This window comes from Bombyx mandarina, chromosome 22, assembly GCF_030267445.1.
Source record: "Bombyx mandarina strain Sakado chromosome 22, ASM3026744v2".
NCBI classification, from domain to species: Eukaryota; Metazoa; Arthropoda; class Insecta; order Lepidoptera; family Bombycidae; genus Bombyx; species Bombyx mandarina.
Genome location: NC_143228.1, coordinates 16,021,247 through 16,165,425, shown reverse-complemented (window position 1 = coordinate 16,165,425; position 144,179 = coordinate 16,021,247). Strand labels below are relative to the sequence as shown.

The 144,179-nt window shown below is 39.7% G+C and overlaps 5 protein-coding genes and 2 non-coding genes across 9 annotated transcripts; 3 read left to right on the top strand and 4 right to left on the bottom strand.

The window, feature by feature from the left end:
• Positions 1-5,411: 5,411 nt before the first annotated feature.
• On the top strand, positions 5,412-5,526 carry LOC114240232 (U5 spliceosomal RNA). The gene has a single exon (XR_003624493.2). It is a non-coding gene; the product is annotated as a U5 spliceosomal RNA (small nuclear RNA).
• Positions 5,527-56,281: 50,755 nt separating this feature from the next.
• LOC114240192 (dual specificity protein phosphatase 14) lies at positions 56,282-61,309 on the bottom strand. Its single transcript, XM_028170665.2, has 4 exons — positions 60,981-61,309; positions 58,581-58,809; positions 57,964-58,100; positions 56,282-57,710 (listed from the first exon to the last, which is right to left on the bottom strand). The coding sequence occupies exons 1-4, from the start codon at positions 61,082-61,084 to the stop codon at positions 57,521-57,523; spliced, it is 660 nt and encodes a 219-aa protein (XP_028026466.2). The 5' UTR covers positions 61,085-61,309; the 3' UTR covers positions 56,282-57,520.
• An 11,451-nt stretch (positions 61,310-72,760) lies between these two features.
• CYP6AN2 (cytochrome P450 6B7-like) lies at positions 72,761-75,109 on the bottom strand. Its single transcript, XM_089737071.1, has 2 exons — positions 73,716-75,109; positions 72,761-72,967 (listed from the first exon to the last, which is right to left on the bottom strand). The coding sequence occupies exons 1-2, from the start codon at positions 75,070-75,072 to the stop codon at positions 72,798-72,800; spliced, it is 1,527 nt and encodes a 508-aa protein (XP_089593197.1). The 5' UTR covers positions 75,073-75,109; the 3' UTR covers positions 72,761-72,797.
• A 1,398-nt stretch (positions 75,110-76,507) lies between these two features.
• LOC114240211 (UPF0728 protein v1g117062) lies at positions 76,508-78,943 on the top strand. The gene is made up of 3 exons (XM_028170682.2): positions 76,508-76,694; positions 77,657-77,742; positions 78,540-78,943. Exons 1-3 carry the CDS (start codon positions 76,604-76,606, stop codon positions 78,810-78,812), a joined length of 450 nt encoding a protein of 149 aa, XP_028026483.1. The 5' UTR covers positions 76,508-76,603; the 3' UTR covers positions 78,813-78,943.
• A 5,309-nt stretch (positions 78,944-84,252) lies between these two features.
• On the bottom strand, positions 84,253-112,739 carry Sec24AB (Protein transport protein Sec24AB). 2 transcript variants are annotated; one of them, XM_089737070.1, is made up of 16 exons: positions 112,603-112,739; positions 110,881-112,276; positions 103,664-103,766; positions 103,013-103,139; positions 100,931-101,118; positions 100,273-100,426; positions 99,216-99,370; positions 98,509-98,582; positions 97,044-97,195; positions 95,991-96,144; positions 92,217-92,392; positions 90,828-90,938; positions 88,684-88,862; positions 87,049-87,239; positions 85,649-85,885; positions 84,253-85,039 (listed from the first exon to the last, which is right to left on the bottom strand). In XM_089737070.1, exons 2-16 carry the CDS (start codon positions 112,263-112,265, stop codon positions 84,928-84,930), a joined length of 3,498 nt encoding a protein of 1,165 aa, XP_089593196.1. In that variant the 5' UTR covers positions 112,266-112,276; positions 112,603-112,739; the 3' UTR covers positions 84,253-84,927. The 2 variants fall into 2 exon arrangements, with proteins under 2 accessions (XP_089593196.1, XP_089593195.1); XM_089737069.1 differs by having other exon boundaries at positions 112,467-112,630.
• Positions 94,444-94,557, top strand: LOC114240233 (U5 spliceosomal RNA). The gene has a single exon (XR_003624494.2). It is a non-coding gene; the product is annotated as a U5 spliceosomal RNA (small nuclear RNA).
• A 1,423-nt stretch (positions 112,740-114,162) lies between the features above and the next one.
• Positions 114,163-141,484, bottom strand: Lk6 (MAPK interacting serine/threonine Lk6 kinase). Of its 2 annotated transcripts, XM_089737095.1 has the most exons (8): positions 141,127-141,483; positions 130,556-130,744; positions 124,888-125,129; positions 120,478-120,747; positions 116,518-116,739; positions 115,963-116,156; positions 115,433-115,577; positions 114,163-115,402 (listed from the first exon to the last, which is right to left on the bottom strand). In XM_089737095.1, the coding sequence occupies exons 1-8, from the start codon at positions 141,161-141,163 to the stop codon at positions 115,292-115,294; spliced, it is 1,410 nt and encodes a 469-aa protein (XP_089593221.1). In that variant the 5' UTR covers positions 141,164-141,483; the 3' UTR covers positions 114,163-115,291. The 2 variants fall into 2 exon arrangements, with proteins under 2 accessions (XP_089593221.1, XP_028026478.2); XM_028170677.2 differs by having other exon boundaries at positions 114,163-115,577; positions 141,127-141,484.
• Positions 141,485-144,179: the final 2,695 nt, after the last annotated feature.

Sequence of the window (144,179 nt, the reverse complement as noted above, 5' to 3'; positions counted from 1 at the left end):
TTTAAACCTTCTCTGGACTTCACCGAATAATTCAAGACCAAAATTAGCCAAATCGGTCCAGCCGTTCTCGAGTTTTAGCGAGACTTACGAACAGCAATTCATTTTTATATATATATATTATTATATTAGAATCTATTGCTGATACTAATCAATGATTTTACATACAGTAGCAAATTGTTTTAACTTAAATCTAATACATCAGGTTTCCCGGTTCAGTGATCAGCGTGTCCTGTGACACGTAGGCCTCTTCCAGCTGCTTCCATTCTTCTCTATTGGAAGCTTTTCCGGACCAGATTGTCCCTCCAATCATTTTGATATCATCTGTCCATCTTCTAGATTGCCTACCTCTTTTTCTTTTGCCATCACGTGGCTGCCATTCTGTTATAATTTTAGTCCATTTCATTCTGATTTCCCTTGTGTTCTGTCCATCGCCATTTTAACTGTCTTATTTTCTTTAGTACGTCTTCCACCTTTGTTGTAGATCTAATGTCTGCTGCTAGCTGATAACATCTGATCGTAAATGCTCACAGCCGAGAGCTAAGTATATTTAGGCTATTGATAACATGGCATAATATACCTATCACTTAAGGAAACAAGGTCCAAATTATGTTTATAACAGAGTTGAGTGAAATTAAAAAGGTCATGCGGACAATTGCCGCGATTTCAGTTAATAAGAGTGAATTCTGCTCCGGTTACATCTGAGGTGACCAACCTCACCATATTTGCTAAACCAGATTAAGGAATTGTCTAGAACACGGCCCTTTAACTCCTAGGCTACGCCTCTTCCGCAAGATTTTTAGTTCAGGCACCGGAATATTATCTTGCCTTCCAAGAGATGAGTAAAGATTTCTGAAACACATGACTGTAAAAATAGATTATGATATTTAGCTCTTTAAAGTGGTGAGCAATTTGAGAGGCCTACGTCCAGCAGTGGACTGCTATAGGCTAATGATGATGATGATCATTTAGCTCTTTTGGTTGATAAGGTTGCCGACCAATGACCAATCAGTTATTTGTCTAATTCATTAAATAAAATTAGACAGAACTTAGGCAGCGTTCCGTATCTGGAATAAATCTATTTAAATGAAGCAGTTCACACCAATGAAGGATTTGTTACATATTTTTAACTTTATAAGATAAATCGATGAACCATCCAGCGGAGGAGTTCATACAACGTAAATGCTACCATCTACTTTAAGGAATCAGGTTAGTCTCTATTGCTAGTCTATTCCATCTTACGGATTCGCAGCTTTGTGTGTAAAGAGTAGGAAAGTCACGATACCAGCAAAAATTAAAGAATTATTATTACTATTAGCTCGTCGGATACCTTTGCATCAATTAAGAAAACATTAAGAGCCGTTAACGTTTAAAATAAATTCACAAGCCCGAAGTTTCTCGTTTGTAATCACTCCGCGAGTTCACATTCGCAGAGTCGCTTGTGCGAGAGTTGCTAATTACTCAAGTTACATACGGCGTACGTGTTTTAGCGCTCAATACAATGGCGCTTTGTTCACGGTTTAATTGTCTTGTAATCGCTGTTTGCTTAATGTATGAACGACTGTAATTAATCCGGGCGAGGATTTGGTATTGTGTCCCTTTTGATGAAGAGCGAGTTTATTGAGACATTTTCCTTTTTTTTTTTGGCTAAAATTACCGATTGAGCTCGGTTATCGTGGTCTGGAATCGCAGACACCGCTATATGAAACCTTGGAACAGCAGTGGACGGTCGACAGCACCCTGACTATGTCTTATGCACTGTTATGTTCTTAATGCGAGTTTTTTAACTACTCGATCGCGTAAAAGTTAACGCAAATTTGTATGGAGTTGGAACAGCTTCTCTTCTTTTTTAACCTCTCGATCGCGTAAAAGTTGTATGGAGCAAAACAGCGCTCCTTGCGGCAAACGAAAGGAAGCTTTTATAGCACCACACAATTTTGAGTTAACTTTTACGCGGTCGAAAAGTTAAAATACTCGCACTAAGCACAATAGTGTCTGTTAGAAACGCTAGCCACTTACTATGAAGCGGCTCCTTGACTCGTTCGTTTCTAATGGAAACGGAAGAATGAAATGGATCTCTTATTTACACTAGAATGAATAACAGAATTCTACGGATAGAAACAGAGGGGACTGTGATACTAACCTGCGTCCATTCAGAGCTCATTCGAACACTAAGATTTTTTGGTATAGATTTGGTTTATATTGACCCCTTTTGTACCGACACGCGGATGTATGTAGGATACGCAAAATCTCTTATTCTAGACATTCTATTAGATAAATTTCAAAAGAAGCAGTTACAAAAAAAACCTCTTTCAATCAACCAGACATGCGAGGCTCAGGTGACCTTCCCAGGGCGATCGACATCAAATTCTGTTCAGCACACACACGAGACAGCGTCGGCTAGTGATGTACGTAGATTTAGAATTATCTGACAAGGTAGCCAGAAATATTAGGTATACCTACCCAGAAATATTGTGCTGTAAATATTGTAAATATTTATATGTAAATTACTATTTATTTATTATGTTATATGTAAATATTGTAGTCAGAAATATTATATTTGTATTGACTGTGCCCTTGGCATTGTTAATGTCAGCGAAAGACGGCAACCACATGCTCTCGGGGTGGAAGTTCGTCTGAATGAACAGGACATGAGAAGGAAGCTCTGCCCCAAGGAAGACGTGTGCGCTACGAAAATCTCTATTTTTAGTGTGGCGTCGATTCCCATGCTGCCAGCTCCAACCCAACCAGGTACCCCTTACCGAATGGTACTTTGTTTTCCACAAAAGATAACTTTATAAAAATTACTGTCAAATGACAAATCTAGTTCGCAGATTTCGATACAATTCTAAATAAAATCCGGCGGATCACTGAGCCCAGAAGTATCTCTGCAATCATTGGACTTGTTACGTGTACATAAATTCATTTATTACGCATATTCATTCATTACGTATATTTCACACTTGTTTCTTCATTCTAAAACTAAAAGTATTTAAGTTGAAACCGTTATTTCAAAACTGAAATCACCATAATCAAAATACCAGTTTCGATAACATCAAAAATATTGACTAGTATTTCTTGTATCGTGATATTGAATAGCCACATCATACTTAGTACTACTAGTAGATACTAGTTTGAGTCGTCACGGCGCGTTACGTGAAAGAGCTGGCTCAGGTGCGTGGCGCTAACGTATACTTACCCTAATCTACGTCGAGACAAATAGCTATCAGTGTTGTGCATGAAGGCAAACTCTTTTGGATTAAGAATATACATATGTACATATATAAATTTGAATTGAATTGAATTGAATAGCCTTTTATTCAGATCCATATTACAATTATATGACTAAATATAATGTATAGAAAACTTAAATTTTATTTAAACCTTAATCTAGCCTATTATTTGGATTTTTCCTATTTTCTGCAGATCTGTTTGCCAATCGACAAAGGCCTCTTCCAACCTTTTCCACTCATGTCTTTCTTGAGCCACTCTGTTCCATGTGACGCCTGCCAACTTGTCTTATATCGTCATCCCATCTTTTTGCGGTCTACCTTTTTTCCTTTTGCTTTCTCTAGGATACCATTGTGTCACAATTTTGCTCCATTTATCTTTACCTCTCACCATATGCCCTGCCCAACGCCATTTAAGCCTTCTAATTTTGCACCATAATAATATATCTATTACCTTTGTTTTGCTTCTTATTACACGGTTACTCAGTCGGTCTGACTTTTTCACGTTCATCAAGCTCCTCTCCATTGAGCGTTGGCAGAGTGTAAGCTTGCTAATCGTATTTCGTGATAAACCCTCCAACATATATATGTGGCTACATATATATTTTTACACTATACTACAGAGTTAACAGAAGTTTTCATCGTCGTCATAGTTACCATTAGCCTTGAGGGGCTATTCTGGTTTTATCGAAATGACAGGCGATCTCACAGGGCTCGACCTGAAAGACTATGCTAAGATCTGCCGTAGCAAGAGCACTTCTTCCTGATTTTACTACCGGATCGGAATCGCGACCCACTGAGAAGATCTGGCGAGAAACTCAGTGGGTAAGAGCGTCACGAAATCGTGTTGTGGTACCTGTAACCACAGACAGAACGTTTGATGATTGAATCTAAGGTCGAAAAGGGTCGTGTTCCTTTAGTATTTTAAATTTATTATTTGTATAAATGTCAGTACATTCATGGTCAAGTATATTAGCTACCTCTATACACATATTATGTGCTTTTAACATCATTACCAGCCCACGGCCGTGATTTACTGGCTATAGGCCTCTTCCAGCTTAGACCAGGACAGGTGGAGCTATGACTTACGAAGGGTGACGGACAATAAAGGGATGAGGGGACCGAAGACCAGGCTCACTGATGTAAATGTAATTGCATGCGTTCTTGTATTGGAATTGAGATTTTAACATTTTTACTACGTGTAGTGAATCGTCGGTTTTTTTTTTTGTCGTCTATTTTATGTATATATGAGTCGTCTATTATCAAAGGTGGCAATCTGTGTATTTGGACAAAAAAATGTTATTGATATGTCAATACAGATTGTTTTGAATATAATCGTCTCCTTCAAAGAATACGGTTCAAAACCTGCATTAAATAAAGGTTAATACTTAACCTGTTATTTATCTAAGATGTCGTTCAGAAGAGTTTTGTGACTGCCAATGGAATACAAAGTCAATAATTCGTTTTTCTGATTTACCAATAATTGTCCTATAGTTACATTGCCGGCTTTGATAATAGTCGACTCATATGAGAACGATCAATTCGTTCCTTGTCGTCTGGTTTGTGTCCGTCTTTTAGGAAGTCCAGCTTGCCGCTAGTCACGTACGCCCTCGTTCCCATAGATTATACACTTAATATCTCGTTCCATTTCTCTCTTTATTTTTGAATTCTTGTCAAGTGTCTGTCTTAATCTGTGTTTAGTTGTTGTAGGTCTTATGTCCTGTCAAAGAGGTGGCACGCCACGACATGTAGTAGGTATTTAATTATCCATAATATCTGTTCTGTCTATTCCAAGACATTTCTCAAGGAAATCAGCAGCGCTATTAATATTTGTACATAAATAAATAAATAAAAATCTGATCTGTAGGTAGACATTTGGCTCTAACCAAATTAACCCAGCGAATATTCTGATTCAGAAAGCTACACGTTTAATATGCAGTAGTTTAAGAAAATTTACATTCTAGCGATTGATTTTTATTATTTTTTTAGGGTTAGTTTACTCGCCAAATCCTTCGACGCAAGCAACGGTTTCGATAAGAACGGGATAATATATTGTCGAGCTCAAGCAAAAGTTAAAATGAGTTCAAAAATGTTACCAATAGATGGCGTTGCGCGCATAAGCTGAATCGCACTAACGACTTTTGACTCAAACAACTATAAATAATTTTGATTGCCCGTTTCATACATCTCTGGTTTCCCTTCAACACGTATAAATCTTTCGCCTTTTACTAAAGATTTCCGTGGAGGGGAACACTCAAATGAGTCTGTAATATTTTTGACGCCATACTTCGGTGTGGCTTATAAACTTGTATTGTTGGCTGTTTCGGAGACTCTCGTTTACTTGGTAGCTGAACGAAATCGGAGATGGTCGTTAGTTTGGTGACTAAACGAAACGCAGCACGATTCCTGAGAGATGGCGGTACGATTGCGGTATCGTCGGGTGGGGAATTAGTTCTTCATAAGCCCCTATGCTCCTTCCACCCCTAATACACGATGTTACTCCCACACTGCGGAATAGTGCGGAAGCCAACCGTGAACACTTGTCAAGTACACTCTTCACCAGAAAAATTGGCACCCGTCTGCGGGACTCTAACACCGCTGCATCGCAGATATGAATGCACCGGACGTCTTTTAGGTCACGACTACTTCAAATGTGTAAATTTTCTTCCCTACGGAAACATTGCTTGCTTACTTGGTGGAGCTCGAAGTAGTCATCAAACGTGCAGTTCTATTATTATTAAGTTCAGTAGATTCCTAAAGTTTAAGCGACAATTCACCGTCTCATGTCCTGGCTTACTGCACTAGTGGCATGTAGCTGTAGCAGTAGTCAGTGGCTTAAAACGATTCTATCTTCCGTCGAGCTAACAGGGACGTCATAACACGACTTGCGTATGCTGCGAGACATTCACCCTCTTGTAGCTTGCCATTGTTTAAATTGATAAGCGTCGCAGCAAGAGTTTTTTTATTTATTGCTTAGATGGGTGGACGAGCTCACAGCCCACCTGGTATTAAGTGGTTACTGTAGCCCATATACATCTACAATATTTATCAAAACAACATTAAAATTTTATAATTTAAAATAATAATCAAAACAATGTCTTAATATGAGTCGTTATCCACGACAAATATATATACGATACAATATACACCAAAATAACATTTTTTTACAATTTTTGTGTCTGTCAGTTTGTTCCGGCTAATCTTTGGAACGGCTGGACCGATTTTGACGGGACTGATAGGTAGCTGATGACGTAAGGAGTAACTTAGGCTACTTTTTTTAGACAAGCTTCGCCCCGTGGCGTCACCTCTGGTACGAAAATAACCGCGGGTAACATCGCGGGACTCAGCTAGTAAATATATAAATAGAAACCTATAATTACATTCACTACAATGAACAATATTTTTCTTTACTATATCTTAAAAGAACCAGTTTCCAGAGGTATCGAAAATTTTAAGTTAACGCCATCTGTTGATAATTATAAAAAGCCATTTGCAAACAACGGTGTTCACTGAAGAAGAAAAATTAGTTCCTTCAAATATCAGAGATGTCACTGTTGCACCAAAAAAAAATATTTTTAATTTGTAGACTTGTCTGATCACAGAAATAAATGATAGTGGTCTACTATTTTATTTGCAGTTTTATGCTTTTATAATAAATATGACATCATGACAAAGTTCTAATAATTTAGATAGGTAGGCAGGGCTTGGCTCTGTCCCTACCATTGCTGACGTCCACGGGCGAGGGTAACCACATTAAGCCTCAGGTGCGCCGTATGTTCGTATGCCTACAAGAGTAATAAAAAAATATATTAACACATTCTTTAATCTTTCTGTGATGAAATGTAGTAGTTAATATAAAAAGGCAATAAATTATTTTATTATTTATTAATATTATTATAATAATATGTTAGCCCCTACCTCCTCCACGAGAAGTTGGAATAGCCCCTTATGCTATCATCAAATAGGTAGGGAAAATAGTCCCTGTGATCAAGGCATGATATTTAGCGATATTCACAGCAGAACGTAGTAGTATTAAACGGTAGGCAGCGGCTTGGCTCTGCCCCTGGCATTGCTGAAGTCCATGGGCGACGGTAACCACTCACCATCAGGTGGGCCGTATGCTCGTCTGCGTACAAGGGCAATAAAAAAAATAAAAAAACCATTCACGATCAGGTGGGCCGTATGCTCGTCTGCCTACAAGGGCAATAAAAAAAAAACGAACTGTTTTCACGATAAACATGACAAGTTTAATTCAATTTACATACATAAAATAACTCGTCAAATTCAGTCAACCATCACTTCTCTATTTGAATTGCCGTGACGAATAAAGAATACGCGTCAGAGTGAATGTATTTAAACTGTTAACATTGTTCGACGACACGAGACGACATTCACGGGTAATAAGTTATTTATAGCCGAAGATATATAGGGTCTGTGCCGACCCCACCTAGTGGGATAAGGTGGAGAAAAAAAAAATCTGAAAGGAGGATAGCTGGTAGATATGCTCGACTTCTGCGAGTCCACCATCTCGCAGAAGGAGGCAGCGGAGCGAGAGAGGGAGAGCTCTTCCCTTTCCGCACCGATCCGTCGCCGTCGAGCCGGGGGCTGGAGGCGGGAATACGCCCGTACGTCCCGGCCCCTGTAGGTAGCGGCCTCCCCCCGGTGAAGGTCAAGGGGCGACCTGAGGGGGTGAGGCCGCGCGGCGCGCTACCAGCACTAGCGCGCTGCCGTGGAGTGAATAGAGCGACCGGTCGACGGTGTATCGCGTCCCGACCCGGCAGGCTGGTTCTGGTCCAGCGGGGTATTCCGGGACACCAGCGGCACCGTCTGGGCGGCCCGACGGTCTGCCGTACCGAGACGGCCGACGTTTCAGAGCCTTCGATTCGCCTCGAAGGCTCCGTCGGCTGGGCGTCCTTGGGGTGAGCCGCGCCGTCTGGTTGTAGTATTGACCGCGGTAGCCCCCCTACCTCATCCGGGTTCTGACCTCGGAGGGGATCGGACGTCGGGTATAAGAGTGCAGGGGAGTCGTTTAGTGGGTGGGCCCTAAAATCCTTGGGCCCGCGGTCTGCTCACAACACCATGCAGATCGTTGAGTCTCACATACCCCGCACGCCCCTTTTGCGCGGGGACCTCGTAGGAGGTTCGGCCCTCTACCCGAAAAAATAAAATAAAAAGTATAGCTGGTAGATGACACTGACTCTGCTCTTGAGCGTAATATAAAGTCTGGTACAGTAATTCGGTTGGAGGTTGCAGGGTCCATCGTTTGCACAAACTTTCACAACCTCTTAATCAGTTGCCCTAAATCAGTGATTCCCAAAGTGGTCTATATCGACCCCTAGGGGTCTATGACAAATTGCAAGGAGTCTACTTCAGCGAAAAAAAATTTGGGGGTGCACGAAAGTGGATCTCAACACATACACTGATAGTACCTATTTACTTACATCAAACTATCTTATAATATCAAGACATCATTAGCCGAGGAGATTTAAGATTAACCCTTACAAAATTGACGCCAAATGTTGATAATTTATTATTAAAGCATCAGGTTCATCCTTCTCACTAAAAATATTGACTTATTGCTTATTTTATTTTATTTATAGTTTATTTTATGTTTATTTTATGTTACGTATATTTTACAAATAACAGATACAAAATTTTATTTTGAGTAGTTTTAATTTAAATTCAATTAATAAATGTATAAATTAACATGTGTTTTTACTTTAAGTTTTTAACACTAAACTTTACTACAGTTAGAAATTTACAGGAAATCAATATCAGGTAAGTAGGGGGTCTACCCAACACGGAAAAACATGGCAAGGGGTCTACGACACAAAAAAGTTTGGGGAACTCTGTCCTAAATCATTGTGAACGTGGATTCGTAAATCCAAAGTAATCCAAACACAATGTCACCGGTCACCGTCAACGCGTCTCTGTAGCCGGGGTGAGGTTACGCCGCGAGCACGATTTGCCGAGCGAACTCATCTTTATATTAATAGGTGAAGCAAAAACTTTGTAGGTACCCCTGTTTATGAAAATTGTGCGGACGGAGGAATATGAAATGTCCCATACTCATAGAGAATATAGAGAAGGAGTGCAGAATGCTAATTTTTGATTATACATAAAAAAAACATTAAATTTATAAAAAAAAAACATTACACACACACGCATGCATACTATTTGTTTATTGTCAATTTTTCTTATTGCTTCAATTTTCTTATTGCTTATGGTCTGTGGTCAAATTGAGAATAGATTATTTATGTTTGTCTAGTCTTCGTGATTTTTCTGATTAGAAGTATAAATAGCCTTTGACATAGAACCTTAATAATGTTCATACAAGACATAATTTCAATTAATTATAGTCGAATTTCGACTAAAGCGGGACCACTGGTTAAAATAATAATATCATGATTGTTCATTCGACCTTGTCCACCTGGCAATAAGTGATTAAAGATATATTTCAATAACCATTTCGTTAAGCATTGGAAACAAACATAAAACTTTCAATACATTAAGCTTCCAATAAACACCACACGTTTTACAAGTTTTCACTATTTTTATAACCGAACAGCTTGTAGCTTCTGCCAAAATTTTTTTTGAGGCGGCCTCAAAGTGCGCGGCCTAACGGTGCATACACACATCGTTCGAACGACCCAACGAATGAATGAAACGAAAATAATCAACGTAGGCGTCTTACTATGGAATCCGAATGTAAACATTTAATATTTTTGTAGTAGGCTGTTGATGTGAATCTTCCAAATGTATTGTTAATTCCTTGAACTCTGTTTAATGTTTTCGCGGAAGTAATATGTATTATTTAAGATGGTGTTGTTCCTTAGGTGTTTTTTTTTTAAAACACACAAATGATTGTGAGTGCTAGTATTTAAAAATCGCCACTGTAGATGAAATGTAATGAAATGAAAATATTTGTTTAAAATACTTAGACATATGCGAATTTCCGTTTCATTCCGTAAATATGCTGCGGATACAGAAACCTTGAATATGAATAATCGCGTTTACAAAGGATAGGTATTCGGTTGGATACTTACGTATTTGTTTTATTTTTATTAGTATTTGAATTATTTATGTACCGATGTACCGGTTAGATCTGCGGATAAAGAAATCTTTAACCGCGAATTTAGGAATTGAGTCGCATTTATTTAATCCGCGAATAGTGAAAACGTGAATGAAGGAATACGCAATTAAGGAGCTTTTACTGTAATAATGACAGTTTATTTTGACATTCTTTTTTTTTATGGCCTGGTATTCAGACCTTTAAGCCAATTTTGACAGTCAAAGTGTATGACAAAGGAAGTCCGATATTTAACGACTATACCTTCAAAAATTTCACAAACAAAAACGATTACTTACTAGGTATATTAAAAAAATATATAAATATATTCTAAAAAATATATTTATATAGTCAAACTTAAAGTCCAAGCCGTTTGTTGGACACTAGGGTCTCATAATTTGGTTTCGGCAACTGCTTAACAGTAAAAGCGGGCTTAGAAATATTATCTTCCCAGTGGGTCGCGACAGCCCGGGCAGAGGGGAATGCCCCGAGGCCCGATCCGCACCCCATAAGAGGACGCGAGAACCCGACAGGGGGAGTCGCGATTCCGATCCAGTGGTAGATTCAGCGAAGCACGGCTCTTGCTTGCCGTGGGCTTCCTTACCCTCCCACGCGTTATTGGAATAGCCCCTTAGGCTACCAATGATTAGACAGAGGAAAAAAATTCAACGTGAGACTCAACGATCTACAGGTGTTGAGAGCAGATCGCGGGCCCAAGGATTTTAGACTAAACGACTCCCCTGCACTCTTACACCCGACGTCCGATCTCCGTCCGGGGTCAGAACCCAGTCAGAGTAGGGGGGTTCCCGCGGTCAACACTACAACCAGACACGCGGCGCCACCCCAAGGACGCCCGACCGACGGGTCGTCGAGGCGATAGTCGACGACCAACAACATCGGTCTCCGCGGTACGGCGGCCCTATCAGGCCGCCCGGGCGGTGCCGCTGGTGTTCCGGGATACCCCGCTGGGCCAGAACCAGCCTGCCGGGTTGGAACGCGATACACCGCCGACCGGGTTGCTCTTCAACAGTATGTTCGGCGACGACAGCGACGACGAAAATGCGGACCGCATCGCAGTCCGCATCCGCCGACGCGCCGTCCCGTCCTCCTGGTGCCAGCGCGCTAGAGTGACGGTAGCGTGCGGCGCAGCCTCAACCCCCTTAGGTCGCCCCGTGACCATCACCGGGAGGAGACTGCCTCCTCATACAAACGCCCTCCTCCGACCCCCGGCCCGACGGCGGCGGCACGGCGCCGAGAGGGAAGAAGAGTTCTCCCTCTCCCGTTCCGCCGCCTCCTTCTGCGAGATGGTGGACTCGCAGAAGTCGAGCATCGCCTGCCAGGACTCGTCGCTGCCGAGCATCGTAGCCACGACGGTCGGAAGCGACAAGTCCGGTCCTATTTTTGCAACGAGAACGCGGCGCTGCTCCGCGAAAGCGGGGCAGTACGCGAGCGTGTGCTCCGCCGTGTCCTCGTTGCAGCCACTGCAGTGGTGGCACCTCGGCGTCGGCTCCCTCCGGGCGACGAGGTGCAGGTAGCGACCGAAACAGCCGTGTCCCGTGAGCACCTGCGTCGCTCGGAAGGTGAGACGTCCTCGGTCGCGATTCACCCAGTCCGAGAGGACCGGGCGGATCGCCTCGACGGTCCGTCGCCCGTAGGCGGGGTCCGCCAGGCGGCGAGACCACGCCTCGAGCACGGCACGCCGAGATTGAAGCTTCCGCGCTCGAACTTCCGCCGCGCCAGGACGCGGCTCCCCTCTGGAGCGGAGATCGCATCGCCACGCGTAATCCGTAGCGAGCGCCTCCGCTTCCAGGTCCCAGGGAGGCGTCCCAGCTAGCACGCACGCCGCCTCGAACGAGACGGTGCGGTATCCACGAACCGCCCTGACCGCAATCGCGCGCTGCGGACGTCGCAACGCCGCAACGTTGTTGCGGGTCAGGGCGTGGCACCACACGGGAGCCCCGTACAGTGCCATCGACCGCACCACCCCCGTGTAGAGGCGGCGCACCACCACGTCAGGCCCCCCGACGTTCGGCAACAGCCGACTCAGCGAGCCGGCGGCCGCCATCAATCGGGGACTTAATCTCTCAAAGTGAGCGCGGAAGCTCCAACGACCATCCAGTACGAGATCGAAGTACCGTAACCCGGTCGCCTCGATCTCGACGCGAACGCCTCCGATCACAAGGTGGGCCCCCTGAGACGGCGCTCTCCGGGCCCCGTGAAATAACAGGGCCTGGGATTTATCGAGCGCCACCTCCAGACCCAGCCTTCGGATCCTGCCGATAACGAAGGCCACCCCCGCGCAAGAAAGACGAGCAGACTCGCGCAAATATCCAAGATACCTCCTACACGAAAATTGTTTTCATAAGTAAGTATATTTCTGAACGTTTTCGCTTTATTTTGTTCTATAGAAACACGCTAATAAACTTAGATGGTGTATTAATATTTGTGCCGACGTCATCATTGTGGAGGAAACCGGAGCATACCTGTAAATCATAAACGCGGCTTACGTTTGTAACTGAAACCAGAAGTTCATTTGTTCGAATTGTTTTAATAAAGAATTGAATAAAAATATAATCAAATCGAAATCATCTAGATTACGTTATTGAGTTACATTATTAATTGAACAATACTCTTAATATCTTGGGCGTCATGTGACGAGGTGGGTGTACCAGACCCGATTTACCACAGTGACGTAATTTATCGCGTCATCGCTCAGAGACGCCTGCCAAACTGAGATCGATGACTCTTTTGTATAATACATAAAATTTAATTTTGTTATTAGATATCTTGTTGGAGTTCTAGTTTAGTGACTAGCCTTCATTGCCGCACTTTGTCATACGAGCCGACGTCATCAGGTTTTAAAGAGTCCGTCATCATCATCATATAACCACGAGTTGTATGATATTTACAAGGATCCTAATATCATAAAAACAAAAAATACGATAGGCAGGACATATAGTTCGAATGGAGAAGAGCAGAATGCCAAGACAACTACTACCAGACTAGGTAAACCAGAGACAGAGGCAGCAGCTTCTGAGAAGCCCAAACTTCGATGATTAGATGGCGTAGAGCAGAGCCTTAAAGTTATTGGTGCTAGGAACCCAGGAGAAAGCCCTGAACAAAACAGTCTGGAGAGACATACTGGACCAGGTTAAGGCCCACCCTGGGCTATAAGGCCTAAGACGATGATGATCGTAATAAGGGTTACAAGCCAGTTTCGGCCACAGCGACCAAAATGTTCTGTTTAATAACTTAAAAGCTTCAATGTCCGCGCCTCTCATGCGCTCTAATATGGCTACGGTAGCCTATCTTGTTCTTAAACGTGCACAAAGAGAAGCTACACGTAAGAACACCATCCAGTTACCATGAACGCTGCCACAACGCTCAACTTGAGTCATGATCTCCTCAATTTCCTTAAATAGGCAGGATTTTTGTTGATTGCCTGTGTAGGCAGACGAGCATACGACCTACCTGATGGCGAATGGCTACCGACGCTCATGGACTTCAGTAATGACAGGGGCAGACCCAAGCCGCGGCCTACCGTTTAATACTCTGCACTGCTATACTGTTACTTGTACTAGTGGTCCTCCAGTAGTCAAAATTTCACTATAATTAATTGAAATTATAAGTTTGTACACTATTATGATTCTATTTTCAAAGACAATTATTATGCTTCTATAATCACAGATTTCACCAAGACTACACTTTAGTTAGACAAATATTAATAAAGACTAACAATATTTAATTTATTCTCAATTTGACCACAGACTATAAGGAAAAAGAAAAGTTTAACAGTAAACATATAGTATGCATGCGTGTGTGTGTCAAACACATGGTAGTGTGTGTCATGGTTTTTTGTATTCTACACCTATTAGTATCGACACCACAGTGTACTATTCTGTACGGACGGTATTACAAAACAATTCGCGCAGTATTACATAAGTCACACTCTCGCACGTGAAGCACTCGCCAAATACCAGACGGATGAGTTGTCCACGCACTCGAACAGGGCTGATAGACGTGTCCTGAACTGCTGCTAATTTAAACATTATTTGTTGTAATTCAATTTTATACAGTAACTCACGGTTTCCTTTTTTATTTTATTAAAGTACACAAGCAGTGTGGAATGCCACTTATTGAACTGGTTACGGCAGCCTATCCTTGGGCCCGCGGTCTGCTCCCAAAATCTGCAGGCCGCCAGGTCCCGTATACCCCGTGTGCCTCCTAGGCGCGGATACCCCGTATGAGGTACGGCCCCTGTTCGAAAAAAAAACCTATAGACACCAAAACGCTGGTAACGCAAGCCGCCACAAACTTACTTTCTGAAGCCTCGATTTAATTGCACCCCCACCCCTTCAATTAGAATGTATTGATTAATCGCACTAGTTTCATTGCCTTTGATTTGTATCTATAAAGCTTCGGGAATAGGAATAACTACATTAACAAAAAATCGCGTAGGATTTGTTTGTACAAGACTCCAAATAACTGTTGGCGCATAGTTATTTTTATTTTTATTCATTTCATTGTGCATGACAAACTAAACTATTACCAGAGCCTTAATGTTTTGGTTGGCACGTTGAATACCCGGATCATCCTCTCAATATTTAGGGCTATGTCATAATACATGACAGAGAGGGTAGCTCTTTTTTGCGCAAATTAACACCACCGCTTCACAACACGCCGGCCCTGTTGATTGCTGAATTCAATGGTAAAATGGTCATATCCTACCTTTGAGTCTGGAAAGATTACCTCAGCTAATAGAATGGTCGGGATGCTGGGAAGATGACACCAAGAGTTTCAAGACGCACCAGGTCGAGTATACCCAGCTGATATGAGAAGCGTTGTTCGCTTGCTTCTGGCATAGCTTGAAGGTATTCGCAGTGTCACCAGGACAAGTGGGCGAGCGCGGGCTCAGTCAAGAGGGGTGGGATTTGCTAACAGCTTCTCGAACACCTCCGAAAGAGTCGTGGCGTCTCAAGGTCAGTTGTTTTGCTAATGCATTCTAGGATCGGAATCGCGACCCGCTGAGAAGATCCGGTGAGAAATTGAAGTGAATACATCATAATTGATAGTTTTAAAAACGATTCCAGACAAGCATCAAATTTATACTCCCTATATTGATTTACTGGCAGGCTGAAATATACAAACTAGTCCATAAGACCCGACAGAATATCAAGTGAATTGTTCAGCGTGTCAGTCTCAGTCATAAAGGACAATGACCTTTCATAGGTCAATTGGCTAATTCACAACTATTGAGAGTATCATTAACAACAGATCGCCAGAAAACCGACAACCCTATGACGACAAGCAAAATAAACCGTTATTATTTAGCACCTAAGCGATTTTTTTCTTAGTTGTTTTTATTTTCGTAACGAAACTCTCTGGAATAGAACAAGAATCCGCCCACAGTTTAAATGAACGTAAATCCGAATCGTAATTTGACGAAGACGTTTTAATTTCTGCACATTTGTAGTTTGATTCATATGAGACGTTTAATATTGTGTTTGTGGATTTTGATACTTGATGTTCTTTAGTAATTGGTCTTGGCATTGCCATCGCGACGGAATTCGTAAACCATGAATATCATATCGTGTCCATATTGACCACAAAGATAAAGATCTATTGAGAATAAAACACTAATGAACAAACAAATGAATTAATTTGAAAATAGCATTCCATGTTATTTTTAAATAAAATTCTAAATCGCCATTAATGTTAATTCCTAAACGGCAATTTCGTAGGTGAAGATCCAATACATTCTCGCTCGTGGCCCATTACTAGCATGTCTCGAGAGACATGCGTGGTAGTACCACGTAGGCAAAGGCAATTGATGCTAGGCAAAGGCAAGTGATGCTAGGCAAAAAGGTCGAATATGCGAATTTGGACACGTTCAGATTCGTATATTCGATCTCTTTGCCGACTGACCTACGTGCTTAGTGTGAGTTTTTTAACGTTCTCGATAGCGTAAAAGTTAACCCAATTTGCATGCACTTGGAACAACGCTGCTAGCGGCAAACATAGGCAAACGTTCCAACTCCATACAAATTTGAGTTAATCATATGGCCAATGCATTACTAACTCAGAAGATACTTCGACCTCCTTCAGTTACTAGTATTACTACCATATATTCGCACTTTCCCATAATAATCACGTAGTGCCGTTTTAATTGCTGGAGAAATTTTTAATTTTTTTTTTTTTTCCCTACCTATGCTGATAGCCTTGAGAGGCTATTTCAGCTTCACCCTAACGTTAGTAGGTGAGCTCGCGGGGCTCAACCGGAGAGTTGCTAACACTGACCCTAGCAAGAGCAGTGCTTCGCAGAATCTACCACCGGATCGGAAACGCGACCCACTGAGAAGATCCGGCGAGAAACTCAGTGGGATGTGTCTATGGGTTAGTTCGCTCGTCGAGCCCTTCGTCGCAAGCGACGGGTTCGACGAGGACGGTGACCGGTGCTTGTGGTGCCTAAAAGCACCGTTAATGGATCAGGAGGATCCGTAATGACGTGCTTTGGGCGACGTCGACGGTTTACCATTCGGTCTACTGGGTCGGGTATGTAATTTCCAGCGGCTACGATGAGAGGGTTCTCATGTCGTGCCGCCTTCTCAAAATGGCGCAGCGATGCCGACTGTAGATACTTACTAAAAGAGTCGAGCTCCAGGTCGTCGTGGAGATCCACATTCCTAAGGAACCAAGGCGCTCCGACGGCTATCCTGCAGAATCGTGATTGAATAACCTGAAGGGATTTCAAGTGGGTGCGGGCTGCGTGAGCGAACACTACGCTTGCATACGTCATGACGGGGCGTATACAAGTTTTGTAGAGAGTTACCTTATTACGGAGGGACAGTTTGCTTCGACTACAAAGCATTGGATAGAGTCGTCCTAGAATAAACGCGGCGCGGTCGCGTACCGTTTTTATATGGGGACGGAATGTCATCCCTCTGTCGAGGGTGACGCCTAGATATTTGACCTTCGAGACCCACGGAATGGGCTGGCCAAAGAGAGTGATGGGACTAACGGCGGAGGTGTTTGCGCGCCTACTACGGAGTGGGATGCTCGAAGTGATGTTCGGAGGGCGACCCCTTTTGAAGAGCACCGCTGCGCTTTTCGTGGGGTTAATGTCTATTCGCCACTTCCGGAACCACTGTCCCATGGTGGCTACTGCGATCTGGAGTCGCCGATGAAGCAGCGACATCTTCCTACACGAGTAGTAGATAGCCGTGTCATCGGCGAAGAGCGCTAGATGGGTCTCCGGAGACCGGGGTATATCATTGATATACAAACTAAATAATAACGGGGAGAGCGCGGAGCCTTGCGGGACTCCGGCGGTCAGTTGACGGGGACGAGAACGAGTTCCCTCTACTCGATATCGAAACGAACGGTTTGACAAGAAGTCTCGTATGATGAGCACGAGTCTGTCTGGCACTCCCATGTTGTACAGTTTATAAATTAAACCGTTGTGCCAGACTTTGTCGAACGCCTTCGCGATGTCGAAGAAGAGGGCGCCGGTCGGGATTTGTTTACGCCTATTTAGTCCTATCAGAATGTGCTCCGTGAGGCGGTGCACTTGTTGTACGCACGAGTGTTTAGAGCGGAATCCGAACTGTTCGTCTATGAGAATTTTGTTCGCGGTAACAAAATCCCAGAGGCGTTTCCTAAGGAGCCGTTCGTAAATTTTTCCTATCGTCGAGAGGAGACTAATCGGACGGTAACTGGAAGTTTCGTTTGTCGGTTTGCCCGGCTTATGTATACCGATAACGTCCGCTTCTTTCCACACCGCGGGAAAGATGCAGTGCGTCATAGCGGCATTTAAAATTGTAGCCAACATTGCTATCAGTTGGACTGGCAAGAGTTTTAGCGCGCGGTTGTGGATGCCGTCGGAGCCGGGTGCCTTCCTAGGTTGTAGGTTGTGGATCGCGTCTCTAACTTCGTCAGTGGTAATGGGGGGTAACGCGTCCGAGGGCGGCAGGGAAGCTCTGCGATCGACCTCCCTGTCGACTAACTCGGTGTGTTCGGGGTCCGCGTGTTGAGTGCTGGTGGTGCACTGCTCTTGCAGTGCATCGGCCAGCAGCTCAGCCTTGTCATCGTCATCGAATGCCGGTGGTTGGCCTGAAGGGCGTACGAGGGGAGGCATAGTAGCGGTAGTTTCGGATTTGAGAGTCCTAGCTAGTCGCCAGTATGCTTGGTGGGAGGGCGCGAGTTGTTCTAAATAACTATGCCAATTATCGTTACGCGCGTCGCTTAAGCGGGAGTGGACTTCGCGTTGTAGACGACGCATCCGAATCCGGTTTGAATGCGTGGGAAGACGATCGTAGGCCCGGATTGCCGCGTTCCTAACTCTTAAGAGATTCCTAAGATCGGGGGACAGTCTGATGCGGTGGAAGCTGTCCTCCACATCGACTTCTTTTGAAGATCTAATGATCGCGGAAGAGATGTGATCGGTAATGATGTTTATGGATTCGACGGTGTCCTCGGGGGATGGATTCGAATCCGGGCCGCAAGGGAGGATTGGCGGAACGGCGTCGGCTAGGCACGTGCCCAGCTTATTCCAATCCACCATGGTCCTCGTAACAGTGACTGGGTTGTGAGGGCGACCGAGCTGCATAACGACAGGTCGGTGGTCTGAGTCGAGCTCTGACATTGCTTCGATGGAACGTAAGCGCAGAGTTACGTTCCTAAGCAATGCCAGGTCTATAGTGCTCGGATGGAGCGCGATGTTATACGGATAACTTGTTGGAGTTGGGGGACCGACTATTTCAAAGGTGAGGTCGTCTATAAACGCGTCGAGACGCCTACCGTTGACGTTTGTACGATGGCAGTTCCACCTAGTGTGGTGGCAATTTAGATCGCCTGCCAGGATGACAGAGTCTCCCATGCCGAACAGTGACTCGATGTCACTGCTCAGAAGGGGCTTGTCCGGGGGGAGATAAACGGATGCGATGACGATCGGCTGGTGTCCCGTCAGCGAGATACGGCACACTGACGCCTCGATATGTAAGAGCGAGGGAGTATCGAGAGGGACAACGTGCAGGGCCCGTCTATAGTAAATGGCAGTCCCGCCTTTGGAGGCGGTGAGTCTGTCATTCCTAACCATGACGTAGTTCGCGACTTTCGGGTCGCGACGCGAGGGCTTCAGACAGGTTTCCTGCACTAATAGAATATCTACAAGATTATCGCGGAGGAATTCAAAAATTTGATCGCGTTGCCGCGCGAGTCCGTTAGCATTATAGAATGCTAACGTAAGGGAATACGGTTTTTCTCTACCTTTTTGCGCCATTGATTATCGGTAAAGATTTTATAACGTACGCGACACGGACTCGTAGACGTCCATGTGATCGAAAGCGGCCGCGAGCCGCTGTTCGGGGGTTACCGACCTACGTATCGCGTCTGCGAACGATCGCAGACGGTCGAAGTTGACTGCGGTGACGAAGTCACGCACGAGCGCGAAGTCGTTGACGGCAGAGGGTTGCGGGGGACGGAACGCGGGCGCGGGGCGAGGTGCGAGCAGGGGCTGGGGCGCGGGGCGTGTCACGAGCGGGGGCGGGGGTGCGGTTTCCGTTCCCGCCTTCGTATACGGCAGCGGTTTTTTCCACGCCGACACCGTGGGAACTGCAGCCGGCCCGAAGGCGGGTTTCGGCACTGAAGGCGCCGAAGTCTTTGGGCCGACGGTTCGGGGGGCTGGGTGGGTCGGACGTTTTCGCGGAGCCCTAGGACATCCACGGTAGTTCGCGGGGTGCCCTTGCTTAAGGCATAGGACACAGCTTGGAGGTTCGGTCGCGGTTTCCCTAACACGCGAGCAATCTAGTGTGGCGTGGTCGCCGAGGCACTTTACGCAGCGGGGGCGCGCGTGGCAATTACGAGCCGAGTGGCCGTAAAGCTGACATCTGTAGCACTGCCCGGGAGTGCCACGTTTATGGGGGGCTTCGATGGAGACCCCGGATAGGCCGCAGACTGTCGAGAGGCATGAGATCTTTTTCTTGGCCTCCGGGGTTGGCTCCAACGCGACGAGTATCATGTTGTAGGGCTGCTTGCCCCGCCCGCTGTGCATCCGATGCACACTAACTATAGGGAGTGCCTGAGCGATCAGGTCCTCCTTAACGTAGTCTATGTCTAGCTCTTTCGGTACTCCGCGTATTACTACACGGAGCTCGCGGTCCTCCTGAAGAGCATAGGTGTGGAAACCTATGTTCTCCTTTCGGAGGTATGCTGAGAGGGCCCTATGGTCGCCCGGCGTTGCGACCTTGATCTGAATCCCATGCGCGACGTTACGCGCATGGGTGTAGTTGATTTTATTTGCCTGAAGGGCCTGGGAAACGCGGTTCCACGCAGTTTTTTCCTGGAGAATCAGCGGGGGCGGGGCAGCTGCTTTAGGAGCGGGCGCGGGCTTGGGACGCGGCGGCGGGGTTACGCGGCGAGCGGAGTCCGACTCCGGTGTCACGACTACCTGCGGGCGGGAGGCGGTCGCGGATTTTGTCTGCTTCGTCGTGGAGCTCCGGGACTCCACGGCGCGAGTACGCTTTTTACCGCGCGTTACGGTTTGGAACCCATCCGAAGTTCCAGGCTGAGGGCTTGACGCGGATTCGAAATCCATCTCCGATTCGGTATCGGAGCCTGAACTCGAAACGATCGAGGTCGCGACGGACGAGACGCGCGATGACGTAGTCGACGCGGGCGCGGGGGTGGGGGTAGCGCTAGGCGCTTCATGAGTCGCATCGTCGGAACGTGCGCTCGAACTTAACGCGGCGGCGGCGGGCGCGCGGCGTGCCTCCGAGGCACGTTTGAATTTTAATTTTCTTATGCTAGACGTTATAGTCGGATCCTGCGTTACCGATGCGACGCCATGTGGCACGATGTTTCGCAGAGTGAGAGCAATCATTTATGTTGGAGTGAGTCACAGGATCCGACTGATGCATGACCACGACCACTCTGTCAAGAGTGTACGAATAGGAAGAAGACGTTATAGTAGTTTTGCGCTGGCAACTCTTGTCCATTCTTCCCTAGAATCGGCAATTATCAGTAATAAGTTTTGAATATTTTTCGTTTATCTTCCTTTTTTTTGCGCTGGCAACTCTTGTCCATTCTTCCCTAGAATCGGCAATTATCAGTATTAAGTTTTGTATCTTTTTCGTTTATCTTCTTTTTTTTCAGTAATGATTATTATGCAATCAAACGAATATAGTATATCACCATCCTCCATAAATTATTGTATTATTTACCGCAAATCAATCACGTATTACATTAGTCCAAAGTCTCAGATGTATTCCAATTTCAGATGCGGGTAAACACGCTACGTGGAGCTTAAATTCTTCTGCCTATTTATTTCAAAAATAATAAAAAATCAGAGACTTTAAATTAATTAATTTTTTGTTCATATAAAACACTCCTTAATACAGAAAAGAGAATTATTTGTGCCAAAAGTTTGCCACATCGTAGCTTTGGTGTTGTTTTCCAAAGACGTTTGTGACGTACTCTGCGACCTGTCCACAGTAGAACACAATTCGGCAGTACTATTTACATAGACAATTACTAAGATTTATTACGATCGTGACCCAGTGGCGCACGTGCTTCAAATCAGCACGTGTCTTCATCGAGACTGGGCACGTGCCAATATATTCTCGATTTTATTGAAAATTCATTTACATACGTAGTGTGAATTATGTTCGCGGGTGTTCGCAGTTATGAGTCTTTTGTTTTGCGCACTCATGGTGACCTAGCTACTGTCTATTATGTATAAAGGTATCTAGGTCCTAAATAAATGTAGATGATTTTTTTACCTGGCTAGCCGGATAGATTTTTTATTCATTTATTGCATAGATGGGTGGACGAGCTCATAACCCACCTGGTGTCAAGTGGTTACCAGAGCCCATAGACATCTACAACGTAAATGCTGCCACCTTGAGATATAAGTTCTAATGTCTAAGTATAATTACAACGGCTGCCCCACCCTTGAAACCGAAACACATTGCTATATACTTCACGGCAGAAACAGACAGGGTGTTAGTACCTACCCGTGCGGACTCACAAGAGCTCTTACCACCACTAATTACGCAAATTATAATTTTGCGGGTTTGATTTTATTACACGTCGTTATTCCTTCACGGTGGAAGTCAATCGTGAAAATTTTTTTCGTGAGCAACTAGTTTTTCATGATTAAAAGAGGAAATAGACACTATTTGTGACCACTCCGACTTTGAGATATGTGACCAAAATCTCAATCGATCTGAAGTAATGTTTAAATTATAATTTTTTCTTTGATTATATACTATTGGACGAATTATATTATAAGATCACGATACAATCCGATCATTAAGATGTGTGCCAATTTTAGAAACGCATCCCCGCCCGAGACGAATCGTGTTGCAGCGTGAATCACACCGCCGAAATAACTATATTGAAGTTCAATTGTACGTGTCGGGGATTCTTGTGGTTTAAATGGATCGGCTCACTAAGGTAGTTTTCCAATTACAGCACAAGAGCGCATTAAGCGGCATAATGCTCAACGTTGAATGTTCCAACTACAGCAACGCTTCGCACAATCGAGCACTCTCAAAAGTACTGCTCTCGCGTGATACTCGCAATCGATACCGACTCAGTGACAGAAAATTGACAAGTGTTTTTTCTTTAAGTTGGCATTGACCGAAATTTTGTTTATATTATCGTTAGCAATATTATTTAATGTTGAAAAAAATTGTAAGGCTTTCGTTTCGTCGTAGTTTCTTAGAAATAATCAATATTAATTAAAACTGTGCTAACTTAGCGTACTCTGCTGATGCATTTGAAAACTAATTCACGTTCCATCCGTTCGTCATTGTGCGTCACTGAGTCGCATTATGCTCTGTAATTGGAAGGAAAACAACCTAAATGAGTGCGAGCTCAGAAACTTATGATAATTCGTTTAGTTATTTGTCGATCAGAAGTGGAGAGGACGCATATTTTTCGATTGCAAAGCAATGCTCCAGTTTCAGGACAAATAATGCAAGAAGCAGTAATGCGTTTCGGTTTGAAAGGTGAGGCAGCCGTTGTAACTGTACTGAGACCTTAGAACTCATATCTCAAGGTGGGCGGCAGCATTTACTTTGCGTTGTAGATGTCTATGGGATCTGGCTCCTATTATTTTTTGTTGTTATTTTTTTTTTAATGCTTACATGGGAGGACGAGCTCACAGCCCACCTGGTGTTAAGTGGTTACTGGAGTATGTACCAGTAATTACACAAATTATAATTTTGCAGGTTATTATATATACCTATATTATATTATATGTATACCTATATAATCTATCTTCTATCCAATAAATGTTCATTTCTATATTTATTTGTCCTCTCTGCGATACTAAGCGTTTCACCCGATTTCGATTCAACTTAAATAAATGAGTGCAGTAGTATGGCCTCGAGCAAGGAGAGATGGCGGGACATCGTGAGACGCATCAAGTCTGCCCCTTCCAACACTATATGACGAACACGACCACTCTGTCAAGAGTGACACGATTGAGAAGAAAGATTCAACTTGTATAGTTGTCGTTGTCAATAAGATTTTTATCATAGCACCATCAAAATGTCAAAGCTCCTCGTGAGCAGCTTAAAAAAAGCAATGTATTTCTCACAATTACAGGTAATCGCAGAGCTTAACCTCGTTTCACTAGTAAGTAAATATTTCTTGATACTATTGTAATTTTTTGTTATACAGTAAATTAAAGTCTATAATTTTCTCTCACATTACAATCAAGAGTAACAAGATACGTTGGTAATGTAATCAAAATGGCCTTCACAATTTATTACTTCCAATGTGCGCAATTACACATGAGTAGTCGAGAGCATGAGTATTCATTACCAAAGAGCAAATGAGCTCATTTTATCTAACCATCGCTAGACCAACGCAATCCGTGTCTCCATTTCGGCTGTATCGTAAATACTTACCTAATTAAAATATTGTAAATTGTATTGTGAATAGGTATGTAAAGACAAACCTTTTTTATTTATTTTTATATAAAAACAGGTTTTAAAAAAAAAAGGATTTTTCTTATATTGATTGATTGATTAAACTCTCTGTCATTGAGAAAAAAGACAAGTTCAGTTTTATTTAATTAAATAATACTGTGTAAAATAATTTGTGAAAAATAAAGGCTTTAAATGTTGTTTTCTTAATAATGGAAAGAAAAGTCTTTTGTTAGTGTTTAACCACTTTTAGAATTATTATATTATTATTATTATCAGCCCACAGACGTCCACTGCTGGACATAGGCCTCCCCCAAGCCTCGCCACAGAGATCGGTCCTGTGCTGCCTGCATCCAGCGGATCCCCGCGAACCTCAATAGGTCGTCGGTTCATCTTATGGGAGGCCTACCAACGCTACGTCTTCCGGTACGCGGTCGCCACTCAACTTTTAGAATATTCCATATCATTATAATAGGTTGGGGAAAAAGTCTTCGCATTATAATATGTATGAACTTGTAATAATATCTTTCATATCTCTTACTCTTGTAATAATACTATTTGTATCTGGCCGGTTATGGTATCATTAAAAAGTTAAATTTTAAAGAAGATAATTCCAAATTCAAATTAGGAAAATGTGTGATTTTTATTTATTTTTGGTACTGTTAAGATGAGTGAATTTAATGAAGAAATTCGATACATTTTAAAATTTTACTACAAAAAAGGTAAAAATGCAACAAAAGCCGCGAAAAAGATTTGCAATGTTTATGGACCTAGTGCAGTGTCTGTGAGAGTAGCACAATTTTGGTTTAAGCGTTTTCAATCCGGAAAATTTGATGTCAAAGATGCACGTCGCTCTGGTCGCCCTATTACGGATAAAAATGGATGCCATTTTTGAAAAATTGGAGAAATATAGTAGTTACGACGTAGCTGAAGAACTGGGAATTGACCACAAAACCAAGCTACATGCGCATGTTTTTTTTCTTTATTGCCTTCGTAGGCAGACGAGCATACAGCCCACCTGATGGTAAGTGGTTACCGTCGCTCATGGACGACAGCAATGCCAGGGTCAGAGCCAAGCCGCTGCCTGCCATTAAGTACTTCCGCAAGCCTCGTTTGGAGAAGGACATGTCGTAGCGCTCGGGGCGTGTGTTTGTCCACGCAAATCTATCTATATATATATAAAAATGAGTTGCTGTTCGTTAGTCCCGCTAAAACTCGAAAACGGCTAGACCGATTTGGCTAATTTTGGTCTTGAATTATTAGTGGAAGTCCAGAGGTTTGAAAGGTAGATAAATATGAAAATGCTCGGAATTAAATAAAAATAACAATTTTGTTTTTCCTCTGATTTTCCCGTCGGACGGATTACTTTTTTTTTTATTGCTTAGATGTGTGGACGAGCTCACAGCATACCTGGTGTTAAGTGGTTACTGGAGCCCATAGACATCTACAACGTGAATGCGCCACCCACTTTGAGATATAAGTTCTAAGGCCTCAGTATAGTTACAACGAAACGCATTATTGCTTCACGGCAAAAATAGGCAGGGTGTTGGTACCTACCGTGCGGACTCACAAGAGGTCCTACCACCAGTAAATAATAAAGGTATAATAATATATATAATAAATAATAAAGATATAAACGTTTGAACCGGTCTGCTAGTGCATGTCTACGACCCCGTCATTTTAAAGGGACTGTAGAACCCGTTCATCTTATTCTTAGTCCCTACATTCTTGTCATAGTGATCGTGGTCATCATATAACAAGAGAGGGAGCAGATTTTATGGGTATATAAAATACACATTATTTTCTTCTAATTTAGCGATAATATTACATTGTCACAGATTATATACGTGGCAGTCTGAAAAAAAGAATCTATAGGTATGTGAACTTATTTCAAAATTCATTGCCTCCATTCGTCACCGAATTCAGTGAAATTTCTGGCCTTAAATTCGAACCATTCGTTCCAGTTCCGAGCGAACGATCCGAGCATCTCCATGTTATTAATTGCGTTACAAGACAAACTGGACTTCGGTATTCTGAAGACAGATATGTACGTAGGGCCACTGATCAGTCCTAAATTGCATTGTTTATTTTGCATAACGTCTTCCACTTAATCTTGAATTGTAGAAGTCAAGTAGTGGGCTTATCATTTAAAGCATCCGTGCTTTACTGGGTTCAACACCCTTTCGAGTGATTCGACTTTCGCAGCGAAGGCAAAACATAAAGTTGTAAAGGTTAAATCGAGAACATTGATAACTTTGTCCTGATATTTCGGGCAAGAAACAAAGCCGGGCAAAGTCATGTTTGTAATGTAGCTGGTAGTCATCACAGAACACAAGATATTTGACAGATGCCTCAATAACATTTACGACAGTTTCAAGATGTAGATATAATGGAGGAGAGAGCGGCCGCCTGAAGAAGAGGATGAAGAAGAAGATCAGAAGGTGAGAAGAAGAGAAGAAAGAAGAAAAACGTACCTCAGAAAGAAGTCCACCCACCCAAAAAACCCAAACAAAAACTCCAACCTGCAACTGATCACCCCTGCCTCAATAGGCAGAGAGTTGAAGCCCGGGCAAGAGGGGGTTGCCCCGGGGCCTGATCCGCGCTCCCCACAAGGTGACGCGGTGACCCGACATTAAAATCCGGAGCGACCCTGCTTCGGTCTACCAAGAAATTTCACCAGCTCAGTGGGAGATCTTTTGTCGTTACTTTCAAAGTAATTTCAAAGGTCGGATAGGCACCTATATTTTGCAACTGAAATTTCGGCCGCATGTGTCTGGTCTCCAATTACTGCTTTATAACAAGTAGTTAGTGATACTCAAAAACTCTACATTAAGCCTTAAATCGTTGCCAAATAAAGCTAAAACAGTCCAATTAAAAAACATACATCAAAACTGTTCGCTAAATCGGCCGTGCCTCCCGCTCGATCGCTCCTGAAGATGAATAATAAATTTATTAGATTACCCAATGGCGTATGACACTTTAAACACCTGATTCCGAACCCTAAAACATTGGAGCCGAGCCAGAGCCGACGGAATGCGATTTGTAATGTTGATTTACAAATTAAATGAAACATACAGTTCATTAATATATATTATAATATTATTTTTTTGATCGATTGTTGTTATTATTGTCCTATCTTTTTTAGTTCTATTGCCTTATTTCACGTTGTGGATATATGTGGGCTGCTGAGATGCTAAGTAATATTTTTCTATTTGGCATGGAACTAAGCAATCAGTTGGCAAAGATTTTTCTAAGCGCTATTTCCGTCATTCATATTAATAATTAAAGAATCCAAAATGAAAATGGCTATTTCTTATGAATGTTTTATGTTCTTATGTGTACCGGTGGTAGGACCTCTTGTGAGTCCGCGCGGGTAGGTACCACCACCCCGCCTATTTCTGCCGTGAAGCAGTAATGTGTTACGGTTTTAAGGGCGGAGCAGCCGCTGTAACTATACTTGAGACCTTAGAACTTATATTTCAAGGTGAGTGGCGCATTTACGTCGTAGATGTCTATGGGATCCAGTAACCATTTAACACTAGATGGGCTGTGAGCTCATTCACCCACCTAAGCAAAAAAAAAATTTCCAAGTTCCGATGGTTGATGTCTCAATAACATAAGCACTGATAGTTTTCAAACATATGATGGCTTTGCGTCAGTAATAGGCAGAATTTCACAAATTTTGCAAAAAAAAAGGTATTTTTATGTATTTTTTTTGTTTATTTATCAACATACCGTTATTTATAGACTGTTAGCTATCAACATACACTGTGCAAAATCGTAACAACTAAAAATAAAACTAAACTCTCTAGAATCATCGTACATCTATCTATTATCTAATGTGTATCAGGTTTACTAAATCAAAATCAAATCAAAAATTTTTATTCAACATAAATGAAAGTACATACTTGTTGAACGTCAAAAAAAACTACCGCCAATTCACAAGAACTAGCCTCCGTCCTGAGAAGAATTGGCAAGAAACTCAGCGGGCATGTCTTTTTTTTTTTACATATGAAATTATTATTTATTTATTTTTTAATATTAGATTTTTTTTAAAAACATGAATTTTTTACAATGAGTAATATAACGTAACAATTACTACAATATTGAAATGCCCGGAGCGAGCAACTCATTGCCACTTTGTGCAATCTTCTAGATAATCATTGACTTTATAGTAAGCTTTATTGCACAGATGTTCTTTAATAGTTTTCTTAAACCTATGTATATGTAGGTTCTGAACATCTTGTGGGATTTTGTTGTACAGGCGCACAGACAAACACCCGAATGAATTTCGTATCTTATGTAACCTACTCATCGGCACAACAAGCTTGTGTTTGTTCCTAGTATTTCTATTATGTATGTCCGACTGTTTAGGAAACTCCTCAATATGTTTACGAACATACATCAAATTTTCAAAAATGTACTGGGATGGCATAGTGAGAACTTTAATTTCTTTAAATTTCTCCCTCAGATGCGTCGGAAAGCAGAGGCTTGGCTTTGCCGCTGACATTGCTGAAGTCCATGGGCGACGATAACCACTCACCATCAGCTGGGCTGTTATCTCGTCTGCCAACAAGGGCTATAAATAAAAGGCTTGCAGTTTTATCCTCTACAACTAAGATTGATACCGTCGCATTTCACAAAAAAAAATCAATTACCATACATTAATAGAAAGCAAGAAGTAGGGCAATTCAAAATACGTACACAGCTTAATAATGTCAATCCACAGAGGTGATTCAGAAGCATATTTCAAAGTCTTGTAAAAAATATGTAGGCATTTCTTTTTTTTTAGAAATGTAATTGGGCCGTGCCTGTATCAGAATTACAGTGAGGTCGACGCGAATTATATTTATAGAACTAAGAAATAATTTAATTCTAGGTCAGGTGATAATTTTTAAAGGAAAACATAAAGATTCGTACGTATTGTGGTGATAAATTTTAGTAAGCACCGTAGGTACATAATATGTAGGTATCGTTCTATTGATAACGCTTTTGTTATACAAAATAATTATTATACATAGATACCTAACAAAATTTAAATGTCCAACTTAAGAAAGAACTCTGCTGTTTTTTTATTGCTTAAATGGGTGCACGAGCACACGGCCCACCTGGTGCTAAGTGGTTACTGGAGCCCATAGACATCTGCAACGTAAACGCGCCTCCCACCTTGAGATATAAGTTCTAAGGTCTCAGTATAGTTACAACGGGTGCTCCACCCTTCAAACCGAAACGCATTACTGCTTCACGGCGGAAATAGGCAGGTTAGTGGTACCAGCCCACGCAGACTCACAAGCGGCTCACAAGCTACTCCTTTGTTTCTCTCCTGTGGGAAGAATGGCAGGACAACGTATAGTTAAGTTAGTAGTCGAGGATTCCAAAGTCGCATATCTTATCTGATCAAACAATTGCTTCTTTTGCATTTTATTTAATCACTAGCGGACCCGGCGAACTATGTTCCGCCACACGGTTTGTTTCAAACCACAGATCATTTTCAAACACATCAACCAGTCAACTTCAAAATTATACTATAATTAACACAATTAACCATAGATTATATTACGTTTAGCTGTCAGATGCGTTTTGTTATAGTTACCACGTTTTATGTCAAGTCCCACGGGAATGTGATAAAAAGTATCCTATGTCCTTCTCCTGGTTCTAAGCTACCTCCTTACCAATTTTCAGCCAAATCAGTTCAGTCGTTCTCGAGTTATAAATAGTGTAACTAACACTTCTTTTATATATATAGAGTATTTATGTAAATAGCTAAAATTACAAGATAAATTGATAAAAAAAAACAATGAATTCTATATTTAAATTTATTATTCGATAATTCCTGAAACTAATTTTCTATAAGCACCGTGTAAATCACTATAATGTTCTCATGAACCAAAACTTTTCGGGCGAAACGTAAAACAATGTTGATCCAGTTCGAATACCAATTTACGTCAAATCTTGGCTTACATTGTTATATTTGTGGTATGCGAACAAAAACACGATAATAAAATTTTAATAATTGCTATAAATAAATAAGTAAGTCGTAAGTCATTTTTTTACGAAAAACTAAAATCACATAAAGTTTTTAATTACAAACAGTCAGTACAAACATAGAAAACAGAAAAATCATTCCATCCCCGATTTGACAATGACCAAAAAGATTTGTAGTAATGCGTGTGTAAAGGATAAAACAATTAAAATATCTAATAATGACTGCCTTTTTTGTCAGTCGTTTTTTTTTGTTTGTTTATTAGACATTAAAACTAATTAAAATTCGAAAATTCTTTTTCTTCCAACTTTATAGGTAAATCATCAATCAAAATCAAACGAATTTAAATTTTAAGAAAAGTACAACCATTGGCGAATATAAGTTTAATAACTAAACACACTCGATATTATTAATGTCGATAAATTACTCCATTTTTATGACTTGAAAACAATTAAATAAATTACATATTTCTCCTTACTATACGACCTAGCGCATCGCCCACCGAGATCTCTACACTATTTTTCTTCACGAAATCACCACGCTACAGTTTTGTCTAAAAACACATTTGACGTACCAAAACATATTGTTCGATATTTTTTCTTAGTGGGAATGAATCACATGGATATTTTCTCACTTGTATGTTATTTTTGTATTGAAAACACTGCGTTGCGTTAAAGTAAACGAAGGTCGCCCGGACCAGGTGAATAGACACACCCACCTACGTGAATGTATTCCTGGAGTACAGATACAAAAACAGTGAAAGTATTAAACAAGACGCTTATATATAAAATTATTTTTATACGGATAATATATCGTATTTAGTGTACTTAGATAAAAATATTTGTAAGATAGTAATAATATCGTATAAATACTTATATAAAAAAGTATTACATCAGAGGTTTACTGGTGGCAGGACCCTGCCTATTTCTGCCGTGAAGCAGTAATGCGTTTCGGTTTCAAAGGTGGGGCAGCCGTTGTATCTATACTTGAGACCTTAGAACCTATATCTCAAGACGGGTGGCGCATTTACGTTGTAGATGTCTATGGGTTCTAGTAACCACTTAACACCAGGTGGGCTTTGAGCTCCAACCATCTAAGTAATAAAAAAAATTAAAAAATGTTTTCATGAACACCGATATGGTTGAAAACAAATTTAAACTGTCAGATGCAATTTCCATTGTCGCGTCATCCCGTTGTGGCCACCGAGACAAGCCTAGTATGGCGGTAGCCATCATAGAACACAAGATATTTGACAGATGCCTGAACCTCGCTTACGACATGTGCAAGATAAGCTTGCATATATACAAGTTCCGAACAAGAACATTCGGACCGTCGCGTCGTGGGTCTGCGAGGGCTGCACTAAAAGTATCGGGAATGGAATATTTCCGCTGTTCCTGTCATATTAAAATGCGTAAGCTGATTGAGGAAGATCGACATGTGACCACTGAAGTAGGAAACCTATGGAAATGAAACGTCAACAAAAAATTCGTGCCACTGTGACGTCATCTGGCCACAAAACATGGCGGTTTTAGTGCTGCCCAGAAGATTTTAATGTTAGTAGGTTTTATCGATAAACGTTCTTGGCTCATTTTATTTTAAATATTGTTGAGTGAATGTATTTGTAGAATTTATACTTTAATAGGAAGTAAGTATATTGTAATGTGCAAAGATGATTTAGATATTATGTGAAATCTAAGACGAGTTCGTGCTTCAAATTTGCCAAGTAAACGATATGACGATTTTTAAAATTTGCTACACTGATTTTATAAAGTTGTCGTTTGCCGCAAAACATAAAGATATGGCGTAGTGCAGTGCCATCTGCCCATTTCTAGCATGCTGAATGTTATCGTATTTTGAGTACGCGTTTTTCTTAGACTATTACAATCTATTTTAATTGTTTTGCTGACCTAAAGTCCGTAACACACTACCGCAGCGCACCCCAAGGAAGGTACGCCGCACCATTTGAATCACTCTCAAGTGAGAGTGATTCAAATTTTAAACTTATCAAGGGACCGCCTGATAAAAAAAAACACCTACAGAACATTTATTCGTTAATAAAATTAAAAACGTCATTCCTTGTGACTTCCTCTCTAAAATCACTTAATTATTAAATATTTAACGAGTTGACAATAGTGTTTTACTCACTGCGGAATAAAACTATTTTATTTAAATAGTTCCGAAGAGATTTTGTCGGTAGCCTTTTTCCTGAAATATGTAAACAGAATGTATAAATATGTTTTGATGACATATTTTAAAGAGGTATTTATGATTAGTGTCATGTCATAGAGTGTCATGATATGAGTAGTGTCATTGTCATGTCAATAGATTCCGACCGAAAAATGGTGTCCGATTTTTCGGATGAGGGCTCCATAATGAATTTAAATATATATAGATAATAGTTTTGGGGCATCGACTTTCTTGAGATCCTATAAAATATGTTTTAATTATTATTTTTGTATGTTTTAAGCATGGTAAAATAAGAAATTTTATATAAGCAATCATATTAAATCGATATCAAAGTCAATAAATAATGTACAACCCAAAACAGACGGCCGAACTGACGTGACAATGACATTTGGCGCGCTAAACATGGCGGATTTTCGGCCTCATTAGACGGAGACGGAGACATTTACGTATATTCATGTTTCATTTTATGTACGCACTGAAATACTGTTATATTGTTTTCCTGCGAGTTAAAAGTGCTGAGTAAGAACGAGATAGATAACAGATATATACACAATAGACAAAGAACGGTTAATGCAGAATGGTATGCTAGCATTTGTTTGCCACAGGTCGTTTCTGAACTCCGTAAAGAGAACTGCAACCGCCGCATCATCCTCCATCACGACAATGCGAGTTCTCACACCGCGCACAGAACAAAAGAGTTTTTAGAGCAAGAAAACATAGAATTATTAGACCATCCGCCGTACAGCCCCGACCTAAGCCCTAATGATTTCTATACTTTCCCTAAAATAAAGAATAAATTGCGTGGACAGAGATTTTCATCACCTGAAGAAGCTGTGGAGGCCTACATAACGGCCATTTTGGAGACCCCAACTTCCGAATGGAATGGTTGCTTCAATGATTGGTTCCATCGTATGGAAAAATGTGTCAAATTTCGCGGAGAATACTTCGAAAAGCAATAAATACATTTTTAAATAGTAATGTTGTGTCACTTCGTTAATTCCCGAAATTTTCAGTGCCGCCTAGGTACCGAGCAATATCACCACCCGCGTGGCGGAAGATCATCTTCAATTCATCGTTATACCCGATACCGACGTGATACGTGGGGGTATTAGCTCCAGTGGCTACAATCACTGCGATTAACCATAGTAGTGCATCTCCAGAGACCATACTCTATCATTTTTTATACTGAACCCTCCTCCATGACATTTCCTGAAAAATATACCATTTCAGAAGAGTTTTAAAAAGCATCATTAGCTGTAAATACTCTCACAATTTGGCGAACCGTCCTCTGCTTGCGATAATTATAAGAATGCAATACATTCAATAAACTATTTAATATAATTATGAAACACCTATTATTTGTATCAAATCTAAAACCTAACAATACTAGATATATGATGTTAGTATTCAACAATTATCTTATGTGTATGCTACTTACACGACGAAACCTTTCGAGATTTCCGAATGACACCAAACGTCCAGTTTCTACGTCAAAATACTCGGTGACTGACGAAAACATTCCAAGAAAATTCCTCACCTCAAGCCGAAGGACAACGACAGATGTTCAGTTATTTTGTTTATTTCAAACCGTTTTTTTTTCTTTACGATTCCACTTTCGTTCGCAGGTCAATGATAATAAAAATCATTCGCTAGAATGTAAATTTTCTTAAACTACTGCATATTAAACGTGTAGCTTTCTGAATCAGAATATTCGCTGCGTAAATTTGGTGAGTGCCAAATGTCTGCGATCAGATTTTTAGACAGCCGAATTCACGACCCGCTTTTGTTTTTCACCTTAAAAGGCTGTCCACTCTCTGATCATTCAAACGAATACACCTCAAGCACCGGTCTTCGAACCTGTCGCTTGCGACGAAAGGTTCGGCAAGTAAACTAACCCATAGACACATCCCACAAAGTTTCTCGCCGGATCTTCTCAGTGGGTCGCGTTTACGATCCGGTGGTAGATTCTGCGAAGCACTGCTCTTACTTGGGCTAGTGTTAGCAACGTCGTCAGGTTTGAGCCCCGTGAGCTCACCTACTTGTTAAGTTACGCTGACATAACCTCTCAAGGCGACCAGCTTAGGTAGGAAAAAAACCGAATACGTCCAACAAATAACGTTAAAAGAATATAAATTCACGAGTAGGTACCATTATTGTATTTCTCTATTATCGTATTAATTCTGAGGATAAGCAGTTATGTGTTCCAACTTAAAGGATCGGGCAATTATGCAATACAATTGAGAATGCGACCTCATGTCTCAAGGTGGGTGGCGAGATTCACGCTGCGTGTGGGCTCTAGGACGCGTTTAATTCTAGATCAGCCACGAGTTTATAAACAAAAATTTCATAGTAAAAAAATGGCACTTACATTGACCCGATTTTTTATTTTTTATTGCTTAGGTTTGTGGATGAGCTCACGGCCCACTTGATGTAGAGTGGTTACCAAAGCCTATAGATATATCTACAACGTAAATGCCGCCTCCTACCCTGAGATGTAAGTTCTAAGGTCTCAGTTTTTACAGTACACTTAGCTTGTGGGCACACGTGTTGCGCACCAGAGGATACAGTTACAACTTTTTTGTCCTCCATGGCCTTTTAACGGAGCACGCACTATGCAACCTCAGATGCGAGACGCTCGTATATGGTAGTTTTCCAATTACAGCACAAGAGCGCATTATGCGGCATAATGCTCAACGTTGAATGTTCCAACTACAGCAACGCTTCGCACAATCGAGCACTCTCAATAGTACTGCTCTCGCGTGATACTCGCAATCGATACCGACTCAGTGACAGAAAATTGACAAGTGTTTTTTCTTTAAGTTGGCATTGATCGAAATTTTGTTTATATTATCGTTAGCAATATTATTTAATGTTGAAAAAAATTGTAAGGCTTTCGTTTCGTCGTAGTTTCTTAGAAATAATCAATGTTAATTAAAACTGTGCTAACTTAGCGCACTCTGCTGCATGCATTTGAAAACTAATTCACGTTCCAATTAAGCTTCAGCATAATTCGGCATTGTGCGTCACTGAGTCGCATTATGCTCTGTAATTGGAAAACTACCTATAACTGCTGAGTCATGACAGTTATTTGCGCGCGGGAAAACATTACAGCTTTCGTGTTCAACCTTTTCGCATAGCTTTCTCGGCCATTCTATGAGAGAAATGAAGGATGAAAGGAGAAATGAGAGAAAGGAAGGAAATGAAGGACGCCACGTAAACACATCGAATACAAATGATATACCTACATATTAACACGTTTCTGGCGGTCGTCTCCGTGTATAAAGCTGTATGAGTCAGCATTATGTTCTCGAACTAATTATAAAATAATGACGTGCTAAGTTGTTTTTGTTTCGCTTTAAAAGAACAATTCAAAATTTCTTTGTGTGTTTGCGATGTATTTCTGAAATGTCATATGTAACACACAACAGATAAATTGAATATAACTAGAGGTCCCGCAGTAATCGAAATTCGACTATAATTAATTGAAATTGTAAGTTTGTACACTATTATGATTGTATTTTCAAAGCCAAGACTACATTATAGAAAAATAATAATAAAGACAAACAATATTTAATCTATTCTCAATTTGACCACAGACGTCAAGAACAAAAGTTTGACAATAAATAAATAGTATGCATGCGTGTGTGCGTCAAATATATGGTAGTGTGCGTAATGTTTTCTTTGTTGATTAAATTAACCTTTTAAGCATTATTTAAAAAAAATAATAGCATTGTGCACTTCTTCCCTATATTCTCTTTATGTGTGAAAAATTTCATACTCCTCCGTCCGCGCAATTTTCGTAAAAAGGGATACAAAGTTTTTGCTTCACGTATTAATATATACATTTAATAAAGACGCCTTTATCTAATACTGTTATAGGAGCAGGCTTAGGTAACCGTACTCGTCGAACTCGCCAAAGAGTTAATCTAAACCTCAGACCGTTGTATTTTTCGCCGGATCTTCTCAGCGAGTCGCGATACCGAGTCGGTAGTAGATTCATTCGCGAAGCAGTTGCTCTTGAGTTGTTAGGTCTCACTTGAAGGCGCTCGGGCAGCTGTTAGCAAATCCCATCCATCTAGGCTGAGTCTTTGCTCGCACACCTGTCCTGGTGAAACTGGAAAGGCCTCCGGGCCAACAGTAATACTTCAATCATAAAAAAAGATCATTGCTTAAACCGAACCGCATCTAAGCACATAAGAACAGGTTTGTTTATTCTTCGTCTGAGTATTTGTTATCTATTTATGTACCTACATATTTAAAATACGTATGTAATGTGTTTTGTAATGAAATAAAGAACCAAGTTGTTGCTCTGCAAAGAGTTTATTATTATTATTTTTTATTAACTTATTTCTACACTTACAATTATTATAATTATTTTCGAACCTGCAAAGAGAAACAACATTGAAAGATATTGCTTCAATATGTAGACCTTTTTTTAAATCTGCAAGTTTTTTTAATCTATTAAGAAAGCACGTTATATTTTTGAATGTCATAGCTGAACATAGCTTCCACGTAATTAATGAAAGGCCAAGAGAGCTTCATTTACACGTATATAAGTATGTATGCTAGTCGCTGGTACCCATAACACAGGGAATCCTAATTTAGGTCCGGATAACCGTGCATGATCTGTTTTTTTTTTATTGCCTTTGTAGGCAGACGCGCACACAGCCTACCTGATGGTGAGTGGTTACCGTCGCTCATAGACGACAGCAATGCCAAGAGCAGAGCCAAGCCGCTGCCTACCATTAGACAAGCCAATGTCTACCGTTTGTTCCTAGTTTTGTTGGTAGATGTTGGTCGCATTCGCAAACTATCAATGTAACGCGAACAGAGCTAGCAGCCGCTTCCCGCGCTCCCTCGAGGACGTTGACCCGACGCGTCTTTACGCATCTTACATTGCTTGTAATACAGAGTAATCTATACTAATAAATAAATCTACAGTGGTTTTTACGGATTTTCCGTTATAACTATTGGACCATGCATCCGATTGACTTGAAACTTGGTATCCATGTAGAAAATACATGTACTTAATGGATAGGCTAATATTTATATGAGTGTTGGACTCCTTACACCAGTTGCAGGGGCGTTAATGATGAGAATCGTTGTGGAGGCGCTAATGATAATATTATAATAATAATATAATACTTATCGCTTAATATGTAATAATGTTAGTTTTAAATACCCAGCGAAGCGGGCGGGTACAGCTAGTAATTAATAAAATCACTGCTTTTCCAACTCATATTGGCTCTGCCTTGTCAAAAATATCCAGCTAAGTTCTCAAAAAACTCTTAACGTAATTTTTCTTACGTGTTTAATGAAATGCCAAATTTGCCGCGTGTGTGTGTGTGTGTGTTTTAGTTAGAGACTCGCATTCCGATGGGATGCCCGGATGTGGTCGACCTAGATACATCCACCGTGGCATGCGGTGCATACCGCGCGTGTTTTAATGTCTCATTTATATCAAGAAATCGCAGTTAATTTTATTGAACGATGTGTTACTCGAGCATTTTAATATACGGCAGCGAATACCAGATGTTACAATCATCAAACGAATTTACTAGCCCGCTGAAAACGACTACTGATATATACTTATACTGAATACGCTATTCGATAATTTTGGGCACCATTACAATTTTAAGTTTCTTTTTTCTTTTTTATTGCTTAGTTGGGTGACCGAGCGCACAGCCCACCTGGTGTTAAGTGGTCACTGGAGCGCATAGACATTTACAACGTAAATGCGCCACCCACCTTGAGATATAAGTTCTAAGGTCTCAGTATAGTTACAACGGCTGCCCCACCCTTCAAACCGAAACGCATTACTGCTTAACTGCTGAAATAGGTAGGGTGGTGGTACGTATCCGTGTGGACTCCCAAGAGGTCCTACCACCAGTAATTATGCAAATTATAATTTTGCGGGTTTGATTTTTATTACACGATGATTTTAAGGTTACGTCAGGTATTTCGCGAATGTTAATTATTCTAATGCAATTAGAGGCCACTTAGCCTACTGAGTTTCTCGCCGGATCTACTCACTTAGGCGCAATTCCGATCCGGTGAAAGATTCTGCGAGGCACTGCTCTTACTAGGGCTTATGTTAGCAAATTCTCCGGTGGTAGATTCTGCGAGGCACTGCTCTTACTAGGGCTAATGTTACCAAATTCTGTCATGTCAAGCCCGTCAGCTGTCCTACCCGTCCACGCGTACCTGTAATAGACCCTTAGTCTACCAGTGAATAGGTAAGGAAAAAAAGCAGCCGAAAAACGACCCAACACTAGATCCCAACGAAGATGCCCTTGCTACTGCTTTACCAACATATACAAATGCGGTGCTCAAATATAATATAATCTTGCTGATTTAGTAAACAATAAAAAAATATATTCTTCCAGAACACAACCGTAGTAATCATTAATTGTTTAAGACACATCATTAAAGTCTCGTACAAAAATAATTGACTTTAAAATCATCTAATCTAAATATTCGTAATCAATATTTGACGAAGAATTTATATTGCCGATGATTGCTTAGTTTAGTTTCCTTCATTCAAAGACGCATTATATGATATTAAACTTATCTAACCTAGTATTAATACGATTAGAATAACATAATAATTGCTAGTATTTATTGGTACTTGGTTACTATGCACGATTTATCACACTAGCCTCGGTCGCCTAGAGGAAAAAAGCGATTAGGCTTTAAAAACGTCAGACATATACCGAATCTTCTAGATAAATACATAACAAACAACTTCCGATATTCAGAATAGCATTATATTAAACCGAAACCTGCAATATCTATTTTTGTAATTGCTATTAGTGAGTTTTATAACACGGTATGGGCACGTATCAGCATTCTGCCTGTTTCTGTCGGGAAAGATAAGACAGCTGTTAAGCATTACAAGAATCAAGGTGAGCGGCCCTTACTATCTATACCCTAACTGTCTATGGTCTTCACCAAAAATTTAGTCAGCATCAGAATGACTATACCGTCTACTCATGTACTAAACGTATTATTACTAAAAATGAAAATTTTAAAGCCAAAGCGATAATTCAATGTGTTTATTACGACTGAAATTCTCATCATTAGCATAATAAATATCGTAGAAAGATAAAGTTTGATTCGTTTTTAATTCACAAGTGAATTGTTTTGTTCTAACTGTAAAAGTTATTTAAAACCTCACATTCACCTTTAAAAAAATGATTTTATTCCTTTATTTTCCAAATAAAAACTACAGGATGTCCAAGATTTTATGCTTTCACAAAAAAATAGAAAAGCCATCAAACTGCACATACAGAAAAAACAACGGCGCATCAACTTAACTTTTTTATAAAAGCCATTGGTTACTCGACCTTTTAGTCCTACTGTTTTTTTTTTATAATTTTTAATAAGAGTAATAAATTGTATGCAGTATAAAAAAAAATTAAAGCAGCTAAACTTATACAATTCAACGACATCACTCCTCACGTCGGCTCACGTTTCCGAAAAGCGTCCAGACATTCATGATTACGAAACAAGGCGACCTACCCAACAATGTCGTTAGAAAAACATCTAGGTTTGTAAACATTTAAGAATTCAAAGAATTCGTGTTTTCGTCGCGTTCTGTTACCGATTTAGAACCAACATGGGATCAGGGATGCACCGATTGTCAAACTTACACACAAAAAAATAAAAATAAATAATTTCGTCTCATCCAATTAAAAATGATTACATGTATTAAATTCAATCAAAGCACACGTGTACGACTTATTTTATATTGTATACCGTGTGTATGTATAAGATTTGCAGAAATGAGGAGATTCGCATAACGACTATGGCAACTGACATAGCCCGAAGGATTGCAAGATTGAAGTGGCAGTGGCCATGGTAATAATAGCTCATAGAACATAGAACAGATGACAGCTAGGGTCGAAAAGATCACGAGTGGCGATCGCGCACCGGAAAGCGCAGCGTGGGTGGTATCCCATTAAGTGGATCGATGACATGCTAAAAGTCGCGGGAATCCACTGGATGCAGACTGGGCGGGACTGGTTACTATGGCGAACCTTTGAGAAGCCCTATGTCTAACAGGGGATGTCCGTGGACTGACAAAGGAAAGATGTGCGTACTGACCGTTCTGAGTGTTACCTACTAGTGTTCGCCCACTTTTCGAAATTCGACCATATTCACTGATATCTTAAGGCTTAGAATCATTTTACGTACTACATTTTGTATCGTTTTGTAATCAACATCTGATTCTGAAAAAATAGCAGATGATTAAAACACTCATCAACACCCAAGTTCTTCAATCACTACTCCTCCTGCTCCTTCCGTCGAATACCTCAATGCCGAGGGTCGTGACCACCCTTCTGTGCCACTTTCTCTCGCACGATCTCCATCAGAATCTGTTTCTGTCTCTGGCATTCACTACTAAACGAAATAAAAATAAAATCGGTTTACAAATAGAGGATATAAATATAAATTAGAAATATATTATTTATAAATACATAGATGTTATACTACACTACACTCTTGTTTTTTTTTTACATAATAAAGAGTGACCACTACCAATGACCACTCTTGAATTAATGTCGATTAATGTCACCATTGAATTAAATGTTAGACGATAACATCAAAACATTGCGATAAAAAACACGCTTTTTAATTCATTATTACAATTAAAGTTTTTGAAAGGTACTGACCACGAATTCGTTACTTATGTACTAGGTCCCTTTCTATAATAAAGATATTTCTAATTAATGAGAAATATATTAACGACACTCATTTTAAATGTACTTTAGTGATATTAAAACTCTGAACTGATTGTTCCGAAAAATAAGTCGTAAATAATTCTTTCTTCGCCCTTTGAAACTAAGCTGCGGTAGGCAGCGGCTTGGCTCTGCCCCTGGCATTGCTGAAGTCCATGGGCGACGGTAACCACTCACCATCAGGTGGGCCGTATGCTCGTCTGCCTACAAGGGCAATAAAAAAAAAGTAGATTAGCTCATCTAATTACGATGATTGAAGCGTGCATTCATTTACGTTAAAATCCTCGTATGTAATGTTGATCATGAAAACGAATGCTAAAACTCAATATCGGAAGCGAACTAGCAACCCTACAAGTGAAAGAGATTTGGTCCACACCGCCGGCGCCACGGACGCTAAATAAATCGTTTGTATACAATAAATCCTACCGTGTAAACACGAGATCGACAGCCAAGACTTTAGTACAGGATGTATGTGGGTGAGATTCGTGAACTTCAGGGTTGTGACCACAGAACGGACGAGATCAGAATCGTTATCCTTAATGAACGTTCGACAAGTGACGTTTCTTTTGACAGCTGTCAATTTGACAGACATTGTTTCGTTACAAAACTGTCATGTGTTCGATGCTTCGGAAATAAAATTATGAAAATAAAAAAAAACACAAGTACAATGGCTAAAGTAGTTTTAATTAAGGATACGATTATTGTTATTTATTTTTTCTTTGTTTTCACACATTTGTTTAGTCCATGAACGGAAGCTTCGTCATTTGTCTACATTATCTTCTGTTATCATTCAGCATCTTTGTTATTTGTAATAATAAAACATATCTACGTCATAGACTAAATCAAATACATTTATCTCACGTCCCGAGTAATTATTAAAAGTATCCTCTATTAGACGTTTTGTTAGTCTATGATTACATTATTCAGTTTACTGTCTCAATCACGGAAAAATATCGTGAAAACAATATTCAACATACCGTAATAAAATGTAATGACGAATATGTATTCAAATTACGCAGTATTCGAATTACTATTGTTGCGGCAATAACACAATATACAGATTTAGACAGCTTCCGCCACAGACACGCTTAGGCAATATGAGCGTAATAAATATTATGGTAGATCTTAATAGAAGTTGGTGATCTAATATGTATCATGATTGTCAGTGCAAGTCTAGTTTTTAGTTTTATTGCTTAGATGAGTGGACGGTGTTAAGTGGTTACCGGAGCCCATAGACATTTACAACATAAATGCCGCCACCCACCTTGAGACATGAGTTGTAAGACTTCACAGCTACCCCGCTAGAGAAATACCTACACACTAAATTGCGAGCTATATAATTTAATTATTTAATTTATTAACTGCCAATTCGTTCAGAAATGTTCCCGAAGCTTTAATTTGAAAACTAGGCTAGCGTATTACCTACACGCTTTAAAAATGTCGCCTTAAGTCCTCAAATACGAATACTCAAAACAGTAAACGCACAGACCTAGTTTATTGATTGGTCATTTAAATTTAGTATCAATAACACATCCCAAAGCTAATCGGTTCAAGGTGCCATATCAAGGTATTCCCGTTAAATCGAATTGGGCATGAATCACTCTGCACCCGTTTTAGTGTTTATGCGTGGTTGTACAAACATGTAACCAATCAGGCTCCAGACACGCGCAGACATCAAACAGAAAGTTCGGACTTGGCCCAATATTGGTTGTGTATTGGTCGCTGAACGTTGGGCAAATTACTTGGTCAAATATTTATGATTGAAACCAAAAAAAATATGTATATAGCTACAGCTAATGAGCATAGAGATAAAAGTCGCCATTTTTCTTGATGTCGGAATCTCTTAATGGCACGATGGCTCGTGGGATAATAATAGCCATGTTAGTTTATGAAAGACTAGCGACCCGCCCTCGCTTCGCTTCGGAAGCATTAAATTTTATTATTGACAGCGGAGTCCCGCTGTGTTACCCGCGGTAATTGTCGAACCGCAGGTGACGCCGCGGGGCGAAGCTAGTCTAAAAAAAGTAGCCTAAGTTACTCCTTATATTATCAGCTACCTATCAGTGAAAGTCCCGTCAAAATCGGTTCAGCCGTTCCAGAGATTCGCCGGAACAAACAGACAGACAAAATTTTATTTTGGTGTATAGGTATACCGTATACATGTTCATATACTTGTAGTAAAAAGCGGTTATTTCAATATTACAAACATACACTCCAATTTTATTTATATGTATAGATAGTAAATAATAAAATAGACTTAATAAAAAATAAGGTTTATGCTCCACAAAATTATCTTGATCAAAGTAAATTCCGTCATGGAATTTTGTCACATTATAACTGATGTACCATCATCCAAATCCATTGAATGAAACAATATTAACTTAAATTTGAGTGTCCTGTGGATTGGCACGTTTATAGTTAATTAAAATGCATTATTGATAAGACGTGACTGAACGACAATAGCAAATTTCTGACCGTGACGTCATAAACCCCGAACAACTTCAAAACGTTTCCCAAAATATTACCAATACCTATACATCGGTCGAGAAGCAGTTTACATTTAGCGTTATATTCTAGGAACCGGCTGACACATTGATACATTTTCATAGCGCACTTGTATCGAGTGCCGAAACTGAAGATTCCACTGGAAATAGCCCTAAGGTCATTAACATCAACGCTAGGAAAGTAACGGTTTATTTGACGTTGTAAATTTGACCGAGGAACGCGCATTAACGCTGGAAAATAAAACATTTGGCCAACAAGCCATCACATCCATCAATCAACTCAAGTTATTAATATGCTGATTATGTTTACGCTGATTTGTCTTGAAAGTTTGAAAAGGGAAACTGATAGATCGTTATCCTAATTGGTCGCTCTTAGAACAAAGCAATGCGAATTCATATTTGTTTTAATTAACACTTGATTGAATTTGCAAATCGTCGCGACAAATCCAATCCCAAGTAAAAATAGACTAAATTCAGTATAATTTAGAAATTGCTTTTAAATGATTTAATAAATAAATTCGTACAACAAAATACTTTATCTCTAAATGATTTTCTTTCTTCTTTGTATCGCATTGATACAAATAACACAAAATGAATTTTAAATGCATGTATATTGTCCACGCAAATAATAAAAATAATAACTCAATACAATAATAATTAGATAATCTATTTGAAAATTATAATTAAGGCACCAAAGCCGTCACTGACTGAAAAATGCACAGATAATATTATAAGAATTGGACATAAGCGTTTCGTTTCACGCTGTGAAGATTTTGGACATACATTAAGTATGAGTAGTTGATAATATTAACCAAAAGACTGTAAGTTTTCTAATTTTCTCTAAACTCGAATACGGGCTGCCTACATAGCTTCAAATCTTTCATGAACACAAGCAACGCGGTCCTACGTATATTCTTGGCTCTCAAGTGAACCGACTCACCTGTGCCTCGATTCTGCCAAACTCAACAGTCCCATTAACATTTCGAGATTTCTCCGCATTGGGGATGATATAACTGGCACATTCCTGCGGCTCGTATCACTTTGGAATAGTGCCAGAGCTCTGGACGCCGATACCTCGCTAGGGCACCGTTGAGGTGACAAAGCGCTTTTATTGCACGTCCTCCAATAGTCGAATTAGATTGTGGCTCATTATTAACACAAACATTCACATACAAATCGTTCTTAATATAACAACTCTGAAATGAATCCAAGATTCGAAAATAATTTAACAAACTTTTTTAATAAAATTAGAAGCTATAGTGCATTGTACAATTTTTCTTTTTCAACCTGGCTAAATGAAGATTAACAATAATGCATCTCATTTAATTTCTAAATGTCACGTTTTTATTCATCACCGGTTTTCCAGCTCCCTCCACGAAGCTTGCAATCGTTTTAGCTATACGGTTACGGTTTGTCACGACAGTTGATTGAGTTTCTTTGCTGCCAATTTATCTTCCGTTCCGTTTAGATTCTTATTCCAGATTAATTTATTTACAAATATCTGTTTCATGTATCACACGAAAGTAATATGTATGCTTAAAAACAAAAAAAAACACGAATAAATAACACAAACCGAACCAACAATTAATCTCTTTTTAAGCTGTTGTCAATATGTTAGATCGAAGTTATAAAATTGTTGTATTGTCATCGATTTTTAAGGCGTTTACAATTTTTTAATCGCCGCAATTCTTTTAGTCTCTGAAAATAACGTTCAAAGACTCCAAACAAACATTCATGTACCTACTAAGCTAATAAAAGCTTGCTAATAACGACGCCATATTAGAAAACCAAAATGGCGACGTCGCAGCATGCCAAAATGTCAGAGCCCTTAAAAACTATTTACGTGATTGATGTTGGCTACAGTTTATTTTTAATTTAAACGTCTCTCTGCTGTTTTGTTTTGTAATGCGAGTGACATGACTTCTTCGTGTTTCACTCAAACAACATTTATATCTCATAAAAAGTAATGTCCTTAAGACTGCTTTGTAGCTTTGCTTGATAATTTTTATGGATTACACACTTTTATAAAATTCGCTAATACCTCACGGTCTAATAGATTCAATCGCTCTCTCTTTGTGGCTCAGAATAGCACCACCCTATCTTTTTCCGTGTGAGTCGGCTAAGGGTTTCACCGGATAATGGGCAGTAGCGTTATCTTAACGCTATACTAGCATAGTACGCAGTGCAATTTTGGCATTTACTGGTGGTAAAGCGCATTGTGACAACGTACAAGGGTACTTGATGTGAAATCTATGCGTACCTATAAAATTATTAGTCTCGATCCCAAACTCTAGTCCGTCCTGAGAATTTCCGCCATGAAGCAGTAAGTAATCCGTTTCGGTTTGAAGGGTGGGGCAGCCCCTGTACCTATACCTTAGAACTTATATCTCAAGGTGGGTGGCATTTACGTTGTAGATGTCTATAGGCTCCAGTAACCACTTAACACCAAGTGGGCTGTGAGCACGTCGACCCAACTAAGGCATAAAAAAGGACACGTCACTATATGTGACTCCCAAGTTAATTGCGTCAGAAAGGTCGCAGTTCAGTGTGCTTAGTGCGAGTTTTTTAACGTTGTCGATGATGTAAAAGTTAACTCAAATTTGTATGGAGTTGGAACGCTTGCTAATGATTGCTGCTAGGGGCGCTGTTCCAAATGCAAACAATTTTGCGTTAACTTTTACGCTATCGAGAACGTTAAAGAATCGCACTAAGCACCCTGGTCGCATGTTCATCATCATCAGCCTTTATCTGCCCACTGCTGGACATAGGCCTTCCCCAATGCCTTCCACATAATGCGGTCCTCCGCCTTCCGCATCCAACGACTTCATGTTCGTCTTAGACTTATTCATCTTTAATCCCAGCTTTCCATTCTTTGAACGAACTATTTTAGATTCATTCAATGACACCAATAAATTTCTACTGCAATTTTAATGCGTAATAAATTAAAAGACAGTCACAAACAAACAGACAAGACTGCAATTGCAAAAAATATTTTTGATGTATTTATAGAATATAAAGTGGGTTTATGTTTTGCACGAAAACCTGGAATGCGAGTAAGGTCGTAAGATCAAAGTGCGGGCTAAAAGGGGAGCATAAGATACATAGTGTTGTATTATGACTTTTATGATTTACGATTTGTCTGAGCAATAAAACGAGACTAAAAGACGTGAAACGACAAAAATTGAAAAAGTTATTGTAATGTAAAAATCGCGCTCCGCTCAGATGTTTTCAATGCATATAGTATCGAATTAATAAAATAGATTTTTACTTTGTACGTATTTCGTATACGCAGTCATATATTTATCTGGTTACATATGTCTTGGTCGATTTTTTTTTTACGAAACCTAATTTGACATGTTTAAAAATGTCAAATGATAACGCTTGACTCTCGCTTGATGGAGAAGTAAAATCTATACTTATCTAAGATATTATTATGATTTTCTACTTAATTTTGAGTACTAAGTCTTGGAAAATTGAATAGCCCCACTAGGACTTTTCTTATGTTATGGAAACTGGCAAACAAATACGAGCCCAAACGGGGCAACACTCTAGTGTCTTTCACAAAGATCTTTCTGTTCAAAGGTATTTCTGGTACTGAGCCCAAACAGAAATCGAATTTAAGCACCGTAAAACTCTAACAAGATTATCAGATCATTCCCTGATATGTTCTTCTTCTTTTTCTAATCCATAGATGGGTGGACGAGCAGCCCACCTGGTGATAAGTGGTTACCGGAGCCCATAGACATCTATAAAATGCCGCCACCCATCTTGAGATATGAGTTCTAAGGTCTCAGTATAGTTACAACAGCTGCCCCACCCTTCAAACCGCATTACTGTTTCACATCAGAATAGGCAGGGTTGTGGTTCCTACCCATGCGCACTCACAAGAGGTCCTATCATCAGTAATGATGAATTGTCAGTCACGGTTGTATTCATTATATAAGCACCATTGATCCGTCCTGCTGTGCATAGCATTTTTGCCCAAAATCTTTGGCATTAGTCATACATCTGTTTGTTTTTACGAAGATCGTGAATATACACATACAAAACCTTTTAATTTTATACTTGGCATCACAACGTGTTGACAATTCAATGGCCTCACGACCAACCGATTCTTCGTAGTGGATTTTTAGGAGCGGCATGAAGGTTTCTTGTATAAGCATTTAGCGATTTCGTATTGCATATAACTGTAAGTAGCTGTGTCCGTTTTGAGTATTTTATTAAACAAATACCGATAACACAGAATTGCCAATACTTTTTCGACTAAATCCCAATCAAATTCAGTGGCATTATTGACCAGGACTTTTCTTAGCAGACTGCAATACCTTGAACTGCATTGCGCATAAAGTATCTATTCTGTGACAATCGGTGAAAAAATATACACATCCAGCGCCAGTCTTCGCAGCTGCTTCGTATCTGATCTCCTCGATGGGGCTGCCTAGAAAGAAAGCTGTCACCTGAAGCTGATATTGCTCCCTTTGCCATTCCAATACGCCGTCGTACTTCAGGTTCGCTGGATCCAGTATTGTTAATGTTGGAACCTAGGTAAATAAAGTTGTCAACAAGCTCAAGGCTTAGTGTTCCACTAAGCTCCAACTTTTTTGTGCGATCAATGACCATGATTTTAGTTTTGGATCTGTTAATGGCGAGTCCCATCTCCAACCCTATGTGCTCCATCCTGTTCAGAAGCTCTGTCATCTCTGCTTCTGTTGTGGCAAGCAGAGTGGTCTCATCTGCGTAGCGCAGGTTCGTCACTCTGACACCACCTATGGTTATGCCTCCATCCCAGTTTTCTAGGGTCTTACGCATGATGTATTCGCCGTATATATTAAATAGATTGAGTGACAGAATAAACCCCTGGCGAACTCCTCTTCTGAAATTAAACAGTTTGACATAGTACTGTCGACCCTTACAGTGCCCTGACTGCCATAGTATAGGGATTGGAGAAGAGCTATAAGGTGCATGGGCACCAGAGCTACAGCTATCAAAAATATCAAAGCTAGTTAGGATTGAATTAGGATAAGACACAGTCCGACAAACTCATAATCTCTTCCTTGTTAGGCAGGGAGCACATTTCCGGGCAGAGAACCTACAATGACCTACCAAACCTGAAGTACAGGTTGTAAATTAAAAACCTTTCTTTTACTATTTAGAAGATGAATCAGTAACACAATTAGTTGGCTCAAATCAAGTATCCGGGTCAATTAACACTCGTACGTACAAATTAGCCACGGACTTTTCTTTCGAAAGTATGGTTAACGCCATTACGTTGGTAATATATTTACCTTTCGCATTCGTCAGTGACGCCTATAGGCTCCTGTGTCTTAAAACCAAGAGGTGTGCTCGTACAATCATCTAGATCAATAATAATCAACATTAATTTAATATGTAGGTAGTTAGTTCTCTTCATCTACCTATTTCAGCACAATTTACGCTTCTCATTATACCAGTCGCAAAAAGTCTATTCGACATCACTCACGCGCAGATCTACCACTTCGATAAAGCAGCCCGACACGAGAACCCTCTCATCGTGGCCGCCGGTAACTACATTCCCGATCCTGCGGACAGAATGGAAAGAGTCGACGTCGCCCCGAACACGTTATTTCGGATCCTCCCGATCCACTAACGGTGTTTTTAGGTACCTCAAGCACCGGTCATCGTCGTCATCGTCGAACCCGTCGCTTGCGACGAAGGGCTCGACGAGTAAATTAACCCTCAAACACAGCCCACTGAGTTTCTCGCCGGATCTTCTCAGTGGGTTGCGTTTCCTATCCGGTGGTAAATTCTGCGAAGCACGGCTCTTGCTAGGGTTCGTCTTAGCAACGTCGTCAGGTTTGAGCCCCGTGAGCTCACCTACTAGTTAGGGTTACGCTGAAATAGCCTCTCAAGCCTATCAGCTTAGGTAGGAAAAAAAAAATTAGCAGATCTGTGTATTTTTCAGTGGACCAAATGAAGACCAAACATTCCACAAGTTGCATAAACGTTATGATGAGAATATGCGAAGCGGCGCAGCACCAGCGGGCCGTTTCACAAATAGAATGGAATTCAAAACGCGGCACGACAGTTCACCACCTTGAAAATGTCGCTCGCATTCCAGAGCAACGGATCTTAATGGAAATCAAAGTGGGAGAGTGAGAGGTCACACGCTTTAAGAAGACAGAGATGACCTCTCTCATATACAACGTGCGACAAAAACATTTCATAAGGCTGCATTTGCTTAGGCGCAATTAGTACCAAAACATTCTCATACGGTATTCGCTCATGACCAAGTGATCCGTATTTTCGACTGTATTTGTAGATTCACAAACTAATAAATGTGTACAATTGTTCTTATCGTTTTACACGGGGTGTTTTTATTATTTTAACTAGCTGACCCGGCAGACTTCGTAGTGCCTCAATCGATAAATAAAAAACCTAAGCTTTTGTATAAAATAAACTTAACACAAACAAAGGAGTCCGTCCTACGGTGGACACATCAAAGGAAAAATAAAATTGTTATTTTTATTTAATTCCGAGCATTTTCATATTTATCTACCTTTTGAACCTTCTCTGGACTTCCACAAATAAGCCAAATCGGCCCAGCCGTTCTCGAGTTTTAGCGAGACTAACGAAGAGCAATTCATTTTTATATAAATAGATTATACTAACATTATAATATTCTCTGTTCATATTTATATGTAATATAATACGGTCATATCAATCTTGTAAATTTATAAACTAAAATAAAAAAATTACTATGAGTATTTAATTTTGCATGTTTATGTTGAATAATTTAGACTCGTTACAACAGATTCTAAAAACTCGGCCTATTAGAAGTACTACAACAGAATATGGTAATAATAATTTTAAATATTTAGTTTATTTGTAAGAATGAGTATTAATATCATCTAAAGTATTCAGTTAATTAGCACAGTTAATTTTATACACATCCACATAAATGATTATCTTAAAACTTTCATTAAACATGCACCCTGTCCACCCGTAAATAAAAAACAACAATAAGTATATTGTTTAATTTAAAGAATAAAAAAAACACGCTTGAATAACAAACCGAACCCACAATTAGTTTCGCCTGTCCTGTTGATACCAGGTTATTAGAGCGATGTTATAAAATTATTGTTTTGTCATCGGTCCTTGGTGCGTGTGCTTATTTTCAACTTAATCGGACGTCTTGAAGTCATCAAACATGACATTCAAAGATGAAGTTACAAACAAACATACATGTCCATCGTTTGCCACGTACCATCCGGCTTTGGAATGAACTCACCTCCACGGTGTTTTCCGAGCGCTATGACATGTCCTTCCTCAAACGAGGCTTGCGGAGAGTACTTAACGGTAGGCAGCGGCTTGGCTCTGCCCCTGGCATTGCTGACGTCCATGAGCGACGGTGACCACTTACCATCAGGCGGGCCGTATGCTCGTCTGCCTACAATGGCAAAATAAAAAAATAAAAAAATATTAAAAGCATATTAAAAACTTATATGCACGCTGAATTCTTTTAAAAAAAAAACTCAATCCTTAAACTATTAATCGTACTCAAAAAGGTGAATCCAGAACATAAATAATCAAGCGAAAAAAAAACCACATAAATATTTTAATATCAATTTAAGAACAGTAAACGAAACGAATATTATTTGGCAGACGGTCGCGACCTTGCAATCAACATTCACATATTTATAGCCCATATAAATTTAGATGTTATCTCCAAAACATTTATGTGGACACAGCCAATAGTGGATGTACATTTATCGCACACGATTCTGGATAACGTATTTCGTTGATTTATTGAGAAAATTGCCTTTTTTAATACCTTTTCATGGGTAGTCAATCCAAGGGCCCACATCGGGTTAAGGTTTACCGGATCCAACGAACAAATACCTTTTTTTTATAACTCAAGAGCAATTGCTTCGCGAATGAATCTACTGCCGGATCGGAATCGCGACCCACTGAGAAGATCCGGCGAGAAACTCAGCGGGCTGATGCATGGGTTAGGTTGCACGTCGACATCTTTGTCGAGTTCGACGAGTACGGTTACCGGGGTCCCTAAGCCTGCTCCTATTGTTAGAGCTGAAGGTATCTAATGCAAGACTTATTGGATCTGATGGAATGAACAAATACCATCGCTCGTCTCGAAACATGAGGTCGATCTTGATCACATGGTACAAAGGCTGTCCCACCATTCAAATTGCCAAAAAGGGTGGCTACGCGGCAGATAGAATGGCAGTATTTATCAGAGACAAGCTTATCATACCCTAACATCAGTAATTACAGATATACGACTATGCACTAATTTTGCAGGTTTTGTTTCTATTGTGCGTGATGAAAACGTTTAAACTAGGTCGTGGGGTAAGGTACTTCATGATGGAGTTGCACCACGGCAGAGCGTCCGCTGGTAGTCTGCTCCGCTAGGAAAGGGAGATTCGTGTCCTGGTCGCGTAAATTGAGGCAGTCTTATCGCTGCCGATCGTGTTAATTACGATGTTTTTCAACGACAATTCCTGAAAAGCTATGCTCGTTTTCTGCGAGCCCACTTTCTTATAGAAGAAGGCGGAAGGCGGCGGAACTGGAGAAAGAGAGCTCATTGGTCTCCGCACAGATCCGCCACCGTCGGACTGGGGTTCGGAGGAAGATCTTTGCCCGGCTTCGGCTAGAAGAGTGGTTGGATATGGTTCTCCCCCGGTACGGTTCGGAGGGTCGGGAGAGGTCGAGGCCACCCGGCACGCTACCTGAGCCACCGTACCGAGACGGCTGACGTAGAATCGTCGATTCGCCTCGGCGAATCGGGCGTCCTTGAGATTAATTGTTTAGATCTATCTGTGCTGTTGGATACTACTAGGATAGTAGAACTAGTTCTAACAGCGGTAGTAGCAATAGCAAAGGCTGTCGTACTCATCGAATGCTTCTGAAAACTAGGCACACAACATGCTTTTTTTCCCTATCTAAGCTGATAGCCTTGTGATGCTATTTCAGCGTAACCTTAACTAGTAGGTGAGCTCACGGGGCTCAAACCTGACGACGTTGCTAACACGAACCCTAGCAAGAGCAGTGCTTCGCAGAATCTTTTCCCTTCAGAACGTATAAATCTTTCGCCTTTTACAACACGTTAGTGACAGCTAGGCACGTAGCATCAACCCGCTGATATTTTCGCCTGATTTTCATCTAGTAGATGATGCACTTGAAAAGCAGATGCCATTGAGCTGTATTTGTATTTGCGGTCTGGTGATTAAACACAAACCTCCTCCTCCAGCAAACTCAGTGAGCCTTCGAATTGGTCCATCGATTCTAGGGAAGCTTTAAAAGCATCCTCATAACAAACATCATAAAAGAGAAGTTCAAGTCGTGACAAGTCTGCCCCTGAAAGGGAACCTAGCTCATCTATCTTCTATCGATATATATAAAAATGAATTGCTGTTCGTTAGTCTCGCTACAACTCGAGAACGGCTGGACTGATTTGGCTGATTTTGGTCTTGAATTATTTGTGGAAGTTCAGAGAAGGTTTAAAAGGTAAATAAATATGAAAATGCTTGGAATTAAATAAAAATAACATTTGTGTTTCCTTTGGTGCGTCTCCCGTCGGACAGATTCCTTTTGTTTGTTTTAAGTTTATTTTATACATAAGTTTAGGTCTTTTATTTATCGATTGAGGCACTACGAAGTCTGCCGGGTCAGCTAGTTCTCAAATAAAACAATATTTAAACATAATTTTTTGTAGTTGATTTCACCTTTCTTTTATTAATGATTTCAGAAAACAAACCGGGTAAAGTCATTTAAAAAAATCTATATTCGAAACCGATGATTTCGCAAAGTTTTTGTTTATAAAACATATATTTTTAGTTGTTTCGTTTACAAAAAAAAAAGAGAACATCTTCCACGTGTCATGTGATTGGATGACCGACAAGTGTACTTGCAAACGAGCGAAACGTCTTCAACTAATAAATGTGACATCACAATATGATCACAAAATTTTTACTTAATTTAACATCTCTTTGTGCATTTTGTTTAATTGTTCCTTTTCTATGAAACCGCGGATAGAATTACGTGCTGATTTGACACATTATATACTTAAGTAGTTCTTTGTTGTTGACACTTTAAGGAAGTTTTCTGACAATGTACCACCATACATGTACGCCTTTCAACGTGTCTTTAATTTAAAATCTCTGTTAAAAAAACTCGAAGACGGATATCTGAAAGGTATTATTATTACTATTAAATTATATTTATAAATTATATTATTAAAGGTGTTATTATTGTAATATTATTTATTGTTATTGTTATTAGGAGGTTACGTAATCGCTTAGAGTTAGCTGGACGGTGGGTTTGCACATTAGTCAAATTATTATTATGATTATGATATATAATATGATTTTTATGAATTTGATTGATTAATTGATTATGATTTTTTGAAATTCATGCAACGACGTGAGCAGATTTATACCATAAATTTCCTTAAGTGATCAAGGTAGAATGTGGTAGACTGCTTCATTTTCATTGTTTGAAATGCTCAAACAACATTATTCTGTAGTTTGGAATTGAGTAACACAGATAATTAGCAATGAGAGTGAACTTGGCCGTGTGAACTCGCCAACACAGGTGGAAAACATTAAAAACTCGTGCCAAATATATTACAAAAAAAACACTGCGGCTAATCTAGACTTTCTCGACAACACAATTCGACGGTTATGAAAAAAAATTGCGTGTTAACATTTACATATTCTTTTCATGGACTAATGACATTGGCAGTGTGCCTATTTCATGGACGAAAAGGATGCGAATCCTCTGGCATTTCTTTCTCTGGTGAGTAATAATATTTTTTGTGTGAAAATCAAGCAGTTTTCGGATTAAAGTTTAAGATTATTACTTTTTAAAAATTTAAACTAATTTTTACTCTATTCAAAATTATAATATTTTTACGATTTATTTTCGCGTTCAGTGTTATTGTTACATTTTGTACTATGACCAGTCAGTACTCCCTCGTAACCACGAAAACTGAGAAGTATTCGAAACATGTTTTTTTTTGTATTCGTTTTTTTTTTATTTCGCTCATAATTATTTCTCTTAAAGTCAGATAACGTTTTATTCGTTTTGTGATCAGAGGGCGTCACTAGTTGATTCCAAACGTCACTGTCAAACTGACATTACGTTTTCCCGCCCAACGCGCCAGTGATTGACAAGCGCGAATACACGCACAAAGGCATACCGAAAACCATAAATGATCTGGCAGCGCTGTGATGCGGAAGAACGCTAGACTATTCCGAGAGCTCAATGCCACGGGGCCAACAGCATCTCAATGATGATATTACTACATCGTTCTAATTACACACACGTGTATTTGCGATGCACGCTTTAAAACTCTGAACGATATAGTTTTAATAGGATTATAGGATAAATAATACCGGAGTAAGAATATGATACGGTCTTTCATATATGAAATTAGGATTTCCTTTTGTTTAAAATTTTGCAATTCAAATAATAAATAAGTCTTTATAAATAAAAATACGAGTAATTATGGAATACGCGTTCCGTTGCGGTAACTTTTTTTTCCTTCTACCTATGCTGATAACCTCGAGAGACTATATCAGCTTCGCCCTACCGTGTAGGTGAGCTCGCGGGGCTCAAACCGGAGTGTTGCTAACACTGGCCCTAGCAAAAGCAATGCTTCGCAGAATCTACCACCGGATCGGAAACGCGAGAAGATCTGTCGAGAAACTTAGTGGGCTGTGTCTATGGGTTAATTCGCTCGTCGAGCCCTTCGTCGCAAGCGACGGGTTCGACGAGGACGGGACTGGTGCTTGTGGTACCTAAAAGCACCGTTAATGGATCGGGAGGATCCGTAATGACGTGTTTTGAGCGACGTCAACTATTTACCATTCGATCTACAGGATCGGTATAGCGCGGTAACAATGCCACACAAACGGCTCACACTATTAATGACGCTACAAACGAGCGCACGACACGATATTAGCTTAAATCCTTCCGATATGGAAAATTTGATTTAAAAATGAGCCCAATGGTCGCTCTAATTAAAGGCGATAGTGGAAGCTGACGACATTCGATCTACAGCTGAGCTGGCAAAAAAAAAATTGTATAAGTGGGTGCAGCACGTACTGACAGATAGCCAGCGCGACGAATGCGTTTAGGCCGTGTATTGCTTAACAGACACAAAAACGAAGGCATTTTGTTTGTTGTATTGTCAGTTTCGATAAAAAATGGATTCTTTTTTATAATCGTAAGCAGTCATCATCTGGTTAGACCTTGGTTCAGTATTTAGACAACGCCCAAACGAAAACTTACCACTAAAAATTCATGACCACTGTTTAGTTTTTCAAATGATATACATTCTTCACAGCTTCTAACCATTTTTTATTGCTTAAATGGGTGGACGAGCTCACAGCCCACCTGATATGAAGTGGTTACTGGAGCCCTTAGACATCTACAACGTAAATGCGCCACCCACCTTCAGATATAAGTTCTAAGGTCTCAGTATAGTTACAACGGCTGCCCCACCCTTCAAACCGAAACGCATTTACTGCTTCACGGCAGAAATAGGCGGGGTAGTGGTACCTACCCGTAGGGACTCACAAGAGGTCCTACCACCAGTCATCTTCGAAGACTTAGTAAAATAATAAAATGAAACAAAAATTTCAATTAGAAAAAAAACACCGATACATTTATTTTTGGTCCCATCACAAAATTTTCATCGAAAACATACAGTCGATACATTCGATTACATTTAAAACTATTTTTCTTAATTAAATCGATATCACATTACAAACTAAATAATATAAAGTTAACAAAAGATTAGATAATTATCGTTTAATGACTTTTACGACAGCATCTGCGATCACGAAGTAAATAATGTGTAACGAATACAAAATTTGGATTAAAACGTAAAACTAATTTTAATTAATTTTACTAATTTAAATTAATAATCGCGAAAACCGAAGAAAGTACTAGAGATTAAGATATAGCTTTCTAATTTGGAGCAAATTTTCAAAAAACAATTTTCTTGTTTACAGCTGGATATCAACCATGCAACATAGAATCATTAATTAATTTGTCTCTACTTGACACAAGCGTACAACCTGTTATTAATACATTATCGATACGCTTTTTATCCCGAGAATTATATATGCTATAATATAACAGAAGATTCTATATCTTCTTATAACAGAAGAAACTTACTGTTTCTTTAATATAACACAGTTTTAAAAAATTTCGAAATATGAATCCAAGATAAAAACTTTAACACGGAGTAGCATAACGCGGTACATATTTATAATATCAATATTATAACATTTTAATGTGTTAACATATTATATTAGATTTTCATAATTTAAAACGATAATAATAACTATTTCATTTCTACCGTACGAGTATAGCTAAGTTCAGACAAGTACAGATTCTGAGCGTTCCTAAAATATTTAGGCTTTATAAGTGCATAATATTTCATAATATTTAAAGCAAAAATAACATTTTCATTTTCACAACAGCCGTGTTTTCTTCAATTCAAAGTATGTATACGATAGAAATTAAGCAGCACATTCAATCCATCCGTTCACCAATCTTTCTTCACTCGTTCATTTTAAAACCATTCCACCATTCAAACCTCATTCATTCGCTCAGTCTTATATTACTTCCCGCGCAAATCACAGCTCTCATTTTCGCAATTCGAATATGTATTTAAATAACGCGTTCCATAGATAGTTTTTTTTTTGAGTTTATGGCCTATCTAGACCTTTAGGCCATATTCCATAGATATTATAAGGTAATACCGGAACTAAAAATGTCACAAAAAATTCATGAAGCCTCTTTGGGATGACATAATTGAATTCCGTTATATCCTTACAATATACGCGTTGATGATATCCTTTTAATATTTCAGCATTTTTCGATAGGTCCGTATCGTTGCCTGAACCATGTCATTCCGCTGTAATCAGGCTCGTATACATCAGGGATCTCTTTGTCGATGGCTTCGCAATACACCATCTTGACTGTTGCTTCGCTGAACAGTCTTTCTTCGAATTTGATGAGCTGTTTGAAGAAACCCGTGTTCGGTCGAATTTGTGGTCTAGGAGACAAGAAATGAGTTAATTGGATTGTGTCATCAATGATATCGGTGTGAACTAATTGTACCCCGAGCATTTTTAAAAGTAAAAAGAAAATACGTAATTCTGGTCATGATTGTGCATAAAATATAACTCTCATAGTGTTCTCTGTTTTTTTTTATCTACAAGGATTTTGAAAACCACTTGTAGTTGATACAGTATTGAAGTGTAATTGTTAATGCAAAAATATTATATTGGGATTGAGATTAAACTTACCGTCTTATCTTCAAGTAGTGGTAGGCATCACGGAGAGTCATCTTCTGCCATTTGACCAAGTAAGCCAGACAGAGTGTCACTGATCTGGACACTCCGGCGACGCAATGAACCAACACCACCCCTCCATTTGTGACCACCTTGGGCAAAATTTTGAAAGGTCAACAAAAGGATCTTACATGTTAAAATGTTCGATTATTAATCTGATAATACGGAGATGCTGTTAGGCTTCCTCGAATTGGAACTATTCCTTATAAGCCATCCGTAGTGCTATTTCCACTTGGTTTTCTAGATTAACTAGTCCAAAAAATCCTATTCTAGTTTTATAGCAAAGAGCGAAACCCAAAATACTTTGCTTTTTGAGCTACTTTTAATTGCAGAGTCGAGAAGAGTATTAAGGGCAATAAAAAAAATGCACAATACAAAAGTAATTTGAAAATTGCATAGAATTTCCTCTTCGAGCTAAGTTTTCCCAATTAATCATAGAAAACGTCGACCATCTCCCATTGAATGAGTAGTGTCGTCCGTCTAAATTTACTAGTAGTTAAGTAATAATGATGAAACTTGATAATTATGAAACTTATTTTTAAGAACTAAATCATTCCTAATCTTGTTCTCACCTCATTAATAAGGTCAGCAACCCTATCCATATAGGGGAGCATATCTGAGTTCGGAGTGTCCAACAGGGGTACGAAATGCCTCGGTACGTAATCTTCGGGCGGTGGAGGCAGTTCTGGCGCCGCGCTGACGATCAATCCAGGATGCAAAACCCTAACGGCTCCAGGTAGAGCGTGAGCTCCACACACGTAGACTAGATTCGTGACCCTCGACACGCCCAATGGACAGCCCCTGTTGACAAAATAAGAGCTTAAAAACATAAATTTAAAATATCGACTTCAGAAACGCCATTCCTTTAATTGTCATTAACGTATCACTGTTACCTTAAAAAATAAAAATTTTGTCTGATTAAACGTTATACGACTTACAGCCCTATAGCCCACTGAGTTTCTCGCCGGATCTTCTCAGTGGGTCGCGTTTCCGATCCGGTGGCAGATTCTGCGAAGCACTGCTCTTGCTAGGGTCAGTGTTAGCATCACTCCGGTTTGAGCCCCGTGAGCTCACCTACTAGTTAAGGTTACGCTGAAATGGCCTCTCAAGGCTATCAGCTTAGGTAGGGAAAAAAAAACAGCCCTTAGTAGCTAAATCGTTAAAGCATATTAAACTGTTAAGATCCTAACAATAACGAGAAACAATATCCGTTTTAATAATGAATAGATCAAAACAAAACATCAAAGGTTCAGTTAAAAAAATTCACACTTCACGCCAACAATGGGGAAGTTTATGAAATCGATAAAGACGTATCATCGTAAACAGAAGGCGAGAACGCTGCAGAATCGAAGTATTCTGTCGTACAACAAACGGAGCGCGGCACGTAAACACGAAATTCCTTCAAGTTGTGTCATCCTGGCTTCGTGCCAGGGCGGGCTGATCTAGCCGGGACACTCAGCCTACGTATGCCCATTGTGCTCGCATAATTTATTAGGCAACTAGTCAATGATTCGCCAAAAATGCACCTAATTAAAACGATGAAGGTCAACACATTTATTTTATTGGGTGAATAGAATACGACATTCTGTACCGTTTGCAAGTATTTTAATTTTTTTTATTGCTTAGACGGGTGGACGAGGTCACAGCCTACCTGGTGTTAAGTGGTTACTGGAGCCCATAGACATCTGAAGTGCAAATGCGCCACCAACCTTGAGATATAAGTTCTAAGGTCTCAGTATAGTTACAACGGCCGCCCCACCCTTCAAATCGAAACGCATTACTGCTTCACGGCAGGAATAGGCAGGGTGGTAGTACCTACCCGTGCGGACTCAGAGGTCCTACCACCAGTTAAGTAAATTTCATTATTGTATTTAAAAAAGCGATTGTTTTCATTTATATTAACATTTTCTTGTTTTATTAATGTGCGTAGATAATTTATGTAAGAAAAAATTTAAACGAAAAATCGTTTTCAAGGTAACGGTCGTGGATGTAAGCAGTTTTGGCGAATTTCTTTGTCAAGTTAGTGATCTGACTAGAGAATAGTCAGATCACTAACTACGCGAATAAATGTCGCCCCAGAGACCAGCAGCCGTGCGTACAATCCACTTGGGTTCAAGTGCTCACAGGAGGACGTTATGGCGAAATCTGAATTATATACAACGAATGCTTCAACCAAGGACGCGTAGTTGGCTTGCGGCAAAAATAGGCGGTACCGTCGTATTCATACGAGATTTGATGAAATGAAATCGTATTTCCAAAATAAGCAAATATTAGCCGTCATTTACTAAAATCTTAACACCAAAAAAGTTAACGCAGAACAATGTAATCATTACGTTTGTTGACCACATTTCGAGTGCCACTTCAAATAAATATGTGATCTACAAGGTAATAGCAAACTTCATAAGGAAAATACAAAAGTTTCAAACTAAAGCTAAAGTAAGCTAAATATAAAACTAAAGTAAATATACGTTGAGAGGCTTTATATAAAATTATTGATTGTTTAATAGATTAATTGTTAAACGAAAATTATAATATAAAACCCGAAGTAATTAAGGTGAACCCCGTAATAAGAATTTCTGAAGTTGATGACTAGTCAGGCATATATCAACCTATCCTGTCTAATAACTGATCTGAAAGTAAGAAAGGCAAAATGTTGTGTTTGCTTTTACAACCATTTTCTTATTATTCTTCATTTAAAAATGAATATTTTGATTACAAATTTTAAGTACCTAGCTTTACAGATTAGTCAATAGACACATTTCTCCCTATTGAATCTTAAGACCTTAATATCTTTATTTTTCGCAATAATTAAATAACACATTTTTTAAACATATCTCCCTCTTTGAGTACAAACACACACAGTAAAAACGTCAATGTTTAAATATTTTTTAGCTTTTAAAGGAATAACATAAAAAAATTGCTTAATTTTTTTTTTCTTTCAAAAATATTGCAGGAAAATAATTTTTATTCACCTGTTCAGTTCTTCTCTAATTAACTTTTGCGTGTCGACCACAACGGTGGGCTCATTCTCTCGACCGACACTAGCAACTTTGTCTCCAACAGTTAAAACTTTCATCGCTACAGTTATTCACTTTTATGTTTAATCAGAAACAACTCCACTGCCTCGGAAAACCACAAAATAATTCGTTTGGAATTTTAATGTTTTTTTTTTCTTTCTCGTGTGTAATTTCGTTGCGGTAATAAGTCGGGTGTGTCGGATGCGTACGCGCGAACCGTCGGCTGAATTCGCACTGACACTGGGAGAGAAACGTTCAGTTAGAGAGCATCGAGTGTAAGAATGCTGTGAGTCCTCACTCCTGGCTACCTGTGCCTACATCGCGACGGCGGTCGGCTGCAATATCCGGCATTCCACGGGCTATTCTCGTACCGAGACACGTACTTTGTTTACGATCCGAGCTTCTGTATCCGGACATAATAAAGCATAAACGAACTATTCTTATTCTTATTCGATCCAGATTATCCAATAAACAGAATGCATCACCGAAGCGTTTTATCATGTTTTCACGAATTGCATAATCTCGTAGATAGTTCTACAATTAAATTTCTTTCTTGTTTTAATTAAATAAAATCACTAAATACATTTTGTTGTTGGTTTTCGAATGATTACTGGTGGTTAGGACCTCTTGTGAGTCCGCGCGGGTAGGTACCACCACCCTGCTTATTTCTGCCATGAAGCAGTAATGCGTTTCGGTTTGAAGAGCTTGGGGCAGCCGTTGAAACTATACTGAGACCTTAGAATTTATATCTCAAGGTGGGTGGCGCATTTACGTTGTAGATGTCTATGAGCTCCAGTAACTACTTAACATCAGGAGGGTTGTGAGCTCGTCCACCCATATAAGCAAAAAAAAATACCAAATCAACCTCAATTTCATTTTCCAGCTTATTAAGCAGCATTCCGTGTTACTACACATTTGTACTTAATATTATTTATAGAATATTGAAGCGGAAGCCAAGTATGAATACAAACTATAGTCTTGATTCTCCAATTTCAAAATACTTGAAATAATATCGTATGATTTCAAAAGTCTCACCTGTAAACTGAATTAAACCATAAATTTCTGTTAAATAACCATTGTGAGTTCGGTGCCAACACTTCCTGTTGCCTTGATATTTAAGATTTTATCACTCTGTCTCTGTGGTTAATTCAGTCTTTCTGAATTCGTCGAGGGGCTAATATCAAAACCGTTTTTTGATTTACAATTAAAATTTCTAGTTGTAGGGGACTTTGATAATATTGTCTATACATTATCGTCGTATACTTTTAATTGTTGAAATTAATCTGCAACTTCAACGTTTTGTTTTACAAAAAAATTATCACATTTCCTTGTTATCTTTATTACTATTTTTCTTAATTTTTTTATTCATTTATATTATGTTTTTTATATTCTTATTTTTTTTCATCGTTATTTTTATTTTCATCGTTATTCGTTATTTTTCCGTTGACGTTAGGGATATTTCGATACATTTGACATTCCTCTTACCGGTCAGAACCTTAACTTGCCATGTTCGGTACGCATTATTTATAAAGTTAACAAAACTTTTTTTTTCTCCTACCTACGCCAAAAGTTTGGTTTTCCTCCCGCTGTACGGGGAAGAAAGTGTAGAAGAAGAAGAAGGGTCGTCGTACCCCCTTACGGGGGCATGGAGCGGGCCTCGGGGCGAACCCCACTGCCCGGGCAGAAGCTCCCTACCACATAGGGCAGGGGTGAGTTGATGCAGGGGGGAATGGGAAGAGGGTTCGTATGCGCGTTCGGCGCACTCCACATCGACAAAAATATATACATATACATAATACGATGAGCTTGATCTTAAGCGACGGATTGATGCCCGCGGATGTGGTACCCCGGCGCCGGCTTCTGTCCTTGGCTTTTTTTTTTTTTATTTTTTTTTTTGCTATTACAATCTAACTAATTCTAACTAAAGTAAGTACAACTAACTATACTACTATATACAAGAAACCAGGGCAACAGACAGCAGACGAGGGGCCCGCCACCGTCCCATGCCGCGGCCCCGCCTCTACAACTCAGAGGGGGGGGCCGCGGCACTAGTTTGGCGCTCACCCGCTAAGATCTCCCCAAAAGGGGAAGGCCGTCGCGGGGAGGGACCGACGTATAGTCACTCCCCATAAGGGGGAGTGGTCCACCCAACTGTGGTGGGAAATGGGTCCCCATAACGGGGGCGCCCCAACAATGTGGGGGGAAATGACGAGTGTGGACAGCTCAGTCCCATGGGGGCACTCATTATGAGCACTCCCATATCACTCCGGTTAAGCCGACTATCTTACCATAGAAGGGGGTTCCAGTAGCTCCCTTGGTAGCGCCCGACCATCAGGTGGTCTGGCGTGCAAGGGAGCTAAATTGTGGAGATGCTTGGTATAGAGAGCGTAGAGGAGTGGTGCCAGGACACTCCCCTGAGGAACTCCGGCCGTGACTGGGCGCACCGACGACTTGGCGCCCTCGACCGCGACAAGGAAGGATCTTTCCTCCAGGTACGACCCCAGCAGTCGCACGTAGGCGTGCTGGAGGTCCGTGTTCCGCAACAACTTGTGAACCAATCCCGCATGCCAGACACGGTCGAAGGCCTTCTCGATATCGAGAAAGACTGCGGCCGTGTACTGGCGCGCGTTGGACCGATCCGCCAAGTGATGCATAACACGGACCAATTGCAGCGTTGTCGAGTGACCGCTGCGAAACCCGAATTGCTCGGGTCTGAGAAGGATGTGCGGCGACACCCTTCTCAGCAGCAGCCGCTCGAACAACTTGCCCACATGCGACAGCAAGGTGATCGGACGGTAACTGGAGGGATTTCTCCTATCCTTGCCGGGCTTGGGCAAGGCAATGACCTTGCCCAATTTCCAAATTCCCGGGAAGTGTCCTGTGGACAGAATGGAATTGAACAGCCGTGTCATGTATGACACGACCGTTTCAGGGAAGTGGAAGAATGCGAGGGAGGGAATACCGTCCTCACCCGGCGCCTTGCGCCTCTTCATCCGCTTGATGGAGAGGCGCAATTCGCTGGGAGTGATGAAATCATCATCTCCCAACGGTGGCACCGGGGAGGAGAGTAGGTTCGCTACGCTCTCTTCCACCGATTGGCGGAATGCGGCCTCTGAGGATACAGAGTCATTTGGAGCGAACTGCCGCTCCAGCATTGCGGCCAGGACATCGGCGCGGGCCTGAGCCGAGAAGCATCGGTTGCCCCTGTGGACACAAGTGGACACAAGTGGACAAATGGGGGCAGGCCGATTTGAGAGCTGGCGGCAAAATCGGTGGAGGGACACGGAAGAGGAGTCCTCGCGGGCCTCCTCAATCCGTTCCTCCCACGCATAGCCCCGAAAGGAGCTAATCTTCGCCGCCAACTCCGCTTCCAACTCATTAAGCTCACGCTTGATCCTGGGACAACGAGTTGTCGCCCAGAGCCTCCTCAGGCCCCTCTTCCGGCGAATAATCGCTTTCAGATGGGCCGGGAGTATACCTCTGGGCCCGCCGCTGGGCACAAGAGTCGTCGCCTGGTCGATCGCTCCCCTGATGGAGTCGACAAGGCGGAGCGCCGCGTCGTCGACCCCATCAGGGGTGTTGGGGTCCTGAATTACGGGAAGGTCGACCAGTCGTCTCTTAAAGAGCTCCCAGTCGACCTTCGGTCGTAGGGGCGAGGTAGCAACCCGGGTGAGCCCCATACGCAGTGTCACCAGGATAGGGAGATGGGGGGTACCCAGGTCGTACAGTGCCTCGATCGTTACGGGGCACCGTAGCCCCTTATGAACACACACGTCCAGTACATCGGGCTGATATCGCGCGGCGGACGGGACGTGCGTGGGTTCGTCAGGGCTGACCACGGAGTAGTCGCCCCCTATCGGCATCTTCTAACAGCCGCCTGCCCACTGCTGTGTTAAGTCGGGAGCCCCACGCGACGTGCTTCGCGTTGAGGTCCCCGACCAGCAGAGCTGGGCGGCTGTCGTAAGTCAGGGCCCGTCTTATATCCTCAGGGTGGAACTCAGGCCCCGGGGGTCTATACGCGGCATAAATCCGCATATCTCCCCCCGAGGTGTGTACCCTCACACCGACGGACCTTGTCGATGTGAAGGACAGCAAATCCAACCCATCATGCACCACGTCCCGCCTGACGAGGGTCGCAGTGCCCCTGAACGGCCGCCCGGCAGGGGTAAGCTCGTCACGTCGGTACATGAAGTAGTTTGGAATCCTGAACACATCCTGAGGACGTAGCTTGGTCTCGCCCAGGAGCACAACCTCAGGGTTGTACTCCCGGGCGAGAATCAAGAGGTCGTTCTTACGGGGTTTAATCCCGTCGGGGTTCCAGTAGATGATGCGCAACTCCTGGCTAGCCGCAAGTTTCTTTTCCTTTTTTTTTTATTTTTTGTTTTAATTTTTTTTTTGCATTTCTTGTGGCTTTCCCTCCGGTAGTGCGTACTTGTTTTGAGGACGCAACAGCTGGAGCTCCCAAGAGCCCCAAGACGGGAGCGGAGGATGTGGAAGGGCGTGGTGGGTTAGCCTCCGCCATCAGCGTTGCCGCTGCGGCGTGGGCCTCCACATTCGTAGGGAGGAGTGTGGGTTGGGAAGGAGGAAGAGAAGATTTTCCCTTCCCCTTACCCTTCCCTTGGGGGATCGGTAAAGGGGCAGCGGTGGGAGTAAGAACTGGGTTCGCCCTTGGCCGCGGCACCGGTGGTAATGGAGGGGGAGCGGATACCCCCATCATCCTCAGCCTCCTGACACACCGTCTGTCGACGGCGGCATGATCCTTACCACAGTTGGCACAGGTGAAAGGGCCCTCCCTCGGCCTCGGGCAGTCCGCCACAACGTTCTCACCTGCACATCGCACGCAGCGGACCGCTCGATGACAATTGTAGGAGGCGTGACCAAAGGCCTGGCAGCGGTGACACTGCGCAGGACCCTTGCCGGGACGCCAACCTTCAACCGTCACCCCCGGTAAGTATAGCAGTTCACTGACTGCATAAAAGCGGGCGAGGTCGACCTTCGAGAGGTGATCTAGAGCTACGTGAAAAATGCAGCTCGGCCTACTCCTCTTGGCCTCTATACACCGGGCATAGCGCCGAGTCCGTGTCGGCAGGGAGGCCCCGAATCGCTACCTTAGTGGGGATGTCCTCCGACATTGCGTAACAATACCACTTAATGGTACTGTCCGCGGCGGAGGCCCCCGACAGGTACGACTGGACCGCCCTGTACTCCTCCACGGACGTAGGCAGGAATCGAAAACCGGACCCATGGGACCTCACCGAAGGAGCCCGGCCTAGTCGCTCCCTGATGGCGGCCATGTGGCTAGGCCAATTAGGGACCACCTCCACCAGTATAGGTGGGTGGCGTTTGAGTTCCACGGCGCGGCCCCTAGTGCCCGGGGTAGGAATAGATGATGTTGATGGGACTGAAGCTCTGGGAGGGATGGAGCGAGATAGAGGGCGAGCTGCGGCTTTAGCCGCGTACGAAGTTCTTGGGATGGTAGCTGGAGCAGCTGGGATCGAATGAGACTACGTGTGCGTACGCAACTGCGTGGCCTCTAAGTCCATATACCTCGTGGATTCGAGGTTGCCTGCCGTGCTGCTTAGGGCAGGGGCACCTCGAGGCCGAACAGAAGGGATGGGAGATATAGGAGGAGAAGGGGAACGAGGAGGGGTTCTCTTGCACCGTCGTACTTCCGCCGTACTGGCAAGAGCCCTTGGCATAGGAGTGGGTTTAGAAGTGGGAGTGGGTTCAGGACTACCACTGCGAGAAGAGGAACAAGAAGAGGAGGGAGTCGTGGTATAGGAGGGAGAAGAAGAGGAAGACTCCTCGCTGTTGTCATCCTCCCTAGACCTAGACGACGGTCCTATCCTGGCGCGTTTGTCACCTCCGGATGAGCCCTGGTCCGACTCGGATCTGGCCTTCTTTCGAGACTGAGTGGCCCCCGAACGAGCGGCCGGAATAGGAAAGGTATTTTCCCCCGGACCGGTCTTCGCGGACCCCTGGGCCTCTCTGGAAGGTCCAGGCCGATTGGCCAGGTCAGGGTCCATAAGACCGGGGTTAGAGGTCGAAGGGCGTTGAGCAAACATGCGTGAGACCGCAGAACGTCCCTTATTGGACGGGCCGGGTGTGCTGACTATGGGGGGTGATGTCCCCCCAGACATGTTTTTGCCGACTCCTATCTTACCGAGTTCATCGGTCTTCCGAAGTAGTACGGATAAAGAAAAGTAAGAAGAAACTAAGTTTAACCGGTAAAGGAAGCAACTTAAAATATAACGAATATAACTAAAACTGCTTTATTATCAAACTGAACTGAACAATTAAGCAGGTGGCCGGTCGATGCTACCGCTATCTATTGAATTTATTATAAACCTGTCAATGAAATCTCTATACTTAATAATTAATGAACTGAAATTATTGGTAGTTATAAATCAACTACTAGGTGGAGCTGTAACTAATGTTATTATTGAATCTAATTTATTTTGTAATAAGTGAATACTGAATTAATGAAAAAAAGAACTAGAACTAAAGAACTAAGGGAGTCACACTCCGCGCAACGCGACAGTGGCTCAACTACTGTTTTTAACTAATTAATTTACTGAACTATTAAAACTAAGATGTAACCACTATGATATCAAATCAAATTGAATTGAATCAAATTCAAATTAATACTGAACTATAAAAACTAATATAAAAGAACATTAAAAGGATGAAAGTAATAATGAATAATGATTGTGATTAATTAAGAGAAAACAATTTAATTTAAATAATTAGTAATTAAGTACTTAATTTGAAACTATAAACTATCCTAACTAATTTATCATTCGACGGCCGGCGGCCGAAGACCATGCGCCAGCACAGCTCAGCCAGTCAGAGGACCCAGGATCTCAAGGTTGACGAATCAATTTCGTCGCACTATGAACCCCAGAGTCGACTGGCAGGCAGAGCCACTACCGAACACACGGTCCACGAAACCCTCCGCCGAGCGACACCACAGTTTACTAACCTGGTCGCTGGTCAGCTGTACCACTGTCGCGCCCGCAGGATCTGTCGATCTAACTTAATAACTACTATCTACTAGAGAAGGTTAATGTATAAATTAAATAAACTAATCAAAACGATATATAATAGAAGTGTAGCGAAGGAGGTACAAACGTTGGTTAATTGTAAAATAAAACAGCAGTTTGTACATGGTTAGTAAGAGAATGAAATTTAGGAAGGCAACGGCAATTATCGAACGGCCCACTTACCGTTGGGTGGGATTTGGTAAATTTCCTTGATGCTATGTAGAATTTAATAGAATTTGGATCGATTGAAAAAACAAGTCTAAATGTGGGTAGTTGGGTGAAGAAAAATCTGTGTAAAAGAAGAACGCCTCTGATTGGCTTACGGAACTATTATAATTATTGAACTAATTTTAACTTAAACTAGGGAAATTTACCAAACTATGAATCTATGAATCTATTAATATATGTACAAAATGAGAATGAACAAAAAAAACTTAACTACTATTTACTTACGGGGGTCACGATAAACTGGGCCACGGCTACAAGGAGTCAGTTAACCGGGTTTAGTAGCAGCCCCGCCTAACCCCAAAGGGTAGGGGAGGACTGGGAGCGGACACGGATGGCCAGACTCGGTGGCGCTAAAGTAACTCGGTTTTATTCATTAGAATAAAGTGAGTACGCAGCTTACACAGGTATGAACGACACCCACCCGCATTAACAGACGTTAAGAAATATGGTGCCGAACAACTTACCTGTTCCCGGGTCCCGAATTTCGTTTGCTCGGAGCGTCACCACACCGACACAACACTTCTGGATCAAACACACTCGCGAAAGGATTCGACAAGACCGCACAGCACAAGCAGTTTTGGTATCCTGGCGCACTGGTGTCCCGGGCGAAGAAAGTGTAACTTTTCCTCCTTGGGTACTGACAAGTGCGCATGCGCGTTAGTGTCTACGTCTGCTCTCACGCACCTAAAATTCTCCGCCATTGTTGTGCTCGGGTAATTTGCAATATTGTGTTTAGTGTAAAAGTGAAATAAACAAAGGCAATAAAATTTAATAGTGAAGTATTAAACAAAGATGAGTTCATCAGACAGTTCTTATTCAATTAGTAGTAGTTAATTTAAAAATTAAAAAACAGTTAAATAGTTTTTTTATGAGAATGAGGGGGCTCCGTCCCCCCTACCTCCCACCAGCGCTTCGCTCCTGGACCCCGGCTCGGTACTTCACGAACTTTCGGCCTGGTAGGAGAAAAAATAGTATGTGCACCGCGGGAAAAAGTAGGCACATTTCCTCCCGCGTGTTTCTGCCTTTATGCACAATTTACTATTCTAATGATCCATTAGTCTATTGGGACTCTGACCTCAAGGTGCATTGCATTATATCGAAAAGTAAGAGGATATTTCGTTTAAGCGGTTTAAGCTCAAAAATAGAAGAAGCCACTGAGTTTCTCGCCGGGTCTTCTCAGATGATCGCGACTCCGATCCGGTAGTAGATTCAGCGAAGCACTGCTCTTGCTAGGGCTAGTGTTAGCAATTCTTTCAGGTTAAGTCCGTGAGCTCACCTGCCGGTCCACGCGAATTTGGAACAGCCCCTTAGACTACCAACGATTAGATAGGGAAAAAAAACCTGGTGCAAAGAACACAAAAAAGAAAATATCATCACTGAAGTCACCCCTAGGCAAAGGTGACCTCGAATAACTTTTTTGACAGAGAAGCTGGTAATTCCATCGACCGGTGCGAGCTGAATACCTCCTACCACCAGCATTACTACAGAAATATATGAATTTTGCGTATTCAATACTGGTGGTAGGACCTCTTGTGAGTCCGCGCGGGTGTGGTGGTGTGAAGCAGTAAGCCGTTGTAACTATACTTGAGACCTTAGAACTTATATCTCAAGGTGGGTGGCGCATTTACATCGTAGACGTCTATGGGCTCCAGTAACCACTTAAGACCAGGTGTGCTGTGAGCTCGTCTACATATCTAAGCAAAGAAAAAAAAAATCCTTTGTCGTATAACTCTTTTCGGTGGTCGTGGTCGTCATTCAGTATCATTGCTGTGGGCAAATATTATGCTATGTTATGTTATTACACGACGTTATTCCTTCAACACCGAAAATTGCTTTATTATATCCATATTGACCCAGTGGATAGATGTTTAGGAAACTACTACTGAACATATGCGACGCGAACCACGTGAGCTTAGATTACAATACTTAATGCGATGTTATTGTGACAGTTATCAGCAAATAACATAATGTATGCTTAACCATAATACACATAAATTAATTATAGATAAGCAACTCAAACACTCAACAAAAATGTTTACGGGCGTCGGCCACTAGACGGCTTCGCTTCGATTAGTTTCTCATTGCTCCTGTAGATGGCAGTAACATATTACCTATGCTATATTTTATTTTTAAATGAAGGATATTGTAAAATTTCAGAAACCTCAAATTGATGCCGCCCTGCCTATTTCTGCCATGAAGCAGTAATGCGTTTCGGTTTGAAGGTTGGGGCAGCCGTTGTAACTATAGTTGAGACCTTAGTACTTATATCTCAAGGTGGGTGGCGCATTTACGTTGTGGATGTCTATGGGCTCCAGTACCCGATTAACATTTAAAAAAAAAATTAATCAATTTGTCTCTATAACAAATAAAGACTTGTATGATTTTTTTTCTATGTTTAGTTATACAATAATTAATTACCTCAACTTTAACAACATATGAGTTTAAGGGCGTCCGCTACAAGATGTCGCTAGTTTTCATACAAAAAATATGTTTGTCAAGTAAAGTAACGCAGTTTCAGGGCCCTGTGTTTAACTGTATCCGTACAGTTTGCATAAATACTCCACGTCACAATTTATAAAATTCAATTTTATTTAACAACGATAACTAGTTTAAGTCGTACTTAAAGCCATTTTCGTGGTTTAATCTAATGTTTATTTTATTACATTTTAATTATTTCTAGCGTTTTAAATACTCTACAGTTTTCGTGGTCGCGAACGATTCTGAAACCGAAAAAAACACCGAAAGCGGCTAAAACTAAGGATACAATAAATAAACTAACTAAAATACTAACAATCACGCCACGTTAACTGGTCCCGTGATAAGTTCGTAAAGAACTTGTGTTACAGGTACCAGATAACGGAAATAAATGTAAGATTTTTATTATACACATACATTTATTTAATATATATCCATAACCCTGGAAAAGACATTTATATTTATCATATAAATAATAAATAATAAATAAATATTTTACTAACAATCACGCCACGTTAACTGGTCCCGTGCTAAGTTCGTAAAGAACTTGTGTTACAGGTACCAGATAACGGAAATAAATGTAAGATTTTTATTATACACATACATATATTTAATAGACATCCATAACCCCGGAAAAGACATTTATATTTATCATACAAATAACTTCCCTTGGCGGGATTCGAACCCGCGACCCCCTTGTGTAGTGACCATGTCACTTACCACTACACCAGACGGCCGTATTACTACTTAATAGAATAGATCTAGACTAATTTATATGTATAATAGCTGCAATTGAACTTATCGATGTTATCACATCAAATTTCACTCGATTTACACACAATAGTACGATTGCGAACCGATGTAATTGCTTTAATGACCGTTCTCCATTAGATCACATGTAATGAGGAAGAATTGCTGGTCTCTAAAATCAACAAATGATTATAGATTTATTACTATACTCAATATATGTTGAAGTATGTTCCTATATTGATCAAATTACTTTATTGTGGGATATGGATAAATTCTTTTTACGATTATAACTATCCAAATTTTTTTTATTGATTAGATAGGTGCATGAGCTCACAGCCCACCTATTGTTAAGTGATTACTGGAGCCCATAGACATCTACAACGTAAATGCGCCACCCACCTTGAGACATAAGTTCTAAGGTCTCAGGTATAGTTACAACGGCTGCCCCATCCTTCAAACCGAAACGCACTACTGCTTCACGGCAGAAATGAGCAGGGTGGTGTTACCTACCTGCGCGGACTCTCAAGAGGTCCTACCACCAGTAATTACGCAAATTATAATTTTGCGGGTTTGATTTTTATTACACGATGTTATTCCTTCACCGTAGAAGTCAATCGAATCAAAGAACATTTGTTGAGCACATATTTCATTAGAAAAATTGGTACCCACCTGAGATTCGAACACCGGTGTATCGCTCAACACGAATGCACCGGACGTCTTATCCTTTAGGCCACGACGACTAAATGAATATATAATTATGGAAAGAAGACGTCAAAATTGACAAAAACAAAGTATAGGAAGTCAAACAGACACAAAATCTCGACTCGTTTTGTATTAGATACTGTTGCGGTGTGACGAATATATTTGTTTTTGCACTGGACTTGGTACGCTTGACGGTTTTGTGACAGAAACAAGCTAGATGATACCTACCCCTGCGAGCTCACAATACTCCATCTATCAGAAATGAACACGTCTAACCTTTTTTTTTATGGTTGAAAAATTACTGGTGGCCCGGAGGCCTTTCCGGCTTCACCAGGACAGGTGGGCGAGCAAAGACTCAGCCAGGAGGGGTTGGATTTGCTAACAACTGCCCGAGCGCCTCCGAAGGAAACCTAACAACTCAAGAGCAATTGCTTCGCGAATGAATCTACTACCGGATCGGAAACGTCTAACCACGTCACACGCATAGATACCACACCAGATGAATATGCCCCCAAGTTACATTAATAATACTCGCACTGGGGTTATAATTATTTTAATTCTGTTCTTTTCATAATCACTTTCTTTCTTTAATCAACAACGGTAGACCTCCTTCGACTCCTTGGACTACATTTTGCGTGTGCTTGACTCTTAGTTTACGAACTGTGCTGGGAGCTGGTTCCACTGAGAATTTGTGCAAGATGGCCGCCAGTCCCGCCAACGACTGCATTTCACCTAGACGAGCGCCTAGAGTATAGAAATACCAGTTTTTAATTATTTGTATAGAATGTCGACGCTTACTTTGAGATTTGAGATCACAGTCTTTAGGTGTGTAATTTTTTTTATTGCCCTTGTAGGCAAACGAGCATACGGCCCACCTGATGGTGAGTGGTTACCGTCGCCCATGGACATCAGAAATGCCAGATGAAGAGCCAAGCCGCTGCCTACTGTTAAGTACTCTCCACAAGCCTCGTTTGAAGGATATGTCATAGCACTCGGGAAACACCGCGAAGGAGAGCTCATTCCAAAGCCGGAACACACAATAGAAACAACAACAACAGAACCCAATATATTTGACAGATGCCTGAATCTCCCTTACAATGTTTTCAAGATAAGCTTGCATATTTACAAGTTCCGAACAACAACATTTGGACCGTCGGTCTACCGAGGAATTGCCCGCTCGGCAGAAGATCTTCCCTTCGTCGTAAACTTACAGGCACATATGAGGCCATATTTTTTGCCAGCGGTAGTTGAACCCTGTTACAGCCGCGTCACTCGATACGCTACGTTTACGTCAGGTAGAGAAACTCACTAATTAGGTCGCGGTGTTAATTCCTGAACCATTTATATAAAACGAAATCATACAGCGCATTGCAGATAAATACATAATCTCAGGATAGTAGGGCGGTTAGTATGATGGCTTGTCCCGTTGAAAAATGACGGAGACCATAAGTTTCTTTAAAAAAATAATACATAACTTATAGAAGGTACCCACCTATACAGTTCCTAGGTCCCGCTCCGAACGGCAAAAACGAAAACTTTTTAATCTCCGAATCTTTAGCGAACCGCTTCGGACGAAATTCACTGGGATCATCGAAGTATTTCGCGTCGTTCTGTATAGCTTGCGCGGGAATTATGATTCTCACGCCAGGATCTATGGTAATACCTAATTCTGGTATAGTATATGATCTCGTGCAAACTCTATGCAAGTTTCCAAGGGACGGGAACATTCTCAACGCCTCTTTAAAGGCCATTGTTAACAAGGGCATCTCCAATATGGCATCATAACACAATTTGTTATCGTGCCTCGATAATACCTCGTCAATTTCGCATTGAATTTCTTTTTGTATTTCCTGGTGGAAGGCGAGTTGGTGTAAAGTGTAGCTGGTCGCCGACGAAGAAGTCTCAAATCCAGCCGCAAAAAACACGAACATCTGAGCCACAATACATTTAGTATCCATTTCAAGTTGCACCTGAACAGGGGTGCCGTCAGCGTTGAATCTGTCTATAGATTCTCCCTCAATGACCCCTTTCTGTTTCAATTCTAAAAGCAGGTCAACGAAGTCGTTTCTACCGCAAGGCTTCCCGTTCCTCTGATCCCGAATTTTTTCATAAATCTCCGTTATAGTGGCTTCAACTGAACTATCTGGCAGGTGCAAGTATTTCCTCAGCTCTGGTAACAGATCCCACAGGCCAATAGCTACTAAACTTAAACCCTGTCGCGTGAAAATTAATCTTCCTAATTCTCTAAACAGCGAACATTCATTGTTGATGGTATCCATTTGGATTCCAAATCCACAAGCGCCTATGAACTCTGTAGAGAACCGCGCCATCAGCTCCCTGACGTCACACTCTCCTCCTCGTCCAGCGTAATCACCGGCTACGCTCTTCATCTTCTCGGCGCAGTTAATGACCAGGGGGAACATGGCTTTAAGTTTAGCGGTCGTGAAAGCAGACGTCAATCTCTTTCGTAATAGTTTCCATGCATCTCCATCGACGTGAAACAAGTTCCGCAGTAAGGGTTCTAGATCTGTATTCCTTCCCAAGCCACGATGGTGGAAATACACGAAATCACCGATTAATATATTTTTAGCGATATCTAAGTCTCTCACTATGAGTTCCGGCTCGGTGCCTCTGTAGTAGCCCACGACTTTTTCATTTGGATACTTATTGTAAAGCTCAACCGACAATTCGATTATACTTTTAAGACCAAAGACGTTGCGAAAATGGTTTCCGAAGAACGGTACCGGTGGATCATGACGTACTCCCCTCTTCGCCCAGTAATTATGATTTCGTGTCGTGTATAAATAAATTACAATACTAAATATTAACAACAAAGCTAAGAGCAACATGATGTCGAGGACGTGTGAGCTCAGACTGAAAGCATTGATATTGATGTAGCGTATTAAATAGTTTCGCGTGTGAGATCAAGGTCCATTATAAAACCTGTTATGCCGTCAATTGTCGGGTACAGTCGTATTGACTGATAAAGCGTATAAACTAGCTTATCTAAAGCGACTATTCGTACTTTTACAAGTATATCAAATACTTGAATATAATATAAAAGAAATTGAAAAATTAAAACACACTTGAAATAACATTTAAATGTAAATTTTATTACAAAATAAACAAAATTTTTAGTAGATAAAGATTGTATTATACGATTTGTAGTTTAAATTTAATTAAAGAAGTATTATTTTGCTCTAACTATACTTGAGACCTTAGAACTTATATCATAAGCTGGGTGGCGCATTTACGTTGTAAATGTCTATGGGCTCCGATAACCACTTAACATCAGGTGGGCTGTGAGCTCGTCCACCCATTGAAAAAAAATCGACAAAGTGTTGGATGCTAAAAATGCCCCTTGCAATAAATTCGAGCAAAGGTGAGGAATACATTTAAGAATATAATATCGAATGCGAAGTCGTCGTGGCCTAAAGGATAAGACGTCCGGTGCATTCGTGTGTAGCGATGCACCGGTGTTCGAATCCCGCAGGCGGGTACCAATTTTTCTAATGAAATACGTACTCAGCAAATGTTCACGATTGACTTCCACGGTGAAGGAATAACATCGTGTAATAAAAATCAAACCCGCAAAATTATAATTTGCGTAATCACTGGTGGTAGGACCTCTTGGGAGTCCGCACGGGTAGGTACCACCACCCCGCCTATTTCCGCCGTGAAGCAGTAATGCGTTTCGGTTCGAAGGGTGGGGTAGCCGTTGTAACTATACTGAGACCTTAGAACTTATATCTCAAGGTGGGTGGCGCATTTACTTTGTAGATGTCTATGGGCTCCAGTAACCACTTAACACCAGGTGGGCCTGTGAGCACGTCTAAGCAATAACAAAAAAAAAATATATATTATCTTGATGTTTTATTAGTTCGCAACATTAGTGTACAATCAGGAGATTGATTGAATCGAGGTGGCTAGGACTGCCGCCTTCCCATTGTTCATGCTTACTTGGATTTTTGCAAAAGTAAGTTTGAAGTCTGTAGAAGTGAGATTCAAGCACGTTTTTAATATTAATCTCAAAAGGAGAAGTATCAAACTTACTTCAAATTGAAAAGGAAGTGACTATGAACGGGTGGAAACAATGCTAGATTCAAAAGAGAGATTCAGAATTGAGAAAAATTTTGAGATGCGGCGAGCGAGCAGCACTGATTATAATCGCGATCAACTAAAACAATTCTTTACCTTACCCATATTCCAATCTTATACTCTTTATCCAAAATACATGTGTTAGCTGTCAAAAATGATATTGTCAAAACTCAAATCCCTGTAAATGTTTGATGCCTTTATAATTTTTAATCAAATGCTGTATATTTATATCAAAATTATCATCTGTAAAATGAAAGAGCTGTGCTAGGTTTACTCAATAAAATGTCATTTAATTACGTTCAAGTTTATTATGGACCTTGTAATTCATTTCACACCACGGTTCATAAGCCGCAGAAATTGAGAGGACTCAGAGGTAAAACTTGAATGCTTCCTCTAGATTTTAGGTTCAGAGTATCGTCGATAGTTAACGAGAAGTAGCCTTTTTTATTGCTTAGGTGGTTAGACGATCTCACGGCCCACATGGTGTTAAGTGGTTACCGAAGCCTATACACGTTACAACGTAAATGCCGCTATCCACCTTGATATAATAGTTATAAGTTCTTAGTTTTTACACTACATCGGCTGCCCCACCCTTCAAACAGTCACGCATTACTGCTGCACGGCAGAAATAGGCAGGCTGGTGGTACCTACCTGTACGGACTCACAAGACGTCCTACCATCGCGTGATGCACTCCCCTGCACTGCAGCTGTATTCAGCACGCTGTGTGCTTAGTGCGAGTTTTTTAACGTTATCGATAGCGTAAAAGTAAACAGCGATCCTAGCGGCAAACGTTCCTACTCCATACAAATTTGAGATAACTTTTACGCTATCGATAACGTTAAAAAACTCGCACTAAGCACTCTAAGCTCAACAGTTCACAGCGATACATTTTTGTTATGAAAATGCAATTTTTATTTTAACATAGGTATTAGTTCAAAAACTATAGTCTATATATTTGTTCCTTTTGAACTCCGAAGCGGCTGAGCCGTTTTCGATAAAACGTTCAGGAAATCTTAAGATCGGCCTAGCGGTTGATCCTTTGAGTAATTTTAGTAACGCACTGTTGGTCCCAGTGGAATCTTCTTGAGTCTTCCTAGTTCTTTCGAGAAGTAATCATGCCTTCTAGTTCGCAAACCAGAATGGACTTTATAATTAAACGGCTTGGGTGTACTTTGGTCTTGTCGATGACCATTGTCGATCAGACGAGCCAAGAGCGTGAGTCTGTAGCTTTAGACACTGAACTGTCCTATATGTTTTCCGCTATAATATTCAGGCAGTATCTATACATGAATCAATATATTCACCACGCAATTATAAAGTATATTTCCGAACAGATCGCTTACAGAAGCTCGGCTTCAGGGTGGACTTGGTTCCTGTCGAATACATAAATTATTGTGTCCTTGAAATGTGCGGTCATGAGGTAAACATGAATTTAATTCCCATTTATTTTAACTATATTGTAACAAAATTAAGTACATATGTAAGTATGAGGTTTTTTTTTTATTGCTTAGATGGGTGGACGAGCTCACAGCCCACCTAGTGTTAAGTGGTTACTGGAGCCCATAAACATCTACAACGTAAATGCGCCACCCACATTGAGATATAAGTTCTAAGGGTCTCCGTATAGTTACAACGGCTGCCCCACCCTTCAAACCGAAACGCATTACTGCTTTACGGCAGAAATAGGCAGGGTGGTGGTACCTATCCGCGCGGACTCTCAAGAGGTCCTACCACCAGTAATTACGCAAATTATAATATTGCGGGTTTGATTTTTTTATTACACGATGTTATTCCCTCGCCGTGGAAGTCAATCGTGAACATTTGTTGAGTACGTATTTCATTAGAAACATTGGTACCCGCCTGAGATTCGAACACCGGTGCTACGCTCAACACGAATGCACCGGGACGTCTTATCGCTTAGACCACGACGACTTCGAAGTTAAGGCATAGTTTCCGAAAATAGCTACGAATAAAGTTAAACAGTTTGAAGTCGTCGTGGCTTAAAGTATAAGACGCTCGGTGCATTGGTACCGGGTGATGCGACCGTGCCGGTGTTCGCATCCCGCAACCCCGAAATACGTAGTTGGCAAATGTTCCGGAATGACTTCAATAGTGAAAAATGTCGCAATGAAGATAAATCCCACAAAAATTGTAATTTGCGTAATTTTTGGTGACCGCGCATCATCTAATATCTTGCACTATCACATAATTAAACAGATATTTCGCTGCAACATTCAAAACCTACTCTTCAATATGCCGCACACCACGGATCCTGTCTGCAATCGCGCTGTACAAGCCGTCGTCGAGTCATCGGCGAAGTTCAAGAGAGCACGGAGTTACCTCTGGTTCTGGAGGCTCATCCAGGAACAGATCTTCTTAAGGAACGAATACACACCGAGGGATCATTGGCCTTTTGAATACGAGGCCAAAAATTTTGCAGGATGTTTGGACTGCGTCAACTGTTGCGGCATCGATACGGCAACTATCTAGTCATACATATTCTATATCGTAGATAACGTGTGTACCCGAAATAAATCATTCACCATATCCTTCGACAGTCAATGATCACGTTCTTACGGATCCATCAGATCCATTATTCTTGTATTAGACGCCTTCAGTTCTAAAGCTAGGAGCAAGCTTAGAGACCCGGTAACCCTGATCATCGAACTCGGCAGAGTTCGACGTGCAACCTAACCCATTAGCCCGTTGACTTTCTCCCCGGATCTTCTCAGCGATTCCGATCCGATAGTAGATTAATTTAGGAGCTACTCTTGAGTTGTTAGGTCTCCCTTGGAGGCGCTCGGGTGGCTGTTAGCAAATTCCACCGGTCCTGGCTGAGCCCTTGCTCGCCCACCTGTCCTTGTTAAGCTGGAAAGGCCACAGGGCCACCAGTAATTCTTCATTCATAAAAAAAGAGGTAATGATACTATTTTCTAGGGTACGCATTAGTTTTCCTATGTATTTTCTGAGTGAATAGTTATTTGTTTTAACCCTCAGTGGGTCGCATTCCGATCCGGTGGTAGAATCTGCGAACCACTGCTCTTGCTAGGTAGAGTCCCTTGAGCTCACCCACTCATTTTGCGAATCTAGCATGATCCCTCAATGTCTCTAGAATAGGTAGGATTAAAAAAAGTTGTTTATTCGCATGCAAACATAACCAATTGTATACTACGTACATACACTTGTGTAGTCATTTATTTCCGCATTATTTTTCATTGGATGCAAGATAATACATTGCTGCTACTGGCAAGTGCGAATTTTTTAATTACTATAGTTTTTGGTAGGTGCCAAATTGTATAAACATATCATTGACTCGGGCAAACTAACAATATCAGTAGCCGAGTACAGCTGCGTTTCATTGTTTGTAATCTACCGTTGGGTTCCAAAGCATAGGTACTTAAATGGGACACACTCGGATGACCATGATTTTACACAAGATTTCCGGTAACAAATCTTGAAGTTTTATATGATTCAAGCTCCTATTTACAATCTAGAAGATAGATAGGCTAGACTCGAGCATTGCCAGTTTACTTAGTTAGTTTATTTTTGGTTGTTTATAGAATTTGCATCAAAATCAGATTGGTAGCTTCTGAGACTAGCGCATTCAAATCGTCGGCCGAGTAGTCGGTGAGAAGTTTTTTTTTTATCTGTGTGCGCGTAACTTAAACTTAGTGTACCCAATGAATCTTGCGACGTCTAAGTCGTTTGTGGCAACGAGAACTGCAACTTATACGAGACCTCGAATGAAAAAAATATAACAATAACAATGGCGGAATTAAACCGTAAAACTAATTTTAATTATATCAGATCGAGACATTAATGAAAATTTGATAATTTGATAAATAGCTTTATTTAATTTACAATCGAATTAATATCGTGCTCTAAATACATACATGAGGGCTTTAACATTAAAACTTAAAAATACACCTAACACCGACGCTAAATAAAAACAACTTAGAGTAGGTATTTTATTGCATGTTTCCATATTGGAAAATTAACAATAATAATTTGATCTTACGTTTTTACGTTTTTCTTTTGAACGACGCTTTGAAAATTTTGACGTTTTGAACTTTCTGACGTGTGACACTGGTTACAGTTTTATTACAAGCTAAGGAATCTTGAAGCTGAGGCCTACAGAATACCTTTTTGTGAATTATTACGACCTTACATCCGGTAGTTTAGTGATGTCATTTTTAATGAAAACAATAGGCACATTGACATAATTGAACATAGTATTTTAAATCGATTAAGTTTCCAGCAAAGCAAAGTGTACAAAAAAATTTACACCCTTCAATTAATTTCACCTTTCAATTTCCATTAAAAAAATTTAAGTTTTGTTTTAGTTGATCTGCTGTACGTTTATTATTTATGGAACAATAAAAATCTTTTAACACACTAATTCTCAGACGATCCATTGAAAATGTATTGTAAATCTATTTTAACCACAATGTAACAAACAAAAAAAATTTTAGTTTGAAAAATTATCGTGAACAATATTAAAGTTCTATACCGATAACTTTAACATGTCCCGTGACAATGTGACAAACTTTACATACGCATACCTATGTATAGTTTCCCTATGCCCACATATATGTATGTGTATTGTATTAGCAGTAAAGTTTATTGCTTGTAAATGCTTAATTACTTACGATTAAATATGACTGTTATTGTTTGTGTGTTTTCTGTTGCCGTATCAAACTTTGACACAATAATGATTTAGTTTTAATAAATTTACAACTAGTTATTACCCAAAGCCACAGCAGTAGGTAGTAAACTATTGCCCACAGCCTGTTTGGTCTTACCGATAAACCCTAACCAATCTATACAGATACTGACTATCATAAGTATTTTGTCCTTATATCCTATTACGATAGAGATGGATATATATTTTTCGACACATATAAGTATGTATTACGTGACACAGACTGACATGAATTGATTTTTTTTTTTAATTTTGAATATGCAAGGATTTCTTTATTATTCGAGTACAAAAATACGCCTTTCGCATCGTCTCAGTTTTGTTTGGATAACGAATATTATGCGCTCAAATTTGAATTTACGAACTCAAAATTTCGCTATGATATTAAAATATACAATCGAATTTCGCCAAAAAAGGCTATGGTACTTCAAGTCCCACATTGAGTGCATTCCTCATTACGCAGGCACACATCTATTCAAAACATTCATACGTCAATTAAAAACTAAACGACTACACAAAATGCGATTACTCTTTGTTCCAAATAAGTTTTAATTAGAATTTAAAATAATAGAAACATTCCAATATTGTTGAGACTCATTGTCTCAATAGCATCAACCAATAAATATTAAAAATTATTTTTTATTGTACACAACATAATTTTATTATCTCATATATGATATACATATATGATACAACACAAAACTTTAGCTTTAGGTGTTTAAATAGATCGATGTTGGCATAAATCGTCGTGGCACTATCCGGCTAGAAACTTCAATGATGGAAACTGGTTTCTGTCAAATAACTTTACCCTAATTAAAATTGAATATTTCAGCACATGTAGTCTATGATCGCAATAGACACGTGCTCTGTAAAAATAGCACAAATTTAAAATAAAACCATCGTTACTTTAATGTAGGTTATTTAATTTATAAATTTCTTTTAATGAGAAAAAAAACTCCTAAATGAAAAAAGTGTATGGTCAATAAAACGTTTTAATAAAAATCATCAGTTATTCGATTGAGTCTGGTCTTAACGTTATCCAGAAATTTAAAGAATCTCAATCTGAGTTTAGATCGGATTTGTGAAATTTTTAGATGGTGATTTTTTTGAAAACCGAAACGCATTACTGCTTCACGGCAGAAATAGAAACATGACACACTACCACCAGTTATCTACAACGTAAATGCCGCCACCCACCTTGAGACATGAGTTGTAAGGTCTCACTTTTAACAGTACAACGGCTGCCCCGCCTTTCAAACCGAAACGCATTACTGCTTCACGGCAGAATTAGGTGGGGTGGTAGCACCTACCCGTGCATACTCACAAGATGTCCTGCCACCAGTTTAATTTTTATTACACGATGTTATTCATTCACCGTGGAAATCAATCGTGAACAAATTTGGCAAGTATGTATAAAAAGAAAAACCTTAAGTATTTAAAACCTCTAAAGCTCTTTAGTTTAAAAAAAGATTTTCCTTAAGAGAAATTGACTGACATGTCAGTCATTCAGAAAAAAGAGAACTTCTGCTTTACATCATTCAATAAAAATGTAATGTTATTTTCTTAGTACTTTACAGAAAACGCAAATGAAGTATTTTATTATTGTTCAATCATTCTAGAATATTCTATATCATTATAATATGTATTTGATTATAAGAATCGATATCAGTCTGTGGGATTCGAACACCGGTGCATCGGTCGATACGAATGCACCGGACGTCTTATCCTTTAGCTCACGAAGACTTCAAACGTGTCGCTTACTATTCGGGAGCCATCACCGTCTGCCAACTATCCACCGACCTAACGGATAGCTACAAGCGGGCGACACTGAGCTTTGCTCCACGAGCCCCATAATGGTATACCATGAAAGCTCCTCTGAATAAATAAAAAAACGGTGCGCGTACAAAAGAAATGAAACTTCTCTTGCAGTGTGCAGTATTTTTATTGCCCTTATAGGCAGACGCATACGGCCGGCATAGAGCATACGGCCTAATTGTGAGTGGTTATCGTCGCCCATGGACTTCAGCAATACCAGGGGCAGAGCCAAGTCCCTGCGTGCCGTCTCTTATAATAGAGAAGGCTGTGTATAAGAGAAACGACTTAGCTCGCTTTCGTTCTTTCCCTCTCTCCACGGTCGAGTGGTTCGCCAGACGCTTTATTTTCGCTCTCGCTCTTTCTAAATTGTATAATATCTATCTAGTTCTCTCTAGCCGTAACGAATCTGTCGCGAGATAAATTTAACTCTCAACGCGCCTGAAGAAGTTTCACTTCAAAAACTAGGCAACGGCTTGGGACGACCATCACTCCCCATCAGGTCTGTCTACAATGCCAAAAATCAAATAATAACAAAAACAACTAATTCATGTACCGAAATCAGCATGAATGATATATTTAATATTCGGACTGTAAATTTTTACTTTTTTATATATAGTCCATACCATATTATAGCACAGCTATATAAGTAAGAAGCCCGTTACTGATGTGAAAAGGCTGTTATGTTGCTTATGGACATTGGCAATGTCAGCGACACTCGATTCGCCACTGTTTTCAAATAGCGTTTAACAAATTTCCCTTAATAGAGCTCTCTATCAGGTTTTCAGATTGAGATCAAGAGTCTTCGAGTGTAAGAAGATGAGGGCGTTCTTAACGCGTTATTTTCAGCTTAATCTTTGCAACGGAATTTCTTAACGCAATTCTAATCGACAGAACTTGCATATGTGCAAACTTATCTTGGAAATGTCGTCAGCGAGATTCAGACATCTGTCAAATATCTTGTGTTTATATTATGGCTACGGCCAAGTTAGAAACGTTGAAATTAGTAACGAATTAGAAACAAATAGAAAATTGAATGAATTGAAACCGCGGCGCTGAAATGCAACAAGTATTGTATTACAGCGAAACTGGTGTAGGACATACATGGATGGATATTTCTCCCTATCTCTAAAAGTGACAAAGATAAGAACCGGTTTTTTTTTCAGTGTTTGTCAAACTTTTTTTTCTTTCGTAACGCACGACATATAAGTATTAGTGTTCTATTTTTTTTGATACAATGTTTTTTCCCTGTACACCCCATTACCGCAAAGCAAGCTTTGGTATAAACTTGTTTAGCGGCTTTAATCAGACATATTTCATGGGCAAGTTTTTGTATGAAGTGACGAAAATGACTGCTTAGTTCCCTAATTTGTTTCATAAATTGTTATGAAAAAACAAAAAAAAAACTAACCCAAAAAATCCATGTATCGAGCATAACATCTATTTCCAACACATTTATTCGAACTCTATTGTCAATATACATTAAGCTCAATTTTGAATGCACACACAATGTTCGATAAAAAATTTAATCGAAATATTCGTACTTGTTTGTGCTTTCAGCTTTGAGTGACACGAGTTTCGATGGAAAACTTTATTTCGATGGTCTTACCGTTGTCCTTGTTACTGACAGCGACAATGCATCGGCAACGGTCGCCTAGTGCAGTTACATCAAGAAACCGAAACAATAAAGCACTTTTTGAGTCTTTTAAAAGCCACAGATTTTATTAGAAAACATATTTTCGGTAAAATCTCATTCAATTTTATATCGACGATTCGATCACATCACTATTCTCGTCGTCGCGGAAGACTAAGGTTTGTAAGCCACATTGTTATAACTTACACTAATTTAGAGAGAGTGAGAGATAGAGACATTTAGAAATATATTTTCGTAACAAAACATATTTAGCCTCTACAAATAGAAAAATCGATGTTATATTTATCGATATCGAAAAATCGATACGTGCCAGTTCTCATCGAAACTCGCTTACATTAGGGCAGTGTCACATTCAGTCATTTACAAACGCTTCACAGCACGTTACGACACTAATGCAGTTTCAAATCGAGCTGAAAAGTCACTCGATAGTCACACGACAATCATTTCACTAAGCTCTTGATGTGCTGCAGGAACTCGTAGTAGGAGAATGCCGACTCGACTCGGTCGTCCACCAGCCGCTCCAAGAACAGGTGTCTCGACGGGGAATTGTCTCTGTAATTTTACAAAAAAAAAACATTTATATTGTATTTTAAATACATACACATAGAGCTTATTTTTAATTCAAACTTTTCGACATAGGTTTACCGCCAAAATTAGCGTCGAACAAAGAGACTGTAAAAGTCGAAAATAAGATCCTAACTAAAACATAGATATATATATGGTACGAGCGGGTAGTCATACATGAAGCAAGTACACGTATCATTCGGAATTTTTTGTACTCTTAACGAAAATTGCGCGGACGGTGGAGTATGAAATTTCCCACACTTATAGTTTATGTAGAGAAGGAATGTAGAACGTTAATTTTTTTATGCATAAAAAATACATCAAATCAATTAAAAAAACATTACACACATTATCCTGTATTTGACACACACACGCATGCATACTATTTGTTTATTGTCAAACTTTTCTTAATGCTTATAGTAGGTATGTTAGCAAATTGAGAATAGATTAAATATTGTTGTCTTTATTAATATCTGTCTATAGGGTAGTCTTGGCGAAATCTGTGATAATAGAAGTATTATAGTCTTTGACAATCGAACCATAATAATGTTCAAGCTTATAATTTCAATAAATTGTAGCGCTAGTAGTGATAATTACTTCAATATCAAAATTTCGGAGGCGTAAGGTCTGTCGTCGTTGAGTTTGTCTATGAAGGCGTGCAGCAGCGCGCTGGGCTCGGTGTCGAGGCGCGGCAGGGCGCGGCCCTCGTCGCCGAGCTGCGCATGCGCGGAGACTCCGAACGCGTCGGCCAGGAAGGCGGGCGCGACGCCGTGGCACACGTAGATGATCATGCACTCGCCGTCGTCCAGCAGGTACGCGCCGTTGCTGTTGATCCTGGGAACGGCCGAAGTGAAACTTCTAATGCGACTTCCAACATGGTAGCATTATTATTGTATTCCATCTTCGAGCCGATGAATTGCCAATGTTATGTACGCCATTATTGTCACATGCATCAGGCCATAAATTAAATAGCTTAAGTTATTTTCAATGTTAAATGTTTGTGATGTGGCAGTACTTTTTTTAAATAAATAAATAAAGAAGTGAAACTTCTAATGCGACTTCCAACAAGGTTGTGTTAAACGTTTAACGCTGCCATATTAGACAGGGACAGAGCGAGAGGGAATGAGTGGCACTCGAACGCATGCGTGTAGTATACCTGTTACAGGTCAGCGCGAGCGTTAGCAACGAGTAGCGTCCAATATTTTAATGAAGTATTTAAAAAAATATATAACATGGTTATTTTTCTATCTATAATTTAAAATATATATAATATAAATGTTGAAGATGTCGCATCTCTTATACACAGCATTCCGTATTACAAGAGCAATCTGATTGAACGATGAAAAATGAAGAAAACCACAATATTACACATTGAAAAAGAAGTTTCACTTCTTTCACGTACACAAAGTTGCACGCGCACCGTTTTTTCATATTGATACAACAATTCCTTTCTACAACTCGCCACTGACATACATTATATTCTACTTGACAATGGACCCAGGGGCTATGACATAGCTGTATTGCTTTGCGGACTACGGTGATGTCCAAGAGTAGCAGCGATTACCTCGCGATAAGTGGTTCCTGGAACCCATAGACATTTACAACGTAAATGCGCCATCCACCTTGAGATATAAGTTCTAAGATCCCAGTATAATTACAACGGCTGCCCCAATCCTTTAAACCGAAACGCATTACTGCTTCACGGCAGAAATAGGCAGGGCGGTGATACCTACCCGCACGGAGTCACAAGACGTCCTAACACTAATAATTACGTAAATTATAATTTTGCGGGTTTGATTATTATTACACGATGTTATATTCCTTCACCGTGGAAGTCAATCGTGAAGATTTCTCAAGTACGTATTTCATTAGAAAAATTGGTACCCACCCGCCTGCGGGATTCGAACACCGGTGCATCGCTAGATACGAATGCACCGGACGACTTATCCTTTAAGCCACGACGACTTTGTGTAGTAGTATTAGTGGTGCGTACGAACCTCTCGGCGGACAGGTGCAGGCGCGGGGGGCAGGGCGCGTCGTGCGGGGGGGCCGGGGGGGCGAGCGCGTGCAGCGGGTACAGCGCGGGGTACACGAGCCGCAGCAGCTGCTCCAGCGGCAGGCACTTCAGCGAGCACATGTCGGCCACGCGGTCGTCTAGCCGCGTCGACGTGCCCGTCCTGAACGCTTTCTGCAGACGAAACACGACACAGTATTAACGTCACATTATTATTATGTTCAGCGTAACCTTAACTATAGTAGAATTATTTTGTCCGTGCAGTTTGGGTCATAAAACATAGCCCGGCTAGGGCGGTGAGCATGCTGCGTGGGCGCAACGCCATTATCGATAAAAACAAATGAGTCATCGAAGGCAGGTACACGGCGACGGGGCGGTATACGAAGGGTGGTGAGACATTGTTATGTTAGAGTCATTTGTTGTACCTACCTGCAAATTATAGTACCTATGTCGAAGAGAAATGTGTTTTTATGCATTCGTTCTCTGAATTTTTTTTAGTCACATAATGGCTTTGTTTTGTACCAAAACGGCAGAATTTATTCAAAATAATATTTTGCGTATTGGCAACAATATACCAGCACAAGCACGTGTTGTTATCAATCAAAAAGTTACAAAGTGTTAATTTCTGCCGTTCTCGTTAACTTGCTGCGGCGATATGTGATGTAAGTGCTCGATTAGTGATTTTTCTTTCATTTTTATCACTAACCCACAAAATGACAAAACTAAATACACTATCGATAAAGGTTATCGACAATAATGCGCATCACTATGCCCGTCCATAAGGCCCGTGAGTGGAAGAGAGAACGAAATACTCGCTTCACCGCTCCGATTATTTATGAGCTAAACTGCACGGACAACATAATTCAACTATAGTAGGTGAGCTCACGGAGCTCAAATCTAACGACGTTGCTAACACGAACCCTAGCAAGAGCCGTGCTTCGCGGAATCTACCACCGGATCGGAAACGCGACCCACTGAGAAGATCCGGCGAGAAACTCAGTGGGCTGTGTCTGTGGGTTAATTTACGAACGATGACCGGTGCTTGAGGTACCTAAAATAGTAGAACACTTTAGACGTTCTCGGTCTACTCTTTGTGCGACTCTTCGTAGCATCCCCACTATATCTACTAAACACTGTCAATATGTATGCTCCTGTGTAGTGGGATAGTCAGTATATCTATATCTTATTCATAAGTTTGACTTCTATTGTTGTGACTTGCTTTTTTTTATTTTTTCTTTCATAAATTTAAATAGCTAGATAAGAGAAGTACATAATTTAACAAAAACTAATGGTCCCTCGGTAATCGAAATTCGACTATAATTAATTGAAATTATAAGTTTGTACACTATTATGATTCTATTGTCAAAGATTATTATACTTCTATAACCACAGATTTCGCCAAGACTACACTTTAGACAAATATTAAAGACAAACAATATTAAATTTTAATCGCTGGAAGAGATCGTTTTTAGCGATAAGACCGCCTATTGTACAAATGTATTTGCTTTTTGACTGTTTTTTTGAATGTAAATTGTGTTTTGGTGTGCAATAAAGTGTATTCTCTCTCTCTCTCTATATATATATATTGAGTAGTGTAGTAGTAGGGGGTGTGTGGTACCCGCTTGAGCAGCGCGAGCAGGTAGAGCGGCAGCAGGCGCAGCGCGGCGGGCGCGGGCAGGCCGGGCGCGGCGGCGGGCGCGTTCTGCGCGAGGCGGTGCGCGCTCAGTGCGTCCGCCGCCACGTTGCTCAGCGCCTCGCGCGCCTCCGCCAGCGACGCCGACACGCACCGGTCCACCGCTGGGGAACGTGGGACGAGATCATTTATTTATTTATCTACTGCTTAGATGGGTGGAAGAGCTCACAGCCCACCACCTGGTATGAAGTGGTTACTAGAGCCCGTAGACTTCTACAACGTAAATGCGCCACCCATCTTGAGATCTAAGTTCTAAAGTCTCAGTATAGTTAACACCCTTCAAATCGAAACGCGTCACTGCTTCACGGCAAAAATAGGCAGGGCGGTGGTGCGGACTCATGAGAGGCCCTACCTCTAGTAATTACGCAAATTATAATTTTGCGGATTTTAATTTTTATTACACGATATTATTCCTTCACCGTGGAAGTCTATCGTGAACATTTGTTAAGTGCGTATTTCATTAGAAAAATTGGTACCCGCCTGCGGGATTCGAACACCGGTGCATCGCTCGATACGAATGCACCGGACGTCTTATCCTTTAGACCACGACGACTTCTAATATTCTTCTATTAATTCAATGATAAACGTCGCAGGGACACCTTTCCGCCTACGACCACTGCACGCAGGGGGCCAATTGTCTCATGATGACTAACTCAAAAATTCGCAACTTAACCGGTGACCAACGTCACTATGTGAGTCTATTTTCACTCTTCAGGCTGATAATGACAACGAAAGAAATAGTTTTAGTAAAAAGAAAAGGAAGAAAGGTGAATATCTTACAATTTTATTGATTTTGATAAAAATTAAATATGCTAACGGGACAGTGTGGTGTGCTTTAAACGGATTCTGATTTAAATAATGAAGTTAAATTAAATCTCTGCAATGGCCCCGGTACTCAGGACTGCAATTTAAATTTGCATTAAAATATGCAGTGATGTTGTATCTTTAAAAAATATATTCAACGATATTAAATATCTATTACTATGAGATGCAACCTGAGAAGTTAGTAAGGGTCCCCCTACTTGACAACTACCGTCACAACGGTCCCCACGGATCCCGAATAGCGAAGACCAGGCCTACTATCACAACCGGGACTTTTAGGCGGGAACGCGAGGAGTGACGTTGTGTAATTTGTTTTATTTTGTCTATTTAGCGTTTCTTCAGGTTTAAATGTGTAATAACGGTGGTTTATTAACTGTTTAATATAACTGTGAACGTGCACAAGTGAGGCAAAATGAAACAAAGCTGCTGGACGTAACTTCTCGGGATCCTTCAAAATGTCCACTGAAAAATCTCAGTAAATGACCACCATTTTACTGAGATTATATTTCATCCCACATCATCTCATCTTATTTCATTTAATTTCATCTTATTTCATTTCACTCCATATTATCATTTTTCATAAAAAAAAGAATTTTAATTAAAATAAGACATGACCTAAAGGTATTGGTTACCAGGTCATAAAATCCCTTATTTATTTATTTATTTATTATTTATTTATTAAGTTGCACCAACAAAGTGATCATCAATACAAAACATTGACAAATTGACAAAAGTTCATGGCTGATGTCACCTCAATTATAGGTGCAATCGACAGTGCATTAACATCAAAAATAAAAAAAATATACAGCTAAGATTTGAATACATTTCATTCATTGCTTATGATTAATTTAATTGGGAGATGATCCGCGACAGATTTTTCCTGTAAGTAGTGAGACAATCAGAAAAAACATCTATTTCACTTAAAATAAGTTCAGCGCAATCGGACGACTCCGAAGGAACATTGACGGAGACCGCGCTACCGTGGACATTATTGTAGTCCCAAAGGATTCTGTTTAAGGGAGAGTAAGCACCTAAATTCGAACGAGCGGGCTTTCTTATAAACGGTTTATATTTCTTCGTTCTTGGTAGGTACTTAGGGGCTGATATTTTTATCTGGGTTAATAGATTAGGCGTGTCGGTTATTCCATGAATTAATTTGTACAGAAATATACCCCCCATTAGTTTTCTCCGGTTTAAAAATAAAAAAATGTCACAAGCGGTCTCCGGGGCCCGGAGGTCCCACTAACCCATTTTGCTGACTAGTCCTATGATGCAGTGCTGGTCGGCGGCGTGCAGCACCTCGGGCAGCGTGCTGGCCAGCGGCAGCGCCAGCGTGTGCACCCGTATCCGCCTCTCGCCTGGAAACCAACACAACCTCGTGTACTCACTTGCACCTAACTGTACTAGAGACTCGGAACACACGTCTGTGGGGAGGGTCAAACGACGGAGGGAAGATCTTCCACCGAGCGGCTGATATTTGCTCGGTAGACCGACGGTCCAAAGATTGTTATTCGGAACATGTATATTATGTATATATGCAAGCTTATCTTGAAAATGTCGTAAGCGAGATTCAGGCCTCTGTCAAATATCTTGCGGTGTATGATGACTACCCGCCACACGTCCAACCAAGTTACACTTGCGACGTCCAAAATGTCATCATCTTCATCAGCCTTTATCTGCCCACTGCTGGACATAGGCCTTCCCCAATGCCTTCCACATAATGCGGTCCTCCGCCTTCCCGCCGTGCGCACTAAGTCGTCGGTCCAGCTGGTTGGAGGACGCCCCACGCTCCTGGTACCCATCCGTGGCCTCCATTCGAGGACTTTTCTCCCCCACCTGACGTCGCTGGCTCGATAGATGTGACCGGCCATTGTCATCCATAATGTATAAAGTATATAACTTTTTCGTTTATTATTTCAATCAATATATATTCGCACCTTTAAAATTATAGAGAAACAATTAAAAAAAAAGTTTTTTTGGAAAACATCGAATAAAGTTTTCAAACCGAAATGAGGTAGAAGAGGGGGACGGAATGAAAGAGACCGATAGATAAATTTGTCCCTTTATAAGTTACTTTCGGGCATTTGATTATTAATTTTTTTAAGGGAAATTTTAACCTGGTAACTAAGACTTTTAAGTCATGCCTTATTTTAATTTATATTCTTATTTTTATGAAAAATTATAATATGGAGTAAAATAAAATGAAATGAGGATGATTAATTTGAGACATTAATCAACTGTGATGAAATTAAATGAAATGAGATGATATGGGATGAAATATAATCTCAGTAAAATAGTAGTCATTTACTGAGATTTTTTCAGCGGACTTTTTGGAGGATCCCGAGAAGTTACGTCCAGCGGCTTTTTTCATTTTCCCACATTTACGCACTTTCACAGATATTAAACAGTTAATAAAACACCGTTATTAGACATTTAAACCTGAAGAAACACTAAATAGACAAAATAAAACAAATCACACAACTTCATTCCTCGCGTTCCCTCCAAAAAGTCCTTTGTTTATTAAGAGCCGCTGAATAAGGGTCGTCTAGGTCCATTTCTGAATTAAAATCGAAATAGGTCTTTATAACTCTAAAGGTGCGCTATATTGGTGGGGGTGGGCGGGGCGTTGTGCGTACCCTTGCTGCTGGTGTAGAGCAGCGCGGCCTGGAAGCAGACCTGCTGCAGGTCGGACAGCGACTCCTCGATGGTGAGCTGCATGCCGAATCCCACGTCCGGGGACACGTTGGGCAGCGACAACAGGTCCGTGGACCGCACGAAAAAGTTGCCGTGGAAAGTGTGTATGGAGATTCCTCTGAAAACGTCAACAATCAAATTATATATTATTGCATAGATATAGTTAGTTGTCTTATTGAACGTGCTGGTGGCCTCCGCGTCAAGGGTCGCCAGGGGGTCGTTCCGAGGAATAACATTATATACTGTAACTGTTTCATTTTTTATTAAGATCCATTCAATTTAGTTAGTTACGTTAGTAATGCATCCTTCTTGTTAAAAGTTTTTTTTTATGTTTGAGAGACTACTGGTGGCCCGGAGGCCTTGCCAGTTTCACCAGGACTGGGCGAGTAAAGGCTCAGCTAGGAGGGGTGGGATTTCCGCAGACCTTCGATCTTGAAAAAAAAAAAACAGTCACTGCTACGTTAGCCACAGTTTTATTCCAAATAATCGTTGTTCACGATTATTGACGTTTAATACACAAAACAACACCCAGTTTAAAAAAACATTAAAATAAAACTTCAAGTGACGCTTCACTCGGGTTGCTGCCAAAACTCTCTGATCATAAGAATAGAGTAATGGTAGGCCATTGAGATTTTTACTAATGGAATCATTAATATCTAAAAATATTAAATAATTCATGGTTTTAAGTAATAATTATTATTACAATATATAAATATTGAATTGAACAAAAACAAACTAAAAAGTTTGTGAATTATAACCATAAGCTTTTTTTTTTATTTGTTGTTCAGGTCACAGACAACTCTTTCGTTTGGCAGCTTAAAGGTTTACTATAAGGCTTTATGGGCTAAGCCCTTTTCCTATTGGCGAATTTAAAAGCTAAGGCACTCAGTTTTGGGATGTTATCAAATAAGTAATTTATTTTTTTGTAAAACAATGCCAGGTTGAAAGAAATGTTGATACATAAACTAAACAACGTGAAAAATTAAGGCATAGTTTTTCAAGTACAAATAGTTTTGACATAAAGTTGGCCGACTTTTGGGCATTGTCCTTTCGTGAAAAAAAAATTTTTTTTTTAAAAAGATAAATATAAAAAACCAAAATCATGGTTTTTTGAATTTTTCACATAAATTTTGAGGTTATGTGAAAAAAGTGTAAATACAAAAGTTTTAGATCTTTTTACTACCTACAAGTTTACCATTTGACTTTTTTCCATAGGACTTTTAATTTTGCCGGAACTCGAGAAAAACCGTTTTTACCCTTAAACCCAATATCCATAATATCTGTTCTGTCTATTACAAGAGATTTTTCAAGGAAATCAGCAGTGTTATTAATATTTGTACATAAACAAATAAATATTATACTAAAAAATTTCCAGTTCAATAGTTCGTAGAAACGTAGTATATTGTATTAATAATATTTAGGACGTACCTATATTTCAATAGTTCGTAAAAAAAACAAAAACCCAACAACCGAAATCGTATTAAGAGATTTTGGCTAAAACTAGATGTGACTACGTTACGTTTCTATTATTAGTATTATATTTTTTTTCTACCTAAGCTAATAAATAGCCTTGAGAAGCTATGTCAGCGTAACTTAACACGGGGCTCAAACCTGACGACGTTGCTGAGACTAGCCCAAGTAAGAGCCATGCTTCACATAATCTACCACTGAGAAGATCCGGTGAGAAACTCAGTGAGCTATGTCTATGGGTTAGTTTACTCTCCGAACCCTTCGTCGCAAGCGACGGGTTCGAAGACCGGTGGTTGAGGTGTATTCGAACACTGATCAGAGAGTGGACAGCCTTCTGAGGTGAAAAATAAAAGCGGGTCGTGAATTCGGCTGTCTAAAAAATCTGATCTGTAGACACTAAATTTACCCAGCGAATATTCTGATTCAGAAGGTACACGTTTAATATGCAGTAGTTTACGAAAATTTACATTCTGGCGAATGATTTTTATTATTTTTTTAGGGTTAGTTTACTCGCCGAACCCTTCGACGCAAGCAACGGTTTCGATAAGAACGGTGACCGGATAATATATTGTAGAGTTCAAGCACAAGTAAAATTAGTTCAAGAATGCCATCAGTAGATGGCGTTGTGCGCATAAGCTGAGTCGCGCTGACGACTTTTGACTCAAACAACTATAAAGAATTTTGATTGCCAATTTCATGTATCTCTGGTTTCCCTTCAAAACGTTTTAATCTTTCGCCTTTTACTAAAGATTTCCGTGGAGGGGAACACTCAAATGAGTCTATAGTATTTTTGACGTCACACTTCGGTGTGGCTTATAAACGTGTATATAAATTAGGTGATGGATGAATTGAAGTGTTAAGGGTTTAAAATAACTCAACTCATCACTCTTCGCACAATTTTCAACAAACCTGTTGGTTGAATGCATGATGAATAATGTTATTTGAGATGACAAGCCGTGATAATAAATTTTATTAATAATGTGACTTATTATTACAAAGTTATCGACCCGGGTCGATAATTATTAAAACAAAAAAAAAATTGTAGGATGAAACCCGTTAGAAAAGGAGGGGAATATTATAAAAATAATAATTTACGGGCGATCTGAGGTCGGGAAGGGGATGGGGGTTTAAGTGTAAAAAACGGTTTTTCTCGATTTCCGGCAAAACTAAGTCAAATGGCAAAGTTATAAGGTAATAAAAAGATCTAAAACTTTTGTATTTACACTTTTTCTCATAACCTCAAAATATATTATGTGAAAAATTCAAAAAACCTTGTTTTTGGTTTTTTATTTTTATCTTTTTCAAAAAATTGTTTTTTTCACGAAATTTTGTGAAAACATACCTTTTTATGTCCCAAATACGCTGTAATTTATTTGATTAGAAATATTTATTTTTTTCACCTTATTTGAATTAATATCGAAAAAGCACCCTAATTTTCAATCGAAAACTCACCCGTCAAAATATCAGCTTTTTTCAAAAAGTTGGTATGTTTTCTGTTTGTTGAAATCTCTACTTTCCGATGGTGAAAAAAAAATTATTACTCTTAGTAAATCTTCTCAGAAAATGCAAAAAATCGAAAAAAACCAATTCTAATTTTTTTTCAATTGTTATATACAATTTTGAGCTATTTATTAAGATTTACAATTTCATTACTCGAAAAACGTAAGATTACATGTTACATTGATAAAAAAAAATTGCAAATCAAAATATACTACTATAATTCGCAAACAAATAAGTGAATAAAATTAATATTTAAATAATACATCTACAATATTTGGAGAAAGTTGTCGAATCTTCTTTAAATTATATGCGTAGATGCCTATTTATAACTATTTTTAGATGACTTATATACCTGAGTGACCTATGAAAAATTTTAGCCCATAAAAATAATAAAATTCTACAATATTTATATCTATAATAATTCTACCCTGGTCTACATCTGGAATACTTCATATTAAATTTTTTAACAAACATGTTTCATAATAGAATATTTGGTAATTAAAGATTATTTCTCGTTATGAACTTGTTTTCTGTTATCAGCTCGCCTGTCCTTCGAAAAGGGTTTTACAATTAATTATTTTTTTATTGCCCTTGTAGGCAGACGAGCACACGACCCACCTGACGGTGAGTGTTTACCGTCGCCCATTGAGCATTCAGCAATGCTAGGGGCATAGCCAAGCCGCTGCGTACCAATGAGAGAGGCAAGGTAATGAGCAGTGCTGGTGGGGCGGGGTGTGGTCGCTCACCTGGTGCAGCGGACCCTCATGACGGCCTCGAAGCCGATCTTCCTGGTGAGGTAGCGCGTGAGCATGCGCTGCAGCGTGCGCACGTGCTGCGGCCGCGCGCTCGAGTACAGCGGCACGTGGTACACCGACCCGCCGCTGAACTTGCTCATGCCGCCTGCCACAACACACGCCGCAATGTACACTGCGCTTGCGAGTACCCGCGGGTAGGTACCAACACGCTGCCTACTTCTGCCGTGAAGCAGTAACGAGCTTCGGTTTGAAGGGCGGGGCAGCCGTCGTAGCTATACTGGTACTATATAGCAGCGGTCGGGGAACTTTTTTACCCCAAAATATTTTTGTGCAATGTGATATTACCCTATGGTGAGAAACAAAAAAAAACGAAATCGCTTCTTTTTAGCATCTTTCATAATATAGCCCCCATGATAATTTTGAAAAGAAAACAATTACTAAAAATTTAACGACTCTAAAGAAGTTCCACTTCATTCAAGTTCATATATACTTTTTACTCACAAAAATTTCATGTTTCCCCCCAAAATTTCATTTTACCCCATTGGGGGTAATTTACCCCGGTTCCCCGACCGCTGCTATATAGACTATATAGAAGTCGTCGTGGCCTTGAAGGATAAGACGTCCAGCGCATTCGTGTTGAACGATGCACCGGTGTTCGAATCCCGCAGGCGGGTACCAATTTTTCTAATGAAATACGTACTCAACAAATGTTTACGATTGACTTCCACGGTGAAGGAATAACATCGTGTAATAAAAATCAAACCCGCAAAAATTATAATTTGCGTAATTACTGGTGATAGAACCTCTTGTGGGTCCGCACGGGTAGCTACCACCACCCTGCCTATTTCTGCCGTGAAGCAGTAATGCGTTTCGGTTTGAAGGGTGGGGCAGCCGTTGTAACTATACTTGAGACCTTAGAACTTATATCTCAAGGCGGGTGGCGCATTTGCGTCGTAGATGTCTATGGGCTCCAGTAACCACTCAACACCAGGTGGGCTGTGAGTCCGTCCACCCAACTAAACAATAAATATATAAATGACTAACTTAACGTCGCAAGGTCAGAGTACTGCGAGTTCAACAGGAACAAGTCGATGGACAGCTGCGCGCCGCTGCAGTCCAGAGCCAGACGTTTGTAGAAGTCGGTCGCCGGGTTCAAGTGGTTCACATCTTTCGAAGATCTCGCGTTGGGATCCTCTCTGCAAAACATTATTACATTTGTTGTCATAGATGGAAAGAAGGCATCGTGTTTCATTTGACTGTGGCTATTTTCTGGAGCCACGGACAACGTACAGTGCATCGTCGAGTCCGCAATCGTCTTGGGGCATGAGGTCGAATCGTTGAAGTCGATGCCGCTTATAATAACAACTATCTTACCCAATCAAATGAGTTGCCAATACCATTTTTCATATAAAAAGTTTTCATTCAAATTAAAATAAGACTTGACTTAAAGGTCTTAGTTACCAGGTCATAAAATCACTTTAAAAAAGTGCGTTACGAGCTTGGGCTTCGTCAAATAGAACGCGTATTTAGCGCTGCGTTTTAACGTCACGCTCTTTTCATGTCACACAAATTGACTAGATGAGCCCGACGCAACGTAACATCCGCCAAATCATAGTGCCTTTCGATAGCAGTGTGAAAATTATCTTCTCAGTGGGTCGCGTTTCCGATCCGGTGGTAGATTCTGCGAAGCACTGCTCTTGCTAGGGCCAGTATTAGCAACGTCATCAGGTTTGAGCCCCGTGAGCTCACCTACTAGTTAAGGCTACGCTGATATAGCCTCACAAGGCTATCAGCTTAGCTTGGAAAAAAAAGTGAAAATTTAAAAGTATTCAGTAATGTCGAGTGATTCAGATGTGTGTAAGCATGGGTATATTCTAACTAATTCTATAATTTTTTCGGGCATTATTATCCAGTATTTTAATACACATTCACTCGGAAGCTAAATTAAAATTTGTCAAAAATTACAACGCCTGACCTCAAAGCGCTGCGTAGTTATAGCGCTGGCGCTCTGTTTGACAATTATTATCATAGTAGTACTGTTAGAAATATTATATTCTATTCATTCCATTATAAGTATAAATTGGCTGTATAAGCTAAAAGGCATAAGCCTTACATAGTGTCAAATTTATTGAGAATAGCTGTCACTGGCTGTCAACATTTCTGTCACTTCTTTCGCCATGGCTTCGTGGCTCGTTGAATGTGAGTTTTTTTAATCTTTAATTATTTTTATAATCTGAAGAAATGTAAAGCATTTTCGCATTGATTTATAAATAAATTTTTGTTAAATATTATGGCGTGCTAGTTTTCTTTTAACGGTCTGCACACTCGCCCGTTCCCGAACTTACACTGCCAGCTCATAGGTACGCTATACCTATGTTAACAAGTACAACATAATATTTCGGCGTCATAGCGCGCCGTCAGTTTATCGTTCTGACGCACGCTAAGTACGCGTTCTGTTTGACGAAGCCTTTATTGCTGTCGTGTTGGAGTTCGCGCCGAGCGTGCTCACCTGGAGTGCAGCGCGCCGGGGCCCGCGGTGGGCAGGCACGTCTGGAACACCGTGATGCGCCCGCCCGTCGGCGCCTGCAACACCACACCAGACGCGGCATGCCGTATTATTTATTGCTTAAGCGGTTACCGAGGCTCATAGACGTCTACGACGTAAATGCCGCCACCCACCTTGAGATATAAAGTTCTAAGGTCTCAAGTATAGTTACAACGGCTGCCCCGCAATTCAAACAGAAACGCATTACTGCTTCACCGCAGAAGTAGGCAGGATCGTGGTACCTACAAGCGCGGACTCACAAGACATCCTAACACGAATAATTACTTAAATTATAATTTAGCAAGTTTAATCTTTTATTACACGGTCAATCGTGAACATTTGTTAAATACGTATTTCATTAGTAAAATTGGTACCCGCCTGCGGGATTCGAACACAGTTGCATCGCTCCATACGAATGCACCGGACGTCTTATCCTTTAGACCACGACTTCATCGACGACGTGTAAGTGGAAGCATAGCATTATAATATGATCCGGCGTCAATCACGGCCATTACACCGCGACTCATCGCTACTATTGCTCGATGATGTGACAACAGTGTATGTGATATCCATTGTGCGCTCATTTGACATTGTATCGATTCTTTCTTTTTTTAATACCGCAATGAAACAAAGAGCGATCATGGTTAGGTTAGGTTAGGTAGCGCACGCACCATGAGCCTGTAGGCGGCCTGCAGCGCGGCGCCCAGCGCGGAGGCGGGGGGCGCGGGGGCGGCGCGCGCGGGGAGGGCGCCCAGCAGCGCGCACACCGCCTCGCGCCGCTCGCCCAGGTTCACCAGCAGCGACTCCGGGGACGGCAGGAATATGTCTACACACAAAGTGTACATACTGTTACGCAATCTATCGCCGAATAGTCGAACGAATATCGAAGGACCTAGTAGCACCTAGAATGCTCGAGAAGTACAACGCCATCTGTTGTCAGATAGCGGAAATTACTACTACAGATGTGTGGAATATTCTCGATAATTCTAGGGATGAGGTATCGGCTATAAAAGCGTTGCAGAGATGGCATGAAGCCAGTAAGTTAGTAATCGGAACTACTTGAAACGAAACAGCGACCGGACCACATGAGAATGACCGAATTGAGAATTTGAAAGTGTTTGTGAAGTGTTCTAAGTGTTCCAAGTGTTGAATACAGTTTTAAGTAGTACTTTGATGAAATTTTATTTATCCCGAGCCCCAGCCAGTAACTATACTCTGTTTAGCACTATTCTTCCTTAAGGTTCATTTTCATTGGTCGTTTTTTTTAATATTCTTGACCTGGTAACTGAGACTTTTAGGTCAAGTCTTATTTTAATTTTAATGAAAACTTTTTTATATGAAAAATTATATTACGAAATGAAATGAAGTTGATTAATTAATATGAAACATGGCATGAAATGAAAACGCAACGAAATTAATGAAATATAATCTCAGTAAAGTGGTCATCATTTACTGAGACTTTTTCAGTGGACTTTTTGGAGGATCCCGAGAAGTTATGCCCAGCGGCTTTGTTTCATTTCCTCATATTTGTGCACTTTCACAGATCCGAAACAGTTAATAAGCCACCGTTATTAAATAACCTGAAGAAACACTAAACTAGACAAAATTAAATCACACAACTTCACTCCTCACGTTCCCACCAAAAAAGTCTTTAGCACTATTCAAACTTTGACTATGTAACACTAAATCTACTCTCATTTAAGCGTCAATAGTGTCTAAAGGACGTACCGTCGATGTCCAGGACGGTCATCTCCTTGGGCCTGGCGAGCCCCTCGCCCATGGAGTAGTAGTGCACGTGGGTGTCGTAGCAGATGAAGCCGATCTGCGTCCGCGCGTCGCCCGGCAGCTGGTCCAGGTTGCTCATCAGCACGTCGCAGACAACCTGCAGTATTTTTGCAATGACCACAGTGTAATTTCAAAAATTCACATTTCCACAAGGATATCTATACCTATATATTAAATAATACGTGAAGCGAAAACTATGTACCCCTTTTTACGTAAATTGCGCGAACGGAGGAGTATAAAATTTCCCACACTTATAGAGAATATAGAGAAGGAGTGCAGAATGTTAATATTTTTTATACATTTAAATTAAAACATTACACACACTATCATGTATTTGACAAACACACTCATGCATACTATTTGTTTATTGTCAAACTTTTCTTGTTGTCTGTGGCCAAATTGAGAATAGATTAATATTGTTTGTCTTTATTATTATGTGCCTAAAGTCTTGGCGAAATCTGTGATTATAGAAGAATAAGTCTTTGACAATAGAATCATAATAGTATCGACTACGGGGGGACCACTAATTATTTTAATTGGCCGTTTATATTGGCTTTACAGAGTGTTTACAAGTGTCCTTACAAAATGTTAACGTTATAACCTGAAGGTAGCCGGAGTCCCTGGCTATTTGCGACACGTCGAACAAGAACAGGTAGACCGCGGGCTGCGGCGGTCGCAGCATGTACTCGCCGGGCGCGATGAACTCTATGGTCGCCGACTTGATCTCCGGCCTCCGCGACGGGTCGCCGTACGACTTGCTCACCGGGTCGTATTGAAACTCTTCTGGCACTGCAATTCGATACAAACATCGAGTATGATTGACGTGATCACATCTTATAAATAGATGAACAACGGCTGCACGCACGAAAAAGTGTCACGTTCCACCTGAGTCTGAGCGTACGATCACCTCAAGCGTTGGCTTATGACACATTTATCTATTTTCTCGCGTGACGTCAGAGCTAGCAGTTCGAATAGTTCAGCTATTGACGTTATCACGTAAAACTATCGTCCGTAAACCGACTTTACAAACATTTTTTTTGTGTTGGTAGCCATCATGGAACACAAGATTTTTGACAGACGTCTGAATCTTACTGACGACAGGATAAGTTTGCATATATACAAGTTCCGTCGGTCTACAGAACAATATATCACCCCCGCCATCGAAGAACTTCCCTTTGTTGTTAAAGCACCCAAAATTTCATTACATTCGACGGAGATATTATATTTCTATAAAATACGGAAATGTAAATTTATTTTAATTCTTAATACAGAAACAAAAAATATATCTTCTAAGGATTTTTCTATTTTCTTCTTCTAAGGTTAAATATAGACGCATCATATACATCAGACAAAAATCTTAGAAATGCCTTCAGTATTTATGTCAGCTACTAAAAAAACCGCAATTTCTGCTCCCGTTAACCAATAAACGCCAAAATTCCCCCCGCTTCCCTAAGCGCGCACACAATATATTCAAAACAAATTATTTAATGTTATCGCATTCATCATTTGCAAACATTTGCATTATCAATCCATTATCGATCTACGTTTAATTGCTAGATTATCTCTACAGTTTTCAAAGTCCGCTTTCAGAACTCTCCGACGACATACAGTTTAGTTATCGGTTTGGTAATGTCTTTGCAATTGGTTACAAACATAAAATAGATACAAAGTTTTTGTTTACGACGAAACACAAAAGATAAAAAGAAGGAGAAAGTAGACAAGAAACAGATAGTCAAAGCAACACAAGCAGGTACGCGAAACAAAAAGCATTAATTTAAGGTGTAGCACAGAAAAGTGACGCTTGATGTGCTATCGCAAGTCCGATTTGAATTTTATTTGTGTCTTTTTGTGTTTGTAACCAATTGGAATTCATCAAGGACCGTCAGTCTACCGAGCAATTCACCCGCTCCGTGGAAGACCTTCCCTTTGTCGTATACCTACACAGAGTGGGTACAATTTCCTGAGTATTACAAGGTATTCCTGAGTATTAGTTAGCTTGGCCAACATACTGTTGCGCCGGTAAACGTAACGCCATCTATCGCCGAATATCCGAAACGAATATTAAAGGAACTGGTAACGCCGAGAAAGATCGAGAAGTACAACGTCATCTATTGTCAGATAGCGGAAACAAACATCGAAAATACTCGACTTGTGTGGAATATTCTCGATAATTCTAGAGATGTCGTATCGACTATAAAAGCGTTGCAGAGATGGCACGAGTCAGTTAGTAATCGGAACCACTCGAAGCGAAGCAGCGAATGGATCACTTGAAGCGAAGCGGAAGAAGTGAATTAAGAATTTTAAAGTGTTTATGAACTGTTTTAAGCGTTCTAAACCTTAATACATTTTCAACTTTTGATTCGGTAAAATTTTATTTATCCCGAACTCCAGTGCGTAACAATACTTCTATAATGTATAAACTAGTATTTCCTTCGGTTTTCAACGAGTCGTATCTTACCACGAACACACACACTTACCCCTGTTTTGTTTGTGTTCCATTGCGGGCCATCCCAAAAACATTAGGAACGTGATTTGTTTATGCTGTATTATTAGAAATTATCAACTCTTGTCTTCGATGTTCTTGAACGACTCCAAGAGACGTTTTATTCTAAAGTCGCTAAATACTTGGAATACCTACATCCTACAACGTTTAAGCAGAAATACACACACAAACAATACTCACAGTCATTGACCCTATAACACAGATTGCATTTCCATCGCTTCGCATCGACGAAGTAGACAAACGGATTGATGTACGTCCGACAAGCCCGACAGCGGACTATCGTAGCGCACTGGATCACTGGTAGATGCTGGAAAGAATATCTTAATGTTAAACACATTTTGTGTACCCGTTATTGCCCACGCCCCCTGCCCACCTGGTGTAAAGTGGTTACAGGAGCCCATAGACATCCACAACGTAAATGCTGCCACCCACCTTAATAACATATATGAATTCTAAGGTCTCCGTTTTTACCGTACAACGGCTGCTCCCCCTTCAAACCGAAACTTATTACTGCTTCACGGCAGAAATAGGCAGGGTGGTGGTACCTACCCGCGCGGACTCTCAAGAGGTCCTACCACCAGTGATTACGCAAATTATAGTTTTGCAGGTTTCATTTTTATTACACGATGTTATTCCTTCACCGTGGAAGTCAATCGAGAACATTTGTTAAGTACGTATTTAATTAGAAAAATTGGTACCCGCCTACGGGATTCGAACACAATTGCATCGCTCAACACGAATGCACCGGACGTCTTATCCTTTAGGCCATGACGACTTCATGAACGTTCGACGTCTGAACAAATGATATAATTATAGTTGATGTTTACTTACATTGAGATCCTTGAATGGATGTATGAGTATGCCCAACGGTAGTCTTGACTTCTGGAGTAGGCTGTTTGTTTCTGGTATCTTATTCAGCGTGCATCTGAATATTCTGTGAAATATATTAACAATGACATTTAGTTATTTAGTTTATTTCAACCTGTATGTATGTGTATATTCAAAGGAATTTTCAGCGACTTGACGACTTAATCAATTCGAAATTTAAAATACCGTTACGCCGGTAAAAATAAACGCCATCTATCGCCGAATAGTCGAACGAATATCGAAGGATCTAGTAGCACCTAGAACGCTCGAGAAGTACAACGCCATCTATTGTCAGATAGCGGAAACGCAATACTCGAAATGTGTGGAATATTCTCGACGATTCTAGGGATTTCGTGTCAACTATAAAAGCGTTGCAGAGATGGCATGAAGCTAGTTAGTTAGTAATCGGAACTACTCGAAGCGAAACAGCGAACGGATCACCTGAAGCGAAGCGGAAGAAGTGAATTGAGAATTTTAAAGTGTATGTGAAGTGTTCTAAGTATTGAATACAGTTTTTAAGTTTTACTTCGGTGGAATTTTATTTATCCCGAACCCCAGCGCGGAACAATACGTTAGCCTAATATTTGAACCGGGATCTCGAATATAAAAATATATCTATGAATGTTTAGTTCGACAATTTCTATTCAAGCATGTTGTTGTAGTTTTAAAACTATATTTAATCACTTTTCCATTTTGTCACTTTGTTTACTTTGGTAAATGAACGTTATATTAACGATTGAGACCTCAAGCCTCATTGTGGTCAGAGGTAGTCACATTTCTATTAAACGTGAATATCGTCCTCTAAAAAAGATATTCTAAATTATTACTTATATTTAATTAGTTTTATTATTTTTTTAGTCATAATTATTTGACTTTCCGCCTTTAAATTTCACAAAAAAATATCCTTAAGACCTAATAATGCGTGGAGCATTAAAAACCAAATTTGTTTGAAGAAAATATTAGGTTGGTTTGAGACATTGGACATATTCGGTTACAGGGTACGTAGTCTGGTATCGAAGTTCATTCCCTTGATAAAACTGAAGTGAATACGGTCGACATTCGCGTGTCTTTCTTTTATCGAGCAAAAAATAAACCGGCATAAATCAAAGCACTTAACGTCCATGCTATTTGTTACTCATATAACTTATTCTTTATTACGTAGATGGGTGAACAAGCTTACGGCCGTCCTGTGGCTACCGGAGCTTTTTTTTTTCTTACCTAAGCTGATAGCCTTGAGAGGCTATTTCAGCGTAACCTTAACTAGTAGGTGAGCTCACGGGGCTCAAACCTGACGACGTTGCTTACGCGAACCCTAGCAAGAGCTGTGCTTCGCAAAATCTACCACCGGTTCGGAAACGCGACCCATTGAGAAGATCCGGCAAGAAACTCAGTGGGCTGTGTCTGTGGGTTAATTTACTCGTCGAGCCCTTCATCGCAAGCGACGGGTTCGACGATAACGATGACCGGTGCTTGAGGTACCTAAAAGCACCGTTAGTGGATCGGAAGGATCCGAAATGACGTGTTTTGGGTGACGTCGACTGCTTTCCATTCTGTCCGCAGGATCGGGAATGTAGTTACCGGCGGCCACGATGAGAGGGTTCTCGTGTCGCTACCGGAGCGCGTGGGCATTAAAATGTGAATACAGACACTGCGGCATTAACTCTGTAAATGTCTATAGACGCCGCGGATACCTTAGACAGCGAAGAGAACCAATGTCAACAAATTAAGATAACTGCAGATCAAGACAAGACTGTCCACACTCTGCCTTCGCGCCACTCGAGTACTTCGGTCGCATTGCTCGGAAAACCCTAATAGATTAGAGAGAGGGGGAAGTTCGAGGGAAAGAGACCATGCGGGCGGAGTCCGACAAGGTGGTTCGATCAAATTCACACCACACTAGAATCCCAATTTTTAAACGAAGCCCTTAACGCGGCCAATGATCGGAAAGACTGGAAAGACATGACAAAAAATAAAACACTGTTGAAACATGATGGTCACGACCGTCAACAGTGAGGAAACGACGCGGGGAGGAGATAGGTTCCGCTAACCAGTTAACACTAATTGCGTAATTACTGGTGGTAGGACCTCTTGTGAGTCCGCGCGGGTGGGTACCACCACCCTGCCTATTTCTGCCGTGAAGCAGTAATGCGTTTCGGTTTGAAGGGTGGGGCAGCCGTCGTTACTATACTTGAGACCTTAGAACTTGTATCTCAAGGTGGGTGGCGCATTTACGTTGTGGATGTCTATGGGCTCCAGTAACCACTTAACATCAGGTGGGCTGTGAGCTCGTCCACCCATCTAAGCAATAAAAAAAAAAAAAAAAAAAAAAAAAAAAAAAAAAAAAAAACACTAGGTGTGGGCATATCAACCCATCTAAGGAACAAAACTATAGCCGTTACACAATAAACATTCGGATTTATGTGGTGTCTAAACGAGATGCTTTTAAATTGGCAATGCATCGAAAACAAAGGGACGTTTCTTGTATTACGAACGATTGTATACAAAAGGGGGTCAACAGTGTTTATATTAGAATACGTAGCTTATCACCGATCGTCAATTGTAGAAACACAAAAGCAAACTTGTGACCGCGATCGAATACGCGGAAACATTAGCATCTATCATGCGAGTAATGTATCTAGTGTTCTCACACGCATCGGCCAATCTTTCTTTAAGATTTAAAAATATATATTTTTTTTCAAAACCAATTATTCTCGGCTTTCTGGCCGATTTAGCTTTGATCCTATCGTTACTAAACAGAATCGTCCGTTAGGTCGAACTGAAGATTTCCTAAAAAATTAATCGTAATCATCCAGTTCTTTCGGCGTATAGATGGAACATAATTATACACACAAGGATATTTATATATATCGCACCTTTAGAATTGAAGTAGTGTGAAAAATGTTAAGAAAATGAGTTTTATACTTTGAACGTCTTATAAACAGGTAAAAACGAAATTTAAATTTTAGTAAAAAAAAAAACGAAATACTCTTCATCAAGCGCTTAACTTAAACTTTAAGCACCCTAAGCCTTAAGCTTTGAAGCTTAAAGTATTAGAATCAAAACTGAAAAATTACAATTCTTTAAAAATTAAATTTTTTAGCGTTTACTACAAACAAGAACTTGGGATTAAGCCACTACAATCAATTCTAAAGGTAAAATTGATTTAAGTGCCTTAAAAATGGAACCCGCAACATATCTGGATTTGTGTATTTATACTAGATAAGACAGCCTTTGCAAATTACATTTTTTTTATTGCTTAATTGGGTGGACGAGCTCACAGCCCACCTGCTGTTAAGTTGTTACTGGAGACCATAGAAAACGTAAATGCGCCACCCACCTTGAGATATAAGGAATACAGTACAGTTACAACGGCTGCCCCACCCTTCAAACCGAAACGCATTACTGCTTCACGACAGAAACAGGCAGGACTGTGGTGCGGACTCACAAGAAGTCCTACCACCAGTAATTACGTAAATTGTAATTTTGCCAGTTTGATTTTTTACACGATGCTATTCCTTCACCGTGGAACTCAATCATGAACATGTTGTAAGTACGTATTTCATTAGAAAAATTGGTACCCGCCTGCGGGATTCGAACACCGTTGCATCGAAAGATAGGAATGCACCGGACGCCTTATCCTTTAGGCCACGACGACTTCATACTTACATTCAAGACTTCAAACTCATGCCTCAAGGCACGGCAACGAACAAGGATAACAGACATGCACGTTAAGCCTCATAAGGATCCCGGTAACTAGCTGACGAACCATGAACTTATCTAGTTCCGTCTAGTGCATTAAAATAAAATAAAACCGAAATTTACGTCAGCACAAGCTTATCTCGACACATCAGTGAAAATTCCTTACTACAATGGACGAATCAATTACACTCAATTTGGTGTGCTATTGTGAAATACGACGAACACAAAAGCACAAACAGGCATCGTCTGATCACAATTTTATTGATTGTATTATTTTACCCTAACAGAAATAATCAAGTTTCATAATGAATATTCGAGTAGTAAAATTCCAAATGGCGTTTTTTTATTTACTTTACTAGTTGACCCGGCAGACTTCGTAGTGCCTCAATCGATAAAAAAAAGACCTAATCTTTTGTATAAAATAAACTTAAAACAAACAAAAGGGGGACACATCAAAGGAAAAACAAAATTGTTATTTTTATTAAATTCCGAGCATTTTCATATTTTTCTACCTTTTAAACCTTCTCTGGACTAACACAAATAATCAAAGACCAAAAACAGCCAAATCGGTCCAGGCGTTCTCGAGTTTTAGCGAGACTAACGAACAGCAATTCATTTATATATATATAGATAGATAGATAGATAGAAGATAGATTACTGGTTGATGTGACAACACTGCTGACTTCTGCCGCGATACATTCAGGACTTCCAGTTTAAAGGGTAGGGACAGTTGAATTGAAACGTAGACTTGACATCTCCAAGGTGGGTCACTCCGGTAACCACTTAACCTAGCTAGCATGAGCTATGAGATAGAGCTATGAGATAGGTGAGCTATCTATAGATTTGATTAAACCGATAACACGTCCTATACATTATTTTAAATATTTGTTATCTGCTTATTTTATTACAATTCATTTAGAAATAACAAAAGTACTAGGTAATCGTATTTATGTTGTATGATTTCACGTTTATACGGTTTTAAGCGGTTGATCATATTTTTAGATAGCAGTGAATTTATTTATTGTATATACATAATTGCATTTCTTATGTAAAATACATATATTATTTAAATGTTCACGCTTTTTACCTACAATTGTTTAATTGCTCATTCCATTGTAGATAACTTGATTGCTACTCGTTGAAAATGGTAGTTGGTTTTCGTTTTTAATAAATAAATACCCTTTCGTTTGATTGGCCGGTACCTATCTATGTAACGGATTTTTTTCATAACAAAATTTCACGAATCATAGGAGTTGAATTTTTGCTTTCGCATCAACGATCGATGACAATACAGTAATTTAATTTTTTTGACGAAACAGCCGGACTAAGATGGCAGAAAAAAAAGTAAAAAAAAAAGTAAGGAATTTTAAAATAGAAATATTTAGAGATTTTAAATTTAGACAAGCAGAATAATGCGTCCATTTTATTTTTTAAACTGGCTAATTTGGCTAATAAACGTGTATTTTAATTCGAATGGAATCAGAACTAAGTTTATAAAGAAGTCTGCAAGTAACAACAGTGACAGAGAAAATAAAGAGTTTAAAGTTATCATGATGTTGGCCTCCAAAAGAAATAAATTAGTGTGCATTTTATGCTATAATCATCATACACCAAAGTTTTTATAAATTACATTGAATACAAAAACCATCACCCGGGCGCATTGATACTGTTGTCGCGTGAGGAAGCGCATCATAAAACTGAGCACTCAAAGTCTCAGTATACGCGTCTATTGAAAAATTACGGATAATCATAACGCACTTCTTGATTTTCACAATACAATAAATCTTGCCTTAACACGTTCTCTGGTATATCAAGGTTGTTAAAATTGTACTTCCGATAGCTAACGATAAAAAACTTATTGAGATAATAACAGTAATACAAAAATGTATATGTCGTGATAATTTTTGGAAGACAAAACTCATTAGATATCCATGAATCAGCATTATCAATTATTATTTTTTATTGCCTTTGTAGGCAGACGAGCGTACGGCCCACCTGATGGTAAGTGGTTACCGTCGCCCATGGACTTCAGCAATGCCAGGAGCAGAGCCAAGCCGCTGCCTACCACTTAATACTCTCCACAAGCCTCGTTTGAAGAAGGACATGTCATAGCGCTCAGGAAACACTATGGAGGGGAGCTCATTCCATAGCCATATTAAGTTTTAAGACCAAATTGGCCACATAGCATGCTTAAAATCACAGTGCAAACATTTATTTTTGGGGAAAATCATCAACTTATGCTGATACACCTAAGAATCACTACCCATCGAAAAACTTACAAATACATTAACACACATAGAAGGACTAGACAATAACATTCACATCTTAATTGCCATTTGATCACCAAAAAGGTATCAGTCACAAAATGGACACTAAATCCACCTACAATGTAAGGGACCTAGCTATTACAGAGGTAGTATTGTGACAGACTCATTTTTCCTATAAAGGATCAGATTTAAGAGCCCATATATTTGAAACATTTCGAGATAAAACTTCTCAAAATACTAATTGGGTAATTATATATGCATTAACAATGTTCATTGCAGACTCTGTTCTTAGTTTATCAGAAAAAATTGTTGAAAAGTACTGCTTACAAACATCACATCACCTCCTATGATGATACCATCATCAGTTGTGATTGCCAAACACATTTAGAAGCAGCCTTGGCTTGACAGGTAAAACACCAGTTATATTATAATATTTTTGAAACACGCCACGTTAACTGGTCCCGTGATAAGTTCGTAAAGAGCTTGTGTTACAGGTACCAGATAACGGAAATAAATGTAAGATTTTTATTATACACATACATATATTTAATATACATCCATAACCCTGGAAAAGACATTTATATTTATCATACAAATATCTCCCCTTGGCGGGATTCGAACCCGCGACCCCCTTGTGTAGTGACCATGTCACTTACCACTACACCAGACGGCCGTTATCAGCATGTCAGGTTCAGAAAAATAGCATTCAAACTTTTTGTGTATAGAACAATACTACTTGCTTGATACAAGAATTTCCTTTTGTCATTTCCTTATATCATCACTTCTATCACACAATTAGCCTTCCAGTGGTAAGTCACATGATGAGCTTCAGAAGTGGCTTAGCACCATAGAAGCAATAATGAGACCATAAGAATTCATACTCTACTATTTATGGCAATCTACCAATGAACCATACGATTCCTGCCATCATCACTTTTAATAAAATTCCTTTTAATTTATATTCTAATAATATAAAAAAATGTTTCTCTTCAATTGTATTAATATATCACTACGAACACTATGACCACTATGACAATGTACTTGTAGGTGTAGTAAATGCAAATATATCCACACCTACTCAAACAATGAGCAGGTGTTGTAGAAAACTTCATTAATTATTAGAATTGATAATGTGTTACTTTTACTGAGATTTTAAAATTGTATTTTAGTTTTTAACTTAAACCTATCTATTTATAATACAATACCAATACTTACTCAGGACTACAATTGGGCGAATCAGCAAACTGGTGTCCGAGCTTAATTTCCGGAGGATCCTCAGGGTATTCAGGCAATATATGTCTAGTTTGCAACAAGTCAACCATGTGATGACCCCAAAGTTGGTCAAAACCTTGCTTGGTTACACTCAACTGTCCCATTTGCTGTGTCAAACCTTGAGCATTGTACTGCTGTGGATATTTCGTAGATTGTTGTGGAGCAGACTGTTGATTGTAACTGGCCTGTGGCATCTGAGGATATCTGCTCTGCATATTACTTTTCAATGGCCCACCAGTTGGTCCACTTGGAGGCCCCGCTTGTTGATTTACTGGTATATTTTGATTCATAGGCGGTATTAGTGCTATGGGTACATTTGAACCAATATTGGAGTTAAGTCCTGGCTGACTTACAGGTTGATTTAAATAAGGTTGACCAGGTGGAGAGCTTACAGATGGCATCATTGGTGGAGGATTTGCAGAACTGAACTGCTTGGGAGGTCCAGAGACTGGTGGTAAAGGACCATTTAGGCCCACTGGCCTTGCTTCTACTGCTGAATTTGGCGGTAAGGCATTTGAGCGTGGTCCATTTACTGAGAAACCCATATGAGGGCCACTTATTGGAGGGTTAGTGACAGGACCCGATATAGGACTTGCATAAGGTGGATTCAGAGGCCCAGGAACTGAAGGCCCAACATTTCTACTGACAGGAGGCACTGAGGTACCTATATTTGTTGGACCAGCCAGAGGTGGGCCTGGAAACTGAGTACTATGTTGTATGGGCAGTGACTGTGGTCCTGAAGGCTTTGTATTTGGAGCTGGACCATATTGATTGATTGAACTGGGGCCATATCCTCCCACTGGAGGCCTATTTAATGGAGGCACAGGACTGTAGCTACTAGATGTTGGGTTTGGCATGGATGCAGCCAAAGGAGGCCCATTCACAAGCGGTTGATGATGTTGACTAGGGGGTACTAGTGGTGGTACATTATCATTGATTTGTTTCTGAGGTTGATAGTTAGGGGTATACGGGTTTGGATTAGAAACAAAAACAGGACTAGGCGATGATATCTGATTTAGAGGTTTAGAGCTTTGTGGAAAAGGTCTCATTGGCAAACTTTGCATTCCACCTTGCACCAATCCAGGCTGATTGAAAGCTGGTGAGCTACTGGCACTTTGATTGAAGTTGTTTATGTTTTGTATAGCATTATTTTGAGGTGATATTGTTCCATGAAGAGGACTATTTGAATTGTTGTCCTTCAGTCCTCCATATCCTGGGGGCAGCTGACCCAATGGTACTTGAGCGTATTGATTATGGTTAAAGGCTTGCACAGGGTTTGCATTCGCTCCAGGCTGGCTTACAAACGGATTAGGTGGCAAATTAGACATGATTTGTCGATCTGCAAAAACACAATGTTCTTTGTAGTACACACAATCATTTTAAGCAATTAACAATGAAATCACTATCTCAAACACACTACTAGATGTTTATATAGCGATAAAAATGCTGATATCAATTAGGAAATTATTAAAACATGCTAATTCACCAATAGGATGACGGATTAGCTAAGGAATTGACTGGCATCTTACCTACAATACGGTGACTTTAACACAAAGCACTAGTAATATACTTCTGTTATATATTACAGCATTCTCACATATTAACCTTTATTGTGAATTAACGTAATTAATATATTTTAAGACGAAAAATACGACCCTGACTTACGTGGCCGAGCAAATTAAAGCGCCCTCTGGATTGATTTTTGACAAGAAAGACAATGTCATAAACTCATTACTGTCAACTAGTGCTGCGTCAAAATTTATTGTCACGTACGAATCGACTATAATCAAACTAGTCGATCTTCTGTTTCATTGAATCCTGAAGCCAAATAAGTCGATTTATGCGATATTTTATTATCTGCTGTCTTTGTGATGATATAACAGTGATACGAGATGATTTCTAATGCCGGCCACTCACACGCGCGCAAATATTCGTACATTGTACGAATGTTTGCGGCAAGGGCCGTCAAACATTCATTCGCAAACTTAGCGGCTGTACAAATGGTTTCGGTACTCAATTTGCGACCCGTTTGCGCTTCCTCCTGCACTTGTTTACGAATGTCTCACGAATTTCTCCTCCTTTTTAATTCGTCAATAAAGCATTGAAGAGAAAAAGAGTTTTGAATTCTTTCCCAGACATCATTAATAGCCATGCTGTTTTTATAGGATTTCTTTGGATGAAAATACGCTACACAGTAGACGTCACGATCTATGAAAATAGCGAAACGCCCGTTGCCCTTGCAATCCTGGGCGCAACTGGTCACACGAATGTGTGGGACACTACGCGAAGGATCGCGGTTCGCGCGCTTTGATGTCTGTTAAAAAACCAACACAGCTTGGAAAACCACGAATGCAGCGAAAACTTTGCATAATCATTTGCAAATGTCGTCTTACACTTGCGGGTTTGCGTATTCGTGCGAATGTGAGTGACCGGTGTAAAACTCAGTATGCCTTGAGAATTATTTTTAGATGGTTGAATTACCCAGAAGCCCAGGCCTTTAATTTTTCACTAGCGACCCGCCCTCGCTTCGCTTCGGAAACATTAAAACACACATGAAACCAAGAAAAATAAAATAAAAAAAAATTAATAAAAAGTAGCCTTTGTTCATCAGGGACAATGTCGGCTTCTAATGGAAAATTCGGTCCAGTAGTTTCGGAGCCTATTCGAAACAAACAAACAAACAAATCTTTCCTCTTCATAATATTAGTATAGATAAGTATTTCATTTTGTATTCGACCTAAGGCTACTGTTTCTTATTCGTGAGATGCATATGATGCCTTTTTTTATTATTGCCCTTATTGGCAGACGAGCACACAGCCCACCTGATGGTGAGTGATCGTCCATGGACGTCAGCAATGCCATGGGCTAAGCCAAGCCGCTGCCTATAAATTTTGATACGTGATTATTGGAAAACTTGTTAACCGAGAAGCTATCTAGTCACGGCGATGATGTGAATCTAGCGTCCCATGGCGTAATGTGACATAGAAGCATGGCCCTCGTCAACCTCCTGACTATTCAGAGAAATGAATTTTAACTGGATTGTCTGCCAACTCAAGGCATATATTGGACCTGTTATTTACCTAATCCATAAAATTAGCGCAGTATTTTTCAAGACAGATAAAGTAATGTTATATTTCAGCATTTTATTGCCAATCGTTACCTTATTTACAAAACCTCGATTACCACAGCCGGGATTCACTAGTCCAAATAAATGAAAAACAAATAAAAATTCAAACATCTGTATTTCAAATGACATTTCAAATCAATGATTTAGTCGTAAAACAAAATTTCAACAAACATCTGCGTATGTAATTTTTTTAAATTGATTGGATTAAAGCCACTCACTCAGATACGAATTACAAAACATAAATATAATTTTTATTATAATTTGTGTAATATAAAATTTATAATGTAAACAATAACGGCCAACTGATTTGTACATTTTCATTCCTCGTCCAATCAACGAACTACGCAGGATTACAGTCTAGCAAGTCTACACTTAACAATATCAACACCACATTCTTTCAGCAATATAAAAGTATTCAAACTGATCACAATGTTATGGCAGCTCCATGGAACCCCATGCAACACTTAAAGTAGGTACTCACAGAGGACAACTTGCCAACACATAATTATCATTATATTATACTTCGTTCGAGATATTTTAATTAGTAGATCTATTAAAAATTGCAATCTTTTACAAAGATTTTCATTAAACTCTTTGAGTAATTTAAGGATTGTGAAATGTTACGGCCTCTCGGTTAATTAAGTAGCAAGTAGCCTACTGTAGTAGCGTAGCATATATGACGTTTCATACAATCTATTCACAAGCATCCGTTCTGTTCGTCGGACAATACTAAGAGAATTTTATTCTTATTTTACATATCCAAAATATTATAATTATGTAATGATCGAAATAAACGCGAGAATATTTACACTTGCACCTTATAAAAATGTCACATATCGCCCGCACTTCAACTACCTTTCTCATTTCATAGATCGATTCGAAATTTAAAAATTGAGATGCGTTTTTTTTTTAATAATCAGTAAAAATGCATAAAAACAATCACATAAACAGACTAGGATCCGAAAACGCCGTCGAAAATTACATAATTTCTATTTATTGCAAGGAATAGGCCACGAAAGGAAGGCGACCGCACACGAGTACGAGCTCGACTTCAAAATGAGGATTTTAAAAATCCAAAAATATCATCCACGCCTGGTGCGGAGCCCGGGACGCCCGCGGCACGCTACACGTCGTAAAAACTACTCAGTCGTTTTCATTATCAATAAAAATATACGTTTAATGGCTCAAATGAAACCGTATCGGGTCGTTCGGCGGGCTCGGCGGCGGCTAGTGCACCGGCGGCTGCAGGCGGCGCCGCAGCAGCTCGGACTCGGCCGGCGGGGACAGCCCCAGCGGCGCGAACTCGTCCGCCTCCAGCAGCGACGCCGCGCCGCCCGCAGCCGCGCCGCCCGCCGCCCCGCGCCCCGCCGCGCCCCCGCAGCACGACTTGCTGCACCGCACCGCCGCCGGACGCTCCATGTACGAGTAGTTCATCGAGAAGTGCTGCTGGATCACGCGGTTGACCGCCATCGCAGACTCCGCGAACTCCGACAGGTTGCGAGCGGATAAGTTCCTGCAAATAATGTTTAGCTCTAGTAAAACACTAAGTTAAATCGTATGCAAAACAACAGTCACTAACACATAAGGCTGGCTATCTGAAAAAGAACCTCTCAGGAATTGTTTAAGATGCTCCAGTCATCTCAAGTTTTTATCCTTGCATCGCTCGTCACAGGAGCAGGGCTCATGCTAAAGCCACTGCATTCATCGACAGTGCGACAGACAGGCTTTGAAATTAACATCCCTCTACACAATATTCGAGAGCACTGCGATTTAGCGAATTAGCTGTTTTCCTAACATTACTGGCATCCATGAGCGATGATGATTATTCATCATCATGTGAGCTGTATACTACTACTATACTGTCCTACAAAGGCAAAAAACGTATTATAAAATCTTACCGTTTAATATTATGAGGAGTCTGCAGTTTAGGGTGCTGGGCGTGCGGGTCGGCGCGACGAAGCCAGTGGTGCTGGAGCACGCGTTCCGCGCTCAGTCGGTGGGAGGCTTCGCGCACCAACAGTTGCCGAATCAAATCTTTCGCTTCAGAAGAAATGTGTGACCATTCTTCTTCGGGGAACGAATAACGACCCTCCTGTTACGAAAATAAGTTATTTACAACATGTCTATAGATTTATTTGTATTTATTTATGATTTTTTTATTGTTTAGATGGGTGGACGAGCTCACAGCCCACCTAGTGTTAACTGGTTACTGGAGCCCATAGACATCTACAACTTAAATGCGCCACCCACCTTGAGATATGTTCTAAGGTCTCAGTATAATTACAACGGCTGCCCTACCCTTCAAACCGAAACGCATTACTGCTTCACGGCAGAAATAGGCAGGTTGGTGGTACCTACCTGCGCGGACTCACAAGAGGTCCTACCACCAGTAATTACGCAAATTATAATTTTGCTGGTTTGATTTTACTGTATTATTATATTAGTATTATTACCTGTATCGAAGTGAAAAGGAGATCCTGACAGGCGCGGCAGTTCTCTCCGCGCTCCCATCCGCAATCAGCTCCGCAGTCAGCGCGGAACGGCGGATACCCACAGAGTAAAATGTAGGCGATGACGCCCAGCGACCACAGGTCACATCGTTTGTCATAGTGCGTCGCAGCCGAGCCCGCGAACAGGGACACCACTTCGGGTGCCATGAATTCAGCGCTGCCCACCTGTTTTGGCAAAAGAGAATACTATTTCAGAAAGTTGATCCATTGATAGTTCGATAAAAATATGTTTTCAATAGTGCCAGATCTTAGTCGATTTTGAGCTTTACATAGTTCCCTGGGATTAGCGGTTATAATCGACTAACTGTTAGTTTTTATAAAATATCTTCATTTTACCTTCGATCGAATCACAAGACATAATTTACTCAATATTATAGATAACTAACTCTAAAGACTCGAGGCCGGATATTGCAAAATTATTTGAGTTCAAATCAGTTACAAAAGTTACAGTCAATCAAAAAGTTACAAATCAGTCACCGTCAATGAGTACATTAAATATTCAACAGTAGATATACTAGGCTAGCACTCTGTATCAAACTTTCATTTCGTGAGCTATCCTACTGCGGTAGTTCTAACAAGTTTGCTACACCTTACAGTATGTATATGCACAGAACTATTAATATAATTGTCCCTTTTCAAAATCCTTCAAAATGAAACATATTAGGCAGGTTTAGGCATATAATTAATATTATGCTTACTCTATGCAACAGGGAGACGATGAGAACAAATTGAAACACATTAATGATTATCAATCAATTAGTTAGCTAGAAGGGAAAATTTACGGAGAGATAATACATTTTGGGTTATAGCTTAAGAGGCAATGACTTCTGTTGACTTATAATGTATTCGATCGAATTTATGTAAAATCTCAAATACACGTATCACTTCATTAATGAATGACGTCTTAAAAGATTTTAGTGTACAGTTAACGTAACCTTGCTCTTCTTAAAACGGGCATTTTATCTCTATTGTAATTAACAAATAGAAATAAAAATCAACGTGTTAATTTTTTATCACACAACCGTGACTTATTTCTGAGCCCTTCTGTGGCGTCAGCAGTTCTTCGTTAATTACAATAAAATAAAGCATCGTAAAAGATAAATAATGAATTGTAACTCATTCGAACAACAAACAAAACATGGGTGTGGAAATAATGATTAATATATTATATATTTAAATAATATGGAGAAAATAAACTAATATAAATTTCAAATGTGTGATTCGAACAAAGGATGTCGAACTGATATTCAACGCGATACGAACATGTTCTGTTCACAATATATATTTTGTTACTAATTATAGATTCTATACATGTAACACATGCAGTCAGCGAATACTAATAATAACATATATGTACATGTGTACGTAGTTCGCAGTAAACAACGAACCGAGGCTTAAATTATTTATTAAAATATCTATATATTAATACGTGAAGGAAAAACTTTGTATCCCTTTTTACGAAAATTGCGCGGACGGAGGAGTATGAAATTTTCCACACTTATAGAGAATATAGAGAAGGAGTGCACAATGTTAATATTTTTTTTAAATGATGCCTAAAAATACATTAAATCAATAAAAAAAAACATTACACACACTACCATGTATTTGACGCACACACGCATGCTTACCATTTATTTATTGTCAAACTTTTGTTCTTGACGTCTGTGGTTAAATTGAGAATAGATTAAATATTGTTTGTCTTTATTATATTTTTCTATAGGTAGTGTAGTCTTGGCGGAATTTGTGATTATAGAATAAATAGTCTTTGAAAATAGAATAGAATAGAATTATAGTCGAATTTCGACTACCGGGCGACCACTAGTTTATATTAAATTAAAATTCTATCATGTCTGTTCACGGGTTTGTTCATTTTAAACTTTTAAAATTTGATTTTTCAATTTCAAATTGTGTTCTGTTAAAAAATCATTAACATATATATGGTATATCATAGATATATTACACATATTTAGCTATAGTTTTTTTAAATATTTTTACGCATGTGGCCTTACGATATTTTAATAAAATCGATGCCAAAAAAACAGAAATGCTTGTAACCCATGACAAACCAAAAGAAAGTAGTCCATTTTATTTAATTGACTTCAATGTGCCTTTTTTGGGGAGGAAATCACAAAACAAATTTAAATGTAAAAAAAATCACTTGTAAATTTAACAATAGAGAAGAAGTGTTTGTGTTTGAAATCTCAAGTTTTTCTCTTACAGTGGAAAATTCGTATTTTTTTTTAATGCTTTGTTGGTTGGACGAGCTCACAGCCCAACTGGTGTTAAGTGGTTACTGGAGCCCATAGACATCTACAACGTAAATGCGCCACCCACCTTGAGACATTTGGAGAGTTACAATATTTCCGTTTTTATGCGCCGATACATTATAGTATCAGTGACTTTTAATATTATAACCGAATTGTATTTATTGAAATACAACTATCAGGTACGAAGTTAGTTATATTCTGTCAATTTAAGAAAGTGAATCTAAAATAATTTTCCTTTTTTTTATTATTTTTTTATTGCTTAGATGGGTGGACGAGCTCACAGCCCACCTGGTGTTAAGTGGTTACTGGAGCCCATAGACATCCACAACGTAAATGCGCCACCCATCTTGAGATACAAGTTCTAAGGTCTCAAGTATAGTTACAACGGTTGCCCCACCCTTCAAACCGAAACGCATTACTGCTTCACGGCAGAAATAGGCAGGGTGGTGGTACCCACCCGCGCGGACTCACAAGAGGTCCTACCACCAGTAATTACGCAAATTATAATTTTGCGGGTTTCATTTTTATTACACGATGTTATTCCTTCACCGTGGAAGTCAATCGTGAACATTTGTTGAGTACGTATCGTTCCTTCGACTGATCAAATTCATTATGTACGTGATCACACAATATTATAACGTTTTACAATGACACGGTAAAATAATACAATCACATAAACCATGAAGATAGGGCACAATCATTATCATTAAAGCGCCTTTACTACTTCGGTTTTATTAAAAATACTCCTTAATAATATATTTTTATTATGATCACTAAAGTACTTTTTTATTTGTTTAAGACACTTTCAAAATAGCCAAAATACATCGCGGCGTAGCTATGAGAACATCAATACCTTTAGAAATTTGGCGAAATTAATAAAGAGTATTGGTATTCACAAAACAAAATCTCGTCAGACAGTTCAGATAACTTTGCTGATGCTCTAGAATGTACTAAATATGACTAATAACTTTATTGAGGCATAAATTGCGCTATTGATCTCTTAGTGTTAAGGGTATTAAATTAAAAGGGTGACAAAGAGGCCTAATAATAAATTATGCACCTTATTTTCTCAGCTACAAGATTTAAACTAACACTCAGTTGCCGTCATGAATATCAAATTTGCTGAATTAAATAGCGATACGCCTAAGCGTATAGCGTAAGCGTCTTTAAGTAGGGACAGACTTTTGTATATTTATAATATTCTTTATTTTCTCCACCTTATTCCACTAGGTGGGGTCGGCACAGCTAATTTTTCTCTTCCATTCTCTTCTATCAGCCGTCATATACATATATTTTTTAATTTGATATATCTACGATGACAGATTTCGAATTACGCTATATTGTTAATGAATTAATTACATATCAGCGCTTGAAAGGCAAACGTGACTAAGCGACAACAACTGCTTTGTACATAAATGATAGGCAATGACTATATTCCAAGCAAAAAAAATAATATTTCTAAGTCTATTAAAATCATTTCAATCCTACAGCTAGATTCGTCAAAATATAATTTTTTTCAGGTATTTCAACTTTAAATTAGTCTACAGTAAAGTTCACGCATTGTCGCTTAGTCACGTTTGCCTTTCAAGCGTCGATATTTTAGATCTATTTGTTAGAATGTCGAGTGAATACTGACCGGCGTCATCAGCTGCGGCGTGGCCAGCGGGCTCGCTACGCTCGACGTGAAGCTGATGCCGCTACCCAGATCAAAGTCGCAGATCTTGACCGGGCACAGCCTGTCGCGGTAAACGCACAGAATGTTCTCGGGCTTCAAGTCCCTGTGAGCGACTCCCTTCCCGTGGAGGAAGTGCAGGGCGTTCGCCAGCTCGCGAACTATCTCCGCCGCTTGCGGCTCAGAAAAGTAATGGTGCTCCTGTATACGAGAGAGGAGCTGACCGCCATTGATCTGTAACAAACAATAAAAACAAGCTTGACTCGTGTGTTAAGACGCCGCGTGAATCTTGAACATGCAATTATGCCGCAGTACACATCTAGGGGTGGAAGAAGCATCATTTTTTTAGTCATATCCCTAAAATAGTTCAACATAAAACTTCCACGTTAACAAAAGCGACATCTTGTAATTAAGACTTTTTTTTTTCCTTCCTATTGCTGATAGCCTTGAGAGGTTATTTCAGCTTCACCCTAACGTGTGTAGGTAGGCTCACGGGGCTCAAACCGGAGTGTTGCTAACACTGACCCTAGCAAGAGTAGTGCTTCGCAGAATCTACCACCGGATCGGAAACGCGACCCACTGAGAAGATCGGGCGAAAAATTCAGTGGGCTGTGTCTATGGGTTAATTCGCTCGTCGAGACCTTCGTCGCAAGCGACGGGTTCGACGAGGACGGTTACCGGTGTAATTAAGACATTTCCGTAATTACATTACGACAAAAAACACGTGCACATTTTAAGCTCACATAAGTCGGTAACTTCAATAGTACGTATTGTCTATTTCTACCACACGGAATTGGTGTCGTTTGATGATGCGTAAGACAGACGCGTAATTCCAAACGGGATCGAGACTTGGATCTCACATCTCAAGTTGGAGAGCGTCAATCACGTTTTGATGGAAACCTACCCATGGAAACCGGAAAACTAAAGAACCGATGAAACGCAAATGCTTCTTCTATCTAAACAAGAAAAAAAAACAATTTATATTTTACGGAAATGTAAGCTTAACGGTCGGGTTGGTACACGAAATGCATTAACAGTTGTTTTTTTTTACATTCATAGTAGAAGATTTTCCGTGAACGAAGTGATCGGAAGTATCGAAAGCTTGTGGAAAATCAAGGTCGGTTTTAATGCGTTCTAGATTACTTATGATCAACTAGGGGACCGAGAGAAGAGAGGGCCGAATGTGATGCGAGGGAGCCGTAAAACTGTGAAAACTTTTAGAGACTTGTGATCCAAAGATGGAGAGGGAGAGCCGCTTAGAACAATTAAGTGGAGGTTCTTACCTAGTGGTATATCGGCCCTTTTATATAGCAATACTAACATAAGCTTCAGTCGGTACACTAACATAAATATCAAATGTTTTTTTTTAATTTATTGCTTAAATGGGTGGACGAGCTTACAGCCCACCTGGTGTTAAGTGGTTATTGAATCCCATAAACATCTACGACGTAAATGCGCCTCCCAACTTGAGATATCAGTTCTAAGGTCTCAGTATAGTTACAACGGCTGCCCCGCCCTTCAAACCGAAACGCATTACTGCTTCACGGCAGATATAGGCAAATAAAGTAAAACCACTTATCTAATACAATTTAAACAAACCTTCTTAGGTTTCATAATGTTAATGTGTAATGGGAGCTAATAATGTTAATGAATAAAGAAATAACTATTGTTTTATTCAAATAACATTTTTTTTTAAAGTTTGCCATTGTTTTCATCACATATTAAGAACAGTGTTATATTGATTTATTTAAATTTTCACCGACTAAAAACAATAGGTATACCTATATGCAAGCTTTCTAAACGAATTCACATTTCAGAATTCAGGTTTTATATCAGTTGTTCTTGGACATGATTGATATATTATAAAGTCAGAAGAGTATCGAGATTACGCGCCATATTAATGCCGGATTAATTAAAAGCAATCTTACGCACACAGCAACCGACGGGGCCATCTTTAAAAACAGATCTGTCGAGTCATTCACGTTACTTTACTACCGCCATAGCTTTTATACCGGTCAAACTGAAAAATATACAGCGCACGTCTTGTATCAATTTTATGGAGATAGACGATCCAACTGGATGTAATAAAAAAAAACATAATCCGTAAATAAACAACGTTATCGCAGAGTTCACAACACATGATTGTACTTTATTACATTCAATTTGATATGGACCGTATAGTTTGCGAATTCATATATGTATTTATTTATATACCTAAACGTTTTGTTATGTAAACACGCTGCGTCATAGATACGAGAGTTGAACATATTTATGTATCAACAATAATAATACATGTTAACGAATTAAAAAAAAAAACATACGCACCACCAATAAACTCAATAAGAACGTAGGAATTTAAAAATAGTATTTCAAACAAAGCGCTATCGGCGAAACTAGACTAGATGATTCACACGCGAAATATGTTCGATTTTTCAGTTGATGTTAAACTAACAAATGAAATAATGAGTCACAGCGTGAAGCATATGACTTATATTTCTACTGAAAGTAATAATGAACGCAGAAAAATTCATTAAAGTTGGGTAGAATTAGTGGCGCGCCTCCGGTTATGTGGTCCGATTTTTTTAATTTACATTTAAATTAATAGGTTGATTATGTCAGTGCACGAAATGTGTAATTTATTTAAAAAATTATTATGCGTTAATTATATCAATGATGTCTCGAGACAGAGTCAAAAAAAATATGCTAATAGCAAATATCAGTTCAGCTATGACAAATGAGTCGACTATTATCAAAGCCGGCAATCTGACTTTTGGACAATGATTGGTAAATCAGAAAAACGAATTATTGACTTTGTATTCCATTGGCAGTCACAAAACTCTTCGGAACGACATCTTAGATAAATAACAGGTTAACTATTAACCTTTATTTAATGCAGGTTTTGAACCGTATTCTTTGAAGGAGACGATTATATTCAAATCAATCTGTATTGACATATCAATAAAAATTTGTTGTCCAAATGCATAGATTGCCACCTTTGATAATAGACGACTCAAGTATTTAATTATAATTTTTTTGTATTGCTTACATGGATCGACGAGCTCACAGCCCACCTGGTGTTGAGTGGTTACTGGAGCCCATAGACATCTACAACCTAAATGCGCCATCCACCTTGAGATATAAGTTCTAAGATCTGAGTATAGTTACAACGGCTACCCCGCCCTTCGAACCGAAACGCATTACTGCTTCACGGCGGAAATAGGCGGGGTGGTGGTACCTACCCGTGCGGACTCCCAAGAGGTCCTACCACCAGTGAAAAAATTGATAACCTAAAAGCCTCTAAATGTTAAAGACCTATCAAATGGTCTATCCGGATACTTAAAAACACGATACTGACATACACGTGCTGAGTATCATACTAGTACTCTGCGTACGACTAATATTGCTATTTCCCCAAATTCAATCGCTTCTAACCTCCAATTATAGTCCGTCATAATTTTACCTTCATTAATAAGTGTTAAAATCTTCGAGAAATTCAATGAATCAAGAATAATGAGTATTGCATCAGCATTACGATTCATAACAAACAAATGATGCAATGATTGCAATTTAAGCGTAATACTAGGTGATACAACCAATATCAATAATACCTGCTACGATGAAAAATAAAACAAAAAATTTTTTCAGCATTTGTCAACACTAAAACCATGAATGTATTGAATAAAACTCATTTCTCACACCTGAACAAACGCATATGATATGAATGAAATAATTTTAATACATTTTAATATTTTTGGACGAAAACATTAATTTTACACATATAATTCATATTTCGGTAATTCATATTTTAACGTTTACACACACTCGAGAGATACCGTGAAAAATTGGAATAAATTTAATAATATTTTTTGTACATAATCGCTGGTAACCTCAGAGGCTATTCCAGATACGCTCTAGTGGACAGGTGAGCTCATGGGTTCAACCTGAGAGTTTGCCAACACTGACACCCACCCTAGTAAGAGCAGTGCTTCGTAGAATCTACCAACCGGATCGGAATCACAACCCACTGAGAAGATCCGGCGAGAAACTCAAATGTGTTATTTTTGTCAAATCGAACGCATTGATAATTAAATATTCAAAAGTAGTTCGCTAGTTAAGTTAGTAAAGTTAGTAGTAGTAGTAGCTGAGCTCACAGGGCTCAAACCGGAGTGATGCTAACACTGGCCCTAGCTAGAGCAGTGCTTCGCAGAATCTACCACCGGATCGGAAACACGACCCACTGAGGAGATCCGGCGAGAAATTCAGTGGGCTGTGTTTGTGGGTTCAATTCTTGATGCGTGTGCAAATCTTCAAGTGCATTGGACGTCAAAAAGTAAGAGTAATGAAATATGTAAATGAATGCTGGACGGGACTGACCTTCTCGAAGACAAGATAGAACTTGTCCGTGTCCTCAAAGAATTCGATGAGCTGGATTATGTTCGGGTGTCCCTGGCAGTAGTGGAAGGTCTCCACTTCGCGGAACACCCGGGCGCGGGCGTGCCCCGGTACTTTGTCGATGATCTTCACAGCGAACTCGAGCCCCGTGTAAATGTTAACGCACGTCTGAACCGAGGCGTATGCGCCCTCGCCCAAAACCTCGCCCGTCAACTTGTACAGGTCTGCGGTTAAAATACAACAAATCACTCAATCATTCCTTTACGTTTGAACACAAACGAGCTCACGGAGGATCGTGTGCTTAATGCGAATTTTTTAAAGTTCTCGATAGCGTGAAAGTTAACTCAAAGTATGCAGTTGCAACAGCGCCCCTAGTAGCAAACGTAGGAAGTTCCAACTCTATACAAATTTAAGTTAACTTTAACGCAATCGAGAACGTTAAAAAACTCGCACTAAGCACACCGGTCTTAAAAGCAGAGTTGCCATTTACACTATACATATTTTATTGTACTGGTGTTGGTGACCTAGTCGATGCGAATGCCACCACCGACCTTTATATTTAAGGTCATAGAGTCGACGAAATAACGGCTCTTTACCCTTCACCGAAGAACTACGCAATGGAAATAAACGGAGACTGATAGCGACGGTATGCGAGCTAGAATTATCCGCACAATAAAATTAATACTCGTGGTCTAGGAGTGTCCGTTTGTCAATCTCAAATTCGACACTAGGCATACACATGCATGTTTAAATATGTATGCATACTAATAATAATAAACTAATAACTATACCTATATAAAGACATAAATAGAAGCAAAGCTAAACTTTTACTGATTATGTTCATATCGACGCTTGAAAGGCAATCCTGACTAAGCGACAAAAGTAGGTAAAATGAGTTATATACACCATTGGAATCGTCTGATTTTTCTGCGTCGTTTAGTATAGGTTTCATCACTCTGTGACATATTTTATGTCGCTTAGATATGGTGTGATTTGCATAAAAATGCAGAGTTTTTTCCTACCAAACGACAAAACAAAAAGTTATTTTAGAGACATCCTGCAGTTAGGACATTTTAATAATAAGGTATTATTCACTTAGTCAGTTATTCATGTTTTTAAATTTTCATTTGTTTGTATTTATTTATTTTTACTTGTTATGAAATTATTCTTTGAAACCACTTAGTAGATTGTACCTATACAAAGTAGTCGTAATTGGTACAGCTATACAATTTAACCTGAAACAAAATGGAATAATATTGAATCTTAGATAGTTTTACTTGTTTAACATAATATCCCTTTCCATCCGTAAATATTTTTACATGACAACATTTCTAATAACTACGTCGCCTAGATAATTTTACTTGATTAATTTCAATGGTTACTTTTGGCGCTTAGTTATGTTTACCCGTAAACAAAATATTTTTTTTTGTCGCTAAGGAATTGCGCGAGTTTAAATACGTCGTGTGGGTATGCGCAACTAGTCGCGTACCACGTTTTGGCGGGCTGGTAAAATGTGACATTCGTAAGTTGGGCGTCGCTTAGTAAAGTCGTTTGTCACATTATTTGCATTTTGTTCCCATGAGGGAGATGTGAACCACCAAATAAGACCAAAGAAACGACTATAGATTCCGTAAAAAGATTTATCAAAAGTTTACAGAGTCGTCGTGGCCTAAAGGATAAGGCGTCCGGTGCATTCGTATGTAGCGATGCACCGGTGTTCGAATCCCGCAGACGGGTACCAATTTTTGGAATGAAATACGTACTTAACAAATGTTCACGATTGACTTCCCCGATGATCGTTCTCGTCGAACCCGTTGCTCGCGACGAAGGGTTCGGCGAGTAAATTAACCCACAGACACAGCCCACTGAGTTTCTCGCCGGATCTTCTCAGTGGGTCGCGTTTCCGATCCGGTGGTAGATTCTGCGAAGCACTGCTCTTGCTAGGGCCAGTGTTAGCAACATCATCAGGTTTGAGTCCCGTGAGCTCACCTACTAGTTAAAGTTACGCTGATACATCTTGTGAGTCTGCACGGGTAGGTACCATCACCCTACCTATTTCTGCCGTGAAGCAGTAATGGGTTTCGGTTTGAAGGGTGGGGCAGCCGTTGTAACTATACTGAAAACTTAAAACTCATATCTCAAGGTGGGTGGTGACATTTACGTTGTAGATGTCTATGGGCTCCAGTAACTACTTAACACCAGCTAGGCTGTGAGCTCGTCCACCCAACTGAGCACTAAAAATAAAAAAAATACCAGCGGTACTTTCGCATTACTATCGTCAAAATTCGAGCAAAGTTTACCTTTCTGAAGAAATTAGAAATATCTCCAACCTATACAAACTATACAAAAAGCACAACACAATATTGTAAGCGAGAGAATTTTTCGTAAAATATTCTTAGATAATTTCAACATCGGATTTCATGTACCTATAAAAGTCAAGTGTTTAAAGCGTCTTTCTTCACTACGAAAAAAATGAAAAATCTCGAAAAACAAAGAGAAAAGCAATAACATGAAACAGAAAAAGAAGAAATCTATACCCGTTTTAGAGCCCACAAAAATATACACCGAGATGATCCGTCATCTCATATGCTAGTTTTGGAAAAAGTACTCAACACGCCTTTTGCACAATCTATGCTTTTGTATTATGCTCGTAGTAGGAAACTAGCCGTATATAATTTTTGTGTTTATGAAACGGAACTCGTAATGTTTTTGGTTACTACTGGGATGAGAGTAATGGTTAGCGTGGCGCCAATGAGATTGCAACTATTTTACATAAATATATTCAGTCCATTGATGCTAGAAGAAACGTTACGCGATAACTTCTCTATTGCGACTGTTGTCCAAGCCAAAACCGTAACCATACGGTATTAGCAATGTTGCATTATTCAAATAAACTTTCTTTTGACGGGACACACTTACATGTCGATACCATGCCATTGTAGAGAATCGATCAAAAAATACAACTGTTTACGCATCATCACAATGGTTTACAATATTTTCAACAGCTAGGCAAGATTCATCGCCTTTTCAGGTTTAAAGACTGAGCTATGAAGATTTTTATAAATGGGATAGTATTAGTGATAAGTACTTCAAAGGCAACCAAACCGGGAAAATAAGCAAGATCCGTGTTATGACTTTCAAAAAATACAAGCAAAGCGTTAAATACAAAACATCTATGAATGCTTCTGCATCATCTTTTGATGTCGAAGTTCAGCCTAAAATCAAGTTATCACTGACATCTTGTTATAGGTCTCAGTTACCCATATCAAAAGCCAAATATGATGATTTGCTCAAACTTTGCACTGACAAAGTCATTCCTAATTGTCTTAAACAAGAGTTTCTGAGCATTCCACGTGCACGACATTGCACAATATTGAAGATTGTGATTGATTAACAAAAAATAACAAGATCTCATGTCGCATATATATCGTATGCCTTTAGAGACTGATTATCACGTCCTTACGGATCCCTCAGATCCAATAACCTTTGCACTAGACGCCTTCAGCTCTAGGAGCAGGCTTAGGGACCTCGGTAACCGTACTCGTCGAACTCGACAAAGAGTTCGCCGTGCAACCTAACCCATGAATCAGCTCGCTGAGTTTCTCGCCGGATCTTCTCAGCGGGTCGCGATTCCGATCCGGTAGTAGATTCATTCGCGAAGCAGCTGCTCTTGAGCTGTTAGGTCTCCTTCGGAGGCGCTCGGGTAGCTGTTAGCAAATCCCACCCCTCCTGGCTGAGCCTTTGTTCGCCCACCTGTCCTGGTGAAACTGGAAAGGCCTCCGGGCCACCAGTAATCCTTCAATCATAAAAAAAAAAAAAAAAAAAAAAGACTGATTATATTAGGTACAATAGTGTTGTTAGGTTTGGTTATGTTCAATAGCAGAATACAATTTATTATTGCTTTTGTTGTTGATTTACTCTGAAAACTAGAGCTTTTATGAGTTTTAATAATTCTCTATTGTTTTTAAGACTGATGAGGCAATAACTAGATTTTGGTATTATATTGGAATACACTACAATGTGTTATGGTTTCTTTATTTAATATTGGCAAAATATTGTATAAAATATAATAGTAATAGCGTGATTTTGTTACAAAAAAATATATCCCTATTGGTTTTTACAATAAATGTTTATTCATAACCGTCTCGCTCTTTTGGTTTCGCTCTTTTGCATGATTTACCATAGTAATTTATTACATTTTAGTTCAATTCTTTACAATTTCTACATGCATAAAATAATGGAATAGTATTTAGATACATTTACTCGATTTGTTGTGAACTATGGGATCACTTTAGTCCAATATTTACAATAAATGTTTATTCATAAACGTCTCGCTCTTTTGGTTTCGCTCTTTTGCATGATTTACCATAGTAATTTATTACATTTTAGTTCAATTCTTTACAATTTCTACATGCATAAAATAATGGAATAGTATTTAGATACATTTACTCGATTTGTTGTGAACTATGGGATCACTTTAGTCCAATATACCCAAAACGAAACTGTAAGCTGTGCGAATTTGTCTAACTTTACATGTTACTGAAAATCTTTCAACGATAGCTCATATTGTTTTACATGTTACTCCAAATCTTTCAATGCTGGCTTAGATAATTTTACTTGTGACGAGAAACCTTTTATATAAAATTCAGATAATTTTACCTGTTTATCAAATTATGGGCTATATATATAAGCGACAATAACTGCTATATACACAAATGATAGGCAATAGCCTTTAAGTATATTCGATGGGCAAAAAAAAACTATTTCTAGGTCTATTAAAATAATTTCGATCCTACAGTTAGATTCGTTAAAATATTTTTTTTTTCAGAAATTTCATCTTTAAATTGCTCTACTGTAAAGTTCACGCATTGTCGCTTAGTCATGTTTGCCTTTCAAGCGTCGATATCGTCTATTGGTTTAGTAGCTAAACCTATCACTACAGGGCCCTCTACGGAGTCCGCGTTGGATCCCCAATTGGAGCCGGTATCTTTGTTAAAGATTTAGTTTCTGAGATTTCAGAACTCTACGTTGGTAGAACATAATATATTTTTATTTGACGAATATCAATGCCTCCATTGTTTAAAATATAAAAATCCAGTTCTTTGTCCATTATCCCATATCACAGATAGCAACGTATTAATCTCTAGCCTAGAACTTTTTATAACTAATCTGTTTGCTGATTAAATCGTGTGCGATAAGAGAACTGGGCTCATATTATTTACATCCACTGTTTGTATAAGTGCTGATAATTTTAACTTTACGGCTTTACATTAAGTCACCTCGACTTTGTGTATACAGCTTTAAACGTTGCTATGAAGAGAACTATCCATTAAAAAAAATTAAAAAAATGTCTTGAACGTTTTACAGACGGTTCTTGGGTGGACGAGCTCACAGCCTACCTGGTGTTAAGTGGTTACTGGAGCTCATAGACATCTACGACGTAAATGCGCCACACACCTTAAGATATAAGTTCTAAGGTCTCAGTATAGTTACGACGGCTGCCCCACCCTTCAAGCCGAAACGCATTACTAGTTCACGGCAGAAATAGGCGATGTGGTGGTACCTACCCGCGCGGACTCAGAAGAGGTCCTACCACCAGTAATTACGCAAAATATAATTTTACTCTATTGGTCATTTGCTCAGTACCAACCTTGGAAACATGAAGTAACAACGGAGCTTCCAGAACGCTTCTTCCTGCGACGCTTCCTGCGCGCCTCTTCCTTGCGTCGCTGCATGTCCTCGCTGTCGGGGATGTCGACCGGCGCGGACTGCTCGGCGCCCCGTGGAGTCTCATCTGACTCGCGTTCACTCCCCGACTGGCTGCTACAGCGACCCACACCTGTAAACAAAAATACATTAGTCATCGAGTAAACTTCGGCCGATGTCACTGGGCGAAAGCTTTTTATTGCTTCTACAACGTAAATGCGCCACCCACCTTCAGATATAGGTTCTAAGGTCTCAGTATAGTTACAACGGCTGCCCCACCCTTCAAGCCGAAACGCATTACTGCTTCACGGCAGAAATAGTCAAGATGCTGGTACCTACCCGTGCCGACTCACAAGAGGTTCTACCACCAATAAAATGAAGGCGTGTTTTTTTTTTTAGACTCTACGAAGACGAACTCAATCTAAATGCTAAGATGTTACCGGAAACTTTCAATAAAATACCGTGAAGACTGGTGAGAGATCCCATTGTCCTTACTTAAGAATCAACCTTCCCTTCACAACTGTCACCAATGCTATATATAATCCTGTTATTACAAAATTTACTGACGAGTGTTCATAGTCAATAACGGATGTCGGTGTGTACCTAATTGAACGCTCGTCTATATAATTAAATCACAAGTGAACGAACCTTCAAGGTATCGCCAAGCAAACTCCATTCAAAGTACGTCTAATAGCCATTCAACCAGCGCAACACGTCTATGTAATGAACATCCAATGTACACAGACTTCATGATAACAATTCGAAAAAGTAGCATAACTTTTGCAATGTAATTACGCGAGACATCTTGAGCAAATGTGACGGGTGCAGTCAAAAATGACAGTTAGTTGACGGTTAAGTTTGATGAGATCTCGCAATCAGTTCTGTCCTAACGAGGTTTTAAGTCTGTTCGAAATATAGCAACCCTATTGTCCTCACCGCGGCGGAAGCGGGGGAGAGGCGTGGACTTACAAAATATAAAACGACGTGCATCAACGAAAAACGCACAATAATTGTCGGTCCCGTAAAATTGTACTAATTTTGATCAGATTTAATAAACCAGCTATAAATACAGTCCACTTTTGTTTGAATAAGCCTTGCACCCATCTCATCGCAACGGCGCCAACAAAGTCTCAATGTTTAAAGAGCCCAGAAGACGACTTGAAACAATTGGAGTGGTTGGTTGGTAATGAGAAAAATGTTGCCCGATAAAAGTATGTATGGGTAAAATTTCATGGACGTGATTGAAATATCTGGTTACGGCAACAGAATAGCGACCGACATTTGCAGGACTCTCGCCGAGCTGTGTGCCAAACGCGTAACGCTATTGTTTCGAAATTTAACCTTTTTTCGCTTCGAAAATTTATGCATTTACCGTGACTCCGCTTTACTGCGTTTTCTGTTCGATTTTTTTATCGATGCCGTTTGATAATTGAACACACGAAACTAATTATTCATGATTTGCTGTTCGCCGGCATACGTTTTATGTTTGTATAAATATTTGCTTGGCAATGAACGTTATTAACGACAAACAATTACTAATTCTTATTCCATGTTAACCGAAACACTTCCAAGTTTATTGTGTTTAAATACAGATTAAGTATGTTCATTGTCATTGTCAAAATCAACGACCGGTGAGAATAGGAAATAGGGGTAGGTAGCTTGGCTCTGCCCCCTGACACTGCTGATGTCTATGACCGACAGTAACCACTTACCATCGGACGGACCGTATGCTTATTTGCTTATAAAGGCAATAACAAAAAAATTACAAAGCATGAAAAACGATGCATTTTCCAATATGAACGGAGCTATCGTTGTTATTCTAAAGCAATCGAGATTCGACCTATCTCCTATGGGTCGCAGGAACCACGTTGTACCTTCATCAAATCAATTGGTCAGCGAGATCGTCTCCCCGTATATCCCTAAATAAAAAATCCCTGCAAATCAAAAAACATACTCAGAGGATGACGGCGCAAATAATAATTCGATTCACGCAAGGCCAAAACACGTGACAAACGAATTAATTCGATTGTATAATAGCGAAACTTCCAGAACAACATATCATTCACAGTTGTCATCGATAGTGGAATGACGGGAGACGTGGCAGCACGCTGAGTTGGCAAACAAAGCCGGTTCAACGACCTACATGGCCGCACCCAGCGCTCACGCACACCCACTGTACTACGCGATCGACTCTTTTGTCCAAACACACTCCAACAAGATCTGTTAATGCGTACAAATGAATGTCGTTACGTCGAATAGTAGATACGGAATTAATACCTATAAAATATATGGACCAGTCTCAAAAGTCGTGTAGTTGTTATTATAGGAATACTAAACCTACTTCTAATTCTACACTTGTCGAATACTTTTGTTTTTTTACTATATAATTGTATTCTGAATCGTCTATGAGGAACATTTCTACGTTGCTAACATTCTTACTTACTACATTATATATCAAAATCTCAAATATCATTATAAATCAAAAAATGTAACACGATGCCATTGCATCATCAATTTAATTTCTTGTAAGACTCGAACAAAAAGTAGTTTTAATTAAGCTGGCAACACGTAATTCCGTTGACGGGGGGATTATCCCGATTAGCCTAACAAACTATATAATGTATAATCCGCTTTCGGGTAAAACAATAATTAAATAACAGAGGATGTTAAAACACAAAGATGGAAAGACCAAATGAAAACGGTTATCAATAATAAAGTACCTTAAATCTTGACTTCTGAAATAGATGAAATTAAAATTGAAAACAAATTGTGAGCAACATCGTTTTTTAAAATCTTAACTTCTTCATAATAAAATGGCTCAATTTATATTTAGTATTTTCTGTTAAGTGACAATTTCGTATCATAATATCAGCCATAATTGCTCTGTATTTAAGATGCACACGGAGTATAAAAGAGGTATTTAAGGTACAGAGAGAGGTATAATTTATATTTTTACTGGTAAATGGTTTGTCCAAATTTAGCTAAATCTGTTATTAGAGACACATCACACACACTTTGTCTATGTTTAGAGACGCAGCTGTTTGAAATCCGAATCGCGTTGCCGCAGTCGTGTGGCGTTTGGATCTGGATTTAGAGTTTTATTTACATTTTTAATTACTTATGTTTCGTGTGTAAGCAAACGTGCTATATTGTACTTTACAATTTTGAATACATGATTATCTTTGATTTAAACCACAATAATAAATAAATAATCAACATTCTACCAAACGGGTATTGTGTTTATTAAAAACATCTTTTCACGTTCCTTGGCTTAAATTATCCTATAAAATTATACGTAAAAAACTTGTTCTAACAAAAACTGGTTACGTTCAAGAGGTGTTTTTTTTAAGCAAATGAGTTTAATGCGCGTCTCATTTCAATGGAGAGAAGCGAAAAATTTAACTTAGAGAAATATATACAAATAAAAATATATATGTTTGTTCGTTTTTATAGAAGATACTTGAGTAGGCGAAACACAAAAATGTGGCTTCCATTTAAGAAATCATTTAAACCTTAATTTATATTTATACTAATATATAAAAATCTACAGTGATTTTTACGGATGTTCCGTTATAACTACTGCATCCGATTGACTTTAAACTTGGTATCCATGTAGAAAATACATGTACTTAATGGATAGGCTAATATTTATTTGAGTGTTGGACTCCCTACACCAGTTGCGGGGGCGTTAATGATGAGAATCTTTTGTGAGAAATAATAATGTTAATTTTAAATTCCCAGCGAAGCGGATGGGTACAGCTAGTACTATATAACTTGCCAGTTTAATATAATATAGGTAATATATCGATGCTCTAATAGAACAAACTCGGAATTTGTGACCACAGACTCACTAACATCAAATGCGCAGTGACAACGCGCGGCCGTGTGCATGACACACACGCACAACTATAACAATTCAGCCACACCCACACAAACGTGTTTCGAAATAGACACACTTCCTGTTTATAATATACTGAATTCGTTCTAATTTTTATACGTAGGTACACGTTTTTTTTTCCTTCCCAAAACAACGTACAAAAACTGTTTAATTCGCACACGTTGTATTCTAATGCGTCGAAGTAAAGAAACAACGTGATATGGTAAAGGAAGCGAGCCTTGACAAATTTAAAATCGAGAGTTACTGAGTCACAGTCTGCATCGTGTCAGATATGTCACGCAGCCTACATATCGACCTTGAGAACCTAAATTGAAACATTCAACTTTTGTTCGAACATGATCGGAAGTGTACAGTGTGCAACTACAAGTTTTTAACGATCTCGATAGCGTAAAAGTTAACCCAAATTTGTATGCAGTTGGAAATGCGCCCGGCAAACGTAGGCAAACGTACCAACCCCATAAAAATTTGAATTAACTTTTACGCTATCGAGAACGTTAATAAACTCGCATTAAGCACACTTACCACGAAAAACAATATACAATATCAGCTTTGTTGTGCCACTCGATATATTATATCAATTATTGAAGCTTTTATTAGTGAGACCACGACTGGGTTTTGATAATTCAACGAAACTCGATATAAATATTTTAAATATGTACTTTAAGTATCTTAAGATTTATTCGGTCAATTACAATGTCGAATGACAATATCGTGTGAAATTGGGTATCGCACAAGTTCACAACAAATAATGGAGATCTATTTATTCTAATCATGGTCACGGTATACAAAAGCTAGTAATCTATATTGTTTTGAAGTTGCTTCTATTGAACTTTCAACTAGTTTAACACGTTTTTACTAATTAAAATACGTGTAATCAGAAAGTAATCGTGGCAATAAATGTACAGGATTTAGAAGGTTCTCTAAACGACTTATTGTGGAAGATAATTCGATGCTCATCAATGTGTCTTCGTCATTTACTGATGATGAATGACATCTATGATCACAAATTTTCAATCAATCCTGCTTTTACTATCAACACACTTTTATTAGCTTGATTGTATGTGGGTCTGTCTGTTTTTGCCCTTGTAGACAGTCGAGCTTACAGCCCACCTGATGGTTACCGTCGCTCATCGACGTCAGCAATGTCAGGGGCAGAGCCAAGCCGGTACTATCGTTAAGTACTCTCTTCTTTATGGGTAACGCAATTTCTGAACGTTATTTTCATAGACCTCAAGGGGTGTGATTAACTTTATAATTGTTGCACGCATCAAGGACCGATAACAATATAATAATGTTATAACTTCGCTCTGATGTCCTGATCAGTATCAACAGGATAAAAAAGATAAAACTTATTGTTAGTTTAGTTTGCTATCTAAACGTTTTTTTTTTTTTCGTTTAATGCGAATAAGCACTTTGTTTATTATCAGCTCATGTTAGTGATGCAACTGCATTCCGATCGGTAAATCCATGATTTTAGTAAAAGTTGGTGGGATTTTTGATGCCTACTTGAAAGAATATCTGAATACAAGAATGGTATTCAAGAATGGGTCCAGGCCGGTCTTAAAATACATACTAAAGACTGTTTAAAGTTATTTATAAAATTGCATTAAAAATTACGGAAAATCGCCTTAGATGGTATGGCCATATCATGAGACGGGACGAAGATCAAGTGGTGAAGGTCGCATTGGGCTTTCCAGAACAAAAGAAAGGTAGAGGCCGCCCGCCATCGACCTGGTGGTCAAACATCGAAAGAGACCTTAAGAAAGCCCAATTGCCAAAACCGACCACTCAGGAAAGATCAGCCTGGCGCCGTAGAGTGAGGAGACCCGACCCCAGATAACGGGAACAGGGACGGATAGTAGTAGTATTGTACTACCTTGTTGATGTTTTTTTTTTATTGCCCTTATAGGCATACGAGCACACGGCCCACCTGATGGTGAGTGGTTACCGTCGCCCATGGACTTCAGCAATGCCAGGGGCAGAGCCAAGCCGCTGCCTACCGTTTAATACTCTCCACAAGCCTCGTTTGAAGAAGGACATGCCATAGCGTTCGGGAAACACCGTGGAGGGGAGCTCATTCCATAGCCGGATGGCACGTGACAAAAAAGACCTCTGGAAACGCACTGTCGATGAACGCAGCGGTTCCAGATAATATGGATGAACTCTGCTCCGATGGCGGGAGGTGCGATGATAAAAAGGAGATGAAGGGATCATCTCAAACAATTCCTCAGAGCATTCCCCATGGAACATACGGTACAAAATACAGAGGGAACCGAAGTCCCTCCGCAGACCCAGAGGCTCCAAATGATGTGTGTATCGTATGGTCACGCGACAGAACCGCATGGCTCCACGTGGCGTCAAACAACGTGTGCGTTACGTAAACAGCCGTCCATTAATACGAGGAGCTCCACATATAAACGGAGAGCCTGCCCTTCAGATTAGCGAGGTCGAAGAACAATAGATGACCCACATCTAAATAAAACGGTTTTATCGATAAATTAGAAACGAGTAAGTAGGTGTATGTAGGTATGTAAATAAATAATTATTTATCACTCGTTGGTAAGTGATGGTTGCAAAGAAAAAATGGCTTCTATCGCTGCTTTCCTGATGCCCATCTAGGCATTATCTCAGTGTCTGTGGCTTGACCTATAACTTCCTATCTATACTAATATTATAAAGAGGAAAGATTTGTTTGTTTGTTTGTTTCGAATAGGCTCCGAAACTACTGGACCGATTTGAAAAATTCTTTTTCCATTAGAAGCCGACACTGTCCCTGATGAACATAGGCTACATGTTTCCGAAGCGAAGCGAGGGCGGGTCGCTAGTAAATGATATAGAAAACAATAAGTTGTCTAAAAAATCAAAGATGCCTAAAAAAACTTTTTAAGCTATAGGAATGATTTATTAGAAATAGAAAATAAACAATTTCACGATATCGTTTTTTTTTTAAATTTCGGTAGCGGTATCGTCTCTTTCTAATTGATAATATTAGTTCTTTATTACAGAATGTATTTCGTAGCATTTTTAATGTCTTGAAAAAGTTCGTTTCTTACGCCAATGCAATTAAAATCTGATGCTAGTTATTTTGTTCCTTCTCATATTAATGCTTATGCCGCAAATGTTTATTAAGTATAATCAAGCAAATATATAGGCGTCGGAGCTACAAGTTTTATGAGATTTCAACTAGAGACGTTTCGTTGCGTTAGCGGACCTCATCATAGCGGGACAGCGGGTTGTTTTTTATCAATCACAGGTCTAGACTGTTCTGGAACACCCGTATCTTTGAAACCTGTATGAGCAATTTGGGCTTGCCACTTTTGTGCATCATGAAACTGAACACGATCGAGTTCTCTTTACGAATTAGCGGCTACAGTATCAACTTTCTAATCTGTGCGGCAACGGGCTCCATACTTCAGTGATCATAAACCGTGCTTTTGTTGTATACCCTTGAGCTAAGAAGAAACAAGGCGCTTTCTAATTGGAAATGCAAATTCCCTTGCAACACTGGCGCCGTGTCTTTCAATGTCTCAACGGCTTAGCAGATCGTGAAAGTACAGTTATATTTACACATTTTTTCCCTTTTTTTTTTCAATAACTCAAAGTAATTTACGACTTGTATACAGGCGCGCCGTCGACTAGGTCGTGTTAATGTTTTTAAATTTCGTAAATCTTGTGGCGTAGGTAAATTTTATAATCGGTTAATGAACGAGTAATTTAAAATGTTTGTGGCCAATTATGCCAATTTGGGTTGATCCTGGTTTCGGTAGCAAATGCTGATGGTGTGGTGTGTTCACATATTATTATTTAATATGCCTTTGGGTATGAATTCCAATGTAATTTGGACTTTGATATAATTCGGTCGCCCGTATCTCCATTTTTCGTATTTTAATTTTTATGAATGCATTTAAACATTCAAGTGACGATATATTGTCTTCTTTCTATAAACTTAATCAAGAAAGACTGAATAACAAAAAGCAACTAACTGTGTATGATAGAACTAAAATGTTAAGTATGGCAGTTCTGATACACTGCTTTTATTTTGCGTATACCTAAATACATATAAACAGCTTGACTAGCGCACTATGTACATACTGCCGCTTTCTTACTGCAAGAACTATCCACCCTTCACTGAAAACAACATGTACTTGCAAACTGTTACAACGCAACCACGCTTTGCCACGATTAAGCATTTTTAATGTAGATAAAATATAATATACAAATTTGAACTTAATTTTAGTATACATTAGAACTTATACGCCATAAGTACATTAGAATTCAGCGTCCATTAAATAACCAAGTAAACGGCTGATAAGGTCATACGTGAAACGTTGTACCAGCGAAACATTACTTTCACTCGATATGAACCATTGAAGTTGTTATAATGCAAACAGATTAGAAAAACAATACGCCCATTTTGTTTGTAAGACGTAACATGTCAACAAAACATGTCGACATGTCAATCCTGTAGGAATCAACTTAGCTATCCATTAGAGAACATAACTACTTACCAACGGGTTGGCCAAACATTGGATATATTTAAAAAAAATGACTACTAAACCATGAATAAAATAAATAAACGTTCCACATTTAGCAATAAAAAACTAGAATTTTCTAGAGCGCGGATCCCGTGGTCAGTAGATGCCATACGAGCAAAGTGATCAAATCGTTACTATAAGGAATATTATAGGAATATCTAATGAATATTCTACAAAGTAAATAATCTAGAGAAACAAGTATTAAACAAAACGACTTCGTAAAAAGTCCTAAAACTTTATGAATCACACTTGATGGTTTGAAAAATAAAAACACTAAAACGTCATAGGGGTGCGTATTCCGGGTGGCAGCCGGTGCAGACTGCAGGCTTCAATCGATTCACGGAGGAAGGGGGTGAAGGGAGTATTATGCCGGAATACAGTCATGGTCAAGGTTATGTCGCGTTCTCGTACAGATACTAGACTAGGTATGTACCTACCGTTACCTGTTACCGTCTGTTTGATTAACTAAAAACTGAATTGGAAGTCAATGTATTATGTTCAGTGAAATTCGTTAATAACTTACGTTCACCTGTATGTATGTGGGAAACTCGTATTAAATACGTCGAATGAATAAATATCTGTAGTTAGTTATTTTATTACAGTAACTAATACATTTATTTGATCATTAAAATAGCTTGTACGCAAATTTCTGATTAGTTACTGTTAGCACGTGTTACGTAACGAATTCCCAACAAATGAAAAATAACATTCACGACAATAAAAGAGTGCGCAGTTGTTTTAGCTTGACCTTGGCCGTGAACGGCGGGCGCCGCGCTTCACCGCGACCGAAACGTTATACAGAACCTAATACCTACCTACCTACCTACCTACAGAGTGAATTGCATTTCATGTTAGACACGCGTTCCATAACAAAATTATCGAACGACGCGCAAATTCACAAATCGAATCGAGAATTTGAAATCACTGGATAACGATTAATGTAAATTCCAAATGTCAAGCCTGTTTTACGGTCGTGAGTATAGATTTGATAACCATTAGTTTAGCGTTAACGAGCACGAGTTCCGCATACAGTGCGTCGCGGAACTAAATACACGATATGACAATTGTACGATATCAATATGCAAACTCAACATCAATATTTACCAGTCGGGAGTAAACGATAAAAGCGTTGGTAAATACAAGCATAATAATTCCAAACAAACGCACCTTAAAAAAATTCTCTCGTGAACAGAAAGCACGGTACGTATTAGTAAATAAAGTTATATGAGGCGATGACATCAGCTCTCTTTACAAAACAATGAATTCCGTTTGAACATACCTACATGGAATTTCAAAATTCGAAAATATGTAAGTTCTATTTAACCGTATTTTAAAACAGAGATCGCATTCCGGGACCTTTGCAATTTGAACTCTGAATGATGTTTGTAAGCTATTTAAGAATAGTTCAAATTCATAAAATTCCTATAATTTCGTGACAAGTGGAACAATAGAGCAAGTTTATAGAAAAATATTTTTTAGTTTAACTTATTAAAGTAAAGAAGCATTTTGAAAGAAATTATCTTCAAAAGAATACCTATCTTACAACTTGATACTCGTATAGTATCAAGTCTTATTTTATTGAAACAATGAAAATAACAATGCATAGCTACTGAGGATCAAACATTCCAATATACATAGTATTGAGCGTGGTCAGTATTCTAATACCTACAATAATAAGAGCAAATTCAATAATAATAAAACAATCATCAGAACAATTATAAAATCGTACTAATACCTATATATTTTTCGTACCTATTACACCCGAGAGGAGCGTCCAATTTTTTTGTGCTTTTTATTTCAAAGAAACCGTCACTTCATTGATAAGTTTATTTTCGAACAGTAGGTTAATTCGTAGGTGTTTTCGACAGACAAAAACGATTGCACTCAAAGTTATCAAAATTTTAAAGCTTTTTATTTCTTTATTTGTGATTGAAATGTTTTTAACACACATAGGTAGTTACAGTTTTTCAAAATAAATTTTATAGTTTTAGTTATAGTGAAAATTTGCAAATAAGGCCAATAAAAATGTTGCATCAATGGAATGTAATATTACCTACCGCATCTAGAAAAAAAATTACTTACCGCTATCTACACTCTCTTCCGATACCTTCTTGACCATCTTGATTGCTTGATACGTTGATACAGCGATAATGATATTTAAAACGAGTAGGTGTACTACTCTTCAAAAGCCGCTTTCAAACTTGTGGCGGTCGCCTTCTCGACGTGAAATCGGTACAGCGTTAAAAGATGAAGGAAAAAAAAACGCCAAAAATAATTCGAGAAATTAACGAAAAAAGCACCACCGTCGAGAAGGATGTACGTAAATTGTGCCGGAAGGTAATAAACAAACACTCTTAGAAGACGGAATAAAAAACTGCTGGTATCGTTAGCGATCCATCCTACACACGCCCGCCTATCCGATGTTCTGAAATCCAACTGAGGAATTGAGGATCGCGACTCAGGTCGCGGACGCGCGGAGTCAACGCGAACCGGCGCGCACATCATACGTAGTACCTCTTGCCCCTCAGTTCATTCTTCTCCCCGCCGGTCGCCAGATCGTGCGAGCCGCGAGGTGCGTCGTTGTTTTGGCCTCTGTTTCTCGCGCATGCGTACTCGCTCGCTCTGTTGGTGACGTGTTTATATTTTTTATTCATTTTTCTGGATCTCAAAATTGGGGAGCTTTAGATTAATTTAGCTGAACTTAACTGCTCATTGTAATTCTTTCCGAACATCTACCAAATACTCCTCAACTAGTTTATTGGTTTATGAAAAATTTAGGTTCTTGCATTAAACCTATCTAACAGTGTAGGTAATTAACTTTCTTAACGAGGTATTGCGATATTGCATCATCCTATATAACCACATACGTTACTTGTGTCTTCTATGTTCCATGCTATTTATATACCTATCTACTTTTGTTTCCTAATGTTCCTTTTTTTTGTCAAAATACTCTAGTCATTAAAGGTAAATAAATACGTTACGTAAATAACGTCTTATAAAATTTAGTTAATTAAGAAAACAAAGAAATTCAAGAGGAATCACGAATCACATAAAAAAAGGATTTTTTTTAACTAAACACATGGTTTCTAGTTAAATTGAAAGCTAATTTTCGGAACCTTTCAAATTTCAATTCATGGTGAAAATTAGTGCCGATTTTAAATTGTACAGTCTGGCTGAATGTACTGCCGTCTTTCTTTTGATTTTCTATTTCTCTCGGGTGACCTTCTAGAAGGGTTTGTTTATAAACATGCTACAGGAACGACAGATCAATGCAGCTGTACGGCGCAGAACGCACGTGGTAAAGTACCTATCTACAAATCATATAGAAACCGGTCTGCCCGGCGACCGGCGCCGCCATGTTTGTTGTCGTTGTCACGCCATTATATTGCCTTCTCTGTCGCACTTTAAGCGCTTCTCCTCTAATTTCCTCCATTTCTGTCTAGTGTCGGATCTCTCGCTCTCGGGCCTACGTGACCGACAATAACAATAACATAACCCCGGCAGTACATAGTATAGTTTATTAGCAGACTTCGAATAAAACAGGAGATAAGTATAAAAATATGTATTTTTTTTACTCAACTCTTTAATTAAACGTCTATTTTAATAACTAATATGCATTTGATTCGTTGACGTCTTCGCCACATTTCAATTAGCATATTTAGCAAGAGGTTTGTGAATAGGTTGTTTTGAGAGGCCAAGTTTTAAAACTAGTTATCAAGTTTTAAAACGATATCGCGTGAGTTATGTTTATCGCAAACATGTCAAAAATTATCTTGGTGTGTGTGTGTGTTTGTGATTTTTAAATTCTGCGTAATAGTAACATGATGACAGTTTCGAAAAAGCTAAACGATCAATCAAATTCACTTATATTAAGGAGAACATTAGATTTAAAATAAACATTATCATCACAGCTGACATCATCCCAACAACTTGATACATTATTTTCTAGAAAAATATCGTTGTGGAATAATGCAGGTTCAGAATATGTAGTTAGGTTAGTACCTACCTAGTTGTGTTATTGAATTAGATATTGAAACACAATAATAATTATTATAAATTAGTACATAGATACGCAGGCTTATTCGTCTCGTAGGTACCTACAAATGCGGGAGGCGTTTGTCAACTGTTCTGGCGCCATATGTGCATATGTAAGTGGGTAGTTTGATCGTAGATTTTTTACAAGTTACATTGCGCGCTCACAAAACTTTTTGTATTAAACTTGCCGATTGTTTTTTTAATTTCTGTTTACGTCAAGGTAACGCGTAATAGGGTTTAGACTTCGGGAGTTCTCTTACACGAAATAAGTTTTGAAATTTCGTAGACAAGAAAAAACCCTTTAAGTCTCAAATCGTTTCCTATAACCATTTATTACGTAATAGTAAAAGTAGAAACAGAATACACCGAGAATAAATACATTTCTTACTACATTGCCTACACATCCCTTAAACCATTCGTCGTAAGGTCGAAATTGCGTGGGCCGAAAATTCCTATTGCGCAGTTGTTTGTAATCCGGGAGCCCTCCTTTGTCTCGTATTCAAGTTACGATCTACAGTGTAAGAATTTTATCATAATATATGTTTAATTTACTATACATACCTATATAAGACTCAGTATATTCTGTTATTATATTGCGTGGCCATAAGTTGTGATCCTTAACCCTTCTAGTGCAATAAAAAAATTGACAACACAGCGAGACTCGCCACTCTTTACCCATTAGGCTACAGACGCTTTTTCTAGAGCGTCTCTGATAATGTTTTGTTCTATTTAATTAGTTTCAGATTTAATCTTTATGCTAAAGCTATCCTTGATCCAATATAACTAATTGATCACTAATTCATATTTGTAATACATATGTTTTACTATTAATTGCTTATAAAAATAGTTTAAATAAGTAGGTATCTAACACAAAATTATTTTGTTTGTAAAGAAAAAACTTGCTTCTTACTATAAAAAAATAGGTTACTACGTTAACAGCTTTATGGTTGGTTGTAAATAAATAATCTATTCACTACAAGCACCCTTATGTTTCCTTTCACTGCATTGATGACCTTCCCTATTCAGGATTAAGTTCAAAATGCCTTGTATCAAAGTATCCTTTGTTCGTACAGAATGCTCCCGGGCATTCCCTGGGATAA

Excerpts from the sequence above, each read along its gene's own strand:
- LOC114240211 (XM_028170682.2), top strand. The coding sequence starts at position 76,604 with ATGTCATTTAATTACGTTCAAGTTTATTATGGACCTTGTAATTCATTT. Across the intron at positions 76,695-77,656 it reads GAAATTGAGAGGACTCAGAG|ATCGCTTACAGAAGCTCGGC; the intron begins GTAAAACTTGAA and ends ATTTCCGAACAG. Across the intron at positions 77,743-78,539 it reads TTGAAATGTGCGGTCATGAG|ATATTTCGCTGCAACATTCA; the intron begins GTAAACATGAAT and ends ATAATTAAACAG.
- CYP6AN2 (XM_089737071.1), bottom strand. The coding sequence starts at position 75,072 with ATGTTGCTCTTAGCTTTGTTGTTAATATTTAGTATTGTAATTTATTTA. Across the intron at positions 72,968-73,715 it reads GGGACCTAGGAACTGTATAG|GCGCTCGTCTAGGTGAAATG; the intron begins GTGGGTACCTTC and ends TCTATACTCTAG.
- Sec24AB (XM_089737070.1), bottom strand. The coding sequence starts at position 112,265 with ATGTCTAATTTGCCACCTAATCCGTTTGTAAGCCAGCCTGGAGCGAAT. Across the intron at positions 96,145-97,043 it reads CTCTGACCTTGCGACGTTAA|GCGGCATGAGCAAGTTCAGC; the intron begins GTTAGTCATTTA and ends GTGTTGTGGCAG. Across the intron at positions 88,863-90,827 it reads AGGACTAGTCAGCAAAATGG|CGGTGGACCGGTGCGTGTCG; the intron begins GTTAGTGGGACC and ends CACGTTCCCCAG.
- LOC114240192 (XM_028170665.2), bottom strand. The coding sequence starts at position 61,084 with ATGAAAGTTTTAACTGTTGGAGACAAAGTTGCTAGTGTCGGTCGAGAG. Across the intron at positions 58,101-58,580 it reads TTGCTGACCTTATTAATGAG|GTGGTCACAAATGGAGGGGT; the intron begins GTGAGAACAAGA and ends ATTTTGCCCAAG. Across the intron at positions 57,711-57,963 it reads CACTACTTGAAGATAAGACG|ACCACAAATTCGACCGAACA; the intron begins GTAAGTTTAATC and ends CTTGTCTCCTAG.
- Lk6 (XM_028170677.2), bottom strand. The coding sequence starts at position 141,163 with ATGGTCAAGAAGGTATCGGAAGAGAGTGTAGATAGCG. Across the intron at positions 130,745-141,126 it reads GGAAGAGAGTGTAGATAGCG|GTGTGGGTCGCTGTAGCAGC; the intron begins GTAAGTAATTTT and ends TTTTGTTTACAG. Across the intron at positions 120,748-124,887 it reads TCTATCTTGTCTTCGAGAAG|ATCAATGGCGGTCAGCTCCT; the intron begins GTCAGTCCCGTC and ends TGTTTGTTACAG.